The sequence below is a fragment of the Xenopus laevis genome, chromosome 4L, assembly GCF_017654675.1.
Source record: "Xenopus laevis strain J_2021 chromosome 4L, Xenopus_laevis_v10.1, whole genome shotgun sequence".
Classification (NCBI taxonomy): domain Eukaryota; kingdom Metazoa; phylum Chordata; class Amphibia; order Anura; family Pipidae; genus Xenopus; species Xenopus laevis.
In genome coordinates, this window is record NC_054377.1 from 16,194,672 (window position 1) to 16,338,850 (window position 144,179).

General features: G+C 40.6%; 4 protein-coding genes and 1 long non-coding RNA gene across 5 annotated transcripts; 4 read left to right on the forward strand and 1 right to left on the reverse strand.

Annotated features, from left to right (window-relative positions):
- Window positions 1-7,839: 7,839 nt before the first annotated feature.
- On the reverse strand, window positions 7,840-19,213 carry tspan32.L (tetraspanin 32 L homeolog). The gene is made up of 8 exons (XM_018257473.2): window positions 18,980-19,213; window positions 17,691-17,805; window positions 16,387-16,484; window positions 15,011-15,085; window positions 9,775-9,876; window positions 9,496-9,576; window positions 8,977-9,060; window positions 7,840-8,068 (listed from the first exon to the last, which is right to left on the reverse strand). The coding sequence occupies exons 1-8, from the start codon at window positions 19,043-19,045 to the stop codon at window positions 7,910-7,912; spliced, it is 780 nt and encodes a 259-aa protein (XP_018112962.1). The 5' UTR covers window positions 19,046-19,213; the 3' UTR covers window positions 7,840-7,909.
- Window positions 19,214-42,721: 23,508 nt separating this feature from the next.
- Window positions 42,722-51,239, forward strand: LOC108713828. The gene is made up of 2 exons (XM_018257474.2): window positions 42,722-43,906; window positions 48,068-51,239. The coding sequence occupies exon 1, from the start codon at window positions 42,894-42,896 to the stop codon at window positions 43,698-43,700; it is 807 nt and encodes a 268-aa protein (XP_018112963.1). The 5' UTR covers window positions 42,722-42,893; the 3' UTR covers window positions 43,701-43,906; window positions 48,068-51,239.
- A 9,126-nt stretch (window positions 51,240-60,365) lies between these two features.
- Window positions 60,366-76,462, forward strand: LOC108713605. The gene is made up of 8 exons (XR_001935171.2): window positions 60,366-60,425; window positions 66,628-66,669; window positions 68,470-68,496; window positions 70,679-70,714; window positions 73,229-73,307; window positions 73,598-73,634; window positions 74,100-74,132; window positions 76,068-76,462. It is a non-coding gene; the product is annotated as an uncharacterized LOC108713605 (long non-coding RNA).
- An 11,998-nt stretch (window positions 76,463-88,460) lies between these two features.
- On the forward strand, window positions 88,461-115,690 carry th.L (tyrosine hydroxylase L homeolog). The gene is made up of 13 exons (XM_041589920.1): window positions 88,461-88,636; window positions 93,336-93,533; window positions 100,536-100,710; window positions 102,364-102,452; window positions 103,261-103,328; window positions 104,195-104,245; window positions 104,518-104,663; window positions 106,100-106,235; window positions 107,948-108,017; window positions 108,121-108,177; window positions 109,710-109,805; window positions 112,820-112,953; window positions 113,843-115,690. The coding sequence occupies exons 1-13, from the start codon at window positions 88,547-88,549 to the stop codon at window positions 114,000-114,002; spliced, it is 1,470 nt and encodes a 489-aa protein (XP_041445854.1). The 5' UTR covers window positions 88,461-88,546; the 3' UTR covers window positions 114,003-115,690.
- Window positions 115,691-129,642: 13,952 nt separating this feature from the next.
- Window positions 129,643-133,789, forward strand: ins.L (insulin L homeolog). The gene is given in 3 exon segments (NM_001085881.1): window positions 129,643-129,671; window positions 130,240-130,441; window positions 133,133-133,789. Coding segments are annotated over 2 exon segments (321 nt in total). The 5' UTR covers window positions 129,643-129,671; window positions 130,240-130,257; the 3' UTR covers window positions 133,270-133,789.
- The last annotated feature ends 10,390 nt before the right edge of the window (window positions 133,790-144,179 follow it).

A 144,179-nucleotide genomic window follows, 5' to 3' on the forward strand; every position in this document is an offset into this window, starting at 1 on the left:
GGACCAGAGGTGTGTCAGCATGGGAAGACTAACTAATACAAATTACTGTAACTGGTAAGTGCATTGCTAGTAAGTTTGTAATACTGGCCCTTACCATGGCTGGTGAAATATCAACCAGATAGCAACTCTACTTAAAGTTCCGGTGCTTTCCCTTGTGAGAAGTGCTCAGATTCTTTGGAAAGCAGAGAGAATTCAAGTCCCAGAATCCATTTCTTCACAAAGGAACAAGTTGAGGCAGGGGTTGCCCAATGCCTGACACTGTAAACAGGTCCGGACTGAGAATTAAAATAGGCCTTGTCATTTCAGGTACACAGAGGCCCAATCAGCCCACACAGAGACCCAATCAGCCCCCACTAACCCACTTAATACTGACTTTCTATGGCAACTTATAGCAGCCCCTCTGGCATTTGCCAGAACCCACAGATTGCCAGTATGGGCCTGACTGTGAGCCTAAAGGGGGAGAGGATGTGGTCTCTGTAAGCCCTGACATATTAATGTGGTTTCCCTTTAATCTGAAGAATTAGTTATGTCTGTGTATTTACTTTGGGAAGTTCATATTGTATTTAAATAAACCCAACTGAATGCGCTCATGTCAAAAAGGATGGTATATTTTCCCTTCAAATTTAGTGTTGGGTTGGAAGGATTCGCCCAGCAGTCCCTCAGTTAACCCAGAGTTGCCGGAAGGATAAAGATCTATATGATAAAGTCTATAATTAGACTTTATTCTTCATTCCATTGGAACAGCAGAGAAATGACCATGACTGGGATATAGGGAAACTGGAATTGGATCATTACGTCACTGGAGAACTGGAGTTAGATGGTTATGCAATGAGGCAGCAGCCTACTATCACTGATCAATGGACCAGAATCCCTGAAAAGTGGTTTATACATGTAATTGTATAGGTTTGCCTCAAGTTCCGTGCCCACCCAGGCCCGGACTGGGAGTCAAAATAGGCCCTGCCATTCCAAGTACAGAGGCCCAAACAGCCCCCTACCAGCCCACTATATGGTGACTTTCTATGGAACCATACAGCAGCCCCTCTGGCATTTGCCAGAACCCACAGATTGCCAGTCCGGGCCTGTGCCCACCCCTTTCTTTACACTAATCCACTAGAGCCCTGGGATGCAAGTCATTCACTAATGATTTTCCACTCTCTAAACTCTCTATAGATTAGGTTGCGCCAAACGTGGGCCCCGCCTATAACCACAAAATATCTGTAATATACATTTTCCCTTAGTGATTCCGCTGTTTTCAGGCAACTGCATTAGGGACTAATGGAAACAAAGAAGGCCTGGGGTTTCTTCCATTGTTTATAATAAGAAATCCTGTTTATATTCCAGCCAGTAGCCTCTCTGCAGTTGGGTTTCATTATTCTTCCTTTGCCAAGAAAATTCCTGCACGAATGGAAGTTACATAACTTAACTGTTTCCTTTCCTTCATTTAGTCTATTTCACCTCAAATAACCACAATACGATAGGGTTCAAGGATATAACTGACTGTCATGGAAAAGATCATACCGGTGGCCCTGCTTCTGTGCAACAAAGAAAAACAACCCCCCCCCAAGAATATTCAGATGAAAAAAAGAGTCACCTTTAATTAACCATGACTTTATAGCCATTTTAACCCAAGCATTGCTGACCAGATCATTCTCTTCGGTTATCTGCACTGCTCTACACTTCTAGGCAAAATTACTAAAGGGCAAATCTTTGCCTCGAAAGGCTCCGCCACACTTTGCGCAACTTTGTTAATGTTAAATCGCAGCGAGTAGGTGTATTTATCAAAAAGGCTATGTCCCTGCGAATTCTCGTTTTGGCAAATATTTGCTCAAAACAGCCACTTCGCCCTTTAGTAAATCTGTCCTTCTCTCTACCTCTCTATTTCTATTCAGTGGCAAATTATTTTTCAGGCCCCCAAAATGTCTAGAGGTTGACTTGTTTTCCCAATATTTATTGAATTATGGCCTTATGGGGCCCCTGTATCTCCTGGGCCCCTGGGTCTCTACTTCTGTTTATTAGTGATGGGTGAATCTGTGGAATTTCACTTCCCCGAAAAATCTGCAAATTTAATGCAAATTTCACGAAACGTTTTGAAGTCAATGGGCGTCAAAATAATTTTGGCAATTTTGACGCAAGCGACAGTTTTTATACACGAGACTATTTTGTCCTAATGCATTAAAGTCAATTGCCGTCCGAATAATTTTGAAACGCAACAATTTTATGCATGCGACAATTCTGACGCCCAACCATTTTTTTTTTGCCACGGTGGATTTTTTGCCATGAATCCATGCCTGCCGAATTTATTCAACCATCACTATTGTTTATGGGTGGAATCCAAAGCATGTACCAGACCTGTGGTACAGTTTCTGGCTATTGCTCTTAGTATCAATTCAACATAGATTTATATTTTATGAAAAGTGTGGCTATCATGGGGGCTCAGCCTACTCCAGTCATCTTCAGCCTATATTTAGTTTGTTTCTAGCTCCTTGGACTGCTGAATAGGCTTTCTAATTTAAGGACATGAAGTGTGGTTTATAGTTGTATATCTGCTTTTGGAACATTTTCGTTGCCATGATGACCAAGAGACCAACATTAGGACATAGCATACGATATACTGGACTCAGGAGGAACAAGATTGAGAGGAAACAGTGATGTAACAGTGAAGAGGGAACCAAAAGAAGGAACCAAAAATGCATAAAGGACAGTAGATGGTTTCTTAAAATATGAATACAAGAGTTGTGTTACACACATAGCTTTGTCCCCAAAACAGGGGTGATATTAAAACTCACTGAATCATTCGTTGAGATATGAAAAAAACCTTCTTAAAAGGGATTTGAAACCCAACTATAAAGCTGTTCCACTGCACCCCCCTTTTGCCGCCCCCACCCCTCCCCGCAGCACTCACCTTTTAGCGCCGGAGGGGGTCAGGGGCGGTCTACGTCGCTAGTGCAGAGAGTGCAATTGCGCTCTCTGCACTAGAAGAGCCGAATTTTTGGGTTGAAAAACAGAAATTTGTCTCTTAGTTTCAAGGAGCGACATTTTTGCCGCCACTGGCAACCAGTAGGGCGCTCGCCTCATTGGTGGAGCGCCCCTGATCACTGACCCCATCTAAAAACAAATGATCTGTAAGGCTACACATTTATTGTTACTGCTACTTTTTATTACTCGTCTTTCTATTCAGGTTCTCTATTCTTATTCCAGCCTCTTATATGAAACAATGCATGGTTGCTAGGGTAATTTGGATCCAAGCAACCAGATTTAAATTTTTAACTGGAGTGCTGCTGAAAAGCTAAATAACTCAAAAACCAAAATAATAAAAAATATAAATCAACTGCAAATTGTCTCAATATATTACTCTCCATATTATCATACTAAAATTTTTCTTAAAGGTGAACGACCCTTTTAATTATACATGCAAAACAATGAGGATTCTACTGTCCAAAAACATCATTATAAATGCAAGAGAATTCACCAGTGAGAATGCTGATTCCCTACACTATGTCAGGCATCTTGTTGTTATCTTACATACACAGATTATTATGTCATTTTGGCTTCATTATATTACACTGGAATCAGACATGGGGATAAAGGACAGACTTGGGAAAACTGTGCTTCTGACTCCAGTTGCAGGAACAAAGAACATGGAGCCAATTTTAAGCAGATCAGCTGGGATTCTCATTGGAGGGTTGTTTTGCCTTTTAATCAACCACGTGCCCTGGAGAGCTGGGGAAACGTTTTATTATAATATTGCTTTAAGAATACAACCTTACCTTTTATAATAAGTTAAAGTATGCTGGGATATTGCTGAATACAATGATGATTAGCAGTGCAGTACAGAAGGGTTTAGATCCCCTTTAAATTGCTTTTCCAGGTCTAATTAATAAGCATCCCAAGAACACTTGCTGATACAAGAGGATTATCCAATAAGAATCAATTGCAACATCGCTTATCTAATATAGTGAGATGTGCCATGTTCCATGCTGTGCCAGTATCATTAGGTTGAATATACAACAGTGCAGTTTAGTTTATAGTTCATCCAGATTCTTAAAGCAATAATACTCTGCTTTGTTTACACTTGACTCTTACTTCTTGGTCTCATGCTGTTGTTGATGATATGTATTAAATTCTTACCTGCCACATGGCAGAATTTATGGCACTGGGTGCCTACTACCTTATTGCCAGTTCTATAGGTTCTATATTTCAAGGTTTGATCTATGTCACATGTTTTCTGGCAACATTCATTGTAGATCAAAGGTGCGGCTCATATGAACAAATAAGAGCAGCTGTATATTTTCCTTTATATTTTCCTTTCTGAAGTCGGGCTAATGTGTAATATTAGAAAGCAAAGCCAAAACGGCCTGGTAAACTCCATATGTATCATGAAAAAGTGATGCCTGACATGGGGCTGGTAGGGATTATTGTCATTGGAGAAGGGTAATTATTATTGTTTCCTCTCAATAGAGGTTCATGCCGCTTTAACCCATACTCAGGTATGGAAAAACAATACTATATTGACCCAAAAATGCTTATAGTAAACATTATGCAGGGTCAGACTGGGGTGTGTGAAGCCCATCGGGCTGCTACCCTGAAGCCTCCACACCTCCTCTGGGGCACCCGTTTTAGTTTAGGGCACCTATTATCAGGGCCTAAAGGCTCTTGTTGGTTGGAGTGGGACCAAGGAGCTATATGCAGCTTCAAGAAAGCTTGCAGCCATTTTCCAGGTAAAAGATCAGGGCAGGCAGCAAATAACAAAGTCAGGGCAGGAGGTCAGGAACTAATGGATCAAGGCAACAAAACAATATAGGAGTGTCCAGGAACTTTAGTAAGGAAGACCTATATTCAGGCATTGAACCCAGGTCTTTGGCATCCTTTTATTTTAAATTTTCACTCCGAAATGTCAGTGTGTGGCCATGGGTTCCACCACCTTGCCCAGAGCAACCTACTGTACTTTGAAAAGCTAAAGAAAGAGGGTGCTATAGCGTCAGCTTCAGAGAAGGGTTGTGTCCCTTTGAAATCCAAGGTATAATTAACAATGCCATCCACTAAGAAATATATAGACGACCAAGTTAATCGTGGTGTAGTGATGTCAGTGCAGATGCAGTATTAGTGATAGGCAGGGATTAAAAAGCAGCCCTGACAAAAAAAAATAAATCAAAGCAGCCCACATATAAATGTGCAACATTGGTGGCCCCAAGTTAAAAAAAAAACATTGATTGTCAGGGCCCCTCAATAAAATGAAAAAAAAAAAAAAAAAAAAAAAACATTGGTGGCCAAGGTCCCCTATTAAAGTCCTATTAAAGGTCCCCCCATAAAAGTTAAAAATAAAAAAAATGTTTTTTTGGTTGGACCAGGCACAAGGATTTCTCCGAATCCTGCTGAAAAGGGCCGAATCCTGGCCGTATACCAAACCAAATCCTGCAATCAGTGCATCCCTAATAAATGTTAAAAAAACACTGGCCAGTATTTGAGTCCCATTCGGCTTGGGGTCTCCTTTCGCTTTGACTTGGTTTCCCATTTGGTCCCATTTGGCTTCACCTCAGGTACAGCTCCCGTTCAGATTCGGGTTCCATGCTGCTTTGGCTCGGGTTCAGCTCCCATTTGGCTTCAGCTCGGCTTCTGACTTAGCTTCGACTCCTCTTTGGCTTCGAGTCCCTGGCCCATAAATGAAGCACGACGGCCCGTCCAGACCTGGTGTTGACAAGACCTACTATGGATCCATAGGAATATTAGTCTGCCAGTGTTTAAGTCTCATGCTGCTGCACCTCTTTTGCCAGCCTGTCCTGATAGAGTCTGACTTACCTAGTTTTATATATTTACTGCCTGGTTTATCACCCTAGATATTTCCCCTGCCACACTTTCTTTCCTCCAAATTGCTCCCACAGATGCTATTCTGCATCTACCCTTTTATTGTCATTTACTACTTGATATGTGGCTCCTTCTGTTCTCCCGGTCTCTCTCTGCCTTGGCGCAACCTTGATCTGTCACTTTATGACAACACCATAAAAACAGAAGGATCCAATAGCTCAAGATGAATAAGAAATCAGATTTTACTGGATGTTGGTATTTTTTCATTGACAGGTAATTGAGCCTGACCTTCTGTAATTGAAACAGCAAAATTATACACAGTTATGAAAACTTCGCAAACGTGCAGTGAATTGGTCACTTGATCATAGCAACTGTTAACTTGTTAAAAAGACTAGTTTATGAGTACAGTTATGGGACAGGTTATCTAGAATGCTCAGGACCTGGGGTTTTCCAGATAAGGGATCTTTACGTTGTTTGAATATCCATAAGTCTACTAGAAAATCATTTAAACATTAAATAAACCCAATAGGCTGGTTTTGCTTCAAATTAGGATTAATTATATCTCAGTTGGGATTAAGTACAAGATACTGTTTTATTATTGCAGAGAAAAAGGAAATCATTTTTAAAAATGTGGATTATTTGGATTAAATGGGGACGGCCTTTCAGTAATTTGGAGCTTTCAGGATAACAGATCCCATACCTTTATATACAATAGGTACCTGCATGCTAATATGGATACAGATGGAAGCATAACCCAGTGATATCATCATTGCACCTGTGCTGGAGCCAAGTTATGACATCACTAACAGAAACATATGCCATGTTCAATGATTCTGTAATTATTTCATTTTTTCCTGTAAAACAAACCTTAAACCGTATGCTTCAGTGCCAAAATGCTTAGAACCCTTCACCTATAGCCATGCAATAGTGAACTAGACCATTGGGTACCAGATCATTTCAGTGCTACTCAACCATTGATCATGTCCTCCCTTAGCTCACAAAAAGGTGGCATCAAATATCTAGGGAAACCCAAAACTTGCTCATATTGACCTTCCAATTGGACTCTCTTGTGTATCTAGAAAACCAAGTAGATATTCACCCCAGATCCCATACTAACTGGTCTACAGGTTTAGGCCCCCTTGCCACTACTACAGGGAGAAACCACTATACTACACTGATCCACAACTGGGCTACCGTACAAAAATGCTGTAGTAAAGGAAAAGTAAAGTTTAATACACTGGGGGGAACTGGTCAGACCTCAGACTCAATTGATGGGCAACCCACCTGATCAGACAGATTAATCTGTAAGGGCTAATAAGGAGCAAAGTGGTAATAGTCACTGGGCTCCAAAATCAATCATTAGGCATTGTGGATCACAAGGTTCCCTATAATCCTATTCATCACTGTAATGACAACACGTTATTTACAGCTATAATAATGTGAATATAAAATATACAGGTTAAATAAGCATATAAATGTGTTACAGATGGGAGGGCTGGAAATACAATTGCACACTTTATAGATGTGGCAACATGGATGGGGGCACTATCCACAGGAATGATGAGGGGAGAGCACATTTTTAACCAAAAACAACGTAAGCATGATAAATGTTGCACCCAGGGATTATATAAGTGAAAACAGAATTTTTTTGTGTGCATTATGACAGATATAACAGGGGAGTCCAAATAAGATATAGGGCTATTCCTAGTTTCAAACTCAGCTAAATACATATATCATTGTGTAATGTATATATTAAAGGAAACTTGATCCCTAAGTTATGAGTAAACAGAACAGGTAGGATTCAAACGATAGAATTCTATAGAATATCACACACACAGATATGAGACCTGGGGTTTTCCATAATTTGGATCACCATACCTTAAGTCTACTAAAGATGATTTAAACATTTATAAAACCCAATAGCATTGTTTTACCTCCTATAAGGATAAATTATATCTTAGTTGGGATCAAGTACAAGGTACTGCTTTATTATTATAAACAAAAAGGAAAAATATTAAAAAAAATTGATTTGTTTCATTAAAATTGAGTCTGTGGGACATGTCCTTCCTGTAATTGGGATAAGAGTTTATGGATATCTATCTAGCTCTTATTCAGCTCGGGGAAGAAGCCGAGCAAGGGGAATATCAGGATTAAGATCTGAGCGCAGTTCCAATGCATTTTTCAGGCTGTATTCTCCTCTGCGAACCCAGTTTGCTCCTCTAGGGAAAGAGAAGTAGAGGAAGGAGGAAAGGAACATTCCTTGAACCTGCAAAGGCAACAAACATGGACAATTGTTAGGATTAGGCACTAAGATTTCCTTCCACACTCCCAAACATATAGACCGGTCTCTGCTAAAACACTCTAGGGACCTTAGAGTGTAAGCTCCACTGGGACGGTTCTCATCTTAGGTTTGGGGCAATGGGGTGGCTTCGGCGGAAGCATTACATGCAGTTCTGGAAGGGGGTCCTTTCTGTCGGAGGCACTTTTAAAAAAAAATAGATAATGGCGGCTTCAATTTGCTTTTAAGTGCTAAAGTAGGTGGGTATAAGAGGTTAATGGGGTTATGTAAGAAAAGGCACTAAGATTGCCATGGGGCAGTAACCCATAGCAACCAATCAGCAGGTCGCATTTACTAGTCATCTGATTAAATTCAAGAATCTTATTGACTGTCATGGGTTGCCACTCCTGAGCAAACTCAGTGCCTTAAATTACATATGGGGGTAAGAGCGCAAATGCAAAATCTTGAAAATTATAGTTCAGTGGAGAGCTGTGCCAACTTTTTCCCGTAAGGAGACACCTAGCAGGACATTGCAAGTGTTCCAGGACAGGAATCTCATTCTATCAAAATAATAATTGTTTCATGTAATAATATGGAAATGCTGCACTGATTGGAAACTGTCTGCAGACTGTCCTTTTTACCCTATTTATCTCTCCTCTCCTTCATTTATAATTGCAGCTAATAAAACCTAGAAGAGACTCTCTTGCAAATTTTCTCCTTTCTAAATACCAAGGAACCCTCACAGGGTAGCCGTGTCTGAGAAGATAGCTGCAACTTTATAAAGTTTTAAGAAAACAGAGAGCTATTTGCAGTCAGAGTGGGGGATACTATGAACTTGTCATTTGTGGATTGTACTTATCTATACAGGCCTCTGTAAGGCAAATGCTCATACTCACTATAAATCCAAGAGAAACAAGAAGTACAACTTGAACCAAGGTCCAGTGTGTTTGAAGAACCTTAGAAATCACTACCACACAGTCCTGAAAGAAGTAGATACTTAAAGTTAAATTATTAGTACCTTGGAATGGCCTGTCTGACTAATATCTACTGATCAGATTAGGTGAAGACTATGTCACCACATTGATGGCATCCTTGTCCGATGGGTCTCCTGCTCTATGATTTGATTGTTGGCCCCTGGGTCAATAATTGGATCAGCCTGATTTGGACCAGTGTGTGGGTGGGCTAATCAGCCAGAGATCTGCTGATATGGTGATCTTGACAAATGAGCGGATTTCACCATGTATGGCCAACTTTAGAGTAAAAAGCTTCACCGAGCACCTGAAAACCTTCATAGAAACTTGGGAGAGTAAAGGACAATATACTATGGAAAAGAAGGGTTAGTAGAAATTTAACTGACTGCTCTGTGGATGGGTCCAAGCCTATGTTGTTTCTGTACCCCCTGATAATGGACTTACCTGTCTCTCTTCTGCATTCTTGCACAAGCTATGCACCTCAGTTCTTGGTAAGCCATCCCTGAACTTTCCACAGCACTGGAGCTGAACACAAAACATTTAATCACACGCCATGATTAGAAATGTCCTGTTCTGCTCATACATCAAAGCCTAAGTCCCTGTCTCTAAGTCCCACTGTCACTAAGTGCAGTCACCTCTGTCTCATTCTCCACCATCTCCTGGCTGTTCCAGAGTGCACTACATTTTACGATTAAACAAGTAGTGGCTCATGCTCCTACTCACCGTTTCATGCATTATCTGCAGTTGCTCCCTGTGCACATGTAGGGGGTCCCGGAGGACTTGCTCATAGAGCCCATCATAAACATCTAGTAATGAGGTATCAACCTGAAAAACAGATCCTAGTGATTGATTGAAAGGAATGAGACAGTAAGATACATGTAGCCATTGGCAGTCACCTAAGGAGCAAGAGAGGTGGCGTATGTATATATAGAGTGTGTATCATGGGACACCATCACTCATGATCACAAACCTAATCCCATAAAGGCACTCCATGCACAGAATAGTAAAAACACAAACAAAATATTGTACCATTGAATCATTACCTTTTCACTTTGGCTTGTGCTCTTATTAATGAAACTTGGAGGCATAGAAAGTCTCAATATTCTCCCCAGGATTCCAATATGGGCAGCTGATTCTCTGTTTTTGGATTCCCTCTGAATATGTAAATGCAAGCACCCCAGAATACACTGCAGGGTGTCCCCTCTTTACATGAATACATGTGGTGTAAATACATGGTGTGCATTGCCAGTGGAGTGCACTGGTTTATTCTATATCAAGATGCTATTAATAGCAGTTGAGACACTTGTAGGGAGGTCAAGGGCTATCCCTTAAAAGAAAGTCCTTACCATCATTAAAGCAATGCCCTGGTGTGTGTGTTTTGTACTAGAATACCAGACTTAAATGCTGCATAAGACTCCCAAGTGGGGGGATTTACAATAGACCTACTTGATACCTTATAGGAAGACTTGAATTGGTACTGAGAAGTCAAGTGACCACCAATCATAGACAGTTCTGGGTAGGAATTAAGCTTTGGGTCTGGTTCTCCTGAGACTAGAGGTAAGAATGTGAAAGTAGAGCTTGGGGTAAAATAGACTTTAAAGGGTGGTCTAGCTGGGAGGGAAGTGACTGTAATTGTGCAAACACAGGGCTGTAGTAACACATGATAAAGAGAGTAGATATTGGATAGCCAGTGTTAATGGGGACTTCTTTATTGACATAAAAACATAAATGTAAACATGAAAGAAGCAGGAGCCCCTCACCAAACCCCACCCCTCCACAGTCTCCTATATACCGCAAGGTCCTCTTTGGTCCATGGGCTCCTTACCCAACTCTCCAGAAACACTAAAACATTGTATAATCTTATACAAAAGTCTGTTGTCTTTTTCCCAAATACCAACACATTTCCCATGCATTGTGGCAATGCCCTTTTTGCTTCCTCCCCCCAACCAAAATGGAAAAATCACACCCACCAATCACCAAACAAGCTGATCTGTGCCCCACTAAGGTTTGTAACGGTCCCCTATTACAACAGATGAATGCTCAAAATACAGTCAGTTGCCATGGTTGGAATCGGAAGATCTACTCATATGAACCCAGATTTATATTATGTGTAACACAGATCTATAGTTCCCCTTTGATCCCCTTCTGATGTCTGCAGACCTTTGCCCAATGCCCCACTGGGAGTGATTAAACCATTTAGGAATGTTCAGCACAGCTGGGACCCATGTTCTACATCTGCATTCAGTTCTTTTACTTAGGTCCGGAAAAATTCTCCATACTTCTGTAGCCCCGATAGCCTGCACTTCTCAGCCTGCTTTGCTCTAATAATGAGATACTTTTTACATTTAGCTAAAATGCAGTAGGTATATACATAAGTTATCTTTACGGCCATGGAGGCAAAGTCCAAAGTGAAAAAAAGTGTGAAATGTGCCCTCTTTTTTCACGCTGACCCCCACTATTGCAGAATTACTGTAGGACCCTTAGTACTCTGCCCTTGTCTGTTGTAAATGAGCCCTATAGACTCTGTGCTTAAGGTATAGGATGGTCTGAACCAGAACAACGCAATGGCCAAGCTAGGAGAAGGGTATGGAGTAGAAGGGAAGGCAAATTACTGGGCTAGCTGCAGGTCTCTGTGCTCAGGTTCAGACTGGGGGGCCCTGGGCCCACTGGTGCTGCTGTCCCAGGGCCCCCCTCAAGACCCATGCCCTCCACCGCAAGTTTTTTTTTTACGCTTGTGTGTGCCTTTTTGACGCGTATGTGCATTTTTTTCCCTCATGCATGGTCTTTTTTTGATGATACAGGGATCAGGTCTGGGCCACTGGGTTTTTTCCTGGTGTCCCACCAGCCCAGTCCGACTGTGTCTGTGCTCCATAACCTGTGGCAATTCACAGGGTGGGGGGTGCTTGATTTTTACACTTTGGTCCCTGCCCTGTGCATAATAAATGACCCCTTCTGACTGCACACTTTATTTAGAGGATGAATAAATCCTATATGGAAGATTCGCCTCATTGCTGCTACATAACTCTCTAGCCACAAAGGATGAGCCAATAACTAATTCTGTACAGCTCAGAGAACCAACATATCCATAAAGGCCTACTAATAAACACTACAACAGAAATAAAGTGTAGTGCAAAATTCATGGGTTGGGATGCGTTTACATGGGGCACCACTTTCCAGCATTAACTTAGATGCTCAAACACCCATTCCTGACATTTTCCTTCTCTCTTTACAATTGCAAGTGAAAATGGGCCACTGCCTTTGGCTTTCCAGTTGTATTATCTCCATACAACAAACAACGGTTGGACAGAACCCTCCGAGTACAATGTATGCCTGGTTCCTTTATTACTTGTTTTTATCTGTCCTTTTGATTATAATGTAGGACTGTCCAACTGTCCCAAATTTACAAGATCTGAAAGGGGCAGAGATTGAGAACTTGCTGAGGGAAAAGGCATTAGCCTAGGGTACATCTGGGGAGGGGTTATTTCAAGTGAGCAACTGGCACAGGCAGGGAGTTAATGCAACAGCAGCAGGGGAAGGGGCATCCAAGCAGACGTCAGGATAAGTAGTATTGCCTTGGGGGCTAATACTACTCAGCCGACTCCTGCTCACCAGGAAATACTTATGTATTTTTTCAGTCCTGGCAAGTGCCACCCAGTTACACTGACAGTCACACAGGAAGAGCTGTCTTGTTTTCAACGTTTTCATGTTCCTGCCCCTCAGCAACCTGGCAGCTCCAGCAGGAACGTGGAAACTATAAATCCCCCCCCACTGATTGATTGACTGATTGTGGCCCCTCCGACCCTACCGAGCAATATTAATGGAGCCATAACACTTTGCAGTGAACTCTACTACTTCTGAAAGCCGAGCAATGGTGGGAGAGCTTTAACTAATGTTTATGTCCCCTTTAGCTGCAGTGTAGACGTTTTTTTTCGGGGAAATCCAGGGGCATTTGTGCAGCACTTTTATCATATGATGTTTTGTAAGCCATTATTCCCACAGAGCACCCTATAAGCCAAGTGATTGTGATGAAACACATCACTGTGATTGTGTAACATAAACATTAACTAAATCCAGTCTGTCTCCTCCAAATATGTGACCTTCAGCTCATGATAACAAAAACAGGGGATACAAAACACATGTTGCTTTAAGGCACACACACACACATATAGAGCTAGAAATATAATCATAGGTATATACACCTACAGGCATGGCAGATCATAACAAGTGTATGTGCAAGTCTGTGTAGGTATGTGAGTGCATTACACATTTATGCTGAGAGCTGCATGTCATGTATTGATCGGTGTCACTGAGCGGTGATTAATATGTCTCTGCGGATAAAGCCGACCACTGATTAATAACATGCTGCAGCAGCCACACATAGCAACAAGGCCGGAGGGTGGGGAAAAGCAGATGGAAGAGAAGGCAGAGAAAGGGAAAGAGTATCCAAGAAAGAAAAAGGTAAACAGAAGAACACGGATATAATTATTATTGGTACCTGCATATTACACAGCACTGTACATAAGGCACATAATAAATGACACAAAGACAATTTATAAGGGCAGAATAAGGGAGACACAAAGCATCCCCCCCTCCTGTCCCCATACCCGTCCCTTAACTGGTGCTTCATTTAGAGAAGCCAAATTAGCTGGCTGAGACATGTACAGGCTTATTTACAAATGCAGCTGCAAGTGTGGTGTCATCAATTGGCTGCAAAATTGTACTCCTATTAACTTAGCATGTGAAGCAGAGAGACAGAAAAATACCTCCTCCACATTGACTGAGGAAAATTGGGAGAGCATGGCATGGTTGGAACTGAGGGTGTTTGTGTGAGGGTGGGTGAGGTTAGGTGCTGGTGTGTGTAATGGAGGTGAGGTTAGATGCTGGTCTCTGTGTGACGGGGGTTAAGTTAGGTGCTGGTCTATGTACGACGGGTGATATTAGGTGTTGCCTTGCTTATTTTCTTTTGGTCTGTAAGGGAGGAAGGAGGGTCCAACAAGGGTGGGCACAGGTCCGGACTGAAAACTAAAATAGGCCCTGGCATTTCAGGTACACAGTGGCCCAATCAGAACTCACAGATTGCCAGTCCAAGCCTGGGTGGGCATTGGACAGAGGCAAAGTTCAGCACAGTAGTTTCAGGTTTAGTCATGGATGTATCACAGGGTCAGTTACTAACCGATTTGATGCAAGCTCTTCCCCAAAATTCACTTGTTTCCACTAACAGATGTGCACTTGTGCAGTGACTGTTATTAGGAAAGAGACTCTGAATAATAATTCAGATCTGTATTTAAAGAATCTGACTCAGTTTAAAATGTGATCCTGGGTTCAGCAGAGCTATGCACTTTCCCTTGTTCAAATGCTGAATGAAAGTCACAAATTCTTATTGTTCTAACAGATTTACAGAGCAGGATCAGAAAATTAGAAGAACTAAAAAAGTACAAAGGACTAGTAACTGTGGCTCTATGTATGAGTAATCTGTCTTGTAACTCTATCCCTGTGCTGACACACATATATATCATAATGCCCGTCCTTGAGACACATAGATGCCAGGGTACTTCAGAGATACCCAGAGCATGGCACATTCCATACATGCCTGAACTTTCACACGACTGTTCCCTTCTGCCACTTAATGACAGAACAATGATAAGGAGCCAAAATCCATGAGAAAACTGTAGTCTAGCACATTGAAACACAAGCATTAGAGAAGGAAGCTTCACTATCAATGACCAGACAAGCAGGTGGAGCTATTGTTTCAGATTCATTATATTAGACGTGTAAAAACTGTTAATATTTTGCAAATTAGGGAAAATTAATAATAATTTGTGAAATTGCACTCTGAGTTTTCAGGGTTTGCATTCCATTTAATGCATGGCTTTGGAACCATAGTAAAATAGGACTCTACTCATTAGAGCTCTAATAGGGAAGGAGATAAGAGATAACATCCTAGTGTTTTATTTGTTACCTGTTGCTGAGAGTCCTGTATCCAGGTCACTCCTGTTGTGAGAATGCAGAACATACATCCAAAGCCAAGAAAAGTCTGTGGAATTTAATAGCAAAACAGTTTAACCAAATTTCTCACCCTAAGAAATACATTTTATTTTCTGAATCATGTCACTTGGTATATGAACGTGCTGATATTTACTTGGTTGCATTGATTCTCATGGAATTGGTAAATTGTGTAATGCTGTACCCTGCTGGTCATATTGAGACTTGCAGGAACATTCTAGTTTAAACAAGCTAATTATTATTTTGCCGCTCAAACCAGTCCATTCTATACCTCCCCCCATAAAGAAGGGTCAAGAATGATGGGAGTGGTTGTCCAGCACCACCAGAGATGGATCCATTAAGCAACTCTGCACACACTTTCCAAGTTCTCCAGGGCAGCCGACCCAAAAGGCTCATCCAATGAAATACCTGTTTTCTCTATTTAAACTTAAATTACCCTTGTTTGTATTGTACGCTCAATGTTGAAGGCATTAAAGGAACCTGTCACCACTTTTTAATGTGCCACAAATTCCAACAAACTTAGGGGCCCCATCTATGCTAACTCCAGCTCTGAATATAGGATGATTAAACATAACTATACGATATAGGGAGAACACAATGTTGAGAATAATGTAGAGGGACTAGACTAAGGTTTTGCTTTTTTTAAAGCCAATTATCAAGGCAACGTTTAGTCCCTATGAATCTAATCACTAGAACTGCACAATACTGTAACGTGTCATCTTTACCATTGGTCACTCAGGTTACAATCCTCATACAATCCTCACTGGGTTGTATGCTGCCCAGATCACTAGCCCTCTCTATTTCATGCTACTAGATAGTACCTTATTGATTAGATGGTTGGGTAGAGCCATGAATGATTGATGAGATGGTTGGGTAGAACCATAAGTGATTAATGAGATGGTTGAGTAGAACCCTAAGTCATTGATGAGATGATTGGGTAGAACCATGTGTCATGGATGAGATGGTTGGGTAAAACTGTGAACCAGTGATGAAATGGTTGAGTAGAACTGTAAGTCATTGATGAGATGGTTGGGTAGAACCATGAGTTATTGATGAGATAGTTGGGTAGAATCATAAGTTATTGATGAGATGGTTGGGTAGAACCATGAGTCACTGATGAGATGGTTGGGTAGAATCGTGAGTTATTCATGAGATAGTTGGGTAAAATAAACTAATTAGCTAGTTTGCAATAAAGACAACTGCCCATCAAGACAATCGAATGTGGTGGCCATGAGTGTTTTAATTGCAGGGCATCCCTTTCATAGGGACGTCTGCTCTCTCACACATACATGGGTTTGGTGAAAGTAGCAAACCCTGGGCATTTGTACTTACCGATGCCATGAGGTGCCGAGACTCTCGCAGGACAGAAATGGAGCTGAGAAGGATGAGTAGCAGCAGCAAAGCACTGACCCCACTGCCATAAAGCACCACTAGGGATGAAAGGGAGCTGTCACAGAGTTGCATAGACATGTCTACTAATATTTGCTACAAGCTGTACCCCCGCATTAGATGATACACAAATGAAATACACATACACAGCTTGGGGAGTTGCTACCATTTCTCTTTAATACAGTCTCAGAGAGTACAGTGGAGCCAGCTGATAAGGTGCAACAAATGTACATAGGGAGATAACAGTCTAATCTGTCAGGCCTGTACTTCCTGAGCCAAGCCAATCTGTAACGGCAATCTGCAGCTCATAAATACCAAGTATAAGTCTATATCATGGTAAGGGGCAAATTCACTAAATGGCGAGTTTTCACCAGCGACCGCTTCGCCACTTCGACAGGCACAGATTCATTAAAATGCGAAGTTGCGTCTCAGCAGCCTAATGCTGGTGATTTTTCGCTAGTGCTACTTCAGCTGTGCGAGCATTTCATATCGAATTTTCACTAGAGTTCATTTCTGCCGAGAGAAAGTTCGCTAGCAGTCTTGCGCTTAGGTTAATTTGAATAAAAAGTCATTTGGACGTCTTTAATAGTAATATTAGTGCAAACACATGTCCAATGAGCCATTATGAAGACAGAAGAGATCCTCTAATGCCCTAGACATGAGCTCATCCTTAAACAAATGTGGCATGCCCCTCAAATTCGTTTTAAAAAATTCATCATGCATAAATATTTAATAGTTTGGACTTTTGAAGGCAATCCTGCTTTAAAAAAAGAAAAGTCGCCAATGTTTTTTTACAACTACTGCATTTCCGGCATATGGGATATGATGTCACTGACATAAGATTGAGGAAGATGTAGCTTCATCAGTTTGCCCAGTCTGAGGTGGTGAAGTTCAGTCAATGAATTGCGAAGTAAGGACCGTTCGCCAGAGAGAAAAGTCGTCTGGCGATAGAGTGTGAACGAACGCTAGCGACGGTCTTGTTCGCTAGCGAATTGTCCTCCACACCTGTAAGTAAATTGGTGAGGTCCCTGCCGATGGGATTTCTGGTGAATTGATGCTAGAGTTTGCTACTTTACCCTTTAGTGAATCTGCCCCTAAAACTCCATTCAAAGTTAAACTACCCCTTTAAATTGTTGGCCCATAAACAGACCAAGACTATGGCAATTAATGTTTTCTTTGGCTCAGGGTCAGTGTTCTTTTTGTTGCCCCTGTTAGATACAATAGCAGAGAAGAAGTGTGACACTCACTGGCACTATGTTTTCCTCTGAGTGGGCTATCGGGGGGAGCGTTGGTTTTCATCGCAGTAAAATGCCCTCCAAGCCCAGTCATTACTGTCAGGATGCAGGTGGCTAAGCACAGGAGCTGATGGGAGATGCAGAACAAACTGATATGTGAAAATCAGTAATACTGTCATGAATAGATTTTAGCATTACACATTGTACAAGTGTAAATTCACACTGAAACCACACACACACTTATAGTGATGCACGACTGCTGGCAAAAAAGGTGCAAAGAACGTCTTTGAACTAGTGACCCTATTAATGCTGGGAAACCATGGAGCAACTGTCACCTGGATGTGGCAGTAGTTACATGCAACCGTAATTATTCCTAAATTCTGGGGGAAATGCTGCATTGTGGGTAAAAACACGGTGCATTGTGTCCGACAACTCCACTTTTCACAAGACGCCTGGTAAGTTAAATGACATTACCTTTCAAAATGGCACCACTGATTGGGGCACAAGGAAAGGAAACAGGGGCGTAACTATAGAGGAAGCAGACCCTGCGGTTGCAGGGGGCACAGGAGTGTAGGGGGCCCAGTGAGACCCTAATTAATTAGCAATTTTAATATATCTTGGTAAAATAGGCCAACTTATAAATATTTTGGGGCCCTAAATTGAATTTGCTATGGGGCCCAGTAACAACTAGTTACGCCACTGAAAGGAACACAAGAAAAGTAAGGTACATAGGTCTACAACACAATAAAATTTGATGGATTAAACTATTTTTTTAGTTCACATAAAAACTCACACAGTCATGGGTGAGATATCCTGCTTCAAAAGGGCAGGTTACCTTTAAATTACATTTTAGTATGCTATAGAGTGGCCAATTCTAAGCAACTTTTCAGTTGGTCTTCATTGTTTTTTATAGTTTTGTAATTACTTACCTGCTTCTGCTGACTCTTTCCAGCTTTCAAATGTAGGTCACTGACCCCATTTACAAAACAAATGCTCTGTAAGGCTACAAATGTATTATATTGCTACTTTTTATTACTCATCTTTCTATTCAGGCCTCTCCTATTCATATTCCAATCTCTTATTCAAAGCAATGCATGGTTGCTAGGGTAATTTGGACCCTAGCAATTTGCTGAAATTGCAAACTGGAGATCTGCTGAATAAAAAGCTAAATAACTCATAAACCACAATTAATAAATAACAAAAACCAATGGCAAAGTATCTCAGAATATCATTCCCTACATCATGCTAAAAGTTATTTAAAGGTGAACAACTCCTTTAAGTTCATGGTAATTATCACTTACCATCATGAAGAGGCAGCTGACTAGGAGTAGGGACTTGGCCAGTCGAACCCAGACCTGCTGTTCCATGTTTCAAGTTTCCCTTCCAAAATGACACAGAGGCACCATAATAAGAGTTATAAGCACAGTATATACACACTAACAGCTATGCTCTGTTTGTTCCTTAGAAAGATACATATACGCTATAAGTAGAAGCACCCAGTCTTTAGCTTCCTGCTGCCTGCAGATAGTGATAAGTAACTGTCCCTTGCCTCTATCACTCTGAAGTGCATTATGGGTGGTGCAACTGAGTTCTGCAGTCAGAAAGGACAAAAAATGGTGCCTATAGTAGGAGTGGGATAATAGTCTCTGGGAAGGGAGTGTGACTGTGGGATAGCAGGTATAGTAGGGAGAGATGGTGCCTATAGTAACAGTGGGATAATAGTCTCTGGGAAGGAAGTGTGACTGTGGGATAGCAGGTATAGTAGGGAGAGATGGTGCCTATAGTAACAGTGGGATAATAGTCTCTGGGAAAGGGGTGTGACTGTGGGATAGCAGGTATAGTAGGGAGAGATGATGCCTATAGTAGGAGTGGGATAATAGTCTCTGGGAAGGAAGTGTGACTGTGGGATAGCAGGTATAGTAGGGAAAGATGGTGCCTATAGTAACAGTGCGATAATAGTCTCTGGGAAGGGAGTGTGACTGTGGGATAGCAGGTATAGTAGGGAGAGATGGTGTCTATAGTAACAGTGGATAATAGTCTCTGGGAAGGGAGTGTGACTGTGGGATAGCAGGTATAGTAGGGAGAGATGGTGCCTATAGTAACAGTGGGATAATAGTCTCTGGGAAGGGAGTGTGACTGTGGGATAGCAGGTATAGTAGGGAGAGGTGGTGCCTATATTAACAGTGAATAATAGTCTCTGGGAAGGGAGTGTGACTGTGGGATAGCAGGTATAGTAGGGAGAGATGTTGTCTATAGTAACAGTGGGATAATAGTCTCTGGGAAGGGAGTGTGACTGTGGGATAGCAGGTATAGTAGGGAGAGATGGTGCCTATAGTAACAGTGGGATAATAGTCTCTGGGAAGGGAGTGTGACTGTGGGATAGCAGGTATAGTAGGGAGAGATGGTGCCTATAGTAACAGTGGATAATAGTCTCTGGGAAGGCAGTGTGACTGTGGGATAGCAGGTATAGTAGGGAGAGGTGGTGTCTATAGTAACAGTGAATAATAGTCTCTGGGAAGGGAGTGTGACTGTGGGATAGCAGGTATAGTAGGGAGAGATGGTGCCTATAGTAACAGTGGGATAATAGTCTCTGGGAAGGGAGTGTGACTGTGGGATAGCAGGTATAGTAGGGAGAGATGGTGCCTATATTAACAGTGAATAATAGTCTCTGGGAAGGGAGTGTGACTGTGGGATAGCAGGTATAGTAGGGAGAGATGGTGCCTATAGTAACAGTGGGATAATAGTCTCTGGGAAGGGAGTGTGACTGTGGGATAGCAGGTATAGTAGGGAGAGATGGTGCCTATAGTAACAGTGGATAATAGTCTCTGGGAAGGGAGTGTGACTATATATATATATATATTTTACTGTATATGGTCCCAGTAATTTAAATAATTCCCATTATATGCAGCCCTAGTGGATTGTACTTACAACTCTATTGTGTCGGGCAGGATGCAATAAGCTGTCATGATCATTATTCAGGACTGTGTGTGGTTGGAAGAGAAAGGGTTACACATTTTTATTTTTAATGAGTTTATTTTGGAATGTCACATTCAGACCATTTTTCTTGTAATCATCATGACATTTAAATGCAGTAATTACGTGGCTATTCTGTCTCCGTAGGTGAAATAACAACCGAATGTTCTGCTGTAAATCTCCCTACTCACTGCTGTGCAGGACTAGATAATCTGAGCTTCACTGAGATGTGCAATTGCACAACTGCGGCCTCACACAACAGACACTTGAGCCCTTACAAGCCCACTAGCTCCAGGGCAGATGTATATTGGCATGTAACAGTGAAAGCAGTTTAGTACTCAAAGGAGCTGGGGAAGGCAGTGCATTAAATGACCACAGTTTGAAGCAAGGGTTAATTTAAAGCGATACTAACATGCTCCATAAAATATTTACATTTTGTCCTGCAGCCTGTGGGTTTTGCCCTATATGGAACTTTCCAATATACTGTATGTTTATGACAGGGGTGCAATAGCAATCCCCCTTGAGCGCACATACAGTATTTAAAAAGTAGGCTACTATACCTTAGCTAAACACCAGGGTGTGCCAAATAGCTGCTGCGGTGCAGGTCAGTAGGATGGTATATTACTGCGAGATCTAAGCTGTGCATCTTGAACTTTAAAGGTTTAAGACCCCGCCCTTGGGATCTAATATTTGGTCTGGAATATCTCGGGGAGCAAAGAGGCATTCCCCACTTATCTCACTCTAACTGGCCCATCCTCCATCCAATGGTCTGTTCCAGCCCTACAGTCTACAATGATGTACACTGACAGTATTAGCAGTTACTGGGACCCACAGCAGGATTTTAGCCCCTCTAAACATTTTCACGATGGGGCAGCTGATGAGTCTGCAATGTTTATTGTTTGATCCATGCTTTCCAGGTGTAATGTATGCAAATGGCTAATGGTTTAAAGGAGAATAAAACTTAATATTAACATTAAACCCCACAGATTGAAGTCACACCCCAGTACCAATATTAATGAGTAATTTTTTTTGGCAGGCATGGAAACCACCATACAATTTAACTGTATACATTTTTTCTCTGCGAAAAATAGCTCCAAAAAAAAAAAAGGCAATACAGGCATGGGATCCGTTATTCGGCAACCCGTTATCCAGAAAGGTCGTCTCCCATGGACTCCATTTTATCCAAATGATCCAAAGTTTTAAAAATGATTTCCTTTTTCTCTGTAATAATAAAACAATAGCTTGTACTTGATCCCAACTAAGATATAATTAATCCTTATTGGAAGCAAAGCCAGCCTATTGGGTATATTTAATGTTTACATGATTTTCTAGTAGACTTGAGGTATGGAGATCTAAATTACAGAAAGAGCCGTTAAATACCCCAGATCCCGAGAATTCCATAGGTCCCATACCGTATTCTGTGCCAAAAAAAAAGCTGTTGCAAAGGGAAAAAAACGCCCATAAACTCAAATGTATTTTGCATGGAAAAAGTTGCAGTGAGAAATGTCCATTGATTTTACTGTGTTTCTCAAATTTTCTGGCAAAGCAAAATTCATCACTATAAAGCACCAATGACCATAGGAATTGCCCTAATTGTTTTGATTTCCCAACAAATTTTAAAGGGGTTTTTCACCTGTAAGTTAACTTTAAGTATTATGTTGAGACTGATATTCTGAGACAATGTGCAATTGTTTTTCTTTTTTAATTATTTGTGATTTTTAAGTTATTTAGTGTAGGGACCCTGAGATTTGGGTTAAATTACTCCGGCAGTTCCCCTTTAGTATTTGGACACCTAAGGGTCCTTTAGTTAACTCAGGCAGCTATGTCCCTTGCTGGGTCCACATTAGTTCCAGAGATTGTCCACTAGATGGCACTGTTTGTCAAAATAAAGGGGTTTAGCACCATGCGGTCTGGGTCTGTCCTGGGACTTTGCCTCACTGAGAGGTACTACAGGTCCAGGTCTGCCGGTGAAATTAGTTAAGTGTGAGTTAGTGATAGTGAATGCAGTAATAGTCACTCTAGGAGTGAGAGTCAGCACAGGGTAGCTAGTGAGCAGATGTGGCTCCAACGAGGAGAAATAGTGGGGTTAGGAACCCGTGGTATTTGAACCACTAGAGCAGGGACTACAGTGGGTGAGTTGAGGACCAGATAGGGTATCAAGACCCAAGACCCCAGGCTGAATACAGTGGGTGAGGTGAGGACCAAGTCCGGTGCCAAGATACAAGACCCCAGGCTGAGAAACCCATGTCGTAGTGCTTCACCAGAGGGATAGTGCCCAGTGAGAAGAGAGGAACATTTGGACTTAAACTGGGGTAAAGTGGAATGGTGACATTTAGATGCAGGAATAACTGAGCCCCTCTGATTTACACTGAACATCTCCTAAATATGAAGAGTGGATTACAGGATTATTGTATGATTTCCTTTCCTTAGTCAAATATTTTGTTCCATCTTGCCTCCTGCTCCCTTCTATATGCAAATGTCCAGGCATGCAGAGACTTTACCAGGTAGTTACTATTTAAAACAATAATACTACTACTAATAATAATATATATATACTGTATATAAACACAAATATGTATGGGATCCTTTATCCGGAAACCCCTTATCCAGAAAGCTCCAAATTACAGGAAGGCCACCTTCCATAGACTCCATCCTTTTTCTCTGTAATAATAAAAGAGTACAATGTACTTAATTGTAACTGAGCTAAATTCATATTGGTGGCAAAACAATCCTATTGGGTTCATTTTATGTCTAAATATTTCTTTTTACCAGACTTAATTAAGTAATGGCAATCCAAATTACAGAAAGATCCCTTACCTGCAATACCCCTGGTCCCATGTATTCTAGATAACAGATCTCATACCTATTTCTCATTTGCAAACTGTAGCCTAGGACAGACCCAGGGGCTGTCTGCCTGGAATGGAGCATAAAGACTTTTGCTCCACCTTAGAATCCATTAATTGTTGCAAAATAACTCAAAAAGCCTGACATCTGTGATTGTTATGTAATTAGTGCTTATCAGCTTCCACCCCCATCTTAAAATCAGATGGTTGTCACCATGTCCATACACCGGCGCCTGCAGAGCATCGCAATTGGCCAATTTCAGATAAAGACTCAAGTCCACTTGAATAAAAAATCAATTTCCAGACAGTGGGGCTCATTTATCAACACTGGGCAAATTTGCCCATGGGCAGTTACCTATAGCAACCAATCAGTGATTAGCTTTTTAAAGCCAGCTGCAAGTAGAACAATGAATGCAGCAATTTGATTGGTTGCCATGGGTTACTGCCCATGGGCAAATTTGCCCAGTGTAGATAAATGACCCCTAGTGTCTGAACATCAACAATCACATAGTGACACCGATAGCTGGGTAGCTGAACTCCACCCCTCCCAGTTTGTCATGATGAACTATTCTTTGCATTTTATTTCTTCATTATATTGAAATCACTCGGAAGCAGATACAGTTTTACCGGCAAGGGCATCGGGGGTTATTAGATATTAGAGGGTTAACACAGGAGCTTTGTGTTGCAATAAAGGGATATTGGGGCAGTGACGGAAGAAGGGCTATACTAATTATTTTGTAGGGGTTTAGAGGTTGGGTAACATGTAGGGTCAGTGCAATGTGGTCACCATAATAAGGTCACCATAATAGGAGAGCGTTTCGTGTCACAAACACTTAATCATAGGCTAAATAGCCTATGATTAAGTGTTTGTGACATGAAACGCATCAGGCTGTGGACACAATAAACCTTTTTCACTTTTGAACATTTGCCTGGTGGAAGTTTGCCTTATTGAGTACCTGCTCCATATTGGTTATTATCAAGGAAAGACCTATTCCCTTTTGCTCTGCCATGATCCCCCCTCAGGGGTATGAAGTATCGCTTGGGTAGGGTTTAACAGGCTTCACAGTGGCAAGTTAGTGAGGGTTCCCTGTGTATATGTGACATGTAGTGACTTACTGTTAATGTTATACTGGGATCAGGGTGGTTGGGTGTATTACCTCCGGGCGGTGTATGTGCTGGACGATCAGCTGTCCTCGGTTGCAATGACATGTATCAGGGACAGGTCTGTGCACAGATATGGGAAATACTTAACTGCAGGAAGGAACAGCGTGGGGCAGAGATGGGGCAGGATAAACAGGGGCATTGCTTCTACAGTTATTATCACAAATGTGAAAGGGTAACTGAACTTATGAGAAGTGTCACTGCAATAAATCAATGCAAGGATAGCTGAGATACGTGTCCAAGAGAACAGGCGAACAGCACCATCTTAAAGGCATAAGGAACAATGGCTGAATATGTAGTTTATTGTTCGGATTTGTGGAGAGGCCACCAAGGCCCGGGCCTAGGATGGCAGGATTTTAGGGGCGGCATGCTGCCGGACCACACCCACTTTGGTTCAAAAACACTGGTGATACTATAGTTTTTAAAATATACTCATTGCTCTGATCCCGATGTTGAACATTTGATTGAATAAAAGGGAGGGGACAGGGTAACAAACGTCAACAGGCCTAGGGTGCCTACTATGTAAATCCGGCCCAGTTCATCCCTCCAAAACACCCAGTGTAGCTCTTAATTGCCCCACTGCATCTTTTTGTGTTGAATGGAAAACCCATTAAAGCTCCAACTCTGGCAAATACTGCTGTATGCAACTAACCCAGAATCCACTCTATCTGTAATTGGCTTTAGTCATTGTGGACTGACCTGGACTGGCAATGGCTGTGGTAAAATGCCATAGACAGTTTGGGACTCTGTGTACTTGACATGCCAGGGCCTGTTTAGACTCTCAGTCTGGGCCTGATTGTGGAGCCCAGGGCATGGCACTAATAACAACTAAGGGGTGGCATTTTTGCTACAAGACAAGATGCCTGCAGTAATACTGGGGACTGTGTGTGAATGTGGCTGCAGTAATACTAGGGAATACATGCAAATGTGCCAGCAGTATTGCTGGGGACTATGTACAAATGTGACTGCAATAATGTTGGGGACAGTGTGCAAATGTGTTTGCAGTAATACTGGGGACTGTGCAGCTTTTATAATGCTGGGGCTGTGTGCAAATGTAGTTGCAATAATAGTAACATAGTAATGTAGGGCCCCTATGGGTTAATCTGCCCTGCAACTTTAAGGCCCCCACCTTTTTCTTAGAGTGATCTGCCAGGAGAGAATGACACTCCCCTGCTACACTGCCATATAGTGTGTGTAGGGAGTGGCCACTTCCTCTTTGGCCTGTGGATGGTGATCCAGCTGGGTGTGCTCAGGGGAGCCTGGCTACAGCTAGGCCCAGAAAGGCCCATGTGCTTTGGAGAAGAAGTCAGGGACCAGGAAACCCCGTGAATGAGGAATAGTTACACTAGGGCAGACTTGTTATAGTCTCTCTAGGAGAGAAAGGCAGAGAGGTGAGAGAGAAAGAGCAGCTGAAGCTCCAACAAGGATTTGCAGTAAGGGAGTAGCTTCCCAGAGGCTCTGTGTGTTGCCTCCAGTCAGGGACCTCAGTGAAGAGGGACTGTAAGGGTAGGGAATGTGTGTGAATACTGCAAAAACCTAATGGAGATCTTTCCTCTGTGAGAAATGCCTAATGCCTGCAGCTCTGTGTGAGAAATGTGCTATTGCCTCAGCTCCTGCCTGACTACTAAACCTGTGGTCACTTGCCTCTTGCATGGTTAATAAACCGTTTCTGTTTTACTGCAAGAACCTCCTGGCGCCCATCTTTTGTATGTTTTGTGTGCACAGTAGCCTGAGGGCAGTTCCGGACTGAGAGTTAAAATAGGCCCTGGCATTTCAGGTACACAGAGGCCCAATCAGCCCACACAGAGGCACAAACAGCTCCCACCAGCCCACTAAATACTGACTTTCTATGGCGATTTATAGCAGCCCCTCTGGCATTTGCCAGAACCCACAGATTGCCAGTCCGGGCCGGCCTGAGGGGATGTAGTTGCACTACACCATAGAGGGAACACTTCCACATGGCGAAGGCCCTGACCCTGTTGTGTAAGTCGCATGTAGCAATGCTCTACCCTGCTAGTGGGTATTCGACTAAATACCGTCAAATAGGTGCTACAGTACGTTAGGTTGAAAAAAGACATCCATCAGGTTCAGCCTTTTAAGACTATGTAAAAACCTGTCAAACTGCCAGTTGATCCATAGGAAGGCAAAAATACCCAATTTGAAGCCTCAGAGGGGGGAAAAATCCTTCCTGACTCCCAAAATCAGACCAGTCCCTGGGTCATCTTTTACTATGAGCTATCTTCCATAAGGGTGGGGGCACACGTGGCTATTCGGGGAGATTAGTCGACCCAGTGACAAATATCCTCTTCTCCGGGCGACTAATCTCCCCAAAATGCCTTCCCGCCGGCTAGATGGTACCTCAGATCGCTTCAGTTTTCCGAAGTCGCCTGAAGTTTCCTCGTGAGGCAAATTCGGAAAAACAAAGCGATCCGAGTGCCATCATGCTGCCGATTCCCATTCTAGCTGGTGGGAAGGCATTAGTCGCCCGAAGAAGAAGAGATTTGTCACTGGGCGACTAATCTCCCTGGATAGCCATGTGTGCCACCACCCATCCTCACTTGCTAAACACAACCCCTTCTTAAAGCTATCTAATGTATCAGCCTGTACAACTGATTCAGGGAGAGAATTTCACATCTTCACAGCTCTCACTGTAAAAAAAACCCCTTCCGAATATTTAGACGAGACCTCCTTTCTTCTAATCGGAATGGGTGACCTTGCGTCAGCTGGAAAGACCTACTGATAAATAAAGCATTAGAGAGATTATTATATGATCCCCTTATATATTTATACATAGTTATCATATCCCCCCTTAAATGCCTCTTCTCCAGCGTGAACATCCCTAATTTGGCCAGTCTTTCCTCATAGCTAAGATTTTCAATACCTTTTACCAGCTTAGTTGCCCTTCTCTGTACCCTCTCTAATAATAATGTCCAGTTTGAGAGATGGAGACCAAAACTGTATGGCATATTCTAGATGGGGCTTTACCAGTGCTCTATAAAGTGGAGGAATGACCCCCTCCCATGAATCTATGACTCTATTAAAACAGCTAAATAATGCTGGGGACAGTGTGCAAATGTGTCTGCAGTAATACTGGGGATTATGTGCAAATGTGGCTTTAATAATACTGGAGACAGTCACAGATGTGTCTGCAATAATGATTAGGACTATGTGCAAAAGTGCAGATATATTCATAGGAATAGTATAGATTATACTGTGCCCATAAAAATGCCATGCATAAATTGGCTTTTGCTTTCTTGTAAACATTTATTATACTGCAAATCCCAGAATGATGTAACACATAATAAAGGTTGAAGCATGTTGGGTGCTGTAATCCAGCAACATCCAGGGTCGGACTGGATGATTGAGGGCCCACCGGGTTGCAACCCTCTTGGGCTCCCGCGTGCACATGCACAAACGCCGGTGCAGGCGCGCATGCACAGATGCCACCTCGCCTTCCTGTATTTCTTTTTTTTTTATGGGCCAGCCAATCATGGAGCGGGTCTGGGCCGGCAGGGGCACACAAGGGCCGGGGCCCACCATATTTTTTCTAGGTGTTCCGCCGGCCCAGTCCGACCCTGGCAACATCATGTTTGTATTCTTAAAGCCAGTGCTAGATTTTACTGAGCCCCACAACAGATTATTTTTCAGGCCCACAGGTTGAGCAGCTTTACCAATATTTATTTAAATTGTATGTGAATTAGGACCTCATGGGGTCCCTATACCTCCTGGGCCCCCCCTGCAGCCGCAGGGTCTGCTTCCTCTATAGTTACGCCCCTGCTTAAAGCAATATTGCTCCATAAAGTGTCGCCCAGGGCAGCATTAAAATGCAAAACAGTCCTCCAATGAGAACCCCAACTGGCTCCGTCTTCTTTGTTCCTGCAGTTGCAGTTTCCCAGCACTGAACAAGTAGTCCTTTATCTCCATGTCTCATTCCAGTGTCATATAATGACATTTAAAAAATGGCACAATAATCTCTGTATGTAAGCCTGACATGGTGGTGGAAATCAGCATTCTCATTGGTCGATTCTCTTTCATCTGTAATTAAGTTTTTGGTCAGTTGAATTCTCATTGGTGAGTTGGTTTCCATGTGTAACTAAGTTTTTTCTGAACTTCCATAGAGAATAAGGGGTGCAGTGGGACAGCTCTATAGTAAGGTTCAGCGTTTTTTAACAGGAGAAAGCCGGTATAATAAAATTATTTTCTTTCCCTTTAAGGGGAGCCAAAAATTTCAGTTGGGCTGCGATAGGCAGAGAGAGTATATACTGGTACAACATTTTCTGGCCACTGGACAGTGGCAAAAAGTTATACATTTAATACACTGGGGGTGCCTAATATATTGACACCCCCAACATATATTCCTTTCCTTGTCCTTTAAGAGGAAGTATATAGGTATAAGAAGTATACAGGTATATTTCCTAGCAGTCATGAGAGAGAGGCAAGTAAGGATTGAGTGTCTGTAGGAAAGAGGTAGTGTATGTGCAAAAGAGAAGGTTCTGAGCTTGTCTCTGCAGCGTGACGGTGGTTCTGGCAGATGGAGGTAATGACAGTGCTGGTGACACAAGATAATTGCCAGTTGATTGCTTGGCTGTTGTTAGGAGACCGGATGACTAAGAGCAATTAAAAGATGTGCAAAACAAGAAAGCAACACAAGGGGGGTGGAGGTGAGGGGCATTTATATGATTGATGTTTTCTGTGTAGATGAGAAATGATAGCTGCCCATTGGACTGAGAAGTGTATTAATGAACTTTCTTCCTAAGGGCTCTATCTGCTGACTGATCAGGTTAATGTGTAATTGAATGAAATATATTATCCAGCATGTCCATTTAGCAGGCCTCAAAATAACTGCAGGTGCAGTGGTACAGGTTAAAGCTGCCGATATCGGTCCTTCTGATGGGTCTCCCCGATCGATATTGGCCAAAAATTAGATAGATATCGATTGGGGAGGTTTGATTTTTTTGACGATCAAGGACCACATCAGCTAGTTGATCCATCTGAGCCTATTCTGTTCATTGCAATCCGATCATTTGGCCCTAGGGCAGAACGTTCAATCAACCCAATATCTAATAATACGAGGTCGCCAAACAAGTGGATCTTATAGTGCATAGCCATCCTAACTATTGGGGAAGCAGTGAGTGCGACTGCGAGTGTCCATGGGCAACTCCCTAAAGCTGTCAACCTAGAAACACACCAATATATAAATACAGTCCTGAGTAGAGCATGAAAACAGAGGTGTGAAGTTTCCTATTCACTTGAATGGGAGACAGGGCAGCCATTGAAGGGGGACAGGGGGGAGAGTTGTAGGGGGCCCCGTGGGTAAGGTGGGCCCTGGCCACGCCACACTTACTTGATTAGCCGGGCCCCCCATCTTTCTGAGAGCTGCTGACTTCGGGAAGGCATGGATGTTTAAGGGGCCCTGGCCACCAATTTTTTTTCTCATGTAGGGTCCTAGCAACCAATATTTTTTAATGGGGTGGCCCTGGCCACAAATGTTTTTTATGGGGGCCCTGACCACCAATATCTTTTTATTTTTTATTAACATGTGGGAACCCTAGCCACCCCCTTACTGTGTGGTGGGGGGGCAGACCTGTATGCGAGGCTTGTGGTGGAGGAAATTTAGTCGTATGGGGCCCTGCGATTTCTGATGGCAGTCCTGATGGGAGATGTGCTGATTAAATGCAGGCTCTTCTTCAGGTATGGGGGTATCACTAGGGAATGTAGAAGTCACCTACATTCCCTGCCTTTTATCTGTGCATGTGTGGTAGCCTGCCAATCCCGATGCCAAAATGTTATGCACCATTATGATAGGGCCTCCAAGAAAATCCAAAGGCCCTATGCATTTCATGTATGTATCATATATTCATAGTTCATATATATATATATCTACACAATGGTTGCTGCTATTTAGCACTTGGGTCCTTGGCTTGATTCCACCCAGTGCACATGGGTGTTAATATATTCTATGTATACTGCTTCTCATGAAGGTGCAGAACTAGGGGAGTGAATGCAGCAGTGCAAGGAGCAGCTTAAGACACAAGCACCAAGAATAATGGCTACCTCAACTGCAGTAGTGCCTCATTAATGACCCCTAAGGTTTCCAGCGGAACATGTTGAGCTCCTGTAATTTCTCATGCTCATTTGTTGAAGGTGCAATGTGATCTCCATAGATGCAACATCTGCATAACCAACTGCTTCTTCTTGTAGCTCCAATCCTTCCCATACACTTGGAGTACTAAACATAATTGAGCATATTACATTTCATCATATAACATGGTCTGTAATTTTGCTGAATGGTCTATTTGTGAGTTTCTTCATGCTATATATAGCTATATATTTTGCCTCTATTGTGCTGCCATCGAAAATCAGAAGAGAGACAACCAATCCATATTTTGTTTGTTAGCAGCATCATAATATTATATATCAAAAACAATGCTGCAGTTTCAAGGGGATACAGTTGCTGCACCAATCCTACAACTTCAGTTTGGTTTGCCACAGCATAATACGGGGAACAAAGACTGAAGTTCCCTCTCTGATCATAAATGGTGTGTTATCTCAGGAGAGCGGGGCCCAGAAAATGATCGGTCTCTCCGCTGGTGTATTATAAAAGAATGTTTAAATACAGATGGTTTAATATGAGGCCTGATCGCATTGTGATTGATATTTTAATGGGTTGCATTTGTAAATGGAACAGGTTAAAGCCTTACGTCACCTCCGATGTATTGCCTTATCAGAGCTCCTCAGATATCCCAGACAGTAAATGATATTTGCTTTGCGTGTCTGAGGTTCACTGATACAGGCGCAGTGTATATAGAGGACGTGTAAATCTGAATTCAGGTATCGGAGCCTAGATCAATATTTACTGGAGGGAGCAAGGCTTGGAGATACCAGAACTTGAGTAGGAAATGAGTTCTACCTGTGTAGGTGAAGCACCTCTATGCATTCCAATGCAGTCATCACATGTAAAGAGAAGCCTTTGTGGGTAATGATAAAGTGAATCAACTCTTCAGGGCAAGGTTATGTACATCAAATTGTGACAATGCCCTCACCCCTGTGAATGGTAATTCCTTTATTTGCTCCCAGATGAAGAGCAGCCTTCAGGCTCCATGTAATTGATAAGCCATGAGTCGCAAGCACAACCACTGACACTTCATAGGCTGCTCTGTAATTATGGCACCTCAGTTCTGCAGCCACCCAGCCCTTAACCCCTAGCATACCACCAAAGCAATGATCTGCAGATCCATTTAAAAGGAATGAATCTGCTTATTGAACCTGATTCGATGGTGAGTCAGAGATTAAGTGCTGTTTTGCTTTGCAGGGATACATTTGGCTTTATGACGTACTGATGTGGCTCTGGCTCATATTCAGAAGCCTTTAGCAATAAGGCATCCAAAAAAAATGCATTAATATGCAATATATCTATTTTGTTACTGAGCCCTGATCTAGCCTCTTTGTTCAGAAGCCTTTTGCAATAAGGACCCCCCCCCCCCAAAATGCATTATTATGCCATATGTTATTACTGAGACCAGATCTAGGATTTTTCTTGACCCAAAGCCATCTTGCGGTTCACACATTGCATCTTTAATTCTAGAATAGATATACACAGCCGGTGTTCCTGGAGTGCTAATCCAGCATGGAAAGGTTGAGGAAGGGTTAAAATGTAAACCCTGCATGATACAGAGTAAGCAAAGAGGACATATCTGATAATCCAAAGCAAATATCCGAGATGGGGGAGCTCTGGACACACAAATGTCAGCTTCATATTCTTACTCCCTCTAAGTGTTTTAATCCCCTCCCTGTTCCCCTCTTATGCCTACATTCCCTGCTCTTTTCCATGCTGATCCACTCCTAGAGCCATACCAGCTCGCGATGGGTAATCTCTTCTTCATTGCTGGCATTCCTTTATGGGATATTTTAGTGCATCCTCTTGTTTGCCTGTTGTATATATGCCTTTACTCAGAGTGTACAGTATATCTTGAGATGTAATGGATCACAGGGACAAACAGAACTTGCTTCATATCTATATATGTAATCAGTAAGGCAGACCTATGGACTTTAAGCTTTTTATGAGCGCCCTATGATTGTAGAAGGTTGTTGGTAGTTGTACTGCAGGTTGGATAGCACTGGTCTACAAATAGCTCTGTCCCTATCTTACTCCCCAGGAGTGTATGACTATTGGTGAACTTAAGCCCAGACACCTTTTACTGTCCAAAAAAGTAAAACATTTGTTGATATTATGTGATTTCCAATCATTTGTTTCAGAAACATGGGAACCCAGAAATGCTATCCTGAATCTCTGCCCTTGTTGTTACCCATCTTACTGTTTAACCCAGTGATCCCCAACAAGTGACTCATGAGCAACATGCTGCTCACCTACCCCTTGGATGTTGTTCCTAGAGCCTCAAAACAGGTGCTTATTTCTTAAATCCAGGGTTGGAGGTAAGTTTTGGTTGCATAAAAACCAGGTGTACTGCCAAACAGAACCTCCTGTAGCCTGCCAGTTCACATAGGGGCTACTAAAAGCCAATCACAGCATTTATTTTGCACCACACAGAAACATTTTTAATGCTTGTGTTGCTCCCCAATTCTTTTTACATTTGAATATGGCTCATGGGTAAAAAAGGTTGGGTCTAATCCCATCAGCCCCTGCTCAATGTTTCTTGATTTTTTGCAAGCTCTATATCTAGGTCAGTAAGACAGCCACAGTGGATAACTGGCAAAGTGTTTTTGGAAGCAACATCAGAACAAGAACCATTGATCAGGACGATGTTTCTTTGGGTGGGCAGTTGCACACAGGTCTGAACTATCCCTGTCTTCAGTTTTGGGCAAAGGTTGCTGTCATTGGACTCTGCAGCAATGGAAATGTGTCCTCTGGAGAGCTAAATCACATGTCATCATCTGGCAGTACTTGCAAGAATGCATAATGCTGAGGGTAAAGATTGAGGAGGATAATAGTCAGGGGTTGTTTTTCATGTTTTGATCTATCGCCACTGGTTCTAGTGAAAGGCTACAACATAAAATGACAATTGACAATGCCCTGTTTCCCATATTGTGAAAACAGTTTATGGAAGACCCTTCCCGGTATAACACACACATGCACAAATACAGAATGGATTTAATGAGATGGAAAATGAGAAGAAGAACGTGAAATAACTGGCCTGCATAGATCCCACACCTCAACCCAATGAAACACCCATGGGATGAATGAGAATGCTGATTTGAGCCCCAGCACCCAACCTCAATAATGATCTTGTGGCTGAATGAAAGAAAATCCCAACAATGTTCCAATATCTACTAAAAAGGCCTTCCCAGAAGAACATCAGAATAATACCCTTGCAGAACCCTTGAATATGGCTATACCCTGACGTATGTATAGCGGTTTAGCATTTTTTAGATTATTCATGATTAAAAACCCTTTAGTGGAAGTGTATCGCCTTGTAGAGAATTCATTACTAGTCAAACATGGGGCTATGGAATGCACATTGATGAGTTTGCATGTTACGTCATATGGTTGGAGTAATCGCTGGGGATTGGTAGAAACTCTAATGAGAATATTCCATAAAGTTGTGCCAAGGGAGAAAAGGAGAACTGCCAGTCATTATAGGATGACTACAAAGATGTAACAGTACCATGGAGCATAATATAATGTTAACTTAATAATTATACATGACTACAGCATTAAATACAATTGCACTACATTAGTGTCTGCCTTGCTTTCATATGCAAATTACTTAATTGGCCACGCCATAACATGACTCAGTAAGCTCTCTGGCATCATTATCCTGTGCAAAGAGGAAATGGGCTGCAAGTGTTTTTATTTTATTTATTTTTTACTCTCAGTTCTGTGTTTTGCTTACTAAGATCCCAGCCTACTATAAGCGAAGCAGCAGAAATACAAATGCTTTAATGCAATATAGGCACAAGTATGGCGTTATTGTTTGGTTGTGTGAATATCCAGTGTTAATTGCTGCAGGGAATGAAACGCGTGGCCAATAGGTAACCTTTGTCAGTACCAGCAGGGGAGACCGTTCTGCCGGTACAAAGGGACCAGGTGTTCTGTGTTCTGCATCGGTTGTGCTCTGTCATTATGGGTTATTAAAAGTCTTTTTTGTGAATGTGAATGAGTCACGCCAGGCCAGGAATATTATTGCCTCTGTCTAAATATTATTGCACCAATCTAAATATATTCACAATGGCTGCCTGTCAGTTTATCACACAGCTTTGAAGGGAGATGATGAGATTAGTCTTGTAAAGATTGTAAAGCCCTGAATAAAGTATCTTACAGTTGATATTAATCACTGATATTAAAACATATAAGGTGCATGTTTCTACAGAAGGATAATGGGCAGGATTGATACTATAGTACCTGGCTGGCAAAACATTAATGCAATTGTGGGCCATGAATAACCGGAGAAACATTTTAATGACCTACCCATGTACAGAGAAAATGTAAAATAGATAGTACCCTGGCTGGAACTGAACTGGCATGGGACTAGAATTTCATACAGCTTAAAGGGATTCTGTCATGATTTTGATGATGTCATTTTTATTTCTAAATTACACTGTATACACTGCAAATAATTTACTTTACAATATAAAATTTCAATCCTGAACAAGCAAAAGTATTTTTTTTTAGTTGTAATATTGGTGTGTAGGTGCATCTCATGTCATTTTGGCTGGTCATGTATTTTCAGAAAGAACCGGCACTTTAGGATGAAACTGCTTTCTGGCAGGCTGTTGTTTCTCCTACTCAATGTAACTGAATGTGTCACAGCAGGACCTGGATTTTACTACTGAGTGTTGTTCTTAGATCTACCAGGCAGCTGTTATCTTTTGTTTCTGCAATTTTCAGTCCTAATTACCTTCTATTATTCCTTTAACGTTCAGTCTCTTTCATGCTGTGCATTTTGATTCTCCTTTCCTTATCTTTCTTTTCCTGGCCTTTGTCTCTTTTCTCCTCTCCCACCAGGGTGGTGTTTTTGCAGTGTAGTGAAACAAAGGTGCTCCAAAGTCTTACCCTATCGAGAGCTGGAGTTATTGATGCTCCCACATAGACAGATACTCACACGGGCGTACATGGGAAAGTAACCGCCAATCATGACAATTGAGTATAGTAGAATTATGATCAGATTAAGGTTTTATGGGTTAGGCCTGGGTTCTGACCTGCACATCACTACTAGCTCATATGAGGCACTGTGTTCTCACACAAACCAAACACACACACATACACTTGCTAGCTTACATCAACCAATGAATGGACAGAGCTGTTCTCACACACTTATTCCTGTCACAGTTCGAGTTTAAATATTTTCCTGTCAGCAGACAAAGCATTTGAGTTTCAGACTGAGCTATTATTTATTGATATTCTTTTTTTTTTTTTTAAATTTGAATTTTTATTGATTTTCAGGATGAAAAGGAGAAGAACAGTAGAGAAAAAAGAAGTGGTGAATAGAGAGGTAAGTATAGAACAGGGTGGGGGGGGTATAGGGATAGTCTATGGAGCGGGTTGTAATAGTCCTTGGTACGTAGCCGAATGGAGGGGGGGGGGGGTTGGTTTGACATAATTACATGTTTTCTGCTGTAGAGGGTCAGAGTACGCTTCATCCTTTGCTGTTAAGTCAGTTTGCGTAGTGTAGTGTTTCCCTTTCCAGGTGACCCAAAGACTGTGGGTGGGAATGTCTTTTGTGATTTGCGTTGGGGTCGCAGCTGCATATTTCTCATGCGTGAGGTTTGAGTCTATTAGGGTAATCAAGTCGTCCTTGCTGGGAATACTTGTGTTTTTCCAGTGCCTGGGTATCAGCAGGCGTGCAGCAGTGAGCACGTGAAATGTAATTTTCCTTATAGTAGGCGATAGCTCTTGTAAGCCCTGGTTGAGCAGTGCCATTTCCGGTGTCAGGTGAATTCGGAAACCTAGTATTTCTGTAAGCAAGGAATTGACCACTGTCCAGAAAGGGGAAATTTTGTGGCATCTCCACCATATATGCATCATATCACCCGATGTCGTGTTACATCTCCAGCAAGTATCAGGTATGGTCGGGTATATTCTGTGTAGGAGCGAGGGTGTTTTGTACCATCTGTGCAGTATCTTTTTATGATTTTCAATATGGTTGGTACATTTGGTGTACTTGGAGGCTATGTTTGCTAATTTGGCCCATTGTTGTTCTGTAAGTTCTAGACGCAAGTCTCCCTCCCATTTTCTGGCATGCAATGGTTTGAGGCCTCCTAGTCCAGGAAGGATTAGTCTGTAAATATTGGATAGAGCTTTTTTATTGCCTGCTTTTTGGAAGCATAATTGTTCAAAGGGTGTCTGTGGTCTGGAGAGGTTGCCAACTAAAGGACTCAGAAAGTGTCTCAAGCGAAGGTATTTATAGAAGTCCTGTTTGGGTAATCTGAATTCAGTTTGTAAAGTTGCATAGAGTTTGAGCAAGTCGTCTGAGACTAGCTGTGAGATTCTTGTCAGTCCTAGTGTCTCCCAGTTGGTTAGTGAGAGCTCTGGGATTTCTGCTTCCAATATTCTAAGGGGTGAGTTTTTTGCTGGATACATATGAATTTGTTTCTTCCCTTTGAATTGGCTCCAAATTCTAAGTGCCGTTGTGGTAGTGTGGTAGAGAGGTTTAGTTTTTATAACCTGTAAAGGTGATTTCGTCCACATGAGTTGTTGTAAGGTATATGGGTGGGTTCTTTCTTGCTCGATTTCTAGCCAAGGTTTGTGGGCTACAGGTAAGTTCCATAGGGTAAGTTGTTCCAGTATAGAGGCTTTGTAGTAATGTTCAATGCTAGGGACCCCAAATCCTCCCTCCTGCCTGTGGAGTTGCATTAGACTTCTCTTAAGTCTCGGTTTTTTCCCATTCCAGATGAATGACTCCAATAGTTTTTGGGCTTGTTGAAGATAGCTTTTAGGTATGGTGATTGGGAGAGATCTGAATAAATACAGCATTTTGGGCAGCAACATCATCTTTATTGTGGCTATCCGTCCCAGCCAGGAGATGTAGAGAGATTTCCATTTTTCCAACTGCGTTTGGAAGTCGTTCAAGAGTTTTGGGAAATTACTGCTGTACGTTTTGGCCACTGTGGTTCCTAATTCTGTTCCAAGGTAGGTGATTGTGTCTTTCCTCCATTGAAATGGGTAGGTTTTCTGTAATTCTTCTCTGCTATTTCTCTTGATATTTAAGGGAAGTGCTTGTGTCTTGGTCACATTCAATTTATAGTAGGAAATTCGGCTATACGCTTGTAAGACCTGGGTTAACTTAGAGAGGGATTTTTCCGGATTGGTAAGGGTTAGCATGATGTCGTCTGCAAAAAGTGCTAGCTTATATTCTGCAGTTGAGCCTTTTATTCCTGTGATATCTGACATGTCTCTAATCGTTTTTGCTAGTGGTTCCAAAATCAGGTTAAATATGAGCGGCGAGAGAGGGCAGCCCTGCCGCGTTCCGTTAGTGATACGGAATGGTGCTGAGAGGAAGCCCATATTGTTAACTTGTGCCGTGGGTGCTGTATACAGTGCCAAGATTGATCGGATTATCTGGCCCTGGAATCCAAAGGCTTGCAATGTTTTTTCCATGTACATCCAATTAACTCTATCGAAGGCCTTTTCTGCATCCAAGGCCAATAGTATTGCTGGTGTGTTCAGGTGGGTGATTTTTTCTATCAGTGAGATGAGCTTCCTTGTGTTATCCGCACCCTGCCTTCCTGTGGTGAAGCCAGATTGATCTTTATGGATGATTTCTGGGAGGATCTTTTGTAACCTGTTTGCTATCACCTTCGCGTATAGCTTTGTGTCTCCATTTAACAGTGAGATAGGCCTAAAGTTCGCACAATGAGTTGGAGGTTTGCCCGGTTTAGGGATGGTAGATATAGTTGCTTTTAGCATCTCTTCGGGCATGGTCCCCTCTTGTTGTATTTGGTTGAATAGTCGTGTGAGTTGGGGGATGAGAATGTCCTGGAATGTTTTGTAGTATGAGGTTGTCAGTCCGTCTGGACCGGGTGCTTTCCCAGTAGGTGTGGTTTGTATCGCTTGTTGGATTTCAGTTGCTTGGATAGGGGTGTTCAAGCAGTGCAGTTGCATTGGCGTTATTTGGGGGAGGTTTGCATTGGATAAGAATACATTGATTTCTTGTAGAGTCGGTTGTGGGGTATCAGTGTCCTGTCTCAAGTTATATAGAGTCGAGTAGTATTCTGCAAACTTGTCTGCTATTCCTTTGGGGTTGATAATTTTCCCTTTATTGTTGTCCAGTATGTGGTCTATAGCTTGGGTCTTTTGTTTTTGCTTTAGAATGTTAGCCAGTAGCTTTGAAGCTTTGTTGCCTTTTGTATAATGGGTTAGTCTTAGCCTCTGTAGGTGGAATTGTATTTTAATAAGGTCTATTTCATATAATTGGTTTTTTACTTCTCTGATTCGTTTGGACAGTTGTTTGTTGGGTTTGAGTTTGTTCTGTTCATCGAGGTCTTGTAACAATTTATGTAGTTCAACCCTCTTCTTTTCCCGCTGTTTTTTAAGTTGGGAGTAGGGATGTAGCGAACGTCGGAAAAAAAGTTCGCGAACATGTTCGCGAACGTCCGGACAAAAATGCGAACGGTTCGCGAACGTTGCGAACCCCATAGACTTCAATGGGAAGGCGAATTTTAAAAGCTAGAAAAGACATTTCTGGCCAGAAAAATGATTTTAAAGTTGTTTAAAGGGTGCAACGACCTGGACAGTGGCATGCCAGAGGGGGATCAAGGGCAAATATGTTTCTAAAAAATCCATTGTTGACACAGCGCTGCATTTTGTGCTGTAAAGGGCAGAAATCACACTACGTCACTCAGGTGGTGTTTCTGGAGACGGTATTATTATTGATATTTAGACAGAATGTGAAAAAACTCACACAGCTAGGTGGCAGTGGTTTGAAGAACAGATGCAGATGAGAGATCAGCAGCAGGACAGACAGCTGCCCACAGCAGCTACATACAGAGCACTGCAGTAGAAGGTAGATTACTAGCCAGCAAAGCTACCTAACCTGAAATGTCGCTCAAATCCCTGCAGAGTTCTGTCCCTACAATACAGAGCAGTATCAAGTAGATTACTAGCCAGCAAACTTACTATCAACTGTCCCTCAAATCACTAACAGCTCTCTCCCTACACTAGCTCTTCCAAGCACACACAGGCAGAATGAAAAAACGCTGCAGGGCTTCAGTTTATATATGGAAGGGGAGTGGTCCAGGGGGTGTGGGGGTGGTCCAGGAGGGAGAGCTTCCTGATTGGCTGCCATGTATCTGCTGGTCTGGGGTGAGAGGTCAAAAAAAAGCGCCAGGTAAGGCGAACCCGAAATGGCGAACGTCGCGCGACGTTCGCGAACATTCGGCGAGCGCGAACAGCCGATGTTCGCGCGAACAAGTTCGCCGGCGAACAGTCCGCGACATCCCTAGTTGGGAGCCGAATTTTATAAATTGTCCTCGGATGACTGGTTTGTGGGCGCACCACACTGTGGATGTCGAGACTTCACCATTGTTATTAAGAGCAAAATATTCTATGAGCATCTGCTTGCATTGCTGCGTTATCTCTTTGTTAAGTAATAGAGATTCATTCAACCTCCAATGGGTCGTGGATGGAGTGGATTTGGTAAGGTTACATAGGATGGAGACTGGCGAGTGGTCTGCCCATGCTATTAGATCGATTTGAGCTTTAGCTATGGTTTGGAGAGAGTCTTTATCAGCGAAGATATAGTCTATCCTTGAGTATCTGGCATGGGAGTGAGAATAGTGTGTAAAATTCCTCCCTGTGGGGTATAACGATCTCCAGGTATCAAAAAGATTATGTCCTTTCAGGTGATTTTTTAGATTCGCTGCATGTGTGGTCGTTTCTCTTCTAGGTGTCTGGGCCGTTTCCGAGCTAGTATCTAGATTATGGTCTATAGGTATATTGAAATCGCCTGTAATTAGAACTTTCCCCTGTTTTGCTTTGTTTAGAAGTCTGAAGAACAAGCGGTAAAAGGTGGACTGTTTTACGTTTGGGGCGTATACTGACGCCACTGTGAATATCTGACCTTGCAGGTCTAGTATGGCAATGATATATCTGCCTTGCGGATCTGTGATTTGCTTGATAATGTGTGGGGTGATTTTGGAGTGGAACCATATTGCTACTCCTTTTTTCTTTACAGGCCCACTTGCATAAAGCTGTAGTGGATAGTCTTTACAATGTAATCTGGTAGGTTGATCATTCACCAGGTGCGTTTCCTGTAGGCATAGTATTGTTGGCTTGAATTTTGCGGCCCAGAGTAACAGATGGGACCTCTTGTTTGGGCTGTTTAGGCCATTGACATTGAGCGTTGTCAGTGTGATAGCCATGCTTGTGTAGGAAAGGTGCGGTAATTATAATTTTTACTTACAGTTGGCTGTTTGAGGAGGATAGCCATCCGGGTGTGCCAAGATGGTATGTAGGCTGAACCTTTGGGTCGTCCTTTGTGGAAGAGTGCTGTCAAACCTTGGGCAGGGGTAGGGGAGGTAGGGGGGAAGAAAGGAAAGGGGTGAAAAATAGAGAGGAGAAAAAACAACATATACAGCATTAGTAAAACTTTTGCATGTATAAACATATTTACATCAATGCTAGAAATAGCATCGTTAAGGGTGGTTTCTGGGTCAACATGGTTAGTATTGACTGTATCGTCCAATATAGTCATTTCAGGTTGTAAATAGTTGCGTTCTGAAACCATGTTTTCAGGGGGGGTAGTGTCATCGGTGGGGCTCCCTGCAGGGGGAGAGCAATATTTCGCCAAATGATCATATTCAAGCATGGAGGTTACTTATCGCCTCGGTGCCGTAGAGTAGGCAAAGGGTCGACGGTGATAGTGGGCAGTCAAGTCGTCCCTGAGGCTCCGGGATCCGCATAGTTCGGTGTGTTGTGGCGTTCTTCTGTTCGTCGTTGTGTTTGTTTTTGCACCTGCCACTCCTGTGGTATTTTGGATATTTTATTGGTTGATTGAGGCAGTGTGCTTTGGTTAGGCGTGAGATGCCATTGTTTTATCAGTAGAGTTCCTTGTTGTGGTGTATCCAGAATGTGAACTGTGTCGTTATACACCACTCTGAGTTTTACTGGGAAGAGCCATCTATACGGGATATTGGCATCTCTCAGTGTGGCGGTAATCGGGGCAAATTCTTTGCGTTTTCTCATCGTGAAAGTTGATAAATCAGGATAGCATTGGAGCATGTTATAATTCTCTGGTATGTCCTGCTTTTCCCGAAATGCCTTCATGGTGAGTTCTTTTATATGGAAGAAATGCAGTCTTAATATGACCTCTCTGGGAGCATTGGGGGGTGCGTTCTTATTTTTTGGCAGTCTATGCGCTCTATCGATAAGAAGGAGATCAGGGTTGACCTCTGGGAATAACTCTTGGAGCATAGTGTTTAGGTAGAGATGCAGTTCCTCCATTTTAACTTGCTCTGAGATACCCCTCAGTCTAATGTTATTCCGTCTATTTCTATCTTCTAGGTCTGCCATTTTACTGCTTACTTGGCCCATTTCATGTTCCAAAGCTGTATGTGAGTCAATCAGCTCATTATGCGAGGTTACTAATTCGGCCATCTTACTTTCCAGATGGTCTGTGCGCCCTCCTATGTGCTTAATCTCTCTATGGAGTTCTGCTACTGCCCCTCTGAGATCCGCCTGAAGATCTGTCCTGAGTGTGGTAAGTAGATTTTTAAGTATCGGCAGTGTAATAGGTTGTGGTGAGCAGGGTTCTGTGTGAGGCTGCGGTTCAGTACTTGCCTCTATCTCCGTACGCTCGTGGCTGCTATTTCCATAGTCGGCGCCATCTTGAGAGGAGAGACACGCATCAGACTGCGCTCCGGATTTCGGGTAGAAAGCGGTCATTTTAACAGGCGATGGTTTTTTCCGCAGCTTCCCCATATTGTCCGGTTGTGTATTCTTAGCTCTCTGGCTCTTCCGCTGCTGCTTAAACTGTTCCAGCTTGCTATTTTATTTTCCCCTGCACGGAGCTTCTCCGCAACACGTCTGGTCACATGAGGTGTTGACTCCGCCCCCCTATTTATTGATATTCTTAGGTAAAAGATGTAAAAGGGAGGCATGTACGGATATGTGTATACCAGCTTGACAAGGTTCTTTGATAGATCACTTACAGGTTTTAAGAGGGTGTACAAACCAAGTAAGTTAGACTAACTTTGTTTTTTTGTTTCAGACGGACCTCTGGACACTTTGTGGCCAACTCACCAGTCAGATCTGCACTTTGGAGACATCCGTTCATCGCAGGAGATGGAGGCGAATGAAGCCCATGTGAGAAGCAGAGTTAAGAAGAGGAGAGCTCTGGTGCCCAAAAGGTTCCAGGAGGAGGCTGACAGCTTGGCAAGGACCATCGCTAGACCCAAGAGGAAGGTAAATTTTCCTCCACAGGGAAAGAGTCCACCGAGGAAATCCGGGCTCAGTGGATGCGGCAGAGACGACGGCACAGACAACGAAGAGGCGGAAGCATCGCAACACCTGGGAACAGAGCGTGATGACGTCACTTCCTATGCATCAGACGCCGTGGAGAGAGCTGAATCGGCGGCAGGAGTAAGGAAGAGCAGGATCGGAGGCTCACAGAAGGGTGATCCACATGCTGAGAGTCCGAATTTGGAGGCACAGCAAGGGGAAAGGTTTGGAGATTCACAGGGGAGGAGGGTGGGGGGTCCGGATCGGGTTCCCACTGCCACCAATGTACACCAGGAAGGGGTACGGAGGGAAAAGACAAGGGGAGCCCACCACAACCAGGGAGGTCCAGGTAAGGGGGCAGCTGTACGGCCAACACCAGCGACTACCAGGGCCACAGCGAAGAGGAATTTTCAGATGAAGGGGAATGGGGGATGGAAGCTACACCCACCCCCAAGAAGCACAGGCACAGGCGAACCGGCCCCATGCAGGCCACAGCAACAAGGGGAGGGGGGAGTTTCAGATTTAGAGGCAACAACAGGCCAGTATTTGAACAAAGGAACCCACAGATGGCACACAGGTACAGAGGCAATGGTACAATCAGAGGAGACCTGGATGGGCACCGAAGCAAGAACCGCCTTATTGGGATGGTAATCGGCCGCCAAGCTTCCTTTTTAAAAATAGGGAGGAAGAGGAAAGCTGGATGCAGTGGAGGAAGAAAGAACACAGAGACAGGAGGAGGAGGCGGGAACCTCAACATGGCAGGCGGAGAAAGAAGCCTCCTCATCAAGTGCAAGGATAAAAACAAAACAGAAAGAGGATACAAGCACAATGGGTTCAAGCAACTCAGCCACTGCAAAGTAAGCGCCTATGGGTTAGTTGAATGTGCAACATGATAAACCAATTAATTTCGATTCTGATTCAGAGGATTCAGATAGTGACACAGAAGGGGGGGAAATTTTATCAATAATTAAGAAATATTTTAAAGGTAAAGAGAAAAGCAGGGTGGAAAAAAATAGCAAAGGAAACCATTCAGTGAGAAGGTCTATAGAAGCTGGTAAATTTATTGACATTTAACTAGAGAAACAGTTCAAGAAAAGGAAAATGGGGTAAAACAGGAGGAGAAAGGGAGAAAAAGCAAATCAATCTTTGATTGGTTGAAAGGGTTTTTGGTTTTTTCAAGCATATACCTAGAAAAGAAACGTGAGCAATGTTTGAATATTATAAAGTACATTGATACAATAATTGACACCTACTTATTTTACAAAGGTTCTTCATGGTACGATTATGACCAGGCTTTTAGGAAAAAGATTGTAAATAGTATTATTAAATAGTATTATATCATAAAGTATTATCTTTTGGCCAGAAGGATATAGATCTATGGACAAGATGGGTGTCTAAAGAGAATTGTTCAACTCATAAGGTGAACAGGGGGAGTTCAAACCAAGGAATGTGTGTTTTGCATACAATGAGAAAAGATGTAGTAGGGGGTATGCATGCAAATTTAGGCATGCGTGCTCTGCCTGTGGATCTTCTCACGTTGTAAGTGAGTGTAACAGAAAAAGGGAGACACAAGCAAACAGGCAGCCCTTTAGAGGGGCTCAGCAAAAGAGCGGCAATGCCAATCCAGATGGCGTCAAAAAAAATTTCGGCAAAAAAACGGACGCCAGCGCCGAAAACGTACGCCGACACAGAAAAAACGGGCGCCGCCGTCAAAAACAAATTTTTCGTGAATTTTTCACCATTTTGCGGGAAATTAGCAAATTTTCCGGCAAAACGGTGCAAATTCGCCCATCACTACAAGCTAAGTAAGGCATTAGCAAGTTACCCAGATAAGAGTGCGGCAGTATTTTTAGCAAAAGGTATTTTTGGATGGTTTTAGGATTCCAGTATCACAAGCACCCCCTCCTAGCAAAAATTACAAACATTTTAAATCAGCTAGCCAGCACGAGGACATTTTAAACCAAAAAATAGAGAAAGAATTGAAAGCAGGTAGGATGGCCGGCCCATTTGAAGTCTTGCCCATAGAGGGCCTGGTGGTATCTCCACTAGGCGTAGTCCCCAAAAAAGAACCAGGTAAATTCAGAATGATACAGCACCTTTCATATCCAGTAGGAGCATTGGTAAATAATGCACTAGACAAGTAGTGCAGGGTCCAGTATCAGTCTTTTGATAAAGCCTTCGAAATAGTGAAGGGACAAGGGGATAGGGTGCTTTTGGCAAAGGTAGACATAGAATTGGCATTTAGGCTTTTACCTTTACACCCAGAGAGTTTTAAGTTGACTGGTTGTTATTTTTGGGGAGCATTTTATGTGGATTTGTGCCTGCCTATGGTATGTGCAATATCATGTTCATTTTGAGACGTTTAGCAAATCTTTGCACTGGCTTTTATACCAGAGGTCTGGGAACGTGGCAATAGCTCACTATTTAGATGATTTTTTAATCATAAGGCCCAACCAAACAGAAAAGTGCCGGAAACATTGTTAATATTTTTGCAGATTCTAAAAGAGTTAGGCGTTCAAGTTGTTGGGGAAAAGACAGTGCAGCCAACTACAAAGTTGACCTTTTTGGGCATTGAGATATATACAAAAGCCAGGAGGTGCAGGCTGCCCATGGATAAAGTGGTAAAAACTAGGCAGGCAGTGCATAATTTGGTGAATGCTAGAAAAACATCACTGAGAGAAATGCAAAAAACCTTGGTTTTATTGAACTTTTCATGTAGAATAATTCCATTGGGTCGGATATTCAAGAGAAGGTTGGAAAAATCTACAACAGGGGTCAAGAAACCATTTCACGAGATAAGGATTACTAAGGAATTAAAGGCAGACTTGAGAATTTGGGATAGTTTTTTAACAAACTTCAATGGAGTAAGGTTATGGGTAGCTGAGGATAACAGAACAGAGAATTAGAGTTACTAACAGATGCATCAGGTAGTATTGGTTACGGAGCTTATTTTGCAGGAAAGTGGTGTGCCGGCACAAAGGTGGCATGAGTTAGGTTTAACAAAAAACTTGACCCTGCTAGAGTTATTCCCCATAGTGGTAGCGCTGGAGCTATGGTCAAGGGATTTTTTTGTAATAAAGCAATTAGGTTCATATCAGACAATATGGGTGTAGTGTGTGCGGTTAATAATTTATCATCAGATTCAGCCCCAGTAATCAATCTGTTAAAACAATTAGTGTTAACTTCCATGAGATTTAATATCACATTTAGAGCGCAGCACATCCCGGGTGTAGAAAACACCATGGTGGATGCTCTGTCGAGGAAAAAATTGGATCTTTTCTTTAAATTGGCACCCAATGCAGCAAAAACACCTCATGTATGCCCTGACAATTTATAGCAGTTGGTGAACCTCTCTTAGAAGAACTGTATGGAAAGTCTGTATCAGAGAGAACTCTTGCCACCTACAAAAAGGCATGGAAGAGATGGCAGCTATTCTGCGAAATCGGTAAGAGGTAGCACCGCATTAAGGATTTGTTGTCATTTTTGGTGTCCATGTATAAGGAGGGAAATTCAAAAGCATGTGCTAGCACCACGCTAGCGGCGATTTCTCATTTTTCCATAGCAGAAGGCAGATCTGATATAACGCACAATCCAGTGATTAAGAAGATAGTAAAGTGATGGGCAAGAGTGGAGGGCCCTAGGGTAGATAAGAGAGAAACAATAGTAGAAAACAGGTTGAGGCTGGTCCTGAGTACATTAGAAAAGGTCTGTTTTGACCAGTTCGAATGTCTACTGTTTAGGGTGGCATTCACACTAGCATTTGGAGGAGCGTTTCGGATAAGCCAATTGGTGCCCCCATCAAAAAAGGCGATAGGAAAAGGTGTAATGGCCAAACACGTACTCATACAGGAGGGGAAGGTCTTGGTTTATATTAACAGATCAAAAACTGATCAGGCAGGTAAGGGCAGAAGGATAGGAATGGAAGCCACAGGCGAAACAACATGCCCTGTCAGTTCACTGGAGAAATACATGTCGGTAATACCAGAGGGGGGGCAACTGCTGTTATTGCACAAAGACCCCTTCCCCCTTTCTGCTTTCCAGTTTAGGCAGGTGCTTAAGAGGGCAATAATAGACAATGGATGGGACCAAAAGAGATTTGGATCACATTCATTCAGAATACCTCTGTACTCATAGAGAACATGAGGGCCAATTTGTTGGAGATGTTGGGAAACGGTAAGGTCGGGGGGTTAGCTTGGACAGACATTATACAAAGAAGCAATTGGCGGGGAGCCATTTCACCCAAAGGAGAGAGCTAGGAAAAAAGTGAACAGAGCCATGCATAAATTCATGTGTTCCTTTGGGAAGTGTAAGCAACACCAGCTTTTCAGAAAGGATGGAGTTCATCTGTCGAGCGAAGGTTTGGATTTGTTTTTGGGAAACATCAGGTCACAGGAGGCATAGGTGGGCCATGGAAAAGGAGAGTCACTAGTGTGGAACAGACTTGGTCTTGTCTGAGTCATGCAAGAGGCTGGGGTTAGCGCCAGTTATGCACATGGTTGGGAGCAGGAGGATGGGCTACTGATTGGTCACAAGAGGGCGCTTTGCCCCATGGTCACAATGCACAATGCCCAAGTTGACGTTAGGAGGCGCAGCTGGGGGTCAGGGTGTACATAGTCCTTTTTATCAAAATTGTTAAATAAAGAAAGTGACCTCCACATATTTTGCCACCACTCAAGTCTCTGTGTCATTATTGACATTATTGAGGGTGATATGAAATGGCGGGGGATAGGGGGGTCCTTGTCGTAGGAGGAATGAGGCCTGTATAGGGACGAGATGGGATTAGACAAGGCACCCCTTCCCCCAGGGCATGGGTCTCGTTTGTCACGTAGCTGCCCCAAGCCCCCTTCCCTCCCCCAGACCGAAACAAAGAGGACAAAGGAGAGATACCTGGCGGCGGGAAAAAAGGGGGTGGGCTGGGGGAGGTAACGGGAGCTGGGGCTGGGGGAAACAGGTTCTTAAGAGGATGTACAAGCCAAGTATGTTAGATTAACTTTGTTTTTTTGTTTCCCACCCTGTAGGTAGATAGAGCTGAAAGAAGGTGCTCCAGGGTCCTCGTGACCGATCGCCGATACAGAGTCAGGAAGGAATTTTCCCCTGAGGTTGCTAATTGGCTACAGGCACCAAGGGGTTTTGCCTTCCTCTGGGGCATCATTATATGTGGCGGTCGCATGTTAGCTGCGACTCCAAGGTGTTATCGCCAGTGCGGCTCCAGGAGAAAAGATGGTTACAGTGCAGGCCTACCCTGTGGAGAGTCACTAGTGTGGAGCAGACTTTGACTGCACAGTCTTGTCTGAGTCATGCAAGAGGCTGGGGTTAGCGCCAGTTATACACACGGTTGGGCCCAGGAGGATGGGCTACTGATTGGTCACAAGAGGGCGCTTTTCCCCATGATCCCTGCTCCCTTGGTTTTACATTACGGTGGGGGCACAATGCCCAAGTTGACGTTAGGAGCCGCAGCTGGGGGTCAGGGTGTACATAGTCCCTTTTATCAAAATTGTTAAATAAAGAAAGTGACCTCCACATATTTTGCCACCACTCAAGTCTCTGTGTCATTATTGAGGGTGATGTGAAATGCTGGGGGATAGGGGGGTCCTTGTCTTATGTGGTGCTCTCACCCAAACCCAACACACACACACACTTGCTAGCTTATATCAGCCAATGAATGGCCAGAGCTGTTCTCACACACTTATTCCTGTCACAGTTGGAGCTTAAATATTTTCCGGTCAGTAGAGTAAGTGGTGAGTTTCACACTGAGCTCCTTTTATTGATACTGAGGTAAAAGATGTAAAAGGGCGGCATGTAAGGATATGTATATACCAGTTTGACAAGGTTCTTCGATAGTTCACTTATTATTATCTGTAGGTTTAGTGTTTTATATAATTTATAGTAAATAAATAGTTATATATAAATAGTTATACAAATATAATAGTTATACATAGTTATACCACTCTCAACAACACTTATACAACTCTCAACACACTTATTCCTGTCACAGTTGGAGCTTAAATATTTTCCGGTCAGTAGAGTAAGTGGTGAGTATCACACTGAGCTCCTTCTTATTGATACTGAGGTAAAAGATATAAAAGGGCGGCATGTAGGGATATGTATATACCAGTTTGACAAGGTTCTTCAATAGTTCACTTATTATTATCTGTAGGTTTAGTGTTTTGTATAATTTATAGTAAATAAATAGTTATATATAAATAGTTATACAAATATAATAGTTATACATAGTTATACAACTCTCAACAACACTTATACAACTCTCAACACACTAATTCCTGTCACGGTTGGAGCTTAAATATTTTCCTGTCAGCAGAGAAAGCAGTTGAGTTTCAGACTGAGCTCCTTTTTAACTTTGTTTTTTTGTTTCCCACCCTGTAGGTAGATAGATCTGAAAGAAGGTGCTCCAGGGTCCTCGTGACCGATCGCCGATACAGAGTCAGGAAGGAATTTTCCCCTGCAGTTGCTAATTGGCTACAGGCACCAAGGGGTTTTGCCTTCCTCTGGGGCATCATTATATGTGGCGGTCAGCGGTACTACCCCATGTCAGCTGCGACTCCAAGGTGTTATCGCCAGTGCGGCTCCAGGAGAAAAGACGGTTACAGTGCAGGCCTACCCTTTGGAGAGTCACTAGTGTGGAGCAGACTTTGACTGCACAGTCTTGTCTGAGTCATGCAAGAGGCTGGGGTTAGCGCCAGTTATGCACACGGTTGGGACCAGGAGGATGGGCTACTGATTGGTCACAAGAGGGCGCTTTTCCCCATGATCCCTGCTCCCTTGGTTTTACATTACGGTGGGGGCACAATGCCCAAGTTGACGTTAGGAGCCGCAGCTGGGGGTCAGGGTGTACATAGTCCCTTTTATCAAAATTGTTAAATAAAGAAAGTGACCTCCACATATTTTGCCACCACTCAAGTCTCTGTGTCATTATTGAGGGTGATGTATAATGCCGGGGGATAGGGGGGTCCTTGTCCTATGTGGTGCTCTCACCCAAACCCAACACACACACACACACTTGCTATCTTACATCAGCCAATGAATGGCCAGAGCTGTTCTCACACACTTATTCCTGTCACAGTTGGAGCTTAAATATTTTCCGGTCAGTAGAGTAAGTGGTGAGTTTCACACTGAGCTCCTTTTATTGATACTGAGGTAAAAGATGTAAAAGGGCGGCATGTAAGGATATGTATATACCAGTTTGACAAGGTTCTTCGATAGATCACTTATTATTATCTGTAGGTTTAGTGTTTTATATAATTTATAGTAAATAAATAGTTATATATAAATAGTTATACAAATATAATAGTTATACATAGTTATACCACTCTCAACAACACTTATACAACTCTCAACACACTTATTCCTGTCACAGTTGGAGCTTAAATATTTTCCGGTCAGTAGAGTAAGTGGTGAGTATCACACTGAGCTCCTTCTTATTGATATTCTGAGGTAAAAGATGTGAAAGGGAGGCATGTAGGGATATGTATATACCAGTTTGACAAGGTTCTTCAATAGTTCACTTATTATTATCTGTAGGTTTAGTGTTTTGTATAATTTATAGTAAATAAATAGTTATATATAAATAGTTATACAAATATAATAGTTATACATAGTTATACCACTCTCAACAACACTTATACAACTCTCAACACACTTATTCCTGTCACAGTTGGAGCTTAAATATTTTCCGGTCAGTAGAGTAAGTGGTGAGTATCACACTGAGCTCCTTCTTATTGATATTCTGAGGTAAAAGATGTGAAAGGGAGGCATGTAGGGATATGTATATACCAGTTTGACAAGGTTCTTCAATAGTTCACTTATTATTATCTGTAGGTTTAGTGTTTTGTATAATTTATAGTAAATAAATAGTTATATATAAATAGTTATACAAATATAATAGTTATACATAGTTATACCACTCTCAACAACACTTATACAACTCTCAACACACTTATTCCTGTCACAGTTGGAGCTTAAATATTTTCCGGTCAGTAGAGTAAGTGGTGAGTTTCACACTGAGCTCCTTTTATTGATACTGAGGTAAAAGATGTAAAAGGGCGGCATGTAAGGATATGTATATACCAGTTTGACAAGGTTCTTCAATAGTTCACTTATTATTATCTGTAGGTTTAGTGTTTTGTATAATTTATAGTAAATAAATAGTTATATATAAATAGTTATACAAATATAATAGTTATACATAGTTATACCACTCTCAACAACATTTATACAACTCTCAACACACTTATTCCTGTCACGGTTGGAGCTTAAATATTTTACTGTCAGCAGAGAAAGCAGTTGAGTTTCAGACTGAGCTCCTTTTTATTGATATTCTGAAGTAAAATATGAAAAAGGGCGGCATGTAGGGATATGTATATACCAGTTTGACAAGGTTCTTTGATAGATCACTTATTATTTTCTGTAGGTTTAGTGTTTTATATAATTTATAGTTAAAATTCCTTGTGGAATTTTATTGATACTGAGGTAAAAGATGTGAAAGGGCGGCATGTAGGGATATGTATATACCAGTTTGACAAAGTTCTTCGATAGATCACTTATTATTATCTGTAGGTTTAGTGTTTTGTATAATTTATAGTAAATAAATAGTTATATATAAATAGTTATACAAATATAATAGTTATACATAGTTATACAACTCTCAACAACACTTATACAACTCTCAACACACTTATTCCTGTCACGGTTGGAGCTTAAATATTTTCCTGTCAGCAGAGAAAGCAGTTGAGTTTCAGACTGAGCTCCTTTTTATTGATATTCTGAAGTAAAATATGAAAAAGGGCGGCATGTAGGGATATGTATATACCAGTTTGACAAGGTTCTTTGATAGATCACTTATTATTTTCTGTAGGTTTAGTGTTTTATATAATTCATAGTTAAAATTCCTTGTGGAATGGGAGACTTTAATTTAATTAAATATGGAAATTCTTGCAGTTGCACTCCCATTATTCATACAGGGAGTCTGCACTCTTTTTAAAGACTGCACTGCCAATGTTAATAATAAAGTTTATCTTTCTAGTGTAGCTTCTGTGGTGTTCTCACACAAACCCAACACACACACGCACACTTGCTAGCTTATATCAGCCAATGAATGGCCAGAGCTGTTCTCACACACTTATTCCTGTCACAGTTGGAGCTTAAATATTTTCCGGTCAGTAGAGTAAGTGGTGAGTTTCACACTGAGCTCCTTTTATTGATACTGAGGTAAAAGATGTAAAAGGGCGGCATGTAAGGATATGTATATACCAGTTTGACAAGGTTCTTCGATAGTTCACTTATTATTATCTGTAGGTTTAGTGTTTTATATAATTTATAGTAAATAAATAGTTATATATAAATAGTTATACAAATATAATAGTTATCATAGTTATACCACTCTCAACAACAATTATACAACTCTCAACACACTTATCCCTGTCACAGTTGGAGCTTAAATATTTTCCGGTTAGTAGAGTAAGTGGTGAGTATCACACTGAGCTCCTTCTTATTGACTCTGAGGTAAAAGATATAAAAGGGCGGCATGTAGGGATATGTATATACCAGTTTGACAAGGTTCTTCAATAGTTCACTTATTATTATCTGTAGGTTTAGTGTTTTGTATAATTTATAGTAAATAAATAGTTATATATAAATAGTTATACAAATATAATAGTTATACATAGTTATACAACTCTCAACAACACTTATACAACTCTCAACACACTTATTCCTGTCACGGTTGGAGCTTAAATATTTTCCTGTCAGCAGAGAAAGCAGTTGAGTTTCAGACTGAGCTCCTTTTTAACTTTGTTTTTTTGTTTCCCACCCTGTAGGTAGATAGATCTGAAAGAAGGTGCTCCAGGGTCCTCGTGACCGATCGCAGATACAGAGTCAGGAAGGAATTTTCCCCTGAGGTTGCTAATTGGCTACAGGCACCAAGGGGTTTTGCCTTCCTCTGGGGCATCATTATATGTGGCGGTCAGCGGTACTACCCCATGTCAGCTGCGACTCCAAGGTGTTATCGCCAGTGCGGCTCCAGGAGAAAAGACGGTTACAGTGCAGGCCTACGCTTTGGAGAGTCACTAGTGTGGAGCAGACTTTGACTGCACAGTCTTGTCTGAGTCATGCAAGAGGCTGGGGTTAGCGCCAGTTATGCACACGGTTGGGACCAGGAGGATGGGCTACTGATTGGTCACAAAAGGGCGCTTTTCCCCATGATCCCTGCTCCCTTGGTTTTACATTACGGTGGGGGCACAATGCCCAAGTTGACGTTAGGAGCCGCAGCTGGGGGTCAGGGTGTACATAGTCCCTTTTATCAAAATTGTTAAATAAAGAAAGTGACCTCCACATATTTTGCCACCACTCAAGTCTCTGTGTCATTATTGAGGGTGATGTGAAATGCCGGGGGACAGGGGGGTCCTTGTCCTATGTGGTGCTCTCACCCAAACCCAACACACACACACACTTGCTATCTTACATCAGCCAATGAATGGCCAGAGCTGTTCTTACACACTTATTCCTGTCACAGTTGGAGCTAAAATATTTTCCGGTCAGTAGAGTAAGTGGTGAGTTTCACACTGAGCTCCTTTTATTGATACTGAGGTAAAAGATGTAAAAGGGAGGCATGTAAGGATATGTATATACCAGTTTGACAAGGTTTTTCGATAGTTCACTTATTATTATCTGTAGGTTTAGTGTTTTATATAATTTATAGTAAATAAATAGTTATATATAAATAGTTATACCAATATAATAGTTATACATAGTTATACCACTCTCAACAACACTTATACAACTCTCAACACACTTATTCCTGTCACAGTTGGAGCTTAAATATTTTCCGGTCAGTAGAGTAAGTGGTGAGTATCACACTGAGCTCCTTCTTATTGATACTGAGGTAAAAGATATAAAAGGGCGGCATGTAGGGATATGTATATACCAGTTTGACAAGGTTCTTCAATAGTTCACTTATTATTATCTGTAGGTTTAGTGTTTTGTATAATTTATAGTAAATAAATAGTTATATATAAATAGTTATACAAATATAATAGTTATACATAGTTATACAACTCTCAACAACACTTATACAACTCTCAACACACTTATTCCTGTCACGGTTGGAGCTTAAATATTTTCCTGTCAGCAGAGAAAGCAGTTGAGTTTCAGACTGAACTCCTTTTTATTGATATTCTGAAGTAAAATATGAAAAAGGGCGGCATGTAAGGATATGTATATACCAGTTTGACAAGGTTCTTTGATAGATCACTTATTATTTTCTGTAGGTTTAGTGTTTTATATAATTTATAGTTAAAATTCCTTGTGGAATGGGAGACTTTAATTTAATTAAATATGGAAATTCTTGCAGTTGCACTCCCATTATTCATACAGGGAGTCTGCACTCTTTTTAAAGACTGCACTGCCAATGTTAATAATAAAGTTTATCTTTCTAGTGTAGATTCTGTGGTGTTCTCACACAAACCCAACACACACACACACTTGCTATCTTATATCAGCCAATGAATGGCCAGAGCTGTTCTCACACACTTATTCCTGTCACAGTTGGAGCTTAAATATTTTTCGGTCAGTAGAGTAAGTGGTGAGTATCACACTGAGCTCCTTCTTATTGATATTCTGAGGTAAAAGATGTAAAATGGAGGCATGTAGGGATATGTATATACCAGTATGACAAGGTTCTTCAATAGTTCACTTATTGTTCACTTATTATTATCTGTAGGTTTAGTGTTTTGTATAATTTATAGTAAATAAATAGTTATATATAAATAGTTATACAAATATAATAGTTATACATAGTTATACCACTCTCAACAACACTTGTACAACTCTCAACACACTTATTCCTGTCACAGTTGGAGCTTAAATATTTTCCGGTCAGTAGAGTAAGTGGTGAGTTTCACACTGAGCTCCTTTTATTGATACTGAGGTAAAAGATGTAAAAGGGCGGCATGTAAGGATATGTATATACCAGTTTGACAAGGTTCTTCAATAGTTCACTTATTATTATCTGTAGGTTTAGTGTTTTGTATAATTTATAGTAAATAAATAGTTATATATAAATAGTTATACAAATATAATAGTTATACATAGTTATACCACTCTCAACAACATTTATACAACTCTCAACACACTTATTCCTGTCACGGTTGGAGCTTAAATATTTTACTGTCAGCAGAGAAAGCAGTTGAGTTTCAGACTGAGCTCCTTTTTATTGATATTCTGAAGTAAAATATGAAAAAGGGCGGCATGTAGGGATATGTATATACCAGTTTGACAAGGTTCTTTGATAGATCACTTATTATTTTCTGTAGGTTTAGTGTTTTATATAATTTATAGTTAAAATTCCTTGTGGAATTTTATTGATAATGAGGTAAAAGATGTAAAAGGGCGGCATGTAGGGATATGTATATACCAGTTTGACAAAGTTCTTCGATAGTTCACTTATTATCTGTAGGTTTAGTGTTTTGTATAATTTATAGTAAATAAATAGTTATATATAAATAGTTATACAAATATAATAGTTATACATAGTTATACAACTCTCAACAACACTTATACAACTCTCAACACACTTATTCCTGTCACGGTTGGAGCTTAAATATTTTCCTGTCAGCAGAGAAAGCAGTTGAGTTTCAGACTGAGCTCCTTTTTATTGATATTCTGAAGTAAAATATGAAAAAGGGCGGCATGTAGGGATATGTATATACCAGTTTGACAAGGTTCTTTGATAGATCACTTATTATTTTCTGTAGGTTTAGTGTTTTATATAATTCATAGTTAAAATTCCTTGTGGAATGGGAGACTTTAATTTAATTAAATATGGAAATTCTTGCAGTTGCACTCCCATTATTCATACAGGGAGTCTGCACTCTTTTTAAAGACTGCACTGCCAATGTTAATAATAAAGTTTATCTTTCTAGTGTAGCTTCTGTGGTGTTCTCACACAAACCCAACACACACACGCACACTTGCTAGCTTATATCAGCCAATGAATGGCCAGAGCTGTTCTCACACACTTATTCCTGTCACAGTTGGAGCTTAAATATTTTCCGGTCAGTAGAGTAAGTGGTGAGTTTCACACTGAGCTCCTTTTATTGATACTGAGGTAAAAGATGTAAAAGGGCGGCATGTAAGGATATGTATATACCAGTTTGACAAGGTTCTTCGATAGTTCACTTATTATTATCTGTAGGTTTAGTGTTTTATATAATTTATAGTAAATAAATAGTTATATATAAATAGTTATACAAATATAATAGTTATCATAGTTATACCACTCTCAACAACAATTATACAACTCTCAACACACTTATCCCTGTCACAGTTGGAGCTTAAATATTTTCCGGTTAGTAGAGTAAGTGGTGAGTATCACACTGAGCTCCTTCTTATTGACTCTGAGGTAAAAGATATAAAAGGGCGGCATGTAGGGATATGTATATACCAGTTTGACAAGGTTCTTCAATAGTTCACTTATTATTATCTGTAGGTTTAGTGTTTTGTATAATTTATAGTAAATAAATAGTTATATATAAATAGTTATACAAATATAATAGTTATACATAGTTATACAACTCTCAACAACACTTATACAACTCTCAACACACTTATTCCTGTCACGGTTGGAGCTTAAATATTTTCCTGTCAGCAGAGAAAGCAGTTGAGTTTCAGACTGAGCTCCTTTTTAACTTTGTTTTTTGTTTCCCCACCCTGTAGGTAGATAGATCTGAAAGAAGGTGCTCCAGGGTCCTCGTGACCGATCGCAGATACAGAGTCAGGAAGGAATTTTCCCCTGAGGTTGCTAATTGGCTACAGGCACCAAGGGGTTTTGCCTTCCTCTGGGGCATCATTATATGTGGCGGTCAGCGGTACTACCCCATGTCAGCTGCGACTCCAAGGTGTTATCGCCAGTGCGGCTCCAGGAGAAAAGACGGTTACAGTGCAGGCCTACGCTTTGGAGAGTCACTAGTGTGGAGCAGACTTTGACTGCACAGTCTTGTCTGAGTCATGCAAGAGGCTGGGGTTAGCGCCAGTTATGCACACGGTTGGGACCAGGAGGATGGGCTACTGATTGGTCACAAAAGGGCGCTTTTCCCCATGATCCCTGCTCCCTTGGTTTTACATTACGGTGGGGGCACAATGCCCAAGTTGACGTTAGGAGCCGCAGCTGGGGGTCAGGGTGTACATAGTCCCTTTTATCAAAATTGTTAAATAAAGAAAGTGACCTCCACATATTTTGCCACCACTCAAGTCTCTGTGTCATTATTGAGGGTGATGTGAAAATGCCGGGGGACAGGGGGGTCCTTGTCCTATGTGGTGCTCTCACCCAAACCCAACACACACACACACTTGCTATCTTACATCAGCCAATGAATGGCCAGAGCTGTTCTTACACACTTATTCCTGTCACAGTTGGAGCTAAAATATTTTCCGGTCAGTAGAGTAAGTGGTGAGTTTCACACTGAGCTCCTTTTATTGATACTGAGGTAAAAGATGTAAAAGGGAGGCATGTAAGGATATGTATATACCAGTTTGACAAGGTTTTTCGATAGTTCACTTATTATTATCTGTAGGTTTAGTGTTTTATATAATTTATAGTAAATAAATAGTTATATATAAATAGTTATACCAATATAATAGTTATACATAGTTATACCACTCTCAACAACACTTATACAACTCTCAACACACTTATTCCTGTCACAGTTGGAGCTTAAATATTTTCCGGTCAGTAGAGTAAGTGGTGAGTATCACACTGAGCTCCTTCTTATTGATACTGAGGTAAAAGATATAAAAGGGCGGCATGTAGGGATATGTATATACCAGTTTGACAAGGTTCTTCAATAGTTCACTTATTATTATCTGTAGGTTTAGTGTTTTGTATAATTTATAGTAAATAAATAGTTATATATAAATAGTTATACAAATATAATAGTTATACATAGTTATACAACTCTCAACAACACTTATACAACTCTCAACACACTTATTCCTGTCACGGTTGGAGCTTAAATATTTTCCTGTCAGCAGAGAAAGCAGTTGAGTTTCAGACTGAACTCCTTTTTATTGATATTCTGAAGTAAAATATGAAAAAGGGCGGCATGTAAGGATATGTATATACCAGTTTGAAAAGGTTCTTTGATAGATCACTTATTATTTTCTGTAGGTTTAGTGTTTTATATAATTTATAGTTAAAATTCCTTGTGGAATGGGAGACTTTAATTTAATTAAATATGGAAATTCTTGCAGTTGCACTCCCATTATTCATACAGGGAGTCTGCACTCTTTTTAAAGACTGCACTGCCAATGTTAATAATAAAGTTTATCTTTCTAGTGTAGATTCTGTGGTGTTCTCACACAAACCCAACACACACACACACTTGCTATCTTATATCAGCCAATGAATGGCCAGAGCTGTTCTCACACACTTATTCCTGTCACAGTTGGAGCTTAAATATTTTTCGGTCAGTAGAGTAAGTGGTGAGTATCACACTGAGCTCCTTCTTATTGATATTCTGAGGTAAAAGATGTAAAATGGAGGCATGTAGGGATATGTATATACCAGTATGACAAGGTTCTTCAATAGTTCACTTATTGTTCACTTATTATTATCTGTAGGTTTAGTGTTTTGTATAATTTATAGTAAATAAATAGTTATATATAAATAGTTATACAAATATAATAGTTATACATAGTTATACCACTCTCAACAACACTTGTACAACTCTCAACACACTTATTCCTGTCACAGTTGGAGCTTAAATATTTTCCGGTCAGTAGAGTAAGTGGTGAGTTTCACACTGAGCTCCTTTTATTGATACTGAGGTAAAAGATGTAAAAGGGCGGCATGTAAGGATATGTATATACCAGTTTGACAAGGTTCTTCAATAGTTCACTTATTATTATCTGTAGGTTTAGTGTTTTGTATAATTTATAGTAAATAAATAGTTATATATAAATAGTTATACAAATATAATAGTTATACATAGTTATACCACTCTCAACAACATTTATACAACTCTCAACACACTTATTCCTGTCACGGTTGGAGCTTAAATATTTTACTGTCAGCAGAGAAAGCAGTTGAGTTTCAGACTGAGCTCCTTTTTATTGATATTCTGAAGTAAAATATGAAAAAGGGCGGCATGTAGGGATATGTATATACCAGTTTGACAAGGTTCTTTGATAGATCACTTATTATTTTCTGTAGGTTTAGTGTTTTATATAATTTATAGTTAAAATTCCTTGTGGAATTTTATTGATAATGAGGTAAAAGATGTAAAAGGGCGGCATGTAGGGATATGTATATACCAGTTTGACAAAGTTCTTCGATAGTTCACTTATTATCTGTAGGTTTAGTGTTTTGTATAATTTATAGTAAATAAATAGTTATATATAAATAGTTATACAAATATAATAGTTATACATAGTTATACCACTCTCAACAACACTTATACAACTCTCAACACACTTATTCCTGTCACGGTTGGAGCTTAAAGTGATACTGACACTAAAAAATGAATTTTAGCATATGAATGTACATTAAATGTTACCTATAGGTCATGCTGATAATTTTTTGCTGAGAGATTTGTTTTTGTATATAATTGTTAGTTGAAGTTCCTAAGCCTGACTCTCTGACTTTGCCAACCTGACTGTCCCATCTCAGCCTGTTAGTTACAGTTTCTAATGCTAACGGACTCCTGCTGCACAAATATGGCAGCCCCCTCATACAGGAACATGGGGGATCAGACAGGTAATGTAAAAGCATCATGCAAATACTTTATGGCAAAGTTATTAGTAGCTTTCAAAGCCAATATTATAATAGATGTAAAAAAAAGTTTAATTTCAGGTGTCAGTATCTCTTTAAATATTTTCCTGTCAGCAGAGAAAGCAGTTGAGTTTCAGACTGAACTCCTTCTTATTGATATTCTGAGGTAAAAGATGTGAAAGGGAGGCATGTAGGGATATGTATATACCAGCTTGACAAGGTTCTTTGATAGATCACTTATTATTTTCTGTAGGTTTAATATTTTATATAATTTATAGTAAAAATCCCTTGTGGAATGGGAGACTTTAATTTAATTAAATATGGAAATTCTTGCAGTTGCACTCCCATTATTCATACAGGGAGACTGTACTCTATCAAGACTGCACTGCCAATGTTAGTAATAAAGTATCTTTCTAGTGTAGCTTCTGTGGTGTTCTCACACAAACCAAACACACACACACACCTTGCTAGCTTATATCAGCCAATGAATGGCCAGAGCTGTTCTCACACACTTATTCCTGTCACAGTTGGAGCTTAAATATTTTCCTGTCAGCAGAGAAAGCAGTTGAGTTTTAGACTGAGCTCCTTCTTCTGAGGTAAAAGATGTAAAAGGGCGGCATGTAGGGATATGTATATACCAGTTTGACAAGGTTCTTTGATAGATCACTTATTATTATCTGTAGGTTTAGTGTTTTGTATAATTTATAGTAAATAAATAGTTATATATAAATAGTTATACAAATATAATAGTTATACATAGTTATACCACTCTCAACAACACTTATACAACTCTCAACACACTTATTCCTGTCACGGTTGGAGCTTAAAGTGATACTGACACTAAAAAATGAATTTGTAGGTTTAGTGTTTTATATAGTTTATAGTAAAAATTCAATATGAAATATAATGGTCACAAATAAAAAGTAATTGAAAAAAGTCTTTATTTCTGGTGAATTGTCTCAAACCAACTGAATTGAAAAAAAAAAGTGCTGGAAGGTGAACCACAAATACAGTAATTTACCACAAACACAGTTTGTATTCGGCGGGAAAGGGATGTGACTAAATCAGGACCAAATAGGATTCCCACATGGCCAGTATTGTACCAGCCTAGGGGGTACAAATAATACTTTTATTTTTATAATACATTTTATCTTGTTGCTGGGGGTAAGCAGGAAAATATACAATAAAAACCTTCCATTAATTGGGTTGCTAGGGATCAGCCACCCGAGCAACCAGACGCGTGCAGAGGACAGCACTTGTGCCCCTGAGTTTTCCCTCAGAATCAGATATGACAAGAACAAGTGCCCTGGGTTGAGTGTGCGACTGTGTTAGAAAATGGCTGTATGTGTTACTATTGTACTCTCAGCCCCTCTCTATTTATTGTGTGTATCTCAATAAGGCATCATATATAAATATAATAGTGACTGGCCAGCCTTCTGCAGGTTGTATATACATATATATATATATATAACCCATATGGGGACTTTATGGCCTTTATATTAGTTTCGAATTGGCTAGTCATATAAGTGACTGTTTGCTTCTGGTTACACATCCAGTCACTCCAGCCTTTATACATTACATTTTTGTCCAACTATATTAGAAACATTATTTATTTAGCACAGCCTATCTATTTACCCAGTTTTTATTTTTACACTGAACAATTCCTTTAAAAAATTGTTCACGTTTGAGTTAACTTGGGGGCACATTTACCTAGGGTCGAATATCGAGGGTTAATTAACCCTCGATATCCGAGTGCCGAATTGAAATCCTTCGACTTGAAATATCGAAGACGAAGGATTTAGCGTTATTCCTACGATCGAAGGAATAATCGATTAAACGATTAAATCCTTCGAATCGGAACGATTCGAAGCATTTTAATTCATCGATCGAAGGATATTCCTTCGATCAGACAATTGTTAGGAAGCCTATGGGGACCTTCCCCATAGGCTAACATTGGCCTCGGTAGGTTTTAGGTGGCGAACTAGGGGGTCGAAGAATTTCTTAAAGAGACAGTACTTCGACTATCGAATGGTCGAATAGTTTAGATTCGAAGTCGTAGTAGTAGTCGAAGGTCAAAGTAGCCAATTTGATATTCGACCATTCGAAATTCGAAGTATTTTTTCTTCTATTCCTTCACTCGAGCTAAGTAAATGGGGCCCTTATTGTACGATATAGAGAGTGAAAATTTGCAATTTTATTTTATGTGTTTTTTGAGTTATTTAGCTTTTTATGCAGCTCTCCAGTCTGCAATTTTAGCAATCTGGTTGCTAAGGCCAAATTACCCTAGCAACCATGCATTGATTTAAATAAGAGACTGGAATATGAATATGACATTGCCGGAATAGAAACATAAGTAATAAAAAGTATCCATAACAATATATTTGTAGCCTTACAGAGCATTTGTTTTATAGATGGGGTCAGTGACCCCCATTTAAAAGTTGTAAAGAGTCAGAAGGAAATGGCAAATAATTAAAAAAAATAATAATAGAATAGAATTGGTGATTCAATAACATAGTAAATGTTAACTGAATGGTAAACCACCACTTTAAATGTTTTGGTATTCTTTCACGTACAATAAATGCAGCCATTGAACATGTTTTAAATCACAGTGTCAAGAACATGACAATAGTACAGTCAAATAAAAAACAACATAGAGAAGGAGAAAGCATAGAGAAAGGACAGGCAAATAGAGTTGCTATAAAGAGTGAGTGTTAGATGTATGTCACCCCTAAGTTGGACATTGGCAATAACTTATATCAGTGAAGTAATAAATTCAGTTACCGCATATTTTAACATATTTATGTATTGTATTATTAAAGCTTGTGGATAAATATCCCATTGTCTTTTCTATTTTTCTCTGTTTTATTCTGCAATTCCCTCTCTGTGGATATGGCTTGCTGTTTCCATTTCTGACATTGCAGCCTCCTTACCGCTGTCAGGATATGGTCCGTGAGACTCGTCCTAATGGCTGAATTTTTAATAGTTATGGCTAATGTCATATGGGCACATTCGTGGGCCATGTATAGCCCTAAACATAAAGAATTCAGCCACTATGAGACTGATGAACCATGTTCTGACAGCGACAAGGAGTCTGCTATGGAACAGGTATGGGATCCTTTATCCGGAAACCCGTTATCCAGAAAGCTCAGAATTACAGAAAGGCTGTCCTTCTGTCCATAGACTCCATTTTATTCAAATAATCCAAATTTTAAAAATTGATTTCCTTTTTCTCTGTAATAATAAAACTGTACCTTGTACTTGATCCCAACTAAGATATAATGGGGCAAATTCACTAAGATGCGAAGTTGCGCCAGGCGCAACTTCGCCGCTCTTCGCCGCACTTCGCCAGGCGAATTTTCTCCAGGGCTCCGCAAATTCACTAAAATCCGAAGTTGCGCACAGGGGTAGCGTAAGGTTGCGAAGTTGCGCTAGCGTTGTTTCGCTATATAAAGCGAAGTTGCGCTAGCGAAGGCTAATTTGCATACGGCGCGAAATTCAAATTTCAATTGAGGAACACGTATCTGCACTACAAATGCCTAGAAAACCTTCAAATCAGCCAATAAAAATTTTATTTTGCCCTACACATGTGTCCACTGTCTAGGTAAGTTGCCATGAGTCAGGAAATGTAGGGGGGAAGGAGGGGAGCCCCAAAAAATTTGAGATCTTTTTCAGCCTATCACCCATAATGTAGAAAACATGCCAGCGTTTTTTGGGACTTAGAAAAAATTTTAACTTTTTTTGAAACAATCCCTATCTACTCTATTGCGCTTCGCCAGGTCTGAGGTGGCGAAGGAAGTCTAGCGTAAAAGGTAGCGTTCGCTACACTGCGCAAGTTAGTGAATTTGCGTAGTTTCGTCGCTAGCGAAGATTCGCCTGGCGTAAGGTTGCGAAGTAACACTAGCGAAACTACGCCAGCGTTCGTTAGTGAATTTGCGCAGTAGCGAAAATGCCAAACGCTAGCGAATTAACGCTACCGTTCGGTGCTTCGCGCGTTAGTGAATTATTGGAGCAAAACAGACCTATTGAGTTTAATTAATGTTTACATGATTTTCTTATAGACTTAAGGTACAAAGATCAAAATTATGGAAAGATCCATTATCCAGAAAAACCCAGGATTCTGGACAATAGGTCCCATACCTGTACAATATATTTATGCTGAGTTGAAGGGGAAGTAAAGTCTAAAATAGAAAAAGGCTAGAAATGCTGTATTTTGTATACTAAACATAAACATGAACTTACTGCACCACAAGCCTAATTAAACAAATGCGTTATGGTTTTCAAAGTTGGCCAGAGGGGGTCGCTATCTTGTAACTTTGTTAAACATCTTTGCAAGACCAAGACTGTGCACGTGCTCAGTGTGGTCTGGGAGGTTAAGCATAAAATAATCTAGCTACCCTAAGCTCCCTGTGTGTGTCATACTCTGCCTGCCCTATGTTCCCTGTGGGAAGTGGGCCTGGTAGGGGTTTGTTCTGGGGGTTTGTTAGCATTCCAAAATTGTTTTTAGGGTTCCCAAAGGCTTTAATAATTTGCTAGGGGGGTGCTGTGTTATTCACAAAGGAAGAGGAGGCATATGAATTTAAGGTTATGTTTTAATATGACTTACATTTTTCACATATGAGTGATGAGGGATATCCTTGCAGTGAGCAGCAAGATTTTTTTTGGTGTGCTACCTCAATTACTGTGGATATGGTCTTAAAAGTTATTGTGGTTACATGGGTGTGGTTTAAAGTGGGCGTGGTTTAAAAAGGGGAGTAGTCAACACTGGCTTCCACCATGTAGGCAAAAAGGATTCTGGCCCTCGGTACCACAGAAGTTGGACAGCACTGGAATGGAATGGTGCTTAGAATCATAAAAAACACATTTTGTTAAGAAGGGATTTTATGTGCACTCTTTGAATATGGATCAAGCCCTTTTTTATAGGATGGCCCCCAATAATCCCCTAGTTGCTGATAAACAAACACAATGCAGGCAGATGTAGTTTAAGAAGTTATATTGGGTCTCAGGCATATACTGTAGCAGCAGGGCCAGTTTACAGTGGGGTGGAAGTGGGGGTTCAGGGTTAATTCTAGGTGTACAGTAGACTTAGTCTTCTCTGGAGTCATTCGCGTGTCACAGTTTTGCATTCTGTGGGCCTATGCTGCTGCTGCTGCTTGTTGTAGAAAATGGCCACCATCTTCTCTGCCCTATAAAAATTCAGTCCAGCGCCAATTGCAGAACTAGGTTTTCTAGCGCCATTGGAAATCTGTTGTCTCCTGACCTCCTTGTGCTTTTACCCTTTTGTAGAAAAAGTATATTAAATAGTAATTAAATAGTCTTTGCTTCATTTCTAGTGTTGTCCAGTATCTGTCTGAGATCCATCGCCTCCAACTCCCCTTTAAACTTTTCTTGCGTTTCCTTCTTTTCATGTCTCTCTCTCCATATTTAATTTCTCTACTCTCTCCTAATGTCCCATTAACTCATGCTACTCTCTTCCCTATGTAACATAATAATGTCTGTATCTGTACTTAGCATCTCTCCTTAGCTTTATCCTCTCTCCTTATGTTCCAGTTTCCCCATTCACTTTCTCTCTGCTCATTTATCCAGTGTCTTTACCATCCTTTGCAATTGCATTCTCTTTTCCAACACCCACCAACATATTTTTCTTACCACTTGTTTCCCCTCCCTTTGTCTTGCACTATTTTTACTCTGTATCTTATGGACAACGTCATCCCCCTGCCACACACTCATATTCCTCCTCTTATTGTGCTTCCCCAGCAGTAAGTACATGTAGGAAGACAAAAAAAAACAGGGTTAGGCTTTCATTAGGCACAACAGTGTTGTGTGTCCCAGGAGATTTGTTGTGCACTCTAGTTGTCTGTACTGGCCACATAGTAAATCCCTATCCTGTATGGCTAATTAGCAAGTAATTAGCAAGTAATTTTTATGCTTGCTACACATTGAACTGATTTATGTGCAGCCATGTAGCATGCATCTAAATTAATTGCTAATTAGCCACTCAGATGTGGATTCAATATGTCTCAATATGAAAGGGGTGAGGTGGCAAACCTAACCACCAAAAAATTGGGGCAAGTGTTAGTGACACATTGGGGAGGAGGCTGGGGCTCTGTATTGGTACTAAAATTTACCAGGGAGGCTTTATTTCTCCTTTAAAGAAACATGTATACAATAGATACACTCAGAATGCTAACGTTGCCTCATTCGTTAACCAAATACCAGCAAAATAAAATAATCTCCTATAATGAATGGAGATTGGAGGAAACAATGCAGAGCTGAGGACAGGAGGAAGAACTCCACCGAGCTTTAGGCTAGGGCCGCAGAATCTTCTTTTCTCTTCACATCCAGAAGCCTTGTGTCGGCTTTGGCCCAAACACACTCTGCGGATTTTGGCAAAAAATGCAAAGTCTCAATTTTCTTTGTTGAAACCCGCCAAGTGTGTTTGCCCAGGGCCAACAGAAGGCTTCTGGACATTAATGCTGAAGAGGATAAGAAGAGGATTCTGCTAGTGGTCAGGGGCTGAAACAGCCTGCGGATTTCAGTAGGCCCTAGTCCTACTCCATGGTAAAATATGTTAGGAAATGTTAGTTTCTTTTCTGTTTTTGTGGTTTTAATGACACACTGTGCCTCAATGGCCGTCTGCATCCAGTGGTCCCCCAGTGTGGGTGGCCTAGTGCTCACAGGGGCTGGAATGCAGACTCTATTAGCCTGCACCTCCAGTGGAGGAAGAAAATTAGGGGGTTTCAGGTGCCCTTGAATTTACATCCACCAATGACCTGTTTTCTCTTACTTTTTCCTGTACAGCATCTGAAGTTTTTCTAGCAAGGAAAAAAATGGACAATCAACGTAAGTCATGAATTCACTAAATTATATCCTTGAAACACTCTGCACTCTGTGTCTGAAAACACCATTTATAACTCAAAGGGCAAGTCAGCCCCAAAATAAAATTTGCCTAATAAATGAAAACAAAATTCTAAGAAACTTCCCAATATACATGTATTAAAATTATCATTGCATCTAAAGTTAACTTATTTGTACGAGGGGTCCTTTAACTGCATTTGATATTTGGTTTATAATTTAACATTTTAAAGTAAAGCAGCTTTCAAATATTTGCACATATTCTCTGATCTGTAAGACATCAACCTTGGCTGTTCTCTAATTTACTATAAGGTTTTACGCATAATTTAATGTTTTATATATATATATATATATATATTTGCATATACATATGAGTAGTAGATGCCATATTGTTTTCCTGCAAAGAGACAACAACAGAACCACCTTTATTGTTTACATAGCCCCATGTAATAAGTTGGGCCTCCAAGGGTCCAGCAGACATTAAGAAATAGAATGCACTACATGGTACTGGCATGAGATGGCAATAAAACAGTTGATGGGAATTACTCTTCAGTGGAGACCACCAAAACCTAGACCCACCAGGATAATGGGGATATCTTTGGTATCACTGGGCTACTAAATACAGCAATCCAATGACATACATTATGACACTAGTCAAGATTTATTTTGAGTGGGTGCAAACATAAAGTATAACACACAATGAATAGGGTGTATGATGGGCACTATAAAACATGATGAAAAGAAAGCAACACGCAACATTTATCATGCCATTTTGATACAGAAGCTGGGCTATCACTTTGCAAGAATGCAAAGTGAATGTATAATTAAACTGTAAGCTCTACTGGGACACAGATTGATGAGAATGATGTATTATCTCTGTAAAGTACTGCATAAATGTGTCAGTGCTACATAAACACTTGAAAAATACTAAAACAATCCATTTTTGTCTGTTTGACATGTTTTAATATTATATCAGAGGGGAGCTTCTTAAAGAGATACTGACACTAGAGATTAAACTCTTTCTTACATCTATCATAATATTGTCTTCACATACTATCTATAATTTTGCCATACACATATTTGCAGATGCTTTTACATTACCCATCTGATCCCCCATGTTCCTCTATGAGGGTGCTGCCATATTTGAGCTTCAATAGTCTCATTAGAAACTCTATTGACATTTTGAGAAGGGACAGTCAGGTTAGCAAAACAGTCAGTAACAATTACTTACAAAAGCAGACCTATTGGTGAAAAACAATCAACACGAGCTATTGCTAAATTTTAATGTAGAATATTTTTTTAGTGTCAGTATCACTTTAAGTAAAAACCACACAGATAAGAACATATAAACTCCCGGCAAATAGTGTGATGGTTGGAATGAAACCTAGGACCCCAAGGCTGCAAGGGAGCTAGCTCTAGCTAGTCATTGCTCTCTAATATTAAACTGTAATAAAACGTCAGAATCTGTATGTTGAATCTCAGTCTAGACTTGCCCCTGTGTGCAAGAACCCCAATCACACAAATGGCTAGAGAAACCTGGGTTAAATGATTATAGTGCCATTTGTATGTAGCACTAAAGAGAGGGGGAAAAAAGCCTATTGATGCTTTACATTTGCTGGATTGTTCCCCAGTTGTACCTCACTCCAATCAGCCCTCGTCTACATTCACCTATCCCTTTTCCTTAGGGAGCTGCCATGTGTAGGCAAATCAAATAACATCTGGTACATTTAAAAGTCAATACATAGGTAGTGCTATTTGTGATTTATTATTTTCTTTCCTTTCTTTTAGTTAGCAAAGCTGAGCAGTTGGAAAAATGTAAGTATATGTATGTTTAACTGCTACTGTGTGGAACAGGTAGTAAGAAATAGCTTAGTTCAGTATCATTGTTAGGTTATTTAGTATATATTGCAGTGATCCCCAACCAGTAGCTCGCGAGCAACATGTTGCTCCCCAACCCCTTGGATGTTGCTCCCAGTGGCTTCAAAGCAGGTGCTTATATTTGAATTCCTGGTTTGGGGCAAGTTATGTGTAACAACCACGTTGTCAGGAACCTTGTTCGGTGACTGTACCTTGCAGATGCAGGGGAGGTAAGAGAGGGTTGGACAAAACCAGGTGTACTACCAAACAGAGTCTCCTGTAGCTGCCAGTCGACATAGGGGCTACCAATAGCCAATCACAGCCCTTATTTGGCACCTCCCATGAACATTTTCCATGCTTGTGTTGCTCCCCAACTCTTTATACAATTGAATGTGGCTCACGGGTGAAAAAGGTTGGGGACCCCTGATATATTGGTATAGGATCCTTTGTATGGAAACCTGATATATAAAAAGTTCCAAAACAGTAACTCTAGAGGAAGCAGACCCTGCAGTGGTGAGGGCAGGGGCGATCCTGGCCCCTCCGCCGCCTGAGGCAGCTTCAGTTGCTGCCGCCCCCCCCTCCCCCATGCGCTTACCTTTTGCACTGGAGGGGGTCCGAGTGGGTCCATGAGGGTGGCAGAGGGGCCAGGACGCTAGCGCTAGAAGAGCCGAATTTCTGGTTTCCAAACCGGAAATTCGGCTCTTAAAGTACCAGGAGTGGCTGCCATCTGAGGCAAAAGGCTCAAGTCAAATAGTAGCGCAATAGGAGAGCACTCACCCGAACTCCAGAAAACAGGCTCCTACCAACAGATTAGGCTGTGCTAACAACGCCGACACGCCTCCGGATAGAGCGTAACAATTTGTATCAATAAGAGTCTTTGATCCACGGAGCACCAAACCAGGTCGAAGGTTAAAAGATTTCCATTTATTGAAGATTAGATAACATACATGATAGTAAACCACCAACAGTGCATCAAACGCAGTCCATGCTTAACAGGCTCAAGTCGCCTCATTGGTGAAGCGCCCCTGGTTGAGGGGCCCCAAACATTAATGTGCATTGGAATGTTAGAATTACAAATTAATTTTACTAGGAAAAAAATTATTTATTTGAGGGTTTACTTTGCCTTTAAATGTAACAGCTACAAAGCAACTTAAAGCAATAATAAAATTAGACATGAACAAATTATCTATCTTTAAGGGTGATGGCTCATGGTAAGATTTGTTGCCTGCGGTTAGATCTACCACGGGCACAAATCTCTGAAAATCTCTAGCCATTGTATAATGGGGAGGTACATTTATTCAAATTCAATTTGTAGTGGCTATAGGGGTTTTAGAGACCATGACATTTTTTTTTTCTAAAACCACAAAGTTTTTAAAAGATCTGAATATAAAATACATGACCAAAAGAAAAAGGTCTCTGGACATTCCAAAAAGAAATCTGAAAACCTTGAAATTTTCATTGTTGTATGAATGTTCATGTGACAATAAACAACTAGACCCCCCAAACCCACTAAAACCACAAATGAAAGATCTTTACAAGGAAAGAGGGGTAACTTCCATTGACTTCTACATGGCATCAACCACTTTTTAGTGGCTTGGAACATATGCATAATCCATGCTAAGAGAGGGTCCTGTAGGTACAGGTATGGGATCCATTATCAGGAAACCCATTATCCAGAAAGCTATAAATTATGGATAGCCATAGACTAAATTTTATCAAAAATAATACAGATCTTTAAAGGAATGATTCGGTGTAAAAATAAAAACTAGGTAAATAGATAGGAAGTAACCAATGAGTATGGGTGGGGCACATGGGTCATAACTGTTGCTTTTGAATCTGAGCTGAATGCTGAGGATCAATTGCAAACTCACTGAACAGTTATGTCCCATGTGGCCCCCCTTCAAGTCACTGACTAACTCAGAGTTAGAGAGTTGAAAAGCAGGAAGTAGTGTTCTGGCTATTATGTTACACATCCAGTCTATAGCAGCCTTTATACATTACATTTTTGGCAAACCCATGTTCCAAAGTATTCTGGATAATAGATTCTATACCTTTGCATGTTTCATAGAAATAATTCATAGGAAGTGCTGTATGTGATTTTTCTAATTAATTAAATTAATATATTTATATTTTAACTAAGGTAAAAAATCCTTCGAACAATTAAGAGCAGAGTTACGTAAGTATATCTTTTAATTGACACGTATCACTGCTTTGTTCAAGATGATTCCTTTTTATTATTCAGTATGTGATCCATTAACCAGCAACCTGATATCCATAAATCTTGGGAGTATGGGGTGGGCCAGCGCCGGCAGAGTGTATTTTAAGCAAATGATAATTTCTACAATAATAAAAACGTACCTCATACTTGAGGCTAATTAAACTGCATGCTTCTTAATTTGTGGAAAAACAATCCGATTTTAATCAAAATTTTAATCTTAATTCAACCTAAATTTATTGGTTAAACTTTTAGAACAGGGGCGTCACTATAGAGGAAGCAGACCCTGCAGCTGTAAGGGGGCCAGGAGCGATAGGGGCACCATGAGGTCCTAATTCATATACAATTTAAATAAATATTGTAAAACTGGTCAACCTTGGGGCCTGAAAAATAATCTGCTGTAGGGACCAGTAATATCTAGTTACGCCACTGTTTTAGAAAGCAAGTTATGGTGATCCAAATTATAGACCCCCTTATCCAGAAAACCCAAGGTCACAAATATTCTGGATTATAAATCCCATATGTGTAACTGTCTTGTAACCCACAGTGAATAGGCTAAGGAAGTATGAAGGCCTTTTGTAAATGTCCTCCTTATATTATTTTATAAAAGGATGGCATGTTAAGAACGAATGCCAATGGTTTAAATGCTCAGAAGTATAATTGTACCGTTAGTATGTACTAATGTTTTGGAAAATACAGTACAACCAGAATACTTGTTTCTACAGCAGGAGATACTAGGGGTGATTTACAAAGACCAGGGGTAGAAGTCCAGGTAGAAGGCCGCCATCAGAAATCACAGGGCCCCATACGACAACATTTCCTGGGCCTCCTGGGCTGTGCCCACCGCAATCCCCACCTACAGGTCCGCCCTCCCCACCCCACAGGTCCGCCCCGCACCACACAGTAAAAAAACAAAAAAAATATTGGTGGCTAGGGTTCCCACATGGTAATAAAAAATAAAAGATATTGGTGGTCAGGGCCCCTCATAAAAAAAAAACATTTGTGACCAGGGCCCGCCCATTAAAAAATATTGGTGGTTAGGACCCCACATGAGAAAAAAAATTGGTGGCCAGCCCACATTATAAGAAAATTGGTGGCCAGGGCCCCTTAAACTTCCATGCCTTCCCGAAGTCAGCAGCTCTCAGAAAGATGGCGGGCACGGCTAATCAAGTGTGGCGTGTCCGGGGCCCCCTTAATCTCGGGGCCCCCTACAACTGTCCCCCCCTGATGGCTGCCCTGGTAGAAGTACAAGAGCATTAATGGTGCAAGATCACTCCCCTGGCTGCAAAATGCACAGCACATAGGTGAAAGGCAGCTCTGTATTTACCATGTGCATAAATAGAGATGTAAGAAAGTTAATATGGGCATTCACGTACACCATTTCAAATATAGAAGGTGTGATTCAGTTTCCAAGTTCTTCACTTTCTAGCTGTAGGATTCAGTAGGGGTCTGTGTTACACCTCATGTGCAATCCAAAGAAAATAGTTGAATCAAAACAGCTTCGGGCAGTGATTTTAAACTGCAATGTGTTTATTTAGCAGTGTACGCCCACTAGATGTTTCGGGCATAACCCTTTATCAAGTGTGACAATAGCAAGGCATTGTGGGAATTAAATACCTTCTTGGAAACAAGACACCACCCCCACTTAAAGTGACAGTGTAGAGTTGTATATGCATATAATATTTCACAAGATATAACAATTCAAAAAATTCAGAAGAATTCAATGTGAGTCTTTGAATATCCCATAGTCCATAGTGACCATTTGTTGTACACAGCAATTTTACATTTGTTTCTTTTTATACAACTTGATAAATAATGCTTCAGACCCTCATGCAACAACAGAGAATTTGTTCTGGGTCCAGTAACCAATAGCTACCAATCAGCAGGTAGTATTTACTTGTCATCAACAAGTAACATCTGATTGTTTTTTTAAAAGTAAATAGATCTAGGATTCGACCATCGTATTGGTTTACTTCGACTTCGAATATCGAAGTTGAAGTTTTTTTTGCATAGAATTTGGCAGTTTTTTGGGCCTAAAAATGTAGAAAAATGTTGGTCATAGGTTGTAGAAGGCCCCCATAGGCTAACATAGCTATTTGGCAGGTTTAAGGTGGGGAACTTTTTTAAAGAGACAGTACTTCGATTTTCGAAGTTAAACTTTTTTTTACTTCGTATCGAAGTCAAAGTAGCCTATTCAATGATCGAAGTATCCAATAAAATTACTTTGAAATTCGAACTTTTTGCATTCGAAAATTCACTTCGAATCACTTCGACCCTTAGTAAATCTGCCCCTAACCGTTGCTAAAACTCTATGCTGGAGGAAAACCTATTTTAATGCTTGCAGTACACATACTGTATATGGCAGCTAAAACAATTTACTAGCAAACCTAGACTAACTGCTTATTTTCTGCAGTCAGTGACTATATTGGTGTGTATAGTTATTAATTATAATGATATATTTTTATCTATTTGCAGAAGCCCAAGAAATGAGTGACTTTGTTTGGCTTTTCGTATTTTTTATTTTAGTCGCTTTGATTTTTGGATTGGTGCAAGCGTAAGTTTTGGTTAATGTCATAATCTGTGAATTCCTATTTGTCATAGAAAAATGAACGTGTAAAATATATATATAAAACATTATATAAAACATATATATAAAAAATGAATATAGAACAGGCATTTCTCCCCTCTCATTATCTGCAATTATTTTGATGCATTAAGGAAAGGTTGTGGGAGCACTCCATGGCTAAATAAAAATATACTTAATATATTTTGAACCTGTTGATCTTTGAGTGTCCTACAGAAAGGTAACATTTGGCGCCTTTTCTGTTTTCTTCTCTTTTCCAGAATTTGGGATGTAAGGAAGAAGCCTAAAAGTATTAAAGTAAGTAACATTTATATCAGCAGGGCTCATACTTGATTAATGCGAGGTCAACTTTTAGTGATGTTGTCCCATTATGATCCGCATCCATTAAAACATTGTTAGTATTTTGTTCCATGGAAAATATTATTTAAACATTGATTTAATGGGAAAATGTATATTGCTATATTTAACAAACAACTATTTCTTATCCAACCTTATCATAAGAAATATCTGAATGAAAAGCATGAAATAGGAGGGTGATATAGACAAGCTGTTTTTTCACAGTGTTTTGAGATCTACTGATCACCAGCTAAAGGTCGACTGGTAGATTTAGCTTTTGGGCACCCCTGATTTATATAATGGTTTTAATGCAGAAGATAATGTTTGATGAGAGAGGGGGGGGGGTGGAAAGTACATTTCCAGTGCCTGTTTGTACTGTTACATTTTTAAATGTTTAATTCATTATTATTATTTTCTTTTTTATAGGATACTACTAAAACATTGTAGGAAGAAGAGAAGGTAAAGGATTGAGAGGGGGATGAATAAATGATTGTTTCTTTTGTTTTTTAGATATGCTTTCTAGTGTATGAGCAGTCACAAACAAACACTGGGAGGCACATTTATCAAGGGTAAAAACTCCCATGAACTTGAAATTCGACCAATCGAAATGTATTCTAAAAATCTTACTTTTTAAATTCGGGTGAATAGGATCTACCCAAAAACTTGAATCCAATTAGAATTTGATTCGAATTTTAAAAACTCAGTTCGAGTTTTTTCTCTGAAAAAAATATCAGGAAGGTTGCAAACAACTCAAAATGAATCCCTGGACATTTCCCATTGACTTAAACAACAATTTGGCAGGTTTTAGGTTTCAAATTTTTTGAAAAACTCAAATCGAATGTGAATAATTCCCTAGTCGAATTTGACTAAGGAATTATGTTATATACACACCTCAATCCCCCATCTACACATCGCAATCCCCTCCTACACACCTCAATCCCCATCTACACAACGCAGTCCCCTCCTACACACCTCAATGCCCCCATCTACACATAGCAATCCCCTCCTACACACCTTAATCTCCCAGGTCATTCAGACTGACCACAATATCCAGCCAACCTGTAATGTTATACTGTATACAGAGCTTCAGTCTGCTGTAAGTATTGAGCTCCCTGCACAATAGCATATATCGACTCTTGAATTCAAAAAAACCTCTGCTTCTCATTGACCAACCTATACTGTCTTGTTAACCTGCTGCTCTGTGTGTGGCCTCTCAGAGGAGCAATGTTGATGCTATTGCATCAGTCTGTCTGTCCAGCAAAACTGAATGTTTTATTTGCGGCTTTCTGGAAAAGAAAGCTGCAATGAAAAGAGTAGGGTCTGTGGAAACCCCAGTCTTCCAGTGCCAGGCCTGCTGGTTTCCAGCTGGTAAAGAGCAGGTACACTTTGAGACCCTGGATGGCAACCCCAACTGATGCAAAAGGGAAAATATTCTTTTAATTGTAATTAATTCAGGGATCAGGCATCTTTAGTACAGGGGTTATTGGTGTAATATTACTTCTGTTGTCATGCGTCCAAAATCCCAGAACTGACCCTTCATTCCTCATAAATGATCAGCAAAAATGCCCATTTTTGCTGTTTTTTGGCAAAAAATTTTGAAATTATGTCAAAATTTGTAGTCAATGAGAAGGCATCTGCATTTCTCCTGCATTTCTTTCAGGCACAAAAAAATCATGTTTTCTTTTTCAACAAAACAAAAGCAATATTTATAATAACGATGTTAGTCTACATTTTTTTCCGCCACCAAAAACATGGTTGGGGTTACTAGGGTTACTTATGTGATATTACTCATCGCACCTGTCAGAAGTAGTGAAGGTGTATAGCTGTCCAAACACTCTATGAATATTAGGGATGCACCGAATCCAGGATTCGGTTCGGGATTCGGCCAGGATTCGTCCTTTTTCAGCATGATTCGGATTCGGCAATTTAGGGGCGGGAGAGAAATTGCGTGACTTTTTGTCAGAAAACAAGGAAGTAACAAATGTTTTCCCCTTCCCAACCCTAATTTGCCTATGCAAATTAGGGTTTGATATTCGGCCGAATCTTTTGTGAAGGATTCGGGGGTTTGGCCGAATCCAAAATAGTGGATTTGGTGCATCCCTGAATATAAAATGATTACATCTCATCCGTATGATCCTTATCCTAGGACACTGAAAGAATTCTGAATATGATGTTCCTCTTTAATCACAACATGGTTTCTAGATTAAAGTACCCCAATCATGAGAATCACAAGCAGCATGGTGGATCCTTATACTGCTAGGACTTAGCTAAAGGGATTCTGCCATTATTTTTATGATTTACTTGTTATTTCTAAATTACACTATTAACATTGCAAATAATTCACTCAACTATTTAAAATTGTATTCTTAAACAAAAAAAAAATATTTTTTATAGCTGTAACATTGGTGTGGAGGCGGCCATCTTAGTTCATTTTGATCCTGAGTTTTGAGAAGGAGCCAGCTCTTCGGGATGGAACTGCTTCGATACAGCTTTTATTTCTCCTCTTCCCATTTTCTTTTTTTTTTTCAAATTTGTTTTTATTGAGTTTTAACAGTTCCACATACAAACAAACAAAAAGAAAAACGAAAATAAAAAAACAGATACAGATGCACACAGTTGTATACAACAGTCAGCATAGAAATTCAGGTGTTTTGTATCGTCAATGCGCCATCCTGTTACCAAGACAGTAAACATGAATCATTGATAACCAACATCATGACTGTCCCCATGATATACTATTGCAAGAAGCTGTGTGCATAGCTACTGTAAACAATAAAGACACAATTTTCCCTCTATGTGCTCATCTGTCATTCTTGACCAAGGGAGGGCGGAGGATGGATTACATTCTCATCAGTTAGTCGGAGGTAAGAGGCCTGAGAGCCACAAGGACCAAATCTTATCAAACTTTTTTGGGCAACCCCTACTTAAGTATGTAAGCTGATACATAGGGACGGAGGCATTTACCATATCCACCCATTGCTTCTTTTTTGGAGGTTGTTTCGATTTCCAATTAAGGGCAATAAGTCTCTTTGCCTGAATTAGGAGAAAACACATTAATGCTCGTTCTGACGGGTTAGGGGCGGTTTCCGCTACCTGGTTCAGTAGTAAAGTCAGTGGACCAAGTGGGATTATGAGAGCCATGATATGACTCATTTCAGTAACCACTTTCCCCCAAAATACCTGTATGTGCCGGCAACTCCATACCATGTGGATGTAATCCGCAGGAGTATGACCACATTTTGGACAGATGTCTGGGATATCAGAATTAATGAGATGTAATCTGTGTGGTGTTAGGTAGGACCTATGCAAGTACCTAAACTGTATCATTTTATCTTTAGCACTAATCAACAGTGCACTATGAGTGTCTAGTATCTCGTCCCAAGCTTCAGGGGTGAGGTCCGGTACATCCAGTGTCCATTTGGCATACAATTTAGGTAACACCGGGTTGTCTGGTGTATTCAATAAAGAATAGTATTGGGAGATTGGTTTTGGGAGTGCGGGAGTAAATATCATCTCCTCCAACCTCTGAGGGGAGGAATCTAAGACAGAATCTCCGAACTGGTATCTCGTCCCAAGCTTCAGGGGTGAGGTCCGGTACATCCAGGGTCCATTTGGCATACAATTTAGGTAACACCGGGTTGTCTGGTGTATTCAATAAAGAATAGTATTGGGAGATTGGTTTTGGGAGTGCGGGAGTAAATATCATCTCCTCCAACCTCTGAGGGGAGGAATCTAAGACAGAATCTCCGAACTGGGTTGAATGTAACGAAAAAACATCTGGTTCGGTAAGCTATATTTGGCCTTCAGTGAGTCAAAAGACAATAAAACACCATTCTCCGTAATATGGTCTACATATTTGATATTGTACCGGGCCCAAATCCCAGGGTCCGGAATGGTGAGTAAATGTGGGAGTTGTGGGTTATACCAAAGGGGGGTAAATGTAGAGGCATAAGGGTCTTTCCTAGGGAAGTGAATGAGGGCCATCCTCCAAATTTGTATGTTAGCTTTTGTTAGGGGGGATACGGCCGATTTCAGTTTGGTACCTCGGTATAGCAGGTTTTTTAAAGCTTCATACGATCCCACTGTTTGTGCTTCAATAGTCGTGGCTGCATTTTGGGGCGTAGGGGAGGCCCACCATCCTGATGTCACCAGTTTAGTGGCCAAGTAATAATAAAATAAATTAGGAGCCGCCAGCCCCCCCTTATCAGTGGGATGTTGTAGGGTAGCAAGGGAAGTCCGAGGAGCTGTTGCTGCCCAGTAGTGTGTGGAAAGCAGAGATTTCAGCCTATGGAAATATCTACTAGGGAGTGTGAGAGGGGCTTGGCGAAATAAGTATGTGAATTTGGGGAGTAGGATCATCTTAAAGAGGTTTATTCTGCCCAATAGAGTTAACAGGAGTGAGTTCCACAATTGAGTCTTGTTTTCTAACAGAGGTAGTAATGGGTCCAAATTTAGTTCCATGAATTTGTTTAGATCCCTATGTATTTGAACACCAAGGTATTTAAAAGTAGGAGTCCATTTCAGAGGAGCTCAATATAGGTGATTGTCTACTGTAAATGGATCAATCGCAAAAATTTGGCCCAGTTTATCTTCAGGCCGGAGTACGAAGTATAGGTGTTGATCACAGTAAGGGCGGAATCTAAGGCTCCATAGGGATTTTCTATAAACAAAACGGTGTCGTCTGCATACATCCCAATCGTTTCTGTAATTGGTCCCAGTCTAAGTCCCTTCACCTCCCCAGTATTTTTCAAAAGGGATGCCAAAGGTTCCATGGCCAACGCAAACAGAAGAGGGGAGAGAGGACACCCTTGCCTGGTGCCTCTACCGAGAGGGAAAGGGTCGGAGATGGTGTGATTAGTTTTAAGGCGAGCTATTGGGTTGTGGTATAGTTACATAGTTACATAGTTAAATTGGGTTGAAAAAAGACAAAGTCTATCAAGTTCAACCCCTCCAAATGAAAACCCAGCATCCACACATACACCCCTCTCTACTTTTAATTAAATTCTATATAGTGCAGCTACCCATCTTCTAAAATTGGGGCCTATACCCATGGACTCCATGGTGGACCAGAGAAAACTCCATTCCACAGAGTCGAATGCTTTCTCATTGTCAAGCGCCACTATGACTCGGTTTCCAGCATTGTCATGGGTTATGGTCATGTTAATATATAATCTGCGGATATTTATATCAGTCATACGCCCAGGTATAAACCCTGTTTGATCAGGAGAAACTAATTTCGTGATAACTTGGTTTAGTCTGTGGGAAAGGATTTTGGCAAGAATCTTGGCATCAACATTTATCAATGAGATCGGCCTATAGGAGGCACAGTCCAAGCGGTCTTTCCCTGGCTTAGGAATAAGCGTAATAAGTGCTTCATGCATAGAGGGGGGCAAGGTTTCACCAACTTGAACGTCATTGTAAAGGGAGGTAAGTATGGGTGTCAATTGCTTCTCATGTTTGGAATAGAAATCTGTCGGGAGTCCATCAACTCCTGGGGCCTTGCCTGGGGCCAAATTAGAAACTGCCTCTCGCACTTCTGTTTCCGAAATGGGGTCGTCTAACAAGGCAACGTCTGTGGGTTCTAGTGTGGAAAAGGGGATAGTGGCAAGGTAATCGTGTATCTGTTCCCTGGAGCGGGATACCCGTGAAGTATACAAATGTGAATAAAAGTGGGAGAAAGCTAGATTGATATCTTTAGGATCTGTACATATGAATCCCTTACTATCTGCGACCTCCGGGATATTGGTAAGAGGAGAGATTTCCCTAGACAACATAGCCAACAGTCTGCTATTTTTATCCCCCGTTGCAAATAGGTTAGCACTACTAAATAGCAATGATTTCTTGACCTGTTTGGTTCGGATTACTTGTAGAGTTTTCCGGCTTGTCAGCCAGTCAGCCTCGGTTCGTGGGGAAGGGTTCTGACAAAATAGCTGTTCTGCTGCTGTGGCTTGTTGTTCTAGTTTGTCTACTTCCTCTTGCGTTTTTACATTAAATTGTTTAATTTGTTGTACTGTATATAAGCGCCTCTAGCGTATGCTTTTAAGGAGTCCCAGACGACTTGGGGTAATGCTGTCCCTTTGTTAATGTCAAAATACATTTCTATGTCTTTTTCCACTGAGTCTGCTATGTGAGTTTGACGTACCCAAAAGCTGTTAAGTCTCCAAACCTTATTGACTGGAGAAGGGTGTACCTCTATCTTTAAAAGGAGGGGAGAGTGATCTGAGATACCCCCAGGCAAAATTTCTATTGAGTTAGTTTGCATCTCAACATCTGGGGTTGCTAGGGCCAGATCAATTCTAGACATTGTATTGTAAGAAGCTGAGTAACATGTACTGTATATCTCCTTTCTCCCGGGTGTTTCACCCTCCATAGGTCCTTAAGGTGATAAGTAGAGACCCAATTTGTCAGTGAGTGATTAGGTTTATTACTGGGGTACAACCTATCCATATCCTCACACAGAACTGCATTAAAATCACCCATAAAAAGTAGGGGCGCTGATGGAAGGGTGAGTATCTTATCCATAACAAGGGACAGCAGCGACCCACTAGACGGAGGAGGTGCATATACATTCACAATAATATATGGTTTGCTATGCAAAGTACATGACATAATAATAAAACGACCATCAGCATCTGTTATCAACCTGTTCAGGGAAAAGACACAATTTCTCTTAACTAGTATAGAAACCCCCCTAGCAAAAGAGGAGTAAGTGGAGTGATATGATGCCCCCAACCAGGGTTTCCTCATAGTAAGTACCTTATTACCGTCCAAGTGGGTTTCCTGTAACAGTATCAGATGGGGTTTAACCTGACGAATGGTTTTAAAAACCAGACCTCTCTTTATGGGACTGCCCAGTCCTCTGACGTTCCAAGAGAGAAGTAAGACTTCAGCCATCATCTCTGTGGTAAACGGAAAACCGAAGACAAAAGCTCCGACGTATGTATTCCAAGGTCGTAAAGCAGGGTTCAGGTTGATCAGCAAAAAGGTACCCTCTTCTCAATAAAGAAGGGAGGGAAAAATGAGGGAAAAAGACAGTAGGGCAGTCTAGCTGCCAGGTTAACTTACAAAAAACACCCACCCTACCCGCCCCTCCCCAATTTGAGCAGGCTTGAATCCCAACAAAAATTGCCATAACTAGGTTAAACTTGGGAGTGAACCAGCGGACTTTCTGAGTAGTTCCTTGGTTCTCAGGCTGTTGCCCTGCTTTGATCTGAAGGGGAGTTAAAACTTGCTTTGCCGTGTCCCGTGCCTGGGACCATCCAGGTGCACACCCTTGTGGAGAGCTATAGATTCAGCAGAGGAGCCTCCTCGGCACTAGTGTAGGGGAGGTCTCCTATCTTTAGCCTCCAACCAAGAGAAGACTTCTTCCGGCTTCTCAAAGAAATTGGCCCGACCGCCCTCCTGTACTCTGAGCTTTGCCGGGAATAACATGGCATAAGGCATATTTTGCTGTCGGAGTTTCCGTTTGGCCTCCGTGAATTTAGAGCGCTGTTTGCGGACTTCCATGGAGAAATCCGGATAAATGGAGACCCTAACATTTTCATGCATGATCTGTTGTTTCTTCCGGGCTTCCAATAGGACTCTGTCCCGATCTCTGTAATTGAGGAGCCGTGCGATGAAGGGTCTTGGCGGGGCCCCAGGTGGTGAGGGGCGGTTAGGAATGCAATGTGCCCTCTCCACTACGAAGGAGGGGGAGAAAATATCGTCTCCTAGATGCTGACGGAGCCAGGCCTCCAAAAACAGTTCTGGGTTGCCTCCCTCTGCCCTCTCCGGAAGGCTCACTAGCCTGATATTGTTCCTTCTCAGCCTGTTTTCCAAATCGTCAGATTTCGATTCTAGAGTTTGGATCTTGCGTGTAAGGGTTGCTATGGCTTCAGCTAGGGGTGCCATGGTGTCCTCCATATCACTAATGCGCCTCTCAGCTTCAGTTGTGCGCTCCCGTATGTTTTGCACGTCATGTTTTAAAAACGTGAGATCTGTTTTAAGATCATCAAATTTGCTTATCGTGACAGCATGATTATTGGTAATGAGCAGCATAACTTCTGCGAGTGTAGGTTGCACAGGGAGAGCTTCCTGCAACGTTTGGTCTCCCTCCGGGGCAATGAGCGGGGAGGGCACAGGGGAATCATATGTTGTGTTGCCTGGTGATTCACTAGCCTGGCTGACATGGCCGCTTGTATCCCCACCCTGTTCCCTGGCATACCTCAGGAGTTTCTGAGCGGCTGTTGGACCAGTGCTGTGGCGGTTCGAGGTTCCCGTCTTGGCCTGTGGGGAGCCCTTGTTGCGTCCCGCCTTGCTCATGGCGTTGGTATCGGCGCCATTTTTACTCGCAGAGGAGGATGAAGCTTCGCCGTCTTTATCCCCTTGGGCTCGGTTTCTCCGCATCACGGTCCGTCGGAAACGGCAGGTGTGTGAAGCGGTTGAGGTAGAAAGAGTCTCTGCCGAGTTCTGTCACCGGAATCAGGGTTAAAGTCAGTATTTTTGAGGCACGGGTACGGAGCAGCGTTAAAACACGTCTGCCTTGCTCAGCTCATAGCCACGCCCCCCCCGCTTTGGTGCTTTTCTAATGTCTATTTTCTATTGGTTATAACTATTCTTATTGTTTTGAATTATTTGCCCTCTTCTCCAGCTTTTAAATAAGCGATAATGACACCATCTAAAAACAGAAGCTATGCAAGGCTTCAAATGATTAAATTTATTATATTTAAGTATTGTTATTGTTACTTTTTATGACTCCTCTAGTTAGGCCTCTCCTATTCCAGTCCCTTATTCCAAGCATGCACGGTTGCTAGAGTAATCTGGACCGTAGCAACAACATTGCTGAGACATCAAACTGGAGAGCTGCTGAATATATCAAAGCAGCGGAGCAGTGTGCCCCCCTGCAAAAGCAATTTTTGTGGCAAATTCGTGCACGCACTAACCAACGGTGGGCCCCAGTCGCACCACCCACACCCCAGTAGTTCCACCACTGAGTGACAGCCTCTGTGTGTTCTCTTCTAAGTTCAGTATAACCATTAGGGGCTGATTCACTATGGGTCGAATATCGAGGGTTAATTAACCCTCGATATTCAACTAGGATTTAGCGCAGAAAATTCGATCGAACGATCGAAGGATAATTCCTTCGATCGAACGATTAAATCCTTCGAATCGAACGATTCGAAGGATTTTAATCCAACGATCGAAGAAATATCCTTCGATCAAAAAAACTTAGGCAAGTCTATGGGGACCTTCCCCATAGGCTAACATTGACTTCGGAAGCTTTTATCTGCCGAACTAGGGGGTTGAAGTTTTTTTTAAAGAGACAGTACTTCGACTATCGAATGGTCGAATAGTCGAACGATTTTTAGTTTGAATCCTTCGATTCGAAGTTGTAGTCGAAGGTCGAAGTACCCCATTCGATGGTCGAAGTAGCCCAAAAAAACCTTCGAAATTCTAAGTTTTTTTACTTCGAATCCTTCACTCGAATTTAGTGAATCAGCCCCTTAATCTAGGCACTCAGGCTCCTAGAGTCATTCTTCTCTTTGTTCAAAGCAGGTAAATCAGACAAAAAGGTCTGTCAGTGCCTTAGTTCTAGAATACACATTATAAATAAACAATAAAACACCACAAGAGAAAGGAGACTATATGATTACGATTTATTTGTTATTCTATGCAGATGAATGACAAAGGGGATACAAGGATAATTGAGGACATATTGAAAAAAAGCCCTATATATGCAGAAAGTATAAATTATGAGAATGCTTTGTACGGGAATGGGACCTGTTATCCAGAATGCTCATGACCAGTGGTTTTCCGGATTACGGATCTTTCTGTAATTTGGATCTTCATTCCAAAAGTCTACTAGAAAATCATGTAAACATTAGGGGGCAGATTAGGGGGCAGATGTATCAAGGGTCGAATATCGAGGGTTAATTAACCCTCGATATTCGACTGCCGAATTAAAATCCTTCGAATATCGAAGTCGAAGGATTTTGCGCAATTTGTTCGATCAACGATCGAAGGAATAATCATTCCATCGAACGATTAAATCCTTCGAATCAAACGTTTCAAAGGATTTTAATCCATCGAACTAAGGATTATCCTTCGATCAGAAAATTGTTAGCAAGCCTATGGGGACCTTCCCCATAGGCTAACATTGGCCTTGGTAGGTTTTAGGTGGCGAACTAGGGGGTCGAAGAAATTTTTAAAGAGACAGTACTTCGATTATCGAATGGTCGAATATTCGAACGATTTTTAGTTCGAATCGTTCGATTCGAAGGTCGTAGTCGAAGGTCGAAGTAGCCAATTTGATGGTCGATGTAGCCAAAAAAAACATTCGAAATTCAAACTATTTTTCCTCTATTCCTTCACTCAAACTTAGTGAATGGGCCCAATAGACTGGTTTTGCTTCCTATAAGGATTAGTTATATCTTCGTTAGGATCAAGTACAAGGTAATGTTTTAATATTGCAGAGAAAAAGGAAATCATTTTTAAACATTTGGATTATTTGGATAAAATGGAGTCTATGGGAGACAGCATTTCCATAATTCGGAGCTTTCTGGGTAACGAATGCCATACCTGTATCTTATATTGTACAGTCACACTCTCTACCTAATATCCAACAAAGCACGGAGCAAACAAAGGGAGCAAAATAGTAATTAAAATGTCACCTTTAATAGTCTGTCCTTAAAAATCCAATACGAATCCAAAATATCCCAACGCTCGACGCATTTCGTGGCTTCTCAACATTTCCTCTCTATTGAACAGGCCTGGATTTGTGGCGAGGCTGCTAGGTCCCAGTCCAGGAAGTCCAGTCCTGAGCATTTGTATCATATTCTACAGAGAGTAGACACTCATGTTCTCTAATTCTCTTGCCATTTAGCGTCCTCTCCTATTTTCAAGGGTATATTTAGCAGAAGAGCACCCTCTCGTTCCCTTATTGTCCATTTCTCCTAGTGTTCAGTTGCAAACTATAACTCCCTCACAATCTGGTGCCACCTATTAATATTATTCCCTCCAGTGTTATCGTTATATAATAAAGATGTGCCAACTTTGAAATACGGATGTGTGGGCTTTGAAATATTTACCATTCTCCCTACTTATGGACTTAACTATTAACCTCGCAGGTGACAAAATGGAATCGCCCGAACTTGCTACCTGCGCCATTACCCTTAATGGTGTTTTCCACCAAAAAATGTATATTGGAACATTGCTTAGAATAACTCTCTTTTATTATGCAAAACCGTTTCCCCTTTAAATGGCATCATTCTGTCTGTCAGTAGAGAATACAGATAAATGTTATCTCTGGCAGTGGCAGGTGATAGATCATTATCTACAAAGTCCAAGGGGGTCATTTAGACGTCCCACCTGTCTGAAATAAGAAAAACAACACATAGCATTTACTGATCACCTGTTTGAAAGGATCCATCTGATTGGCTGCTGAGGGTTACTAGACCTTGCGCATACACATTGTCACTTTTATAATTACTATAATGTTTGTTCCAATGGGAAAGATGCAAATCTGATGTAAAAGTCACTATTTTATAAGCTTAAAAGGGATATACACCCAAACATTTTGCCTCATAAAAATATAATATAATTTTAAGCAACGTTCCAATAAACATTCATTAAAGGGGAATTCAACCTGTAATAAAAAAAACCCTCCACCAATGCCCTGGGTAGAGCACAGGTTGAATTTTCCTTTAAACATTTTCTGTGGTTTTAGAATATATTTGTAAATGTAGTTGCTATTGAAAGCTATATCTGCTATTCTTTGTACAGGTATGGGATCCTTTGTCCAGAAACCAATTATCCATAAAGCTCAGAATTACGGAAAGGCCGTCTCCCATAGACGCCATTTTATCGAAATAGTCCACATTTGTAAAAATGATTTCCTTTTTCAGTGTAATAATAAAACAGTATCTTGTACTTGATCCCAACTAAGATATAATTAATTCTTATTGGAGGCACCAGCCTATTGGGTTTATTTAATGTTTACATGGTTTTCTAGTAGACGAAAAAGACCAGTAAGATAAAAAAAAAAACGGGGAAAAAAAATTTGTTTGTACTTATCGAAAAAAAACCCCACCAAGACACTTTTAAGTTTAAATTCACCGTTTTCTGAAGAGGATCGCAAGCGGAGAATCGGTATTATTTCTTAATAAAGACTTTGTGAAGTACGAACAAATTTAAAAAAAAAAAAAAAAATTTATGTTACTGGTCCGTTAAGGTATGAAGTTCCAAATTAACGAAATACCCATTATCTGGAAAGAACCAGATCCCGAGCATTCTGGATAACAGGTCCCATACCTGTACTGGGGTTTCTGCTATGTTGTTATGTGAATGGAGAAATACTGCTCTCAACTGCAAATACATTTACAAACCGCTGAAACGCAATTGATCATTTTTAATAATTTAAAGTTGCTTAGGGCTGCATTTTCTATCATTTTCAAAGAATTTCTACATTTCATTGGGGTTTACACTCAGCATTGGACACCTGCAGTGAAGACGATGATGAAAGAAGAGTCTCTTGTTTTAAAGGGATATTGACACTCTGATTTATCATTACCAGGACCGGCAAATGTTCATGGGTGGGGCTTGCAGCAGAGACAGGGCAAATTCACTAAGCGTTGAAAATGCGCTAGCGATGGCTTTGCCACACTTCGCCAGGTGTAGTTTTGCCAGGGCTGCTCAAATTCACGAAGATCCGAAGTTGCGCACAGGTTACCGAACGCTTGCAATAATACCATAAGCCCTACACATGTTCCCACTGTAAAGTTTAGGTGCCATATGTTAGCAAATGTAGGAGGGAAGGAGGGTACCCCAAAAAGCATTTTTCGATCTTTTTCAGCCTATCACCCAGTAAAAAGTAAAAAAAACGCCATCGTTTTTGGGACTTAGAAATTTTTTTTAGAGAAACTCCTATCTACTCTATTGCACTTCGCCTGGTCTGAAGTGGCATAGGCAAGTCTGGCACAAGAGGTAACGTTCAGTAAAATCCGCAAGTTAGTGAATTAGGTTAGTTACGTCCCTTCGCCAGAGCGCAACTTCGGCCTGGTGTAAGGGTGTGAAGTAGCGCTTGAGTAGAGTCTGTCTATTCGACCCTTAGTAAATGTGCCCCTAGTGTCCCTAACTCTGTTACAGAAAAAAGGGGAGAATGAAGGTGCATGATATACAGGTATGGCACCTGTTTTCCAGAATGCTCAGTACCTGGGGTTTTCAGGATAACGGAACTTTCCGTAATTTAGATCTTCATACCTTAAGTCTACTAAAAATACATTTAAACATTAAATAAACCCGAAAGGGTTTTACCCCCAACACGGATTAATTATATTTTAGTTGGGATTAAGTACAAGGTACAGGTATAGAATCCATTCTCCAGAAACCCGTTATCCAGAAAGCTCAGAATTATGGAAAGGCTGTCTCCCATAGACTCCGTTTTATCTAAATAATCCAAATTTTTAAAAATGATTTCCTTTCTCTCTATAATAATAAAACAGTAGCTTGTACTTGATCCCAACTCAGATATGATTAATCCTTTTGGAAGCAAAAACAGCCTATTGGGTTTATTTAATGTTTACGTGATTTTCTAGTAGACTTTAGGAAAGGTTATGGAAAGATCCATTATCCAGAAAACCCCATGTCCTGATCATTCTGGATAATAGGTCCAGTACCTGTACTGTTTTATTATTCAAGAGGAAAAGGAAACCATTTTTAAAAATTGTAATTTTTTAATTAAAAAGTCTAGGTGGGACATTCACTAAAAATCGTAGTTGCGCTCAGGGGTAGCGTAAGGTTTCGAAGTTGCGCTAGCGTTAATTCGCCAAGCAAAGCGAAGTTACGCTAGCGATGGTTAATTTGCATACGGCGCCAAATTCAAATTTCAATGGAAGTATTCGTAGCATCACTACACAAGCCTGGGAAACCTTCAAAACATCAAATAACATTTTTATTTTGCCCTACACATGTGCCCACTGTATAGTTAAGTTGCCATGAGTTAGGAAATGTAGGGGGGAAGGAGGGGAGCCCCCAAAAAAATTTCGATCTTTTTCAGCCTATCAACCATAATAAAGAAAAGACGCCAGCAGTTTTTGGACTTAGAAAAAGTTTTAACTTTTTTCGAAGAAATCCCTATCTACTCTATTGCACTTCGCCTGGTCTGAGGTGGCGAAGGAAGTCTGGTGTAAAAGGTTGCGCTCAGAATACTGCGCGCGTTAGTGAATTTGCGTAGTTACGTCCGTTGCGCAGATTCGCCAGGCGTAAGGGTGCAAAGTAACACTAGCGAATTTACGCCAGCGTCCATTAGTGAATTTGCAGAGTAACGAAAATGCCCAAAGCTAGCGAATTCACGCTAGAGTTAGGCGCTTCGGCGCTTAGTGAATTTGCCCCTATCGAAGACGGCCTTCCCATAATTCGAAACTTCGTAGATAATAGTTTTCCGGATAACGGATCCTTTACCTGTACACAATACAGGGCTCAGTGTAAAATACAAAATGCAATGTATCTACTCCTGCCTTGCCTATAAATAACTGATCGTGCTTAGGGTGCTTGCAGGCTTTGGGGAAAGTGCTTATTAATGTGACAATGAATTTAAGGATGGTGTAAAAGCAACAGGAAGAAATGCTCTGCAGGTTTAATGGAGAAGTTCTAAATTGCTCTGCAGGTTGGCACTTGGCTACAGATATATTGATGCCGTTGAGGGGTGAGAGGACAGAGAATGCTTAGCCAGCTGCTCGGGGTCTGAGGGTGATACTGTGAGATGTGTCCAGCCCCCTCCCTCAGGCTCAGTGCGTAGGGTGGGTGGTCGGGTGGGGGGGAGTTGTGACGTGGGACTTGCCTTATAAAAGCCCTCAGATGGGAGCAGGTGCACAGAACACATTTGCTAAAGAGAAGCCATGCCGACCCCAAACATCTCTGGATCTGCAGGGAAGAGCTTCAGGAGGGCTGTGTCTGAACTGGACCCTAAACAAGCTGAAGCCATTCTGGTGAGTCCAAAATAAACTTAATTTACTGACTTTTTCATTCATTGGGTATATAGACTGTGCTGGGCTAAATTTAAACACATATATAGAAAGCTTAACTGTATATACACACTGAGCACATCACAAGAGAGTTAGGATGTTATTGCTAATGCATCGAGACACTTGGGTGCTGCTGGGTTAATGCCATTAAGATGATTATTTGCAGGGTAACATTTATGGTAACGTGGAATAAGGTGATACAGTAAAAATGGAAGGAACTAGGAGAGAATTTTGGGGCCAAACATGTGTTTGTGTATGTCAATTACAGAGCAATAAGTCACATAAAAGCCATTAGAGTAGAGCCCTAGTAAGTTTAAACACCCTATAATAAAGCACCCTATAATAAAGTGTCACAGTGATTGGCTCAAGGTGCTCTGTACTCAGAAGGTTAGAAATAGGCTGCAAAGGTACTGGAGTGCTTTGTTACACACTAACAATACAGGTATAGGACCTATTATCCCAAAAACTCAGGAACTGGGGTTATACGGATAATGGGCCCTTCTGTAATTTAGATCTCCATACCATAAGTCTACTAAAAATACATTTAAACATTAAATAAACCCAACAGGATTGTTTTGCCTCCAATAAGGATTAATTATATATTAGTTGGGATCAGATAAATGGTACTGTTTTATTATTAAAAAGAAAAAGGAAATCATTTTTAAAAAATTTAATTATTTGATTATAATGGAGTCTATAGGAGATGGCCATCCCGTAATTCAGATCTTTCTGGACAGGTTTCTGGATAACAGGTCCCATACCTGTACTATAACCAACTAGTCACAGGCCACTAAGGCAATGGGGGGCTACTATAATGTAATACAATTATGGGATCTGGTGTCCAGAAACCTGTTATCCAGAAAGCTTCAGAAAGCTCCTAACTCCCACCACCAAATGTCTAAACTAAACTAAGTGCTGCCTTGTTTCACTACTAATTTAGTATCTATGCAAGTGCTTGTATTGTAAAAATGGGAACTGGATTCTATAAATTCTATGATGTAGTTCAATTTGATATACAGTATAAAGAACATCAAATACTGTGGTTAAAATACAGATATAAACTGGAACTTGCAGAATATCTTTCTCATAAAGCAAAACCAGTAGCTTGTACTTGATCCCAACTAAGATATAATTAATCCTTATTGGAGGCAAAACCAGCCTATTGGGTTTATTTAATGTTTAAATGAATTTCTAGTAGACTTAAGGTATGAAGATCCAAATTACAGAAAGATCCGTTATCCGGAAAACTTCAGGTCCAGAGCATTCTAGATAACTGGTCTGGGACCTAGGACCTAGTACTTGTTCCCAACTAAAATATAATTAATCCTTATTGAAGGAAAAACAATCCTATTTTGTTTATTTAATGTTTAAGCAGACTTAAGTTGTAGAGATCCAAATTTACAGAAACCCTTATACGGAAAACCCCATGTCCCAAGTGTTGCTGATAATAAACCTTACATCTGTAATTGTGACAGAATATGAAACTGTCAGCTACAATTTCAGGTGTTTAATGGCAGCAGTTTCTCCCCATGAACCTAATCGACGTGATAATAAAATTTGACATAAAATAAACCAATACATTTGCATTTAATGGCTATAAATAATCTCAGAAGAGATTATTATTATTATTTTTAATATTTTCTTCAGATTTAAAGATACACTGAGATACAGATGGTTGACTCCCTGTGCAGTATTTTTTGTCCCACTGGGTAAAAATGATACTTGTTGCAAGTGTTACAAATAATAACAGATATACAGTAGGAAGGAAGGCTGATATTTATTTCCCTAGAAAAGAGGGCGACACTATAGCAATATTGGGCGCTTCATCAGAGGTCCTCTGATGAAGCGCCCAATAGCGCGAAACGCGTCAGGAGGGTGTGGCTAACAACAGGTAGGCAGACTGGGGGGGAGACACTGCTTTGTGGTGTGTGTGAATTGAATATTGACATGTTATTTTTTGTGGTTTATATGCACCAATAAATGTTTTTAAGCGAGAAACTGTGCATGTCTTTGATATTTACTTTGGTTTAATTGGGCCTGTGCACAGGACTCGCTGTATAGACAGCAGCTACCCCATAATTGATTTTGTGACACTATAGCAATCAATGTGATCCTTGAACACACTGGTCACTTCTAATATCCTTATACAGGTATGAGATCCATTATCCGGAAACCCATTATCCAGAAAGCTCCAAATTACAGAAAGGTCATCTCCCATAGACTCCATTTTATCCAAATAATCCAAATTTTTAAAAACGATTTTCTCTGTAATAATAAAACAGTAGCTTGTACTTGATCCCAACTAAGATATAATTAATCCCTATTGGAAGCAAAACCAGCCTATTGGGTTTATTCATGTTTACATGATTTTTTAGTAGATCTAAGGTATGAAGATCCTAATTACGGAAAGATCCATTATCTAGAAAGCCAGAGGATTCTAGATAACAGGTCCCATGCCTGTATATTTCAATTGGGGACACATTAAAAATCCTCCCTAGGCCTTAACTACTCTTTAAGCACTATATATGGATAATTGTGCAACTGGATGTCATCTATGAACTCTATAAAAATCAGTTTATGTATGGTGAAAATAATCTATTTTATGTGATTAGGTGATTTAGAATGCTGTGAAGATAAATTGATGGGAACTGGATGAGTGCGCTGATAAATGAGAGGCAAAAACCATTGTTATGAAGGAGGGGGATAGAAATGGTTAAGCTCTTCTCAATAAACAATTGGATCTCAGTTGCAATAATGATTCCAGTTTAGCAAACCCGATATCCATCTAATCAGCGAGAGATCAGAAAAGATGATTTTATATCTGGTAATAAGAAGAGAATTTGTTATAATATTGCAGTGGTGATTATAGGCTAGCATCAAAGGGATTAGTATAAGGTTATGGACTGAAAAAATATTTATTTTATGAAAGGACAATGAGAAAAAGCAAGGATTGCTATAGACCAGGCTAGACCTAAGGGCTCTCTTAGCTTTAGTAGAAAAGGAATTACAGTATACTAGAATTAAACTAGAAGAGAAGGAACCCTCACCTTAAGAGTTAAATCATTAAAGGAATTGTTCAGTGTAAAAATAAAAACTGGGTACATAGATAGGCTGTGCAAAATAAAAAATGTTTCTAATATAGTTAGTTAGCCAAAAATGTAATGTATAAAGGCTGGAGTGATTTTATGTATAACAAGTCAGTCAGATCACTACTTCCTGCTTTTCAGCTCTCTTGGTTTACACTGACTGGTTACCCTGGTTACCAGACAGTAATCAATCAGAGACTTGAGGGGGGCACATGGGTCATATCTGTTGCTTTTGAATCTGAGCTGAATGCTGAGGAACAATTACAAACTCACTGAACAGAAATGTACCATGTGGCCCCCCTTCAAGTCGCTGACTAACTCAGAATTATAGAGCTGAAAAGCAGGACGTTGGATTCTGGCTGTTTTATTAGACATCTGTTCTCTCCAGCCTTTATACATTAAATTTTTTCCTAACTAACTATATTAGAAACATTTTTTATTTTGCACAGCCTATCTATTTACCCAGGTTTTATTTTCACACTGAACTATTCCTTTAAGGAATACAAAAACGAATACAAAATTTCAAGCAAAGCGACTTTCCTATATATATTCATTAATACTTTTTTGAATGGTTTCAAACTGCAAATGAAAGCTGTACTTTTTGTCCCCTTCTGCACTGCTGGTTCTGACTCTTAAAAAAGTGTTTTGAACAAGTCATCTCTCTCTTCCAGCCAAGTCTCTTTACTAGATGGCTACTGTTACATTGTTACAATAGTCAGAACCAGCAGGGCAGAGAACAGAAAGGGACAATGAACTGCTCTTAATTGCAATTGCATTCACAACTAAATGAAAACCCCTGAAAATGTTTTTTGAATGTATATTGGAAATTTGCTTTTTTTTATTTGGGGTTGATATCACCTTTTATTAAAGGGATACTGTCATGGGAAAAAAAATTTTTTCAAAATGAATCAGTTATTAGTGCTGCTCCAGCAGAATTCTGCACTGAAATCCATTTCTTAAAAGAGCAAACAGATTTTTTTATATTCAATTTTGAAATCTGACATGGGGCTAGACATTTTGTCAATTTCCCAGCTGCCCCTGGTCATGTGACTTGTGCCTGCACTTTAGGAGAGAAATGCTTTCTGGCAGGCTGCTGTTTTTCCTTCTCAATGTAACTGAATGTGTCTCAGTGGGACATGGGTTTTTACTGAGTGTTGTTCTTAGATCTACCAGGCAGCTGTTATCTTGTGTTAGGGAGCTGCTATCTGGTTACCTTCCCATTGTTCTTTTGTTTGGCTGCTGGGGGGAAAGGAAGGGGGTTGATATCACTCCCACTTGCAGTACAGCAGTAAAGAGTTATTGAAGTTTATCAGAGCACAAGTCACATGACTGGGGCAGCTGGGAAATAGACAATATGTCTAGCCCCATGTCAGATTTCAAAATTGAATATAAAAAAATCTGTTTGCTCTTTTGAGAAATAGATTTCAGTGCAGAATTCTGCTGGAGCAGCACTACTGAACTGATTCATTTTGAAAATTTTTTTTTTTCCCATGACAGTATCCCTTTAATGTGAATGACATATGCTTATTGCCAGTGAATCTGCTTCTTCACCTACCACATTTTTCTCTTTTTTTTAGTCTTCTCGGTTCCTGGGTCGGAGGCAAAGTCTGATTGAGGATGCTCGCAAGGAGAGGGAAGTGGCAGCTGCGGAGGCTGGCGAGTGCACGGATTTGCTGGTGTTTGAGGAGAAGGACGGCAAAGCCATCATCAGTCTGCTCTTCTCCCTCAAGGGAAGCAAACCTTCTTCTTTATCCCGCATGCTTAAAGTGTTTGAGGTAGGGTTTTTGATTTGCATAAAAGAATGATACAAACACAGATGAAAAATGGGAAAATGCCTATATTACCAGACCTAGACAAGGGTATGGGACCTGTTATCCAGAATGTTTGGGACCTGGGTTTTTCTGGATAATGGATCTTTCTGTAATTTGGATCATCATACCTTAACTCTACTAAAAAATCATGTAAACATTAAATAAACCCAATAGACTAAGTTTGCTTCTAATAAGGATTAATTATATCTTTGTTTGGATCAAGTACAAGTTACTGTTTTACTATTACAGAGAAAAAATACAGTCTATGGGGCAAATTTACTTACCTTCGAAGTTGCACCAGCATTGGCTTCGCTGCACTTCACCACACTTCTCCGCACTTCACCAGGAGTAGATTCGCCAGGGCTGCGCAAATTGGAGTTACACAATAGTTACCGATCGTTTGCGAAGTTGCGCTAGTGATGTTACGATCAGCAGTTCGATGTTACACTTCACAAGGCCAGGGAACCTTAATACATGTTTTCTAATGCCCTACTCATGTGCCCACAGTATAGTTTAGGTGCCATTTGTTATCAAATGTAGGGGGGAAGGAGGGTACCCTAAAAAAAATGTTGATCTTTTTCAGCCTATCACCCTATAAAAAGTAAAAGACGCCAACGTTTTTTTGTGACTTGGAAAAAATTTAAACTTTTTTTGACCATCCCTATCTACACTTCGCCTGGTTTGAGATGGGCGAAGTAAAGTCTGGCGCAAGAGGTAACGTTCACGAAAATCCACAACTTAGTAAATTAACGTAGTTATGTCCCCTCGCCAGACCGCAACTTCGTCTGGTATAAGGGTGCGAAGTAGCGCTAGAGTAGGTCCACTTCGCAAAATGTCAAGCTGATGAATTTTTTGCCCTTTAGTAAATTTGTCCCTATGGGTGAAGCTTTCTGGATAATGGGGTTCTGGATAACGGATCCCTTACCTGTATACTGTAATATTGTATTAATGTCATTGCTAAAGGTGTTTACATGCATGCAACTGCATATCTGGAGGATTGTTTTCTAAATGTGGGTGCAATCGGGAGGACGAAGGTTGGCTGCCATGTTTTTCCCACAATGCAGCATGTTTCCCCGAGAATTCAGTGTCTGAAAGGTTTAAGAGCTACCGCAGGGATATACTTTGTACCAGGCCTGGACTGGGAATTAAAATAGGCACTGGCATTTCAAATACTCAGAGCCAGACCCAAACCCATTAGCCCAATAAATAGTGACCATCTATGGCATCTTACAGCAGCCGCTCTGGCATTTGCCAGAATCCACTGATTGCCAGTCCTAGTCTGCGTAGTGCAACATAAACCCCAGGTCCCGAGCATTCTGGATAACAGGTCCCACACCTGTACCACCATCAGACTATAGTGTTCATTTATTAGAGCCAGCACAAATACGTACACTAGATTTTATACAAAATTGTGTCCATTCTATTCAAATACGTATTTGCATAGTTAAATGTTCCTCTTTAACTAAAGTGCTGGTTACACCTAGTTTGCAGTATAAGGTGCAAAAATCAGGCCCCCCATTAACAGGGGAGTAATAGAATTAACACCTGCTTTCAGAAGATGCTCCCATGTGTTACACCTACACATGCAACTCACTTGTAAATACTAAATTGCACATTCAGTGCTGATCTGCTCCCCGGGACACGAGAAAAGCTCCCTGTTGGAGCAGGTATCAGTGGGCCCTCCTGCTTTTAACCATGTTATATTATTCTCCATTTCTGTATGGTAACAAACAAAGAGGCTAAATAAATGGAATAGACTATATAGGTAAGGGATCCGTTATCCAGAAACCCTTTATCCAGAAAGCTCTGAATTACAGAAATACCTTCTCTCATATGGGCCAAATTCACTATGCGCCGAAGCGCCTAATGATAGTGTCAATTCACTAGCGTTGGGCATTTTCGTTACTTCGCAAATTCACTAACGGACGCTGGCGTAAATTCGCTAGTGTAACTTCGCACCCTTACGCCTGGCGAATTTGCGCAACGGACGTAAGTACGCAAAATCACTAACACGCGCATTGTTCTGAACGCTACCTTTTACGCTAGACTTCCTTCGCCACCTCAGACCAGGCGAAGCACAATAGAGTAGATAGGGATTGCTTCAAAAAAAGTTAAAATTTTTTCTAAGTCCCAAAACGCTGGCGTTTTTTCTATAATATGGGTGATAGGCTGAAAAAGATCGAAAAATTTTTTGGGGCTCCCCTCCTTCCCCCCTACATTTCCTAACTCATGGCAACTTACCTATACAGTGGGCACATGTGTAGGGCAAAATAATAATTTTATTTGATGTTTTGAAGGTTTCCCAGGCATTTGTAGTGCTGCTACATATTCCTCCATTGAAATTTGAATTTGGCGCTGTATGCAAATTAACCATCGCTAGCGTAACTTCGCTTTGCTTAGCGAATCAACGCTAGCGCAACTTCGCAACCTTACGCTACCCCTGAGCGCAACTTCGGATTTTAGTGAATTTGCGGAGCGCTGGACGAAACTACGCCTGGCGAAGTGCGGCAATATTTTTTTTCAATTTTCTCTGCAATAATAAAGCAGTACTCTGAACTTTATCCCAACTAATGTTCCTACTTTTCAGCTATATGTACAAAAAAAATCTTTTGTGTGCACATTTTAAACTCATGTGAGCAGTTTTTAAAAACTGTGTGCTCAGGTCAGAATTAATACAAAATGTTGTGTTTCCACACAAAATTCTTTGTTCACACCACAGTTTGTAGTGTGCACCGGCCTCAAAATTTGTGTCTGCGAGCATGAACGCACACCTTAGAGGGAACATTGATCCCAACTGATATAATCGATCCTTATTGGAAGCAAAACCAGCTTTATTTAATGATTTTTTTTAGTAGATTTAAGGTATGGAGATCTGAATTACGGAAAGATCCCTTATCCGGAAAAACGCCAGGTCCTGATCATTCTGGAAAACAGGTCCCATGCCTGTAGAGTGTAAAGAAAAGAGACAGAGAGGCTGAGTGATTAGTGGTGGATATATTTGGAGAGTGGTCCTTTGTTTTAAGGTTTTCCGGGCATCTCACTCCGACACTGTGCACCGTGATGCCACAATCATTGCCATAGTGCAAATAAGAGCACTGCATTGTGGGAAATTACACTCCAGCTTTGCACTTTGCACTTACTTTGAAAATAAACCTTTTTTGTGATTCTTCTCCCTTTAACCCTGTGTGCCAGTCTCGTTCTCATTGAATAAACAGGAACCCAGAAACGTACTGTAGCATCTGCATTCTGCAGCATGTAAAGGGTTAATGGATACAGCTCATTCATTCAGATCTCAAGCCCAAAGCGACGGTGGGCGGTTATCTGAGCATTCACTCACCTCTAGAAGTTTAAGGAGGACTGACATAGGGAAAGGTTTAGTTATTGGCCCCCCAGGGCGTCATTAAAAAGAAACGTACACATTGTCGGGGGTAATTTAACCTTCCAGAATGTCATGTCGCTTTCCATTAAAGCCAAGATTTAAATGGGGGCACCATTAGAAAGAGGGTCTCAAGATCTGATATTTATTTGGAGAATTCCTCGTGGCCATGGGGCATTATTACTTTTCAGTGAAATTGCTGCAGTCAGAGAATTGCCTGTGACAATAAAGGAAAGCTGGGGACACCATCTGGGAGTGACATAAACTTGGAATGAACAGCGTGTGTCCCTCCAGTTTTCTTTTTACCAGTAAAATGAACTAAGTACAGGTATTGGACCTTTTTATCCATAATGCTCGGGACCTGAGGCTTTCAGGATAACAGATGTTTTGGTAATTTGGATCTTCGTCCCTTAAAGGGCATGTAAAGGAAAAAAAAATAAAATCCCATTTTTACTTTCTTTAATGAAAAAGAAACCTATCTCCAATATACTTTAATTAAAAAATGTGCACCGTTTTTATAAGAAACCTGACTGTATGCAGTGAAAGTCTTCCTTCCTTTACTGCTGTGGATCGGAATTGTCAGACGGTCCCTAACTGCTCTGCAGGGAAACAATCATACTTATGAACAGCAGGGGGAGCCCCCTCCTTACTTCCCAGCCATGCAGAACTCAAGCACCTTTGTTTATGACGATCCCTAAGCAGCCCAGACCACACTGAGCATGTGCACAGTCATAGTCTTGCAAAGATGATTAACAAAGTTACAAGATGGTGACCCCCTGTAGCCAACTTTGAAAGATTAAATCATTTGTTTGATTAGGCTTGTGTTTCAGTAACTTCATGTTTATGTTTCGTATACAAATAGCCTTATTCTATATTATACTTTACTTGCCCTTTAAGGGCTCTTACAGATGAGCGTTTTCGAAGTATTTTTTCTTCTATTCCTTCACTTGAAGTTAATGAATTGGCCCCTGTGTGTTGTTAGAACTCTGGGCTGCGTCTATTCCCTGTCTGGGAGATGTTCTGTCCTGTGCCCTCTGGCTTTCCCAGGGAGTCAGACAGCTGTAATATAATTTCCTTGTATTTGTGCAAGCTCTTTGCTGCTTTCCCCACTCCTATAATCTCATCAGTGCTGTCACATTAGGGATAATGTATTAATATGGAGATACCTGCCACATGCACAGGGAGCAACCTAACTACATTAACCAGGCCTGGACTGGGAGTCAAAATAGGCCCTGCCATTCCAAGTACACAGAGGCCCAAACAGCCCCCCACCAGCACAAACAGCCCCCCACCAGCCCACTATATGGTAACTTTCTATTGAACCATACCGCAGTCCCTCTGGCAACTTTCTATTGAACCATACCGCAGTCCCTCTGGCATTTGCCAGAACCCACAGATTGCCAGTCCGGGTCTGACATTAACCCTTCCCCACCCAGCACTGCAACCAAATGCTAAAATCTTTCCTCGACAGGTAAAGAAACAGTTTTTAAATGATTTGCCGTCCTCTTTCCAGCTGGCAATTTTAAATGCTAACTGGTTGCCAGGGTCACTGACCCCAGCAAGCAAAACGTCTTGCTTTGTGATGCTGCAATTATAACAATTTGATTATTGGTTCATTGTATTTCTTATCTTTCTATTCCGATTCTTTTATCAAGGATTCGACTGAATCCTTGCATATGCAAATAAGGAAGGTGTAAAAAAAATCCCTTGTTCATGTGACAAAAAGTTCCATTATTTCAAGGGTTCAGATGCCTGAATCAAAATTCTGCTGAAAAAAAAAGTCAAATCCCTAACCATATGCTGGATAAATTGGTCACTCAAACTATGCCTAGTTGCTAAGGTAAACTGGATCCTAGCAACCAGATTACCTGATATTGTAGTGGAAGACACCAAAAAAGGCACCGACAAGAACACAATTAAAGGGACAGTAATGACCACATGCAAAGGTGGCCATAGACGTAAAGATCCGCTCGTTTGGCGACATCGTCAAACGAGCGGATCTTTCCCCGATATGCCATTAACGAGCATGGCTATATCTGGGGTATGGCTGAACGAACAATGGGCTCCGGTGGGATCGGTCGGGTCAAAATCAAACCTGTCTGATCGAGCAAACGACCGATCTCCGGTGGACGAAAGATGTCAGCACTCTCCACACGCGATCTGAAAATCGTACGAATCCTCAATTCGTACGATAGGATCTGTGCGTCTATGGCCAGCTTTAGATACCTTAACCCTTTCCTCCAGCAGCGCTGCACACCATATCGTAACCCATTAATACTTTTCTCAATCACCTTAATTAACTAATTCTAAGCAGCTTTTCAACTGACCTTCATTTTTTTTTTTTATATAGTTTTTGAATTATTTGCTTTCATCTTATGAATCTTCCCAGATTTCAAATGGGGGTCTCAGCATATAGTTCTCTACATCATACTAATAGTTAATTTAAAGCTGAACTGCTCCTTTAATGTATTAACTTTTTCTTAGAACAAAACTGCTATAGAAGGAATTAACCCTTTTCTCAAGAAAAACGTACAAAACTGCATCAAAGCTTCCCATGGGGAGCGTGGCTACTAAAAAACGTTAACCCTTTACCTAATCTACCCTGTAAACAAATCCATTTTCCCTTGGTTGTAGCAGTGTTGCAGATAAATGGCATTTTTAGAAACCAAAATAAAGATTCTATCAAGCAGCATGGCAACTTAATGCATGAACCTAATAGCTTTATAGCGCAGGAGTAAACGCATGCCATTACTGTCAAGGGGGCTATACTCACACAGACGCATGTAAGCGCCGAACACAGGTGAAATGCAACATGCTGCGTCCCAACCTGCGTTCGGTGCTTACATGCGCATGTCTGTGTGAGTACAGCCCCCTTGACAGTAATGGCGTGCGTTTACTCCTGCGCTTCCGGAACGCAGGGGAGTGCAGCTCAAAAATCCCGTGTGTAAGGGCCCTAATACACTGATTTGTACAGCAACCTAATCAATTAACCCTTTCCTCAAGCACACTGCACCATAATATTTAATAATTTGAAAGTTATTTATATCAAAATTGCAACTAAAATCAGAAACTGCCTTTTACAGCAAATATATTTACAAATACCGGTATGGGATCCATCATCCACAAAAACGCATTACCCAGAAAGCTCCAAATTAGGGAAAGTTCACAGGGGCATGACATAAGTGGCCTGCCCCTTTCCACGAAAATTTCTTTCTGGGTCCCCTCTGCACATAATCTCGGACAATATGAATCGACGCACAAATTTGACGCTTGAATTATTAATAAATTAGTTTAATTCATGGATGGGCGTTATTAAATAAACCCAATAGGCTGGTTTTGCTTCAAATAAGGATTAATTATATCTTAGTTGGGATCAAGTGCAAGCTAATTGATATTATAAAAAAGAAAATGGAAATCATTTTTAAACATGTGGATTATTTGGATAAAATGAAGTCAATGGGAGACGGCCTTTACACAATTCGGAGCTTTAAGGATAACAGGTTTCTGGATAACGGATCCTATACCTGTACTGACACCTTCTGACCTAAATGCAGGTTTTTGAATATTACTTTTACATTTGTCACCCCCAGACATTTGAAGCCAAAATCCAGCACCTGGAGACACGACCTGGTAGAAAGTCGGTGGGGACGGCTGGAGAGCTGGAATACTTTGTGCGATGTGAGGTGCATCGGTCGGACCTGAGCACCCTAATGAGCTCCGTCAGGAGAGTATGTGAGGATGTGAGGAGCACCCGGGAGGACAAGGGTAGGCTATCAAGGAAACATTCATAAAATAGGCCCAAGTAAAATACAGAGTCTGTGCATTTCTAATGCTTTTTTTTTGGGTCGCCTTATCCTTTGTTCGTGACCATGAAACTATAGGAAATGTTGGTATTAGATACATCAATGATAAGTCTTACGGTATGTAACCTTTTTGCCTATATTAGAAAACTCTTAAAGAAGTTCACCTTCCAACACTTTTTCAGTGCTTCAGTATTTGAATTCAAAGTTTAATTTTTCACCTTCTTGTGTCTCTGGAAGGGAGGAGCAAGGTTGCCAACCCTGTAAACCAGGGGTCCCCAATCGCCGGGCCATGGGCCAGAACTGTCCTGCTCTGTCCAGAGCACAAAAACGAGGCGCACCGAATTGGACGCCAGCATGTCCAAACTTGCTGCCGACCCCTGCCCCAACCCGCTGACCCCATCTCCGACCCCACCTCCGGTCCATGCAAAAAAAATTTTTTTTTTTTGCACCGGTCCCCGGTCCAAAAAAGCTTGGGGGCCGCTGCTGTAAACTGTTCTAAATTGATACATTTAGTTGTTCCATTTCTTATCTTTGTCCCTGCTGAGCAGAATCTCTGAGTTTTATTAAAGGCATTTGAATTGATCCAGTTGTTGCTAATACTCCAGAGATGCTGCTGAGAAATGGATCAACTAATGGAGCAAATTGTAACACCTTAGAGTCTGCACCTGAATTACTGAGCTGCCAGACAAATACGGAAAGACAGGAACATTCAACTTTAATTTGGCGAAAAAAACGGTCAAAAATAAAAGATGGAAAGCAATTGAACAAAATCTTTATTTCTGGTGAACAATCTGAAAACAACTGATCTGAAAAAAGTGTTTGGAAGTCCTTTAAAGGGCACCTATCACAGCCAAAATCAAACACATATTAACAATCTGACCAGTACAACATAAACACGTTTAATCAAACTACATATATAGTTTTTTGAAAAAAACTGTAGATTTTAAAAAATCCCTTACTTTTTCAAATGGGTTCTTTCACTGAGGGAGGCCATACTGAGACTATAATATGCAAATTTCAGGAGCATGCTCAGATTGTAACACTGCTTTGAGTATTCTACCCAGAATGCCTTGTTTTAGTAAACTCCTCCACTAGAAATATCAGGAGATTTCCCTATCTTGTCCCCTGCTGGTGATGTTATTATGCAAATGAAGGGCACACAGTAACTTCCAGCAGGTGGCAGCACTACTGAACAGCAGCTAACACACAGGTTTGGCTGATTTGAAAATAGCTTAGAAGGGTTGATAAGCAACAAGGAATTTCAACTGAGCATGTGCGAGATTTCAGAGCTACAGTTGGCTAGGAAGATATAGGTAGGAGGAGCCAGTGAAATCCAAGATGGCTGCCTCAGCTAGAACTGCAGGGGAGATAGGGGAGATCTTGCAGAAGGAATAGTGAGCTGATGATGATTTACATTATACAAACAATTCTAACTGTTTTAAAAATCGGATTTCTTGAACTTTCTCATAGTGTATTTACTTAGGAAATTATTTTAGTTGATGATTGGTGCCCTTTAAGTTGGATGTGGCACGAAGAATAATCATGTCTCTATGAATCCTTTGCCTTGTTACAACCCATAATGTGGGTCAATTCTAAGAGATTTGTTTCTTTGCAGCTCACTGGTTTCCAACCAAAATTGCTGACTTGGACAAATGTCACCACTTAGTCAATAAATTTGATCCAGACCTGGATTTGGAGCACCCGGTAAGTGAGAGACATCGGAAGACCGTATATTGTGTAAATTAGTACTTAGACAGTAAAATCCCAAGCCCTTTGCTAGTTCTGCGTCAGTCTGCAGTTTAATCTGCATCTCCCCCAGAGGCTATATTGTGACGTCACTAGTATCTGTTCAATAAACAATAAGAGGAATCCACTTGTAGCCATTGTTATATCAACCTGATAAATAAAGGGTAAAAATCATAATGATATGGTTGCACTTAGGGTGGGATGTTGGCTTAGGTGAGCATAACAAATGAGGGTGAAAATTAAATCAACTGAGCCATATTCTGAGACTCCTTTAGTAAAGGGGTGGTTCACATTTAAGTTAATTTTAGTATGTTATAGAATGTCTAATTCTAAGCAATGTTTCAATTGGTTGTCATTATTTATTTTTTTATATATTTTAATGATTTTCAATCTTCTTATGGCTCTTTCCAGCTTTCAAATGGAGGTCACTGACCCCATCTAAAAACAAATGCTCTGTAAGGCAACAAATGTATTGTTATTGCCGCTTTTTATTACTCATCTTTCTATTCAGGTCCTCTGCTATTTATATTTCAGTCTCTTATTCAAATCAATGCATGGTTGCTAGGGTAATTTGGACCCTAGCAATCAGATTGCTTAAATTGCAAACTGGAGAGTTGCTGAATAAAAAGCTAAATAACTCAAAATAATACTGAAAGCCAATTGTCTCAGAATATCCCTCTCTACATCATACTAAAAGTTTTTTCGAAGGTGGACAACCCCTTTCATAAGGCTCCCAGTTTATCTGACACCTTATTCTTCCCCGTAGGGCTTTTCGGACCAAGAATACCGGAAGAGGAGAAAGATGATAGAAGACATAGCATTCAACTACACACAGTAAGACAATGAGAAGAGATAGTTTAAGGAAAAAATAGCTAAAATACTTTTGACACAAGAAATTCAATACAGGTATGGGATCCATTATCCAGAAGGACATCTTCCATAGATTCCATTTTTATCAAATAATTCAAATTTTTTCACTGTAATAATAAAACAGTCGCTTGTACTTGATCCCTACCAAGATATAATTAATCCTTACTGAGGGCAAAACCAGCCTATTGGGGTTATTTAATGTTTATATGATTTTGTAGTAGACTTAAGGTATGAAGATCCAAATTATGTAAATATCCATTATGCAGAAAACTCCAGGTCTCGAGCATTCTGGATAACAGGTCCAATATCTGTACTTTAAAGGGGTATAGTACCTTGAAGTTAACTTTTAGTATGTTATATACTAAATTATATACTGTCCTATTCTTTTCAATTAATTTTGTCTTAATTTTTTATAGTTTTACAATTCTTTGCCGTTCCATTTGTCTTTTTCCAGCTTTGAAATTGGGGTCACTGACCCCAGCAACCAAAACCTATTGTTCTGTGAGATTACACGTTTATTACTACTGTTGTTTTTTTTATTACTTATTTTACAATTCAGCCCCTCACCTATTCATCTCTCAGTCACTCATTGAAGCCACTGTCTGGTTGCTAGGCTAAATAGGACCCTAGAAACCAGATAGCTGCTAAAATTCTAAGTGGGAGAGCTGCAGGACATACAACTAAATAATTCACTTTTTTTTAAAAAAAAATGAACAATGGCAAATTGTCTCAGAATAGCTGTGTCTACATCAAACTAACAGTTATTTTTTTAGGTGAACGACCCCATTAAGTACAGTTTCCTCTGAATAATTGGGATTTGTCTGTTACAGAGGTGACCCCATCCCTCGAGTGGAATATCTGCCTGAAGAAATTGCAACATGGTGAGAAAACTGCCCCTACACCAGCATTACCACTTATTCTGCATTGAGTAACTAGATACAACTGGACCCCACAGTACAATCATTTTAGGGTTCCCCTTAACTTGGGAGAAATAACCCTATATAATAATATTGCTTATCAATCAGTACCCCACTGGGCCCCCTGTACTTCCTAGGTAGTCACATGATCTACTTTCTCTATAGTTATTCCCTTGGCTATTACTGGGGAATAGCACATTTAATATATTAACAAATCCCTGTTGTCCTTTTCATAGGAAGGCGGTCTATTCCACCCTGAAGAGCCTGTACCCAACACACGCTTGTAAGGAATACCTGGAGGCCTTCCAGCTGCTGGAGGCCCATTGTGGTTATAGTGAAGACAATATCCCACAGCTTCAGGATGTATCCAACTTTCTAAAAGGTAACAGAGGGAAAGGAGGGAGCCTAAAGTATTCATGAGATGTTGTGGTTGTGGCTTTATACCCAAAATTACAAATTCCCAGTGGTTTGTAAAGTCATTTGTAGTGTAACTACCATTGAAAGCAGAATCTATATTGTGTCCTTTTTTATCTGCTCTGGATGTGTGAAAACATGTAGCAGAATCCAGCTGACGAGTAGACCTGGGAAGAAGCATGCAAAGCTGCTACACTTGCACGAGGCAGAACCAGCAGTGCAGAAAGGAGCCTATAGCTTCTGCTTTCAATAACAATTTGATTTAGAAATAAGCCAGGCTTGCAAGAAACCCACCAGAACAGCAAAGCAGACACATATATTAAAGGGATTATTTACTAAAACTTACATTTTATTTTTCTGGTTGGGCTTTCTGGGCCAAAAACTTGATTTTTTTGTATAAAAAAAAACAAACATTTTTTGAGATTTATTATATCCCAAATGCTGCAAAAAGCCAGAATCCGAAAATCTGCCATTGTCGAGGTCATGTATAAGTCAATGGAAGATGTCCCAATTTTAAGATATTGTGGCTTCCACTGGGTTTAGCCCGATAATCAGAAAAATTTGGGGGTTTTGGGCAAACACCTGATTCTGATTCTGGTTTTTGCTTGATTTTATACGTTTTTCCCCCCGATTAAATAGAATCAGGGTCGAACTTGACCTGCGGGACACTGGGAAAAAACCCGATGGGCCTCAAGCCCTTGTGGGCTCCGTCGGCCCAGATCTGCGATTTGTAGGCTTCTTCCTGCCGTGTCCGCCAGAAAAACGTAGTGTGCGTGCCCGCCTGAGCACAAGTGCACTCGATCGGCGGCAGGGGGGCTGGTGCGCACGCGGTTGGCTTCACGGCATCGCACCAGTGGGGCCGGGGGGGGGCAGCCCTGGGCCCCCCAGTCCAACTCTGATTTGAGTTATTTTAATGAGCCAAAATCGCGGATAGGAGTTTGGTCGAGCTTATTTGATTTAAAATATGAGAAATAAATCACATTTTAGTAAATAACCCCCTAAGTGTATGGCAACCACTCCAACAAAAATATAACTTGCATATTGTTTAAAAATTTAGTTTTTCCTTTGGAAAAGTCTTGGATTTGTCTCCATCTTGTGTCCAAAGTGCAAACTGTGTGTTCATTGCTGAAACATGCAAGCATCAAATCTGCATAACGGCACACGATAGATAAAATGTATCCTTCTTTGGTAGCTGGCCAAAATGGTTTGTGAATATTTCTACCTAAATTATACTATGTGTGGTGGAGTGATTATGACAAGAGCTGTGTAACTAGTGGCCTTACGCATGTCGTTGGACTGCAAATCTCACCACCCCAGATGAAGGCACACAGGGGATGCTGGGAGTTGTTGTCTAGTAACATCTGTACGGTGCCCATTAATAATCAGACTGCTTGTATTTTACAGAAAAGAGTGGGTTCACGTTGCGACCTGTAGCCGGACTTTTATCTGCTCGGGATTTCCTTGCTAGTTTGGCGTTCCGAGTTTTCCAGTGCACCCAGTACATCCGACATGCGTCCTCCCCAATGCACTCCCCGGAGCCGTAAGTTGCAGTGTCTAAGTCAATAAATGGGTTAATGTAATATGCCCCTGTAAGTGAATCAAGGTGAAAAGAGATCAGGTATTACCACGATATGTGGCTGAAAATGGCCCAGTATGACAGGGAACCCAAATCCTTGTGTAGATCCCAAAAGTGCCAATGGTGTTGCCATCAGGATACTATGGGGTCAATTTACTAATAGGGATGGGCGAATTTTTTCGCCTTGTTTCGCCGAAAAAATTACGCCCATAGACTTGTATGGCGCTGTGCATCAAAATAAAAAGACACGCAAAATCAAAAAAAATTTCGCCGCACAACAACATTTTTTGACGCCCATAGACTTTAATGGGCGTCTGCGTCATTTCGTCGGCGGCAAATTTTTGCCGAAACGAAACGGATGAAATTCGCCCATCCCTATTTACTAACATTTGGATTTCTATATTTTTTCACAAATCATATTTTTTCTCTAAAAATGTATGTTTTATTCTATTTCTCTAAAACGCTAAACATTTGAGATTTGTTAAAGGGGTTGTTCTCCTTCCAACACTTGTTTCAGTTCAGTTGGTTTCAGATAGTTCACCAGGAATAAAGACTTTTTTTCAATTACTTTTTATTTTCTACGTGTGACTGTTTTTCTAACATTGAAGTATAAAATTTCTTTAGTCAGAAGCAGCTCTGGGGGGGGGGGTCGCCGACTCTGTAACTGCTCTTAAAGGCAGCTGTTAGAATTGATACAATCGTTGCTAATATTGTAATTCTAACTTGGATTTTGGGAAAAACGTTAAAAATAAAAAATAAATCCCATTTTTAATTTTGTTTTACATTTTTTTACATTTTTACATTACATTTTTTCCAAAATCTATGTTAGAATTACAACATTAGCAACTATTGTCAGCAACTAATGAAAAAAGTCTTTATTTCTGGGGAACAATCTGAAAACAACTGAACTGAAAAAGTGTTTGGAAAGTGAAAAACCCCTTTAAAGGAACAGTAACATCAAACAATAAAAATGTTTTAAAGTAATAAAAATATAATGCAGTGTTGCTCTGCACTGGTAAAACTGGTGTGTTTGCTTCAGAAACACTACTATTGTTCATATAAATAAGCTGATGTGTAGCAATGGGGGCAGCCATTCAAAGGAGAAAAGGCACAGGTTACACAGCAGATAAGCTCTGTAGAACATAATGTTATCTGTTATCCACTATTTACCCTGTGCCATAACTTTTTTCAATTTCCACCATTGCTATACAGCAGCTTATTTATATGAACAATAGTAGTGTTTCTGAAGCAAACACACCAGTTTTACCAGTGCAGGGCAACACTGCATGATATTTTCATTACTTTAAAACACTTTAATTTTTTGGTGTTACTGTTCCTTTAAGTGTAAAAACTACCAATACCAACTACCAACTGTCCAATAGAAGTCAATGGAAGCTGCGCTGAAAATAGTATTTTTATTCGGATTGTTTAGCTTTTTTTTTTTTCGTTCATACTTTTAATATTTGGATCTTTTAATAACTTTGATGGCATTTGCGGTTTCAGAGAAAATTAGTTTAATTGTGGTTTCAAAAAGCTCATTGATTTTCAAATCACATTCCCTCTGTTTTAAATCTAACGCCCCCTGCTTTCATGGGGGGAGGGTTGGGAGTAACGAAAAGAGGCGAAAATAAAGAAAATGTCATTCTAATCTGCTTTTCCTTTTTCTGGCTGCCCAGGGATTGCTGCCACGAGTTGCTTGGCCACGTGCCTATGTTGGCAGATAAAATATTTGCACAGTTTTCTCAGGTAAACTACAACATCTACACACAGACACACACACACACACAGCACTATGGCATCTTTCACCTCCAGTAATTACCCAGAAAATCAGATCTTGTGTTCTCTGCAGGATATCGGTTTGGCATCTTTGGGGACCACAGATGAAGAAATAGAGAAGCTGGCAACGGTGAGAGTCTTGGGCTGTGTGTCCAGTATTAAAACTCGCAAACACACGGGCAAAATGACTAGGGGCTGCCTAGTTGTTAAAGGGAAAGTAAAGTCTAAAATAGAATAAGGCTAGAAATGCTGTATTTTGTATACTAAACATAAACTGACTGCACCACAAGCCTAATCAAACAAATGATTTATGCTTTCAAAGTCGGCCACAGGGGGTCACATCTTGTAACTTTGTTAAACATCTTTGCAAGACCAAGACTGTGCACATGCTCAGTGTGGTCTGGGCTGCTTAGGGATCGTCATAAATGATCAATAACAGGGAAACAAATAAAGCTGCTTGAGTTCTGCGTGGCTGGGAAGTAAGGCGGGGGCTCCCCCTGCTGTTCATAAGTATGATTGTTTCCCTGCAGAGCAGTTAGGGACCGTCTGACAATTCCTATCCACAGCAGTAAATGAAGGAAGAATTTCACTGCATACAGTCAGGTTTCTTATAAAAACTGTGCACATTTTTTAATTAAAGTATATTGGAGATAGGTTTCTTTTTCATTAAAAAAAAGTAAAAACTGGATTTATTTTTTTGCCTTTACATGCCCTTTAAGCGAGGTGCTCAGCAAACTGTACCTAGAACTGGTGCTTTTTTGAAGAGGAGATCCAGCAGGTACTCTACTAGAATCAGTGGAGTTTCCTAATGCAAGGGAACCTAAGAATAAGCACCCTCAGGGCCTGGCAGTAATTCCAGGGTCCCCTCATTGGGTTCAGTCAGGGGCGATTTTGGAGCCTGACCGCTCTGTGATAAAAAATTAAATGTTGGAGTGGGTCAATGGAGGGCTGCATTGCTAGTGTAAGGAGTGCTACAGTATATGCTAGTGGAGCCGAATTTCTGTTTTAAAAAATGGGAATTCGGCTCTTAAAGTTACAAGAGGTGGAATTTTGCTGCCGTTGGTAACTGGCTGCTCACTGCCTCCTGATGGAAGGTACTCACCTTGTCTCATGGCAGGAGCAGCCCTGGGTCTGGTTAACAGCAGCTTCCTTATTTCTCCAAGTGAAAAACAGCCGCTGTCAATATAAATGCCATGCAATGGAGGCGAGCACTAGTGATGGGCAAATCTGACCCATTTTGATTCGCCGAAAATTAATGAAACGGCAAAAATTCACCAAAATGCATTGAAGCCTATGGGTGACTTGCGAGGCAAACAATTTGAGTCTCATTTTTGCACTTGCCACTGCATTAGGAAAGCCCTAGCGAGTAATGTGCGGCTATGCATATTAAAGTGTTTTCTAGAAGTTTTTGTTTGTTAAAGAGAAATATAAAAACGTCCCTATTCTGACCTCCTACAGGCCACAAATTCACCAGGGCCCTCCGAGTGCTGTTAAATCAGGTTTTACAGTCGCCCCTAAATGACTCCCTGCACGTAGTTCCTCTATAGACTTTCCCACGCTGCTCTATAGTGTACATCATTAAACGTGCTGGTTTCACTGGCTCTAATGCCATTTATTCTCAAAGGATTTAGTAAAACTGAAATCTGTTGGCATTTTCTGCAGCTTTACTGGTTCACAGTGGAATTCGGTCTGTGCAAGCAGGAGGGGGGAGTAAAAGCCTATGGCGCTGGCCTGCTCTCATCATTTGGAGAACTGCTGGTATGTAGCTGCATTTTCCTTTGCTCATATGTACGCAAGAAATGCTGTCAGTCACAGGAATGGGTGTCATATTGAGTATATATTCATATAATACACAAAAGCCATGAATATCCTGTAAATTATATCCTTTTAAACGGTGAGTTCTGATGTCATCAGTTATAAACGGTGAGTTCTGATGTCATTTCTGTCACATGACTCCCTAAAACATGTGTATTATAATAAATAAAGTACCCCCAGTTGCAAAATATGAGGATATTAGAAGTTACCTCGGAGTTCCATGACCTGTATAAAAACACTTGGCCTTCGGCCTCATGCTTTTATATGGTCATGAAACTCCTCGGTAACTTATAATATACTTATATTTTACAAAAGGGGGTACTTTATTCACTATATATTATACAATGACATAATATGCAACAGCCATGGATATCCTGTCAATTTTATCCTTATAAAGAATGTTTGGTGATGTCATCATTTATAATCCCTCCTTACTGATGTCATTGTGTCACACGACTCTTATTATAAAGAAATAATGTCCTCCCAGTTGTAAGGTATGGAGCTATAGGTATGAGACCTGTGATGCAGAATTCTTGGGACCCAGGGATTCTGGATAATGGGTCTTTCTGTAATTTGAATCGCCATCCTTTACGTCGACTAAAGAAATCATTTATAAATTAAATAATCCAAATAGGATTGTTTTGCCCCCAATAAGGATTAATTATATCTTAGTTGGAATCAAGTACAAGTTACTGTTTTATTATTACAGAGAAAACGGGAATCATTTTTAAATGATGGTAAATGGCCTTCCTGTAATCTGGAGCTGCAGCTTTGTGCTTTTATGTGGTCATGGACCACCATGGTGACATCTAAATCCTTATATATTACAACAGGGGGTACATACAATAAGGATATTTAGGTGATTCAGAAAGTTTTGCTGCCTACACAATTTCTAGCTTGGCTGATAAGTGGCAAAATGCTTAGAACTGCTCCTTTATTTACTTGGATGGTTATGGCCTTAGACTTAATTGGCCTAGAGTTTCTGATCGACCCACCAATACACCGTTGGATGGGAAACACCGGGGAAAAAACCCAGTGGCAAAACCAGGTGTCAAAATGTTCTAAATCACCCCCTGTTTTACTGCCATACTCTATGTTGTAGTTCTAATCTGTGTAGGTTGCTAGGGGCTGTGGACTGCCTTTCTAAATTTATAGATATCCAGATGCAAGCGAGAGAGAGAGAGAGAGAGAACCTGTATCTATTTAGAGCGTTTTATTTTCTTTTTAAATTGCTGGGAGGCCACCTGTCCCGCACTCACATGAACTGGGAGCTGCACTGCTCTGTGTGCCAGAAATCCTTCTTTCCATAATATCCTGCTCAGATTATACCTAGTCCTTTCCAGGAATACAATTTCCTGTTGGAGATTCTTAGAAAGAGATTTATATTTGTCTCCCAAGTCGGAGCTGTTGGATATACTTCAGTGTCCGAGACTAAAGCAACATGTCATTCTGGGAAACGGTTTGGGACATCGCCCCACTACCACCTCTACAGGGACTGCCTCAAGTGTTTTTATAACTTGACCTGCTGTGAAAAAACAGACCTGTAGATGGTTTGCCTTAAGAGGAAACTTCGGGGCGACTTCGGAAAACGAATCGCTCCGAGTGCCATCCCACTGGCGATTTACATTTTAGCCGGCGGGTAGGCAGGTGAGGCAGTTCAGGGAGATTAGTCGGCCCGAAGAAGAGGAGATTTGTCGCCAAATCTCCCCGAATCTGCCAGTGTGCCCTGACCCTTAGGGAATACTTAATAATAGCAGCCGCCTATTAGTATCGGTGGTAAAGAAAAATACACTATGACTGCTGGGGGCTCCCAAACCAAGTACAAACCACAGCGATGTGACACTTCATTTGCTGCATTTGGCAGGGAAAGGATTAAATGGAAACTGTAGTTTGTTTCTCATGCTCCACTGAGAAAACTCAGCCTCTTGATATACAATTTTCAATTTGAGGATTGTGAGAGTGGTGCATGCTTAATCCCAGGCCTCACTAATGTGCAGCTGCATTCAGCAGAAAGGATACATTGGAGGAGCCTGGTGGCTTTAGGTAAAGGGTCCCAAACCTTTTTTTTTTTTACCCGTGAACAAACGTAAACAAATGTTGGAGAGCAACACAAGCATGAATAAAGTCCCTGGGGTGCTAAATAAGGGCTGTGATTGGCTATTGGTAGCCTCTATGTGGACTGGCAACCTAGAGGAGGCTTTGTTTGGCAGTACATCTGGTTTTTTGCAAACAAAACTTGGAATTCAAAAATATGCACCTGCTTTGAGGCCACTGGGAGCAACATCCAAGGGTTGGGGGTCACTGCTTTAGGTGGTGTGAGAAGCCAAGCAGGGAAGATCTCGGATTTACATCCATGGCAGATCTTTCTGGACAATGTAACTCCTGGCATTCCCAGTATTTGAGGGAAAAGAGCTGGAGGTACTGTATGGTAAGCTAATATGTCTGGGGCCCCAACGTGGCATGTAAATGGGGGATACTGGATGTCATTAGTTATAGAGTAGACAATGGAAAACATTTATGTATGAGTCATTAGGACATAGTTGCAAGTATATCTGGGGAAGCAGATATGTTTTCTCCCCAAATTTCACCCTAATTGATCTTCAAACTGGGCTTCATGGTGCATCTTGGACAGCAAATAGGGTTTCTTCTCAAATCTCATGATCACCAGCTTCCAGGCTGAGCCCCCCTGTTAATGCCCAATGTAACCTACCCAAATCTGTCCTACCAAAACGTAGTTCTCCTATAAATGATGGCACCAATGACATCAATGTGATGTCATTCCTATTCTGCTGTGCACGGGACACATTCAATAATGTATACATTCTTCACATCTTTGATTTTAATTTATTTTATATATATATATATATATATATATATATATATATATATATATATATATATATATATATATATATATATATATATATATATATAAATCAACTCTGCTCCCTTGACAGCACGCATTGTCAGATGAACCAGAGGTACGGGCCTTCAATCCAGAGGAGGTAGCGATGCAGCCATACCAGGACCAGAATTACCAACCTGTATATTTTATATCAGAGAGTTTCCATGATGCCAAAGAAAAGCTAAGGTATGGGAGAAGAGCAGGGATTAAGTATGATGACATTGGTTGCTGATGATACTGAATATAAATTGGCTGTAACTATGGCCACCTGAAATACTAAGAGGTGGATTTACAAAGGTTCAATACAGGAGCGTAACTACAGAGGAAGCAGACGTTTGGTAAAATAGGACAACCTCTGGATATTTAGGGGGACCTAAAATGCATTTGCTATGGGCCTAATAACATCTAGTTACCCCACTGGTTCAATATTTTTTAACTGCGTGGTAACTATGGTTACCCTTGGAAAAAATATTCCTTCCAGATTAAACTTTCTCTTTCCTGCACTAGAACGATTAATTCCAACACAAAAAAGTACTGTTTGAATCCTTAATCCCACCCTTGCCAGTTACATATGGGTTTCATTAATTAAAGTGGTGTTAGAGCTGAGCTCTGCTGCTGAGCTCTTACACTCATTGGAACAGAATGAGTGTAATATTTGACTACTTTAAGTTACAATAAAGCTGCCACTGTATTCCTTTACTCATGGGGACGGTAATGGGGGATAAGGGGAAAGAAGCACTATAAGTCTCAGTGAGCCTTGAGAGAAAATGTAGCACAGATGCAATGAACATCAATGGACACTCTCAGGCCTAGTCATTATAGTCTCCAGAGCGTTGATATGGTGTCACTGTGATATCATACAATGGTATGTTCATTGTACAAAGGGAAAATAGACATAAACAGAGGGTCATAGAAAATGTCTGCTTTCACCTCATAGGATTAACTTGCATGACATCACAGTGACATCATCACTACCCATCTTTGTCCATAACTTACTGCATTGACCTTAGTAACCTCTGAATTATGCTCATGTTTTTTTTTTGTCTAATCTAACACATATTTTTCCTCCTGAAAGGAATTACGCTTCCCATATAAAGCGCCCATTTGTGCTGCGTTTTGATCCATACACTGTGAGCATTGAAGTTCTCAACTCACCGGGCCGGATTCAAACTTCTTTGGATGGGCTAAGAGATGAGCTACAGACCCTTTCAAGTGCACTCAGTATACTGTCATAATGCACAACCATCAGCTTCTTCTGTCACCAACAGAAACACAACATTCTACCCTCTAAACTCCATCTTCTGCTCAACGGACCACCTATTATATGTTACTTTATACCGTGATGTAAAACAAATGAATCCACCTCTTGCAACTCATCTCCCCAACTTTTTCAGTATCCTTTCATATTGAATGGTCTGATAACCTACCGAACAACTGTGTTTTCATTTTGTAGCAGCTGCATCAAAGAGAAGAGCCAGCCTTAGGGACGAGGCCTAGAGCATTTTGAGACTACAAAATAATTTTTGTGTTCACAGAATTGAATTGGTGTGGACAAAATTGATTTTGTGGTCAGAAAAATAATTTTGTACTTACAACGCCACTAACTGTTGGTGCACGAATATTGGAGTATTTTGTTTAGATTCGTGTAACATAGTAACATGGTTGCTGAGGTTGAAAAATGAGCCATTCACTTGTGCAATATGTCTCTAGCTTCTAGTTCATGCAGAAATGTTAATTCAAATATGAAAATGCTGTTTTTTTAATCAAACATGTGTCTACAAGTTGCACATACTGGGCCTGTGTGTATTGTGTATTATACTGCATGTGTAATGGACATAAACTGCTGCTCTGTAACCAAACATGTTGCTCTAGAAGGATGCATTTAAGACTTCTATGCAATGTTCTGCCTTGAAGAAGTGTCAGGGCTAATTCCTTATGACAATGGAGTTGACATCTAGCTTTATGAGCAATATAACCTCTCACCACAATCAGCTTCTTCAGTTTATACATCTTAATGGTCTAAATGATGTAATGAGTGTGTATGAGTGGATGGGTCTTCATTGTGGGTCTTCATGGTCTTGTCTTAACATCACACTAACTGTGTATTTCCATGGTCACCTTAGTTGTCAACAAAAACCTAAATATTTGGGGAACCGAACATACATTGGTTAAGGACCATAATACTTCCCAATGGTTCTCTTTAAAACAGTTTGTGGCAGAAGAAAGACTCAAAATATAATTATTGGTGACCTTTGGAGTAATGGCCACTGGTATCAGGACATATTCTAGTTGATGGATCTTGATGTTAACACCCATAGACAAAACATGGAGGGACTCATCATACTGAGCCTCCCAGGATGTTGTACCCATTGCTAAAAGTGCCACCTATTAGGGGTGGGTGGGTTGGGAAATTTTGAACTCGTACCCCCACTGGAAACTGCAGCTTGTAACCCATGTCCAACCATTATCTGAAGTCCTTCTGTACCTGGCCTGACCCCCTCCAAAGAAGTTGGGGTTAGCATGATGACATCTCTGGAGGGAAGGGAGTTGGTGTTTGCATCATCAATGAGAATATTCCCTGCCTTAAATTTTGCCCTCTACCATGTCAGCCTGATCTATGGGTAATCACAAAGGTCTTGCAGGTATCAGGCTAACCAACCCATCTCTACCAGCTAGGTCCTAACACAAACAAACAAAGGACAGTAGGTCCCTCCTTTACAACCCGTAGTATTTATTTTATCCAGTTTCCCAGACAGCCAATACCCGTTTTCTGAATATTCACATTGTCACATCTATTGCAGAATTCCATAAAACAGAACCGCTTGTGGTCATACATAGATGCAATTATCTAAACAGAATTTCTGAACAGGCTCAATAAATATGGCAGCCCCATGTATGATTTCATTAATATATTCCATGTACAGAATAAATCATGTTCTCATTTCTCTCCCTGTTTGATGTCGTTATTTAAAATATATTGTTTATGGCCGTTGCTCTGAACGAATGCCATGTGATCTCATCAGATTTTAGTTAGTTGGGCAAGACTGAAATCCTAGTTTATGGGGCAAGTTACCCCCCTCCCCCCAATGATTCTCAACATTTTCATGGACACATCTGCTTTCGGATTCCTTTCTCTATAGTGACCTGCTTCTGACTCTCTCTCTGAGTGCATATGTGCTGGTCCTCACAGACAATTACCCTTATTATGACCAGTGCTGGACTGGAACTTTGAGGGCCCACCAGAAAACCTGATATCCAGGGACAATTCCAATAATAGAGATGGGACTGAAAATGGGATAGAAGTTATACTGGCTTAAGGTAAAACAATTAGAAAGGTGGTCCACTAGGGCCTGAGCCCTGACTGTGATCATAAATATCTCCTGAAGTGGTGTTACTAGTGGTTCTACTACAAAACCTTTGTTGGGACTCCCGCTACCCCCCCAAACCTTTGGGTAAGGGGATCTGTGTTTCATATACATTTACTCATATTGATCATCCTAAGATCAATACTGTGGGGTGGGTTAACCTTAACTTTGGCCTGGGTCCTATTTCACAATGTCCACAAAAATCTGCCACTGACCTGATATATGCAGTGCTCCCTTGATCCGGTCATTGACTTTTGGCACTACCCAACATATGAAACAAACAATAAGAATAAGGCTGTTCAACTGGATGTCCATGGGCCATGGGCCAGATATGGGCCTGCATATGAGCTGCTCAATGGCTCTTCTAGACTTGTATGGCATAATCCTTTTAATATGATCTGGCCCTCAATCATGCAGCAAATAATCATCCTACTGGGTGAAGAGTTGCACAGCACTGATCTAGAATATTATGTTATGGGTACGTAGATACACTGGGTTTTGTGAAGGTTGTAGGTAGAAGGTTATGTTTCTGTAGATTTCTGCCCTTGCTCAATTTAGACCACCTTCTCTCTTTTTGACACCACTCGGAGGATCCCAATTAGATATCTGGGAGCTTTTTCGTACACCCTTGGAGTTGACCAACCCAACACACCCCATTAGACTTTGACCTTGCCCTTTAAACACTGACCACACCCTGCTGTGCCACATAGTACCCACAGCTCCATCCCAATATAGTATATAAATCCTGGAAATCCAGGTGGACTGAAAGCTCTGCAATATAAAACTCGGGATCAAATTGCTTTCTAATCGCTTGCCATTGATTGTCCTGAGAAGTCCTTAAGTGAAGGATTAGAAAGAGAGACAGAATAACACAAGAACCATAAAAAAGAACATTAATTGTCTATTTTCTAAGAGATTCACCCTCAACATCATATGGGCTCAATTTTAGGTCCAGGTCTATTGCCTTACAAAACTCTATGTTTATAGGAAACGGCCACATGAGGGCGCACTTGTCAAGGCAAAAGATCAGTGCAGTTTATAGCAGTTATATTATAATTTCTTGTGTTGTTTAGACATTACAGTTATGAACTGATAAAAGGTTTGTTTAATGAAAAGGTATAATCCTGTAATGCCCTTATCTGCTGATTTATAAGCAGCACTGAAGCAAGAATTGCTGAACTATCACCTATTGTGTCGTCATATCTGTACTTGCTGCTAGAGCTGTTATCATGATTTACAGCAGGAATGTCTAACTTTCAGCCGTGCAGCTGTTGCTGGAGTGCAGCTGGAGGGGCACAGCTTTAACCAGATCCAAAGCTTTTAGCCATTACTGTTAAAGGGAAACTGTATTCAGCAGATATATTTGTAGTTGATACAAGGGAAAAACTTTAACTGGAGCAATGTGCTCTAAATGTCTGTGTCCCCATTAATATTGCAGCCCAGTTACCAAAAATATACCAAACTGACAAATTATGCAGTTTGCAGAATAGGGGTGCTTGAAGATGCGCAAAGTGCCAGGGTACTAACCCAAATGCAAGCTCCTTATGTGACAGGTGCAGGAACCTGCTATCCAATGGCCTCACTCTCTTCCCAGAGACTATTATCCACTGTTACTATAGGCACCATCTCTCCCTACTATACCTGCTATCCAATGGCCTCACTCTCTTCCCAGAGACTATTATCCCACTGCTACTATAGGCACCATCTCTCCCTACTATACCTGCTATCCTACAGTCACACTCCCTTCCCAGAGACTATTATCCACTGTTACTATAGGCACCATCTCTCCCTACTATACCTGCTATCCCACAGTCACACTCCCGTCCCAGAGACTATTATCCCACTGTTACTATAGGCACCATCTCTCCCTACTATACCTGCTATCCCACAGTCACACTCCCTTCCCAAAGACTATTATCCACTGTTACTATAGGCACCATCTCTCCCTACTATACTTGCTATCCCACAGTCACACTCCCTTCCCAGAGACTATTATCCCACTGTTACTATAGGCACCATCTCTCCCTACTATACCTGCTATCCCACAGTCACACTCCCTTCCCAGAGACTATTATCCACTGTTACTATAGGCACCATCTCTCCCTACTATACCTGCTATCCCACAGCCACACTCCCTTCCCAGAGACTATTATCCACTGTTACTATAGGCACCATCTCTCCCTACTATACCTGCTATCCCACAGTCACACTCCCTTCCCAGAGACTATTATCCCACTGTTACTATAGACACCATCTCTCCCTACTATACCTGCTATCCCACAGTCACACTCCCTTCCCAGAGACTATTATCCCACTGTTACTATAGACACCATCTCTCCCTACTATACCTGCTATCCCACAGTCACACTCCCTTCCCAGAGACTATTATCCCACTGTTACTATAGGCACCATCTCTCCCTACTATACCTGCTATCCCACAGTCACACTCCCTTCCCAGAGACTATTATTGACTGTTACTATAGGCACCATCTCTCCCTACTATATCTGCTATCCTACAGTCACACTCCCTTCCCATAGACTATTATTCCACTACTACTATAGGCACCATCTCTCTCTACTATACCGGCTATTCCACTGCCACAGTCCCTTCCCAGAGACTATTATCCCACTACTACTATAGGCACCATCTTTCCCTACTATACCTGCTATCCCACAGTCACACTCCCTTCCCTTATCCCACTGTTACTATAGGCAACATCTCTCCCTACTATACCTGCTATCCCAGAGACACCGTCCCTTCCCAGAGACTATTATCCACTGTTACTATAGGCACCATCTCTCCCTACTATACCAGACCATAGCAGATTTGGGACTGAGAGAATTAACCCCTTCCTTCACATTGATAGCTCTGAAACAGACATAACAACTGCTAGGGATCCTCAGAAGAAAAAACATCCTGACTCCTGGGGGGGTCCTGACTAGTGCAAGTTCAGTATGTAAAATAAACAAATTATATATTTATATTATATAATTATATATTTGGTGAGGGCCCAGTGACCTGTAGATAAGGCACTGTGCACTTTACTTTGATCAGTGAAAATTCTGATATTCTGAAAAACAAATCCCACAGTAAATCTGTTCTGCCCCAGATATTGTAGAGAGAGAAAGAGATTGCTAATAGCTGTTGCCATTATAAGATGCTGGAGTCCATGTCCAGCAAATCATTCCTTTGCCATATCCCTGACCCTCTCTAGTTCCATCTATTTGAAAGTTTGTTTTGTCTGAGCATTAAACCACTTCTAATCTATACAGCACCATGAAGTGACCCACACATTCTCCCAAATGCGTATGGCAGATGTATCATTGTGTAGGACAGGATCAATGACACTGTGCCATAAAACAATTGTTTAGGAAACAGAGGAGAACTGTAGACCCATTGAATGATTTGCCTTATTGGGTGTTGAATAATCACTGGCTTAAAGGGAAAATATACAGTACAACTGTATTTTGGGCCAATCAGTTGGGTTTATCGCAAAAAGGGGACATTAGCTCTATTTGGGTAGAAATCCTTGGTAGAACTTTTGGAGTTTGTTTACACACATAGTAGATTCCTCGGATTCAGAGGAACCTGTGTCTGTATGTAACTTTGGTCATGTTAGATTTGTTGGCATCTGATAACCCAAAAAACACTTTGCTCCCAGCGAATAGTGCTTGTGCTGATTAAACATAGTTGTATGACTATGACTATGCCATAACCCTTTTCCATGCTAGCACAAAACAGAGTCAGTACTTTTACCTAGCCAACACCAAAGTACTGTCCTCACTCATTTCCAGGCAGAGATTATATTAATAATGGTGATCCTTTAACAACCTCCACAACAATTAAATGGTACCCCACACATTTAGATGGATCTTGATATGGATCAATAACGGCACTTCTACCATCATCCTTCTGCCTTCCTGCAGAATGCCAGGGTAAAGGGAGTGGGCTTCAGATGACGGTACCACTACAACCTTGCCTTGTCTTCACCCAAGCTTGCTAATCTGCTGGGAAAACAAGAGGACTTTAAGGTGCCCTTCTAACTGCAAATGGTGGAACCACTACAACTTTGTCTTGTCCAATGACTTTACTCAGGCATGCTAATCTGCTGGGGAAACTAGTTGACTTTAATGTGCCCTGTCCTTCTACATGCAGATGGTGGTACCACTACAACCTGTTTTGCCTTCCTTATAGTTCACTAGGGCAGCAGACATTTGGGTTTCAGGAGAGGTTGCTTGCTCTGACAAGACTTCCCTAATGTCTTCACCCAAGCGTGCTAATCCCTTGGGGAAACTAGTTGAATAATTACCTGCAGAGAAACCTTCTTTGCAATCCCAGTACCCCTCCCCCCTTTTTTGTGAAGAATATACAACTATCGATAATACTTGCTGAAATGCAGCGTTCTCCCTGTACGGAACAGTCTTATAAAGAAGAGCTAGAGTAAGGTTGCAACTAGTGGTAGCTCGGTTCTTATTTAACAAGGTAAGTAATGCAGTAAACAATATTTGTAGTACATATAGGTATAAGCTGATACACGGATAATTGGCTTACAGGGTTCCTGAAATCATTTATTTTGGCCATGAATTGGCTGTCAAACTACCAGTTATGCCAGCCTATACAGAAAAGCTGTAAGTGTCTCATATTTCATTATCCTTAGTACCACTGATAATCTAATATGATAACTGACACTATATTTAATAGGCAAAAATAAATCAGGAGGAACATAAAGAGCCATGATATTATGCCTCCAACGATGGGAAGTATGGCCCAGAGGTATTTACAGTAAACGTGCATGCTACGGTAATGCCTGCCAATTCTGCCAGCAGCTACTCAGCAACCAGTTATGTTTTTAAAAAAATATATCCCTAGGAAACCAACAATATTTTTAAGGCTTGTGCCTTGTGTACATTGGCATCCACATCAAATTTTGCATGTGATTCTTTTCTAGACAATCTGGCATTGCATTTTGATATTAACCACATAAGGTAGATAAAAGCAACCCTTCCCTGGGCCCTAATCAGGCTTGTGTGTGCCGATGACCTGTGACTTTTAGATGGGAGTCATCTGTATGGAAAAGGATTTGCTTGCTCTGCATGGTGCTGCTAGTGAGATGGCATTAATCTGTGCAATCTTGTAGACAGACACTTAACTTCATAAAATGTGCAGCTTATTTGCTTAGTTAGCAGGACAGGTTGCCCAAATCATCATTAAAATGAGCAAAGCATGAAAACAACACCTGCCTTTGTGCTCCAACTGCACACACACATTTATACTGGGCACTTACTCCTCTCATAGACCCCGTGTTCAAGGGGAAGCTTCCTCTAAAGTGAAATGGTTAAATTAGGGCATTCTTCTGTGATCATATCCATTTCAGTTTGATGTAAAATGTCTGGTTCTATGGGTTACTGAACTTGAGTGAAGCTGCAGCATCATGACTCTGCGTAAACTGTATAATAACATGTTGAAATCTCTGGGAAACCTGCCAGGACAATGAAGCTGCCCACTTTCATGTTACAGAAATAGCGGGAAAAGATGAATTAAAAAGAAGCTGCAAGAAAAAGGGGAACAGAGATTAAAAAGCTAAAGATGGGGAGGCAAATGATAGAGATGATAAAGTCGATGGCTGTCAAGAAGGATAATGAAAGGGAAGTGAGGGAAAGAGAGGAGAACCCTGTACGGAGGAAGTGGCAGGGTCTATCCCGCAATCCATAAAAAGAGGAAAATTAAGGGAACAAATAAAGAAAAAGATGATCCCTTTGTTAGGACAGCAGCATGAAGGATGAGGATAAAAGGAATTAAGAAAGAGGAATGACACAGAAGACGGTGGGACCCTGGCTTAAGATGGACCTCTGGGGGAAAAGGAAGAAAAAACTTATTAATGTATGGATGTAGGGAGCAACTGAGAGGATCATAATTTAATAAATGGAGGAAGTAATGGCTAGTGTGAGATATTTTATGTTTTATGTTTCTCTAGACCAGCAAAAAGTAAAGGAACCAAAGGTTGTTCTACTGTATACAAACAATGTTTTTTTACCCAGGATGCAACCACATCTCAGCTAAAGAAATAACTTACTGAAATTACTCTTAAAAATAAAGTTGTCATTGCCTTTTGTTGTGCATGATGTGTTTGAACCACATATCAAAGTGAAATGTATCTACAGATACCTCCTGAAGAACATACAAAAGTGAATAGAGCACTGCCACCCAGGTCTGGACTGAGAGCCAAAATAGGCCCTGGCATTTCAGGTACACAGAGTCCCAATCAGCCCACACAGAGGCCCAAACAGCCCCACCAGCCCACTAAATACTGACTTTCTATGGCAATTTATAGCAGCCCCTCTGGCATTTGCCAGAACCCACAGATTGCCAATCCGGGCCTGCTGCCACCGTAAATAATATAAAGTATTGCAACCTAGAAATATGTCATATGTGAAAAGAATAAACAGTTTAAGATGAAAAAATGTGCAACTAATATGCTAATTAGTTCTAAACAACTCTCCTGATTGTAGTGTTTAAGTGGGATGGTTGGGCTATATCACATATGACTGACATGAGGGCTCATTTAGGCACACGATTACAATTGCAAAATGTTAAAATTGATGCAAATTAAAGTTTTGCATTAATACACCCTACTTGCCTTCTTGCAACAAGCTCTAGCGTATCTGATCAGCCTGCTCTGATGTATTTTGTGCAATTGCAAAGTAAGAGACCCAATGGACACAAGTAAGTCCTGAAATTAGAGCCAGCCTTGAGCTGCCATTAGAGCAGGGGTCCCCAACTTTTCTTACTGGTGAGCCAAATGTAAATAGATTTCAAATGTAAATAGAGTTGGGGAGCAACACAAGCTTTTAAAATGTCCCTGGGGGTGCCAAATAAGGGCTGATTGGCCATTTGTTAACCCCTATGTGGACTAGCAACCTACAGGAAGGCTCTACTTGGCACTACACCTGGTTTTTATTCAACCAAAACTTGCCTCCAAACCTGGAATTCAAAAATAAGCTCCTGCTTTGAGGCCACTGGGAGCAGCATTCACGGGGTTGATGAACAACATGTTGCTTTTGAGCCACTGGCTGAAGATTTTTAACCTGGCCGATCAATTTTCGGACAGATACCGGACGAAAATTTGTAAGATGTACGATTGTTTGAATCCCACTAACCGCATGATAATTTGACGGCTTGGTCGGTCTTCGCCAAAAATCGGTCGTTGGGCAAGAGAAATCTTTGCGTCTATGGGGAGCTTTAGATGTTTGTGCCTAGATATGCATCTGATCTGAGTCCTGTAAAATGCTATTCATGCACATGCATTTGTGGGTGAAAATTTCCATGCAATTTGTAGCTCATGCCAACAATGACTCTGGAATTCCAGGTCAAAATAATTAGGGATGCACCGAATCCACTATTTTGGATTCGGCTGAACCTCCGAATCCTTCGCAAAAGATTTGGCCATATGCAAATTAGGGGTGGGAAGGGGAAACCATTTTCTACTTCCTTGTTTTGTGACAAAAAGTCATGTGATTTCTATCCCCGTCCCTAATTTGCATATGCAAATTAGAATTTGGATTCGGTTTGGCCGGCAGAAGGATTAGGCCGAATCTGAATCCTGCTGAAAAAGGCAGAATCCTGGCCAAATTCCGAACCAAATCCTGGATGTGGTGCATCCGAATAATGAATGTCGCAATCTGCATATTACACTTGCTTCATAAATGAACCCAATCCAAAAGCCAAGTTTCTAAGCTTCAGAGATAACTTTGAAGCTTCCCTGAGCTCTTCTTTTGCTTATCTGTCATTTTGATGTGGAATCTGCATGAATTGCATTTTGAACAGATTTTATATTTACGAAGTTTATTTAAACTTTTGCATTCCATAGCATGAAACGTGTTACATTTTCCCATGCAGTGGGAACATTTACATCCTGTTCTCATCCAACGGTATTGTTATTTCAGCCTTCGACATCCATAGTGTGAGCTGCATAGTCAGAGGTATTCCTTCCAATATTCGGAGATCACCAAAAAAGTGCAGTGACAGCTCCAGTTTGTTGGGGTTAGATGTAAGCTTTTCTGATAGTTTACCTTAGGGGTGAAATTTTGGATCAGTCCAACTGGACCCACTGAAGAGCTCAGTGGCTTTAGTACCTCTGTGTGCACCCAGCCAGCAAAGGGACATCAATGGTAGGCCCAGGGATAGAAGACTCTTAAAATCACTGGGTGTGTGCTAGATTGACTGAATGCATTATTGTTGGACAAGGAGTATGGAGATCCCACTGGAAAGGGAGAAAATACCCCCTATCCTAGAAGGAGGTGGCCACTATTGAAATAGCACTATATTAGTGGTCAACTTGGGTTACACTATCAATGTCTGTAGCTCCAGAGACTATATAGAGAGCTCTGACACTGTGGGAGATAAATACAGTCAATAAAAGAGTTGGCTGTTGTTCACTGTTCAACCTGAGTGCACCACATTTTATTGAAATAGGGAGTGCCTGATAAACCCATAACAGGTGCAAGGTTATCTCTCCCTACATGCTTGTGTTGGCTATTTGCTTGTCAGTTTGGACAATATATCTCGTATTGTGTCCTGGGTCAGCATTCAAGTGGCTACAATCTCAGCATATATATGGACATCTACCTTAAGTTTCATATACTTTATTGCCCTCTGGTTACAAATATTAAAAACATATATAATATATTTCTTCTACAAAGTATATAGAAAGCCACAGACTACACATAGTTCCAAGTCATCCATACTGAATGTGCTGCTCACCCTTCTGGAAATATTCTAAATCAGGAAATTTTATTCTATTTATTCATCCCCAAATAGAAAGTGCACCTTAGTCAGCAAAAGAATCTGTTTGCTCCCTATCTCTCCAGCTGTCAGAAAAGGCCAAAAGACAAGCAAAACAAGCTAGTTAATTGTTCAAATAGATCTATTTTCTTCCCTCCAGAAAAGCTCCCAATTGAATGAGCTGGGGTTGTCTCCAATCTGGAGATGTTAGCTAAACAAGAAAGATGAGATATGAGTTGTGTGGTCTCATAGATGCACTGCCACCAGAAATTGGGCAAAAGTGAAAGAAAGAAAGAACGGAAGAACGGAAGAAAGAAAGAAAGAAAGAAAGAAAGAAAGAAAGAAAGAAAGAAAGAAAGAAAGAAAGAAAGAAAGAAAGAAAGAAAGAAAGAAAGAAAGAAAGAATAGAACCCATAGATGCACTGCCACCATAAATTGGGCAAAAGGGAGACAAAGAGGGAAGAAAAAAAGAAGGAAAGAAAGAAAGAAAGAAAGAAAGAAAGAAAGAAAGAAAGAATGAATAGAGGCAATTAGGTGATCTGTATAGACATGTATATGGAGTCCAGATTTCTTATTTGAATGAAGTCATTCATTTTTATGTGAATTGTTTGCTAAGTAAAATAAATATATAAAGTCATTTGGCACAAAAATGTAATAAAAGCCACATCTTTTGCACCAGTCCCAGCTATCCATAGCAACCAATCAGCAGGCAGCATTAAATGACCATCTGTTTGAAAGCAAGCTTACTGATTGGTATGGGTTACTAGACCTGGTTCAAGTTTGCAACTTTTTTTCCCCAATATTGTTTTTATTTAGATTTGCGTGTGTTACAGGTACGGGATCCGTTATCTGGAAAACCATTATCCCGAAAGCTCAGAATTACGTAAAGGCCGTCTCCCATAGACTGCATTTTAATCAAATAATTCAAAATTTTTAAAATGATTTCCTTTTTTTCTGTAGTAATAAAACAATAGCTTGTACTTGATCCAAACTAAGATATAATTAATCCTTATTGGAAGCAAACCCAACCTATTGGGTTTATTTAATGTTTACATGATTTTCTAGTAGACTTAAGGCATGAAAATGTATGCAAAATTATGCAAAGATCCATTATCTAGAAAACCCCAGGTCCCAAGAACTCTGGATAACAGGTCCCATAGCTGTATAACATAAAGCAAATCAAGAAAGCAAATATTAATTGTAAGTCACGGTTACATTAAAATCAAAATGTTAAATAACTTTCTGTCTTCGATTTTCAGCATTCATAAATAATCGTTCAGCCTCCTGGACAGGTTGGGGACCTTGGTTTTTATGGTTAGACGTCTGATTGCTGGTGGTAGACTGTGTATGTATGTAAACCAGGTATCAAAGAACCTTTTTGTGTTTTTTTCATTTGTCAGAGTTTCTATCCAATCTTAGTGAATGCTGTAGTGAAGGTTTTGCTGTAATAATGAAAAAGGTGGAGGGGTCTGGGAGAGGCATTTATGTAGAATGACATTCTTAGCTGCCGCTGCTATTCGTTCTGCCAGCGCATTTTCTTATTTTGAGGTGTTTGTGTTAGAGAAAAATTTGCTTAAGATGGCCCAGACAGCTGAAATGTTTAATGTTTTCCCAGCTTTGCAACTTTTATTACATAACCCCAGTAATGAGCAAATGGGGCTTCATATTTCCTCTTACGTCTAACATTGAAATTGGGTTGGTTTCTCTGGTCTTTAATGCCTTTAATATAGCTTACAGTATTAGGACAAGAAACTCTAATGGCCTTTTACCTGCTTTGGCATGAGAGAAAGCATCACATGGACCAAATATAATATAGGTCAGAGGGAGAGAGAGACAGACAGACAGAGAGATACAAGATGATAAATAGATAGACAGATGAATATATAGACAGACAGACAGACAGACAGACAGACAGACAGACAGATAGATAGATGCATAGTGTAGGTATCAGGCCCGGACTGGCAATCTATGAGTTCTGGCAAATGCCAGAGGGGCTGCTATAAGGTCCCATAGAAAGTCAGTATTTAGTGGGCTGGTGGGGGCTGTTTGGGCCTCTATGTGGGCTGATTGGGCCTCTGTGTACCTGAAATGCCAGGGCCTATTTTAATTCTCAGTCCGGACCTGGTAGGTATATAGATATATGATAGATGGATGGATGGATAGATAGATAAATAGATAGTTAATAGATAAATGAATAGATAGATAGATAGATAGATAGATAGATAGATAGATACATGATAGATAGATCATAGACAGATAGATGCATGGATGGATGGATAGATAAATTTGATTGATACAAACATAGATAGATGGATATATAGATAATAGATGGATTAGATAGATAGATAGATAGATAGATAGATAGATAGATAGATAGATAGATGGATAGATGGATAAACAGATGGATGATAGATACAGTAGATGGATAGATAAATATATGGATAAATAGATAATTAGATAAATAGATAGATGGATAGATAGATAGATAGATAGATAGATAGATAGATAGATAGACAAATATAAAGAGGCAGGTGGTAAATATTATTTACCTTATATTAGTGGTGTCTAAAAGGGATAATTAAATCTACCAGCAGAATTCGAGCTTGTGACCACCAGCAGGCCCAAACAGGTATTGGCTGCAGAAAGCTCCACTAGTCCTCCAGTTATTCAGACGTCATCAAATAATGATATACACAGTTTTTTCTTCAGTAATGTGCAATTAAGTATCAACATTGTAACAATACAGATGAGCTGTTAAATCTAGGGGCGAGGCTACAAGCAATGTGACAGAGACCAACTGAGGACAACACTCGTAACAGGGGATGCAGGTTTATATGGCCCTGGCCTAGCCACACGCCAGTAGTGAATCCCAGAAATGAAAGTATTGCCAATACCTGTGTTTGCTTTCAACGGGGTGCTCCCACTTTTATTCAAGGTGCTTCCAGACACTTTACAATGGATCAAACGTTTCGGGACCGCATGGCCCTTCCTCAGTGATCACTGAGGAAGGGCCATGCGGTCCCGAAACGTTTTATCCATTGTAAAGTGTCTGGAAGCACCTTGAATAAAAGTGGGAGCACCCCGTTGAAAGCAAACACAGGTATTGGCAATACTTTCATTTCTGAGAGACCAACTGAGACCAGGACAGCAATCAGAAACAAACCAAACACAGGGTCTGAAATCTCTGCTGATAAAGGCAAACCCCACACTGGGCACCTCTACCTTTAGTGATCTCAGAACCTGTTGTCTCTATGCAAACTGCACAAAGGTTCATGTTGGCCTTAACATCAATGCAGTGGTTTAATTATGGGAGTGAAGAATCAACTGAGGAAGTTATGAAAAAAGGGAAAGTTATGCTCACTACTAAATGTTAAAGGAATTGTTCAGTGTAAAGATAAAAACTGGGTAAATAGACAGGCTGTACAAAATAAAAAATGTTTCTAATATAGTTAGTTAACCAAAAATGTAATGTATAAAGGCTGGAGTGATTTGACTTATAACATGTCAGTCAGACACTACTTCCTGCTTTTCAGCTCTCTTGGTTTACACTGACTGGTTACCCTGGTTACCAAGCAGTAACCAATCAGAGACTTGAGGGGGGCATATGGGTCATATCTGTTGCTTTTGAATCTATTTACACAGTTTTTATTTTCACACTGAACTATTCCTTTGAACCATTAGGGGAGGTGCATTGAGGCACTGATCACAAAATCCATACAGACAAAGTACTCTGCACTCAACCCAATATCAATATATTAAGGACATAGAGACATTCTGTGCATTAAGCTACAAAAAATAATAGATACACAGGCCAAATTGTGCCATTCATTTTTAATTTGATCAACCAGCAGCTAATCATGGACAGAGGATTGTTCAGCCATATATTGACTTAAATACGTCAAAAATCTGTGTATGTGATCAACTGTATGTTCCCTACTAAAAAATGGAATTTTGTGTTTTTCTTAATTTTTATCAGATAATAATTTGATTATTATATATCTAATCAATACTGAGCTTGCATCAGCAGCTGTTTATCCATATAACATCATTTGTAAGTACAGGTGTGAGACCTGTTATACATAACAGTTCTTTCAGTAATTTACGGATAACAGTTCTTTCCGTAATTTTGATCTCACCTCAAGACTACTATAAAATCACGTAAACATTAAATAACCCAACAAGCAGGCTTTGGATTAAGGATTAATTATATTTTAGTTTGGATCAAGTACAAGCTACTGTTTTATTATTACAGAGAATAAGGAAATCATTTAAAAAAAAAAATTGGATTATTTCAATCAAATGGAGTCTACAGGAGATGGACTTTCCGTAATTCAGAGCTTTCTTGATAACTGGTTTCCGGATAACGGATCCCATTACTGTATTATACAATTTCTTGTTTTCTGTATATAATCACTATTATAGGCATGTCCCCCAGAACCACCTTTCTGAAGAGCAAAAGTTGTGCTTTTTTTTTAAAAAAAAAAATTGCATGTCACAAATGGAAAGTAACATTTGCAGAGTTTGCTAAATAGAAAAAATTGCTTGGTCAATTGACATCTAAATGGTTAAGTGTTAAACATTTACAGTAGCGGGAGGAGCAGCAAATGGAGCAGATTTGGACAAGGTGCTTAGCTAAGGTGCTTAATTGATGGAGCAGGAATATAAAACAGGTGCATGGGCACAGGGAGATCACTCTGTATCCTTCAACCCTTCTGTGAGCCGCTTTCCTCCTTTTGACCTTTCCAGCACTTATCCAGGTAAGATCAGCAACACAGTAGAGGACCAGTGTGTAGACAGCAGCTGTACTACTACTGACAGGTGTCAATGCAGAAATAGAACAATAGATACTCTTTTATGGTTGCCTGTGGGTAGAAGTGTTGAGGACTGGGCAGTTCATCAGAAAATGAAGAGCAAGCCACCCTATGTCTGGAGACAATTTTATTGCAGCATAACTGGCTTGAACTATTGCTAACGATCTTCAGTTTATGGAGCATAGTGTAAGTTATAGTTCAATAACAGCCAGCGGGCTAGATGTAGAGGATCTTTAATATAGAGTGTAACAACTGTGCTCCAAGTCTAATAACCCAGGGCAACCAACCGAGCAGTCTGGTATTTTGGTTCTACCTGCACAGTAAAGAGGTAAATTTGGTTCTACCTACAGGTGATGCTCTTCAGAGCTATAAAGTATTCCCCTGATGTATGCAGATTGTCCATTGTTGTTTCATTAACTTATCTTTACCTTAACTTTCCATCCTACTAATGTTCTACCATTTTGCAGTCTGATATAGTTTTCCTTTCTCAGTTTCGGCTTTTTTGTCTTCTCAGCTCCCACTATCTTTTACAATGGCTCTATGGATGCAGTGTCTGCCCCTGGTTCTTGTCCTCCTTTTCTCTACACCCAACACCGAAGCTCTAGCCAACCAGCACTTGTGTGGGTCTCACCTAGTAGAAGCCCTGTACCTAGTATGTGGGGATAGAGGCTTCTTCTACTACCCTAAGATCAAACGGGACATCGAACAAGCACAGGGTAAGAACATGAAATGACTACAATGCTAGATGTTCAATATGTATATTTTTCCTGTTCATTGGAAGATGACTCAGAGGAAAAACTGGTGCCAAATGAAAAGGTTTGGTAAATTGTGAAACTATGCTGAACGAAAGCATTTGGATAATTTCAAAAAGGGATGTCATGTCAACCAGATTTGTTAAAAATGGAAATAAGGAAATAATTTGGCTACTTCTGGAAGTCTTCCTGTCTTTATGTTTCCAAGAAACTACAGTATGTTTAGGCTTGAGTTTCTTACCTCTAGTCACTAATGTTGTGATTAGCAAAACCATTTCCATTTCTTTAATTAGACCCATATTTGTGCTTGTCACATTAATTGAATGGGATTGCTATGGGAACCTAGAACATCACCAAAGTTTGGTGTCAAAGGAAGTGCAGTTGTGTGTTATTTTTTGCACTACTTAATTGTCCCGTGCTGCCCTAGAGGAGTGATATCCTTATTAAAGCATAGGAGAGCCTTTCTTTGGCCCACAGCAATCTGTCTGGTAGCTTGACCCACCTACAAACGCTAAACCATGAGCTGTTGTTGGGCCTTGTAACCAAATCCTTCACAAAATGAAGTTCATTCATCTCAAATATCAAACATGCAAAAGGTGCCTCATTAGAATGCTCCTACCTTAATTATAAATGTTCTCAAAATAACTCTTGATGGACATTGAGCAAAGGCCAGCACTTTTATATTAACATTGTCAAATTCATGTTGACAGACATTGTATAGCTAGAAGCTATCTTAGATACCAATCACTATTGATGTAACAGAGAATATTTTAGCATATGCCCCACTTTTACGGTTCATGGCCAAACTAGAAAGCAGACTATTCTAGCTACTGATTTTATCTAAGAACTAATTATTGTTTTCAGTGTGGGGCTACGTTTCTCTGGGTTTCATGGAATCTCATTGCATGGAATACTGGATTGCTTGCTCTTCACTTAGTAGGGATTATAGACTACAATAGATGGAAATGCAGATGGAGTCATCTTTAGGGTTGCTTTTGATTTAACATAGTCCAGCTCAACACTTCTGGAGCAGATAGTGTTCCTGTAAAATATGCTTCTCTCTGTTCAACTATAATGAACCTTACAGCTTGCTCCATCTGCAGTTCTACATCCCAGATGATGGTTTCACAGCAGTCGACATCCCTTGATACTGTACTAAAGTTGTAGATGAGAGGGGTTAATAAATAAAACATAAAAAAGATGTGTGCAAAGATCGGAAGATCTAAAGCTCCATATCACTTTTACCCATACAACTATCTCAATATATTGAGATTCTATACTCCTTCCCATGTAAGGCTACCCTAAGATGCAAAGGTTACACCTCTTTGAAGGCATCTTTGTACTTGGGTGCTGTAGCTACCACCTGCTTTTCATACACTGGGAATGTACATTGCAGGGCACTGCATTGAGTAGAAGTTGGGCTCAAAACAAAGAGATTGTAGGTGTCCAAACACCACAGCAGTTGGGAACAATGGGGAAAATAATTTCATTGCATGGAACAACTGTGCATAGGAGTTGGTATAGTAACCCTTTATCGTGATATGTACATTTTGTGGAACAACTTAAAGTGCTGATGTAAACAGTATATCGGTGCACGAGTGGAGAAATGCAACACACAGTTGGCAAGTTAAATACTGGTGGCCTTTGATGCAAGATCTTACAATAAACGTTATGTAACATTATACATGTGGAAAAAAACAAAGGATGCATGCTAAGTACTACTAACATATGAGTTTCAATTGAAATAGGATGCTTCCTTACAAACTGCAATTTTGCAAAGACTCCAATCATATGATGATCTGGCAGCCTTTCATATTAATATTATTGCTATCCTTTATCTGTAAAGAGCCACAATATTGTGAAGCTGTGAAGAGACACCAGACAAAGAAGCAAAGAAGTATAATTGCAGCCCTTGTGTTAGAGTTTTTTTATCTTGGGCTTGGGGGTTGGGAATAAATACAAGAGAAACAAGTATATAGTCAGCAGAATATTCCAGCCATATGAAACGAATAGGGGTATAGTTAAGTACTTCAATCTTCTTGTGTCCAGACTCTCAGTAATGTTTTTGGGTTTATGGAGAAACAGTACTGGGCTGTAGCTCTTGGCACCCTTAGACCCTACTCAATATTTTCTGTCTTTTTCTTATTTCTTCATCACCTTCCTGGGTTTTTTATTCTTCCAATGTTCTTGGCAATTACTCCACTCTATTCCTTCTATCTATCTATCTATCTATCTATCTATCTATCTATCTATCTATCTACCTATCATCTATCTATATATCTATGATATCCCAAATCTTGGCTTCAGTTGCATTCCACAACGAAGAGAACAGGAGGTATAGATAGGCCTACAATGGTTATGTCAACTTAATGGAAGCATGAGACAGGCCACAAGTAGCCATAGCATTAAAGCTGACTCATATAGGTTTTTGGAGGGTCTGTTGTCACCCAAGCACAATGAGAGGATGATGGAGGATAGGAAAGTTGGTGTTGAAATCCAGGAAAAAATTATGAAATCCAGCCTTAGAAGCTTCCTTAGAAAACTGTGTTTAAAGGTCTGACAGCTATTTGAGTAAGGTGGCAAATTTCTGGGCAATTCAATCAAAATATGATATGACTTATTTCTTATCTTCTGTTTCTTATCTTGTTCTTGCAGTCAATGGACCCCAGGACAACGAGTTAGATGGAATGCAGTTCCAGCCTCAAGAGTATCAGAAAATGAAGAGGGGGATTGTGGAGCAATGCTGCCACAGCACATGTTCTCTCTTCCAGCTGGAGAACTACTGCAACTAGGGGACCTGGCAAATGCTCTCTTACAAGGCACCTTCAAGGCAATTCCATCATGCAAAAACATCAGGACAGAGAACGTGGTCTAACTGTGAATAAAATCTCTTTCTTTTCATGTATATTTATTCTATATCAATTAGGCATCTGTTTCCCACACATTCTGTTGTTCCAAGAATGAGTTATGTGGAATAATTGTGGGTGAGAGAAGAAGAAATACAGTAGCTGTTATTTTTGTATTTTTCTTTTCTCAGAAAGCACCACCCACTATTGTACAAGCAGGAAAGACCTGGTTTTAGGTGAGAGTCAGGTTACATTGATTGGGTTCAGATGTAAAAAAAAAAAAACAAAAATGAAAATCTAGAAGTAAAGAGCAGCCTCAAATGTTATTCCCATCTTGCTTTTCATTGCCTGGACCTATTATATCTGTTGCCTCTCTGTCTCAATGCAAATAAATGTAAGCTCACGCCTTCTGGTGTTATTGAACTGCGCTACTGTCCCTATAATACATATGATTTATATATCCATTAAGTCAAGATGTATTCGCTGTGGGTCTGTCTACAGGCTCTGAGCTGCTGTGATTAGCTGGCTGTTTTTAAGAGCCAACCAACAGGAACCAAGAGAGGGAAAAATATCTTCATCGCCTAAAGCCAATTGCTTTTTAGAGCTGTGAAACTGGGAAAAGGATATTCAGTGAAACGTGTTCGAGCTGAAACACCTCATTTACAATGAAGGCCTCCACAGCAGATGAGAGGTTAAGTTTGCAGTCATGGAGGTCATGCGGCTTGTGAGGTTTTAGAATGGGTGCATGAGGGGACAAGGGGGAGACAAAGTCAAAAGACCTTATATCCCATTGTAAGCGAAGCAGAGCTGCTTTCTATTAAAGAAAAAGTTATAGTTGGGAGGGGAAGGGGGTGTCCTGATTATTGGCTGGAAGCCACTCACAATTGCCTACCCCTGCCCCCCAAAGCCCCCATCCTTCTCCTCCGCCCCCCGCATGCTCTTATCCTGAGTTGACCCCCTTACTGGCTACCTTCCAGAAATAAAAAATCCTCAAGCCCCCTTGGAAAGCCCTGAGACTGAACGCCCCAGTCTGACAGCCCCCCTCTCCGCAAGACGGGGGGCTTCCTGCTTAGAGGCAGCTGGAAGCTCTGCGCTTTGTCTTTGGTGCTGAAGGAGGGGGAGAGGGTTGGAAAGGTTAGGGGAGCAACACTCTAAAGCCCTGTGGGAGGGGGTTATGGTGCAATGCTCTGCTGTGAATCAAATACATGAGAATTGCTCTTCAGATTTACAGTAAAAAAGTGGTAATATAATGCATTCATGGCTTCTCATAGGGGAATGGATAATAACAAGATGTACTTAAAGATTTTGGCAGATTAGTTATGTGTGTGTTCAACAGGTCTTTGGGAAGAAACTGGTTTAGTCGGCTCTCCTCAGCAACTTCTTTCAAAAGGGGAGATTAATCGACCCAATGTCCCAACATTGGTGGAGGGAGGAGGGTGTTACTGATGAGAGTGATGCTCAAGAATGTAGAACAAGCTTGAGTTATAAAGATACTCTCCATCAGTTCTTGATAGGGAAAGAGCAAAAGAGATTTGCCAACATTTCCATCAGGTGATCAGCTTTAAAGGGTAGGCTCTTGTAGGGGTAGGGTAATAGGCTTAGGTTCACCAGATCTTCATTTAGGAAACCATGTTGTTGACACTATGTTCTAAGTTCTTAGTAAGTCATAGTAATGCACAGCCTTTGGATAGAAAGATGAATGGTATCTGTTACCCAACTGTAAAGATGGACTTTAGGCAAGAGGAAGAGGCAGAATTAGTGGAAAACAGTGGTGGGGTCATCTTAAAGCTGATTGACTTCAAAATATATATATCATAAGAACATCAGTGGTGCTCACAGAACTTATTTATAATGTAGACAACACATTAGGGTCTCCTTTAGTTGGTGAGAATATCGAAATACAACAAAAAGGCTCATTTAGTCAGTGATACGTTCTAAGTTGTTTATGCAGCCCTAAACAAGAGTTCAGAATGTTCAGACAGACCTTAAAAGAATTTGGTGAGTAGTCTACCATTTCCCATGATAATCTGACCACTAGTGGAACAAGTTCCATCGGAGTCAAAAGTCAATGTGTAATACAGGAAATATATTTGTTGTTATCCAGAAACCAATTATCTAGAAATTATTCAAATAATCCACATTTTTAAAAATTATTTCCTTTTTCCCTGTAATCATATACAGTAGTTTGTACTTGATCCCAAATAAGATATAATTAATCCTTATTGGAGGCAGAAACAGCCTATTTTCTAGTAGACTTAAGGTATAAAGATCCAAATTACAGAAAGATCTGATATCCGGGAAAAAACATCCATATCCCAAGCATTCTGGATAACAAGTAACATACCTTTACTACCGTAAGTATAATAGTATTGTATGTCTATAATACACAAGAGTCAGGAATATCCTATATATTAAAGGCTTATAAACAGTGCTCAGTGCTTAGTAATGTGTATTAGAATAAATGATTTACCTTCTGTTAGAAATATACAGATATTATTATGAAGACATTATTAAGAGTTCTATGACCTGCATAAAATACTAGGCCTTCAACCTTGTCCTTTACGGTCATGGATCTCCTCAGTGACTTATAATATCCTTATATTTTACAATAGGGGCTACATTATTCTGTATATATTTCCTTTATGGCAAAATAAAAGAAATCAAGATGGGTGATGCTGTCCACAGAACAGCCAATGCAGTGGTACTGTGCCCGAAAATATCAGCATGGGGCCTATTATTTTGTTTATAAAGTCCAAAGAACTGTAGCACACTGACAAAGGGAATAAATTGCTTAAAGGGGTGGTCCACCTGTAAGTTAACTTTTAGTATGATGTAGAGAGTGATATTCCGAGACAATTTGCAATTGGTTTTAATTTTTTGTTATTTGTGGTTTTTGAGTTATTTAGCTTTTTATTCAGCAGCTCTTCAATTTGTAATTTCAGTAATCTGGTTGCTAGGGTCCAAATTACCCTAACAACCATGCATTGATTTGAGTAAGAGACTGGAATATATATAGGAGAGGGCCTGAAAAGAAACATGATTAGTAATGGGTAGAATCTGTCCCGTTTGGCTTCGCCAAATAATTAGCAAAACGGCGAAAAAACTCACGAAACAATGAAAATTTGCAAAACTCATTGAAGTCAATGGGCGTCAAAATAATGTTGCCGAGCGTCAATTTTTATACATGTAACTATTTTGTCCAAATGCATTAAAGTCAATGGATAATTGAATCGTATTAACGTGCATCATTTTTTAGGCGCATGCAAATTTTGACGAGCGACAACAAAACATTAATCCACCGTGAATCCATGCATGTGTAGCCATACTGACAGGGGGTCAGTGAACCCCATTTGAAAGACAAAACAACAAAATATAAATAATGAAGACCATAAGAAAAGTTGCTTGGAATTAGCCATTCTATAACACAAAAAATGTACTTAAAGTGAACCACCCTTAAAGTGATTTAAAGGGATACTGTCATGGGAAAACATGTTTTTTTCAAAATGAATCAGTTAATAGTGCTACTCCAGCAGAATTCTGCACTGAAATCCATTTCTCAAAAGAGCAAACATATTTTTTTATATTCAATTTTGAAATCTGACATGTGGCTAGACATATTGTCAATTTCCCAGGTGCCCCTGGTCATGTGACTTGTGCCTGCACTTTAGGAGAGAAATGCTTTCTGGCAGGCTGCTGTTTTTCCTTCTCAATGTAACTGAATGTGTCTATTGAGTGTTGTTCTTAGATCTACCAGGCAGCTGTTATCTTGTGTTAGGGAGCTGTTATCTGGTTACCTTCCCATTGTTCTTTTGTTTGGCTGCTGGGGGGGGGGGGAAGGGAGGGAGTGAGATCACTCCAACTTGCAGTACAGCAGTAAAGAGTGACTGAAGTTTATCAGAGAACAAGTCACATGACTTTGGTTTAAAAATCAAGTAGATGTCAACTTAGCAACATTTCAGGCCTCAAGGGTCCCTTTATAAAGCCTTGTCATTTTATTAATTATGAATTTGAGAAAGGCTAGATTGCTGGCCGAAACGTTTGTCTCCCAGTAATAAACTTAAATATATTTTGTGTTCTTTAAGACCTGAGTGTGTGGACTTTTCTAATTTAATAATAATAATTAATAAAGTTTTAGATGAACACTATATATATCAGAACCTCTAATATGACAGAAAACAGCTCAGTTGTTTAAAGTCATTTTAATATAGGATGCCCATGTGCCATTACTAGGTACAGAGTGTTAATAGTGTTACCAGTTCCATATTGTATCATGCTGTGAAAACGTTACTCTCTTCTACATGTTCTTCACTTGTGTCAGGTGCCTGTGATAGTTGTAAGGAGGGAGGGATGGAGTGCTGAGTATAGGGGGAGAGCCATGGGAGAGGGGGCGAGAATGTATTTGGAATTTGCCTCCTTATATTTATTTTGACCTTTCCTTCTGAGGTCTGTTTCCCTCCCAGGCACAGAGAGACCATAGACAGACCTGCAGTACATTGTGGTGCAGAACCCCGACTTCTGCCAGAGACTTCTTTCCTGCCCAAAAACAGAGTGACCCTGAATTGCTACATGATACTATCCCTTTCTCTACATGGGACCCTCGCAATGTGACTGAACCCTGTTCCTCGGCCAGTTCTTTTTTATTTATGCACATCTGAACATTAACCCTATACTATTTGATCATAGTATTGTTTCTGTTCACCACATGTTATGGGTCAATTTAGTGCATCTGTTTCCTCTCCAGCACCTTCAGCGTTATTTAATGAACCTCATACTTTGCACGTGCCCACTCCAATAACCACATTTCTTTAATAATACTAATGATGAGTACAAGGGGTAATAGTTTTGTTCCTTTATAATTTTCCTCAGCCTCATTTTTTTTTATGCTCATTTTTCATGTGATTCATTAAGAATTCTATTGCTTCATTATACATTTTACACAGGGACTAAGTTTTACCTGCAACTAACTAACTGCTTTCAAAGTATAACTCCCAAAATTGGTTGCACCTTTATTAGCTATCAGTGGGATCACCTGACTATAGCTGGGAAGGGTGGTAGCTACAACTGGCCAGATATGGGATGACTTTGACATAGTTGGCCAGCTTAAATATATTGCAATATATGGACAAACAATCCCTGTTTTGTTTAAAGGGTAAGGCATTTTTTAGTAGCAGTATGCACAAAATGTCTCTGTCTTAAATATATTGATAATGGGTTGAGTGCAGAGGACTCTTGTATTTGTCTATATGTATTTTGTGGTCACAGCCTCATTGCCTAATGGTTATATATATATATATATATATATATATATATATATATATATAGTCCCAGTGAGTAGGGACGCACAATGATAAGTGGATAGAAAAGCTGGGTCTTTAAATACTAAATAATCCCACCGATGACGGCACTCCACAATTAATCAGTTTAAACCAAAAAAGTCCAATCAAGTGAAGGACCAACGTTTCAATTCCGTACAGGAATCTTCGTCAGGGAGAAAGATGTGTCAGAGAGCCAATAAGTGTACTTAATTGGCTCTCTCGGTACTGGCACATCTTTCTCCCTGACGAAGATTCCTGTACGGAATTGAAACGTTGGTCCTTCACTTGATTGGACTTTTTTGGTTTAAACTGATTAATTGTGGAGTGCCGTCATCGGTGGGATTATATATATACTTCACACTAATGAGTGTAATTAATTTAAACACGTGAATCATCTGCTGGATAATGTTCATTAAAGAACTAATACACTCTACAACCACTAGAGACGCAGGGAAAGTAAGGAACTTTTAAAGAGACCCTGAGACCTCCAAGCTATCCAGTTCAGACAAATTAGTAATTGAAAAGGTGTTTACAAATAGTTTAAAACGTAACTTTTACTTTGGATAGGGTTAAAAACATACGCACAACCACACAAATCATTCCTAGTCTGACTCCATTAAACATATATGGAAGTCTGGGACCATGTCCCTAAAAACACCCATAAAAACAGGCATGAAATGGCACGGTGGGTAAAAAAGTCTTGCCAGCGTTTGAGTTGCAGCCTGACACCCACAGTCATAAAGCATTAGTCCAGCTTCATTAGCTTATCCCAGAACCCCCCTTCCATTCATTCCCCAGTGTCAAATTCCTGCCTGACTACGTAGGGAACAAGTGGGGGCTAATCACCCACCGTCCACCTATGCCACCAGCCCGACGCGTTTCGCCGTATATAACGGCTTCCTCAGGGGCATAAGTGCCATTTCATGCCTGTTTTTATGGGTGTTTTTAGGGACATGGTCCCAGACTTCCATATATGTTTAATGGAGTCAGACTAGGAATGATTTGTGTGGTTGTGCGTATGTTTTTAACCCTATCCAAAGTAAAAGTTATGTTTTAAACTATTTGTAAACACCTTTTCAATTACTAATTTGTCTGAACTGGATAGCTTGGAGGTCTCAGGGTCTCTTTAAAAGTTCCTTACTTTCCCTGCGTCTCTAGTGGTTGTAGAGTGATTATATATATACACATGCAGAAAGCAGCATTCCCCAGGGTGCAGGTGCTTAGTAAACACTAAGCGGTATGCTCTTGTTGCCCTTACTGCTCTAGCACCCTTGAGAATAAAAAACCCTTGAGAATAAAAGCCGTTGAGAATAAAAAAAAAAATGACCCAGACCCCCCGTAGCAATTTTTTTTTGCCCCTTTTCACATGCCCCTTCTGCCTACCCCTATTTTCTGCACTGGCAAAAGTAGTATCAGTAAGAGTTACATTTTCATGTGTGTCTACTAGAGCTCACACCAACAACTTCTATATAGTGCCTTAAAGAGATACTGACACCTGAAATTAAACTTTTTTTACATCTATTATAATATTGGCTTTGCAAGCTACGTCTAACTTTGCCATAAAGTATTTGCATGATGCTTTTACATTACCTGTCTGATCCCCCATGTTCCTGTATGAGGGGGCTGCCATATTTGTGCAGCAGGAGTCCGTTAGCATTAGAAACTGTAACTAACAGGCTGAGATGGGACAGTCAGGTTGGCAAAGTCAGAGCGTCAGAGAGTCAGGCTTAGGAACTTCAACTAACAATTATATACAAAAACAAACCTCTCAGCAAAAAATGATCAACATGACCTATAGGTAACATTTAATGTACATTCATATGCTAAAATTCATTTTTAGTGTCAGTATCACTTTAAAAATGTACTGCTGTACATCAGCTCTACCTTTAGTCTAAGCACCTAGGCCCATAATGGTGGGAAACCCCATCTTGTGGTCCTCCATGAAATTATAAACTGCTCACTAATTAGCTTGAATAGCTTGAGGAGAGGCCCGGACTGGCAATCTGTGGGTTCTGGCAAATGCCAGAGGGGCTGCTATAAGATGCTGTAGAAAGTCAGTATTTATTGGGCTGGTGTATCTGAAATGCCAGGGCCTACTTTAATTCTCAGTCCGGACCTGCTTGAGGCCATAGAACAGCTACATGTAAAATACAGTCCAAGCACTGTATTTTGAACTACTGTACCCAACTAAAGCTTAAAAGAGTTATATCCTAGAGTAACGGTCATCCAACTCTTCCTCTTCTTATACCAGAGATCCCCATCGAGTGGCTTGTGAGCCTCACCACCCTTGGATGTTGCTCCCAGTGGCCTCAAAGCAGGTGTTTATATTTGAATTCCAGGCTGGAGGCAAGTTTTGGTTGCAAAAAAAAGGTGTACTGCCAAACAGAGCCTCCTGTAGGCTGTCGCCATAGGCCTACCAAATAGCCACAGAGACCATGTTTGGCACCCAAGGAACTTTTTGCATGCTCTACAACTTTTTTTTACTTTGAATGTGGCTTACAGGTAAAAAAGGCTATGGGCACCTGCCCTAGGCAAACACTCACTGTAATGTAGGCTCCACAGCATAAGACATGATCATTTTACCGATTATTGATAAAAGGCATTTCAATGTACAGTATTGATAAGATCTCATTGGCACTGAATTACATTAATGCCTCATCCTTCTGAGCCACCTTGTAGGGTAGATCATAGAATAAGAAAGAACTCTGAATTACTGGACCTTATCTCAAAATCCTTTCTAGTGGCAAGATTTGATTTGCCTCAGTATACATTTATTCCCCAGTGTGTCCTCTGTAGTTCTGGATAACGCCATAGATCTGCCAAGTAAAACTCAGATTTGGTTTGGCAGTTTGGCCATTTTGCCAACACTCCCTAACTGCCTGAACATATATGTCCCATCAGGGGTCATATACAGCCAGTCCTATTGCAGTTGATTTGGCAAGTGAGGAAGCAAAAAGGAGCCACCGTTCCTCTTCAGTTCCTGCACAATGTGACTATCTGGATCTATGGGCAGACGTTTGGTATCTGTTGTTTCAGCTTATGGTCGATTGGCCAGAGTTGAAAATTTTACAGTCATGCTTTGACAAAATCTGTCTGTTTATTGGCCAGACTAAATTAACCCTTGGAAAAGGATTTCCCTCGATTTCATTTCAACAGCCAGGACATGCATGGAGTGTGATAACAGGTTGAGCTCCTCGCAAATGAAATTATTGGTCTGAACTATGTCATGTGGTCAAAGCCGACAGCTTTGACGCAGAACTGTGGGGCATTCCTGTATTAGGCCAAAGATCTAAACAAGCAGTAATCCTTTAATAAGAAGAGACCAGCCGCACATTGCTCCATTAATCATCACCTTGCCAAAAACCTACATGAGTAACCCTTCCTGTCAAATACATGGGAAGCAAGATTAATATTCCTCATTCCTAACATAGCTAAACCTGGATCATGTTTGTTAGTGCAGAGAGAGCTAATGTCTTTTTCAATAGGAAAGATTGGCTCTTATTGTTTCATGCTGTTGCTTACCACCGGACAGACAACAAAGACCACCCGCCAAAGATGTGACCAGGGAGCAGAGTGCAAAACCTCTGAATGACTGTGTCTTGGGTAGCACCCAATGACCTTCCTGCAAAGCATCCAGAACAATTTTAACACCTAAATGTCAGTTTTTTTAATCCATTGGGGTGGGATAGCAACGACTGTCATTTGGTAGTTTTCTCCCACTTCGGCCAGTCTAAAATACTAGAAATGACCAATCTCTTTTGTTTTTCTTTCGCAGTGTTAGTGAAAGGCAGACATGTGGAAGGGGATTGATTGAGAAAAGTTTAAAACTTAGGTTACTCTCCAGTCACTCCCCACCATGACACATCCCATCTGTTAGGCTCAGAGAGACCAAAACAACACATGTTGGAAGGAAGGTGGGGGTGGGGAGGGTTGGTAGGCCGATTGCTTTTAGCCTAAAAGTAAACTTAACTGTCAGAAACACTGCTGTCCTTTCAACTCATTCACTTTCCTGCAGTGCACAAGAAAAATAACCCTTAGCAATGCTGCTAGACCCCTAGACGTCCTGTAGATTGCAAGCTCACAAGAACACCTTCTTTGTATTCATAAAGGGGTTGATATTCTTTCCATTATAACATGGAAAAAACATATGGGTTTTTTTTTTAAATAATAATAACCTTCTGACAGTAGACAAAAGTAAGGATCAATACTACATTTTGCACAAATGTATCCAAACTGGACAAATTTCATATTATTTTATTCCAGAAGATATAGTTTTTTTGTGCAAAGAAGTTATTATATCAATGGATGCCAGAGGTGGAGATCAATGCACATATTTGGGGGTCCATTGCACAATCCTTACATTTTTCCTTTTTGTATAATGTAGTCCTGATCTGTCAGCCCACTAGTTTACTGGACTTGCAGGCAAGGGGTCGGGAGTCTTGGGGTAGATCTGAGGGTGTCGCACAACTACCTTTGCATTTTCCTAACAGGAAAGATCTGATGTCTGAGAATAGTAAGATCTGGTGATACAAATGGAGAGATATTGAAAGATGAGATTATAGGGTCCTGAGAGCTACAAAGATGGCTGTTGTTCTCTGGACAATGATGATGGAAGGGGGTCTAGGGCAGGATTGACTGTCTTATGGAGATGGAGCAGTCATTGGAGCAGAGAGGTGCCCTTAATTCTCTGATTCTGAAGTCTATCATGTGTAAGGTCTTCAAGCTCTGTTAAGTGGGAGATATGAAGTTTCCTACCTGTCCATCACAATCGGTCAACAGGTTCTTGATGGCTGACAGGGAAGTCAACAGAGGACAACCTCACCTTATGGAGGTGATGCAGGGATGTATTTGGCCAAATGAATGATCATGCTCTGTTATGACATGAGCATAACCCATTTAGGGTCAGACTCAGAAAGTGGGACACCATAAAAAAAACAAGTGTGTCCTGGACCCCCCAGTTTGATACTGAACCCATTCTATCCTGGACCACATCTCAGCTCCACCACAGGGATGTATAAATCACTAGGCCCCCTCATCTTGAGTAAAATGGTCTGTATTCTGAAATTCTACAGTCAGGGAGATCCCTAGCACCTTGATATGTCTGAGAACCCTGGCATCCACGGCTTCTGTTGTCTCTGTTGTTGCCTCTGATTGAAAATGATATCTGGTGCAGGCGGAGAAAAGGTTTTTGAGGAAGTGGTTTGTCCACGAAACGCGTCAAAGCTATGGAGCTATTGGGCTCATTACGCTCTGTTTTCACTTTTTAACAATTTTCAAATAAACAGATGTTTTAAACTCGCTGGTGCTCCGTGGTTACAAGAGTTTGTGGCAGGCGGAGAAAAGGTCTAGTACAACTATCTTTTATCTTGCACACTTTGTTCACCCTGTACCAACATTTCATTGCCCCTTTGATGGCGTTTGAAGGGAACTTCGACCCTTTGGTCAAGCAGAGCCCTAATGCACAGTGCAGGGAGAAATCTGTTTCATACACGCCCTGTTGAAATTGTATTTATCTTGCAGTAAGTAGCCTGAAACTCTCAA

What these genes read in the sequence shown, in the direction of transcription:
- tspan32.L (XM_018257473.2), bottom strand. Translation starts at nt 19,045, where the DNA reads ATGGAACAGCAGGTCTGGGTTCGACTGGCCAAGTCCCTACTCCTAGTC. An exon ending in TCAGCTGCCTCTTCATGATG is followed by an intron (nt 17,806 to 18,979) that starts GTAAGTGATAAT and finishes ATCTCCCATCAG; the next exon opens with CTCCTGTGCTTAGCCACCTG. An exon ending in TACAGGACTCTCAGCAACAG is followed by an intron (nt 9,877 to 15,010) that starts GTAACAAATAAA and finishes TCTGTTTTTCAG; the next exon opens with GTTGATACCTCATTACTAGA.
- LOC108713828 (XM_018257474.2), top strand. Translation starts at nt 42,894, where the DNA reads ATGGAGGCGAATGAAGCCCATGTGAGAAGCAGAGTTAAGAAGAGGAGA.
- th.L (XM_041589920.1), top strand. Translation starts at nt 88,547, where the DNA reads ATGCCGACCCCAAACATCTCTGGATCTGCAGGGAAGAGCTTCAGGAGG. An exon ending in AACAAGCTGAAGCCATTCTG is followed by an intron (nt 88,637 to 93,335) that starts GTGAGTCCAAAA and finishes TCTTTTTTTTAG; the next exon opens with TCTTCTCGGTTCCTGGGTCG. An exon ending in CCAATGCACTCCCCGGAGCC is followed by an intron (nt 106,236 to 107,947) that starts GTAAGTTGCAGT and finishes CTGGCTGCCCAG; the next exon opens with GGATTGCTGCCACGAGTTGC.